We start from the raw sequence: 111,726 nt of genomic DNA on the forward strand, positions 1-111,726 counted from the left end.
ATATTATAATTAGCAATGGTTGATAACGTCGATTGTACTAACTTTGCTTGACCTGCTAGAGATAAGCGTTTAGTAGCCCATCCTGCTAATATCTTGCTAATTTTTTCCTCCAAATGCGAGAAAGTGTGCTTAGTGACTCTCCCATTGATAGTTGGTACACCCAAATAAAGGCCCAAATCATTTGTTTCTTCAAAACCCATACTCCTGCTCACTGTTTCGCGAATTTCAGGAGGAGTGTTGGATGAGAAAAAAATTCGTGACTTAGCAAGACTAACCTTCTCCCCGGATGCTCGACAAAAATTGTCAAGTACATAATTAATGACCTCGGCTTGGTCAGCAGTAGCTTCAGCGAACAGCACCATATCGTTCTCAAAAAATTTGATACCACTGGTCCATTTCGACAAATTGGTAACGCTCTCCAATTATTAGCTCTCATTTGTTTATCGATAGCCTGCTTAAGCTTTTCTAAACACATGAAAAAAAGATATGATGATGATGGGTCCCCTTGACGTACTCCTCGGGTAGGAGTAAATTGCTCGGTAGGTTCCCCATTCCAAAGTATTTGCATCCTCGTAGTGGTCACGCATTCCATAACCGTATCAATCAATAAAGTGGGAAAGCACATATCAAATAGAGTATCTCGAATAAAGTCCCATTTCAGACGGTCGTATGCTTTTTCAAGATCAATTTTGATAGCTATATAAGAGGTACGACCCTTTTTTTACGCATCGTATGAATGGCTTCTTGGAAAATGACTACATTGTCAGTTTTTTATGCGATTGGCGAGCACCTTGCTGATAATTTTGTAGGCCACGTTGCATAAACTGATGGGACGGAATTGCGAAATGAATTCTGGAGCTTCAACCTTTGGAATTACAACTATATGGGTATCATTTAATCCCTCCGGAAAACTCTTGCCTTCAAGAGCATTGATAACCATAGGAACTAAGGAGGACTCGATCACTTCCCATTGTTTCTGGTAAAATAGAGCTTGAAAATCGTCTGGGCCCGAGGCTTTAAGGGGCCTCATATTAAATATGACTTGTTCAATTTCCGCTCGGGAGAATGATCTTGGGAGCCAATTAAAATCTGCATTGAATTCCTTAAAGAGGTCATAAGGAATATCTGCTTCATGGTCATATGGAACATCATCCGTATAAAGCCTACGAAAATAATCAACGACGAGCTTCTTGACCTCGTGGTTGTCTTCTACCCAATTACCTTCACTATTTCGTAAAGAACTAATTCTATTACGCCATCGACGCACCAAAGTACTAACGTGGAAATAAGACGTGTTTCTGTCTCCATCTCTTATAAAATCAATTCTTGCTCTTTGGTACGAAAGTATTTCCTCTTGTTCTAATACCTCTTCAAGCTTCTTACGTAGCTTCAATTCAAGTTTGATAAGTCGACTTTCATGCACAATAGAGAGATGTCTTTGGCAGCCTTCAATACGGGCCAATAGTGTCTTTTTTCGACAAAAAATATCACCAAATACATTTTTATTCCACTTGTAAAAGGTTAGACATATCCTTCAAGCGCGATGGAAAAGCTCCTTCTCTCGGCCAATTTTCGTTAACGAAAGTGGAGAATTTGTCGTGCGTTATCCAAGCAGCTTGAAATTTAAACGGTCTTTGTACTGAACTGAGGGGTGCAAAGTGCAAACCCAATTGGAGCTATAAAAAGAGGACAATGGTCTGATTGGAAGGCTGGTAAGTGTTTTAGCATCTTCAAATAGTTTTTGTGCCTATTATGAACTTGTCATTGGGTTCTGTTATAACAGAGAAAGGACCTGTTAGTCTTATGTATTTTAGTGGGTCTTGGGCCCATTATAGGGTTTAATGGAGTATATACGTAGACCAAACACTCTCATTTGAGAATTTTATTGTAAGTATTTCTAAGGTTACTCTTTAAAATTCCTCACTTAGTTTCGCTATGGGTTAATTTAGGTTCAAAATTTCAACTTTTGTAATTAAATCCTCTATTTATTAAACGAATAGGAAGAACTTTAAGTTTTTTCGCCTAAACCACATTTCCTATTTTGATAAAATCTCTTATTTACTTTCTTATTTTGATATAATCACTTATTTAAAATTCGTCTCTAAGATTTTTGTGATAAAAAATTCGTTCTTTGTATGCTAAATCGTAACTAAATGATATGCTAATAAAAAAATTATAAACAATTTCATTAATTTTGTTTTAAAATATACATTTCATGACATTACTCAATTTTTTAATTAATTTTATAGTTAATTTTTTAAAAAAAAATAAAAACTCTACAACCGCGGATTCATTGCGCGGGATCTAAACTAGTTCTCATATTATATCACTAAAACTTGTGACATACGGTCTTTTAATAAGTTATTGAGAGACCAGTATTCCGTATCTTTTTATTTGTATTTCGTGATCTTTTTGTTGTTGATCGTGACATACTAATTTCGTACCTATTTACATGATAAATGTACCCATTTTATCTTTAATCATGATTTGTACCTATTTTATTATCTTTAGTACCACTTTTACTTAAAACTATAAAATAGTCTCTTAATAAACTTAGGGATGTGCTTTTTCACATACAAATTTTACGCTTTTACATACATGCAAAAGGCAAATGATAACAGTTGATGAGACAGAAGGAGTAGCTCAAATGAATATTTCTCATACATTCATTCAACTTGTGTATTGAGAAATAAAGGCATAATGCTAAGGCATTCCATAAATGAGTTTCATCTAGTGTGAAACATCTTAATTCACTTAGGGGCAGTGGCGGAGCCAGGAATTAAACTTAGGGGGGGCGAAAAATTTTAGGGGGGGCGAACGACTAATTTCATAAGACACCCTCGAAAAAGTTTCAAAAAATTTAACTAAAAACTTCGAAAATTTAATCCGTCAGGGGGGTAACCGCCTCTGCTAGGCCCCTCCCCCCTAGCTCAACCACTGCGTAGGGGGTGTTTGTTTAATTCATAAAGGTGTGATGTATGAGTTTGGAATGAATCAAACCCATACTAGGTGTTTATCTGGTAAAAATAAGGGTTTCATACTCATACCTCAAACCCATGAGGTATGAGTTTCTAATACCCAAAGAAAGAAAGAACAATCTCACAATTAATTAGTCAATAGCTTCAATTTATCGATCCAAGAAAGGGAGGATTAGTTACTCATAATTTCTAACCAAAATTAATTAGGGCTGTTGTGTTTTTCCCCAAATTACACTTATTGGGATACTAGAATGGAATAATGATATGAATGATAAAAACTAAGTAAAAAAATAGGTCTTTTATTAAAGCAAATAGCAAAACACGGTCAATTTCTGTCTCGAGCATCTGGGAGGCTAGCCCAGAGGCAGGTGGCTTGCCCAAGGGGTGAGCGACGACTCTCCTAGTCTCCTCCCGAGATTCTGATCTTGATGGCGAGTCTCCATGCACTCGCTTACGTACCTCTCGTCATTGTTCCTTTTCCTTCTTCTTTCATGCTTCACTTCAACACCAACGAGCTCCTTACCGCGGTACTGACTCGGGTCTTGACTCGAGTCCCAAGATTGGTATAACAGTATAAGTAGCCAATATGAGGATGAAATGAGAACGACACATGAACCCACATAATGCTTCATAAAACTCCGCATTTAGCTATTCAATTAACATTCAATCGAACCAAATGAGTTTGGTGTAGTGGTTACTCACTTCATCCCTTAACCATGAGGTCACGGGTTTGATCCCCTACCCATGGGAATGAATCAATCTCTTTGGTCCGTTTAACTCTTCGTGTAAGCACCCGTGGGTGGGGTAATCAATATCAATATATATAACTAAAGGAGGCTTTTTTTTCTAATTATACTATTAGCATTAGAATTAGGAGATAATTAATTATGTATAACTTTTTCTATTATAACTAGGAATATAATTTTCCTATTAGAAATGAGAATTAATTAATTATTTTACAATTTTCCTATTAGAAATAGGAAATAAATTAACAATTTATTAAGGCTTTTTTTTTCCTAATTGTACTATTAGAATTAGGAGATAATAATTATTTAAATTTTTTATATTATAATTAGGAATATGATTTTTCTATTAGAAATGAGAATTAATTAATTATGTTACAATTTTATTATTAGAAACAGGAAATAAATTAATTATCTATAATTTATTAATACTAAAAAATTATTCATTAGTATTTGTTCACTTTTTATTAAATTAGAAGGAAAATAAAACCTTTGATATATTTATAATATCCAATTTTATGACAACTTCCGATTAAAAAAATTAGGTATTATGAGGCTAAAAGGCCCTATGCCGAACTGGGTTGTGACAAATGTGCATGCATAATACGTACTACATGGAATTTACTCATGTAAAGTGTAAAATGAACGCTGAAATATGCTCCTACGTCTTTTTTTATTGCTAATGTCATATTTAATTATACATAATACGAAGTTTATTTTTCAAATGTCATATGTATTTCTCCGACTAATTTTAGAGTTATTTCCCTCACAATACACTTCAACTTCTATTGATAATTTATTATTATATTATTTATATTCATTTGTCATTATATAAAAGTATATTAATCAAAATTCAAATAAGATATTCACAAATTATTGATAAGTACAAAGTTTGATATCTATTTTTCAAGGAGTATTAAAAGATAAAGAAAGTTGTTGTTAATATGCGAATCGAAATATCATATTATGACAAATGAGTAAATGTTTTGAAAAACTTTATTGTGCGATTGTTTTACAATTTAAAGTAAAAATGGTACCACGAGTAATAAAATATATTTGAATGAGGCTTGAAGGTAAATTTGATACACTTATTATAGAAAATGTATAAGGTTAAGATTCAATTCAAGCAACGATCAACATTAACAAAATTACATCATCCAGGGGTTCGCTTACTTACAAGAAGAAACTCACAAAAAACGAATACTTACAAACTCAAAACTTTAACTTATCGAGCCATTGTTTTTCATTACTCGTAACAATGTGCTGATTCTTTGCCCAGAATCTGGTGATAACATCTCGTATTACCTGCTTAACCAGAACATCAGGATGGATAACTTGGTCATGGAGCCTGGCTCTATTCCTTGCCTACCAGATGGAGTGAACTAGCATAATATGACAATTGCAAACAATTTTCCTGACCAGCCTACTGTTCCTTCTTCCACATCTATACCGGACATTGAGCTTAAGTCCTAGGATCAAAATGCGTGCTAAGGTACTTCTGAAGAATTAAGACGCATCTGGTACTAAATGAACAATCAAAGAACAAGTGAGGGTGAGTTTCATTTGTTATAGCACAGAGATAGCAATCCAATCCTTGGTTACATCTCATTCTAGTCAATCTATCTCGGGTAAAGTGCCTTTGTTGAACCATTGCCCAGTAAATGAAAGAGGTTTTAGCAATATTCATGCTATTCCAACAAACTCTCCACCAGTGAACTTGAGGAAGGGAAGGCCTGAGTCACCTATAACCCTCTTGGACACTGTAATCTTTGGTGCTACCATTCCAATTATCATTAACATAAGCCGACCTGAAAATATCCATAATATGAGCAATATTCTTCCAAGTCCAACTACAATCAGTTGGAGGAACATAAGCAGTCCAATGAGTCCCTTTCATATACACGTGATTGGTTCTATTTTACCCAAAGCTGATCCTTCTTATTTGTAATCCATCACACATATTTCCCCAAAATGGCTTTGTTCCAGACTAATTAGTGGCCTTAATACCTAAACCTCCCTCAGTTTTAGGCATGCAACAGTGATCCCAGTTAATAGCAGGAGCTCTTAAGTATAGATCTTTGCCCCCCCCCCAATAAAAAATTCTTGCAGATTGCATCTATCTTGTTCATGATACAGTTGGGAATGAGGAAAATAGTCGACCAGTAAGAGTGTAAGGTCTGAAGGACAGAGGTAACCAGTGTTAATCTTCCAGCATAAGATAAATATTTGGCCTCCCAGGCTCTTATCCTTGCTAAAATCTTATCTATAAGTTTCCTTCCTTCATTACTTATCAATTTTTTGGAAGATATAGGGACACCTAAATATTTGAAAGGCAAAGAGCCCTTCACAAACCCAGAGATTTGTAGGATGTCTTGTTGTGTATTATGATGCACCCCATTGAAATAAATTTCAGATTTCTCCTTATTAAGATGGAGACCAGAAGATGCTGAGAAGGTGGCAAAAGCTCTCAAGATCCACTTGATAGAAGGGGCAGTCCCTTTGGCAAAAAGAAGTAGATCGTCAGCAAAGAGGAGGTGATTCAATTTCAGGTGGGTGCAAAGGGGGTGAAATCAAAAATAACTCTGTTGTCCCACAACAGTAAGGATCCTTGAAAGATACTCCATACAAAGAGTAAAAAGGAGGGGAGATAAGGGATCCCCCTACCTTAGTCCTCGTTTCCCAAGGAAAAAACCAAAACTGTTGTCATTCAAGGATATAGAATAGATAGGAGTGGTAACACATAAGAGTATCCTGTGAACAAACTTATCAGGAAATTTCAAGGATTTAAGCATTTGATGAAGAAACTCCCATTCCACACTATCATAAGCTTTTTTAAGGTTAATTTTGACAAGACATCTAGGTGAAGCAGATTTTCTATTGTAGAGCCTTACAATGTCTTGACAAATTAGGATATTCTGAACTATACTCCATTAAAAAAAATGGTACTATTCAAATATACTTACCTTTTACCCAAAAAAAATGATCAACATTAAAAAAAAGTCATGATAAACACATAAAAGGGTAAGAGTAGTCTTTCCCTAATATAGTGAAGACCGTCTCTCTCAAGCTTTTATTCTGACAAATTAATTTACATTCATAAAAAATGGCACTATTCAATTATATGGAGCAAACTAATTATTGTTGATGCTATAAATTTGTTTTTTTTTTTGTGTAAATTGAGCACATCATCACTATATAGGGAGAGATACGAATTAGGGAAGGGTGAGACATATTCGCCATGCATAATACGATGCTTTAACCACCTTTAGGCAAAAATATAAAAATAAATGAAAAAATTTAAACCTAAAAGGGGGTCACGTACTTGCCAACTCTTCTATAGTTCTATACCGCATTAATATTCTCATGAAGTTTATGACATTTATTTCATATTAATAAAAAAACTGATTATACTGCTTCGTACAATTTGTGATTTATAACTTTTAGCTAACTTATTTGAACTTACTTAAATTTATATATTTTAAGTGAAGAATATTAATTATAAATATTATAAAGATAAAGTTTGATCTTTAATTTCCTCAGAGATAAAAAAAAAACTCAATTTTTATTTTCTTATAATATACTAATTAAAGGTCATAATGTAAATCAGGAAATTATACCACAATCTAATATTTCAATATGTCGATGATCAACACTGAAAATAGCACATTTGTTATTTAAATAGTGTAAAAACTCTCAAAATGCTAAAAAAAAAATGTTGAATATGTTGTTATCAAAGAAAACCTAAGTTTCTGCATTTTTTTTTTATCATGTTCAACTTGATCTTTACGGGATGTAAAAATGATGAAGTTCAGAAAGTAGCGGTTAGTTTTCTGTTAGTTAGATGGACTTTTCAAGAGAGAGATGAAAGCTTTGCATTTTAGACCGTTTTATGTGTGAACCGAAGGGATTAAGTAGTGGGCTAAAGGTTGTTTCGAGTGGAAATAAGGTTGATTGCGACGAGTTGGTTGACTAAAGTTTTTCCTTACTAGATCTAGAAAGGGGATAATAATTATGAGATAATAAAATTTGAAGAAAAAAGGACAATAAAAATAAGATATAGGTAGTAAGATTTATTAATGCAAAATGAAATAAATAGAAAAGTTCGTGTATATATATAATATTCAAACTTATTCAGTTTACAAACATACTACCCAAACACTTTGTTTGAGTATCTGGAATGAAGGTAAGGGAAGAGACGAGAAAAAGACTAGGAAGGGAAAGGGAAAGAGATAAGAGGGAAGATTGCTTCTTAAACTTTTATTTGTTGAAGGAGAAATAAATTGTCTTCGATAAGGGAGACGAGGATCCATATCATCTAGAGTAAAGATTGGTGTTTCATGGAGCTGAATGTGATTTATGACTTCTTAGATGTAAAACGTGGCAGAAAGGTAGTGATAGTGGATTGAAGGTTGTTTCAAGTAGTAAGAACTAATCACAGTGGCTGATGTTTTATTTTGCGGGTAAATTAGTGGGCTGGAGGGAGGGTGCATTTGTGGAGGGTGATGAGTTTAACGAGGGTAGTGATAATAAATAAGGTTATTTATCAGCAAATATCGCTTGCATTAAAACATATAGGTAATATGAATAATAACAAGAAACCTCAGAAGATCATACTGATAAACTTAATCTTGACCCCATCAATCCAAATTAAAGTAAAATCTTAATTCTAACAACATTGTCGAGACCAAGGGTTAGTTTCCATTAGATTGTGGATTTTTCCAGAAGTAGGGATTTAGTTTTTCACTTGGTTGGATAAATTTGAGAGAAGTTTGACGACAAGGATCGATCTTTTAAGGGATGAGATTGTTTTAGATCATGTGTGTGAATAAGGAAGAAAAATAAGGGTCTACGTGAAGAATTTTGTTTCAACTGAGAAAATGGGGGCAAGACTATTGTTATAGTGGGGTGTCATAAGCAGCCCCAGCCATGTAGTATTGCGTTGGAATTTGGTTCACATTCAAAGGTACGTCTATAGTTTGACCGGGAGATATAACATTTAACTACCTGTAAATGTTTTTACGTAACTACCATTTGACCCAACAATGATTAAATTATGGTTGTTATTCTAAAAAAGGAGATTTATTGTGACACCCACCATACTCCAAATGCCTTACCAGGACCACTTAAGGTATGAGAACGTCACCATCTCGGTTACCCGAGGCAATGATAATCAAATGACAATAAGGAAACATACTTAAATAGTAATAAAGTTTAAGTGATACAAGCCAAGCTCCAAAACTTGTTAAAAAGAAATACAAAGGTTCTCAAAACTGTCAACTACTAAACAACTACAAATGTTCGACACAACGGAAGACTTCTAAAACTGCAATGTGGTGACTCGTCGCAGCTATCCCATGCGCATCGTCTTATATCTGCTCAATAACTGTTCACCACCCTCGAATGGATCACCATAGTTTTTAAAACATTTAAACGGGGTCAGTACTAAGTATATAAAAACAACAGCTGATATGAAACCACAATGTAAACAACTCAAACACACAATCTTAATCTCCACAACTCCACCCTATCTCCACATATCTGACTACACACTAAAGTGTGTAGCCCTGCCAGAGTACCCATCGCAACAAGTACTCCTCGCCGCCAGTGGGGGACCGCAGCCGTTCCCACCTAAGCCCCGCTCATTTCCATTGAGCGATAAACTCAAGTTCATTAATGTGCACATCCCTTCTGTGGCGGGTTCCACAGAAGGCGAATCAAGGGCGTGAAGTCACTCCCGCAAGTGACTCCACTCAGCCAGGGATGCACCCCGAAGATCACAGACAGTTATCAATCAATCATCATATACAAACAACACTTACCAACAACCGATGCCAATACGATAAAAGAATCAATCAACAACAACAACAACAACATCAACACCAACAATGCCATGTAATTAATATTGAGTAGGGAAACCCTACCTGGAAAGCAAACACCACAGACGGTGTTAGCAGCTAATCAGAATCTTTCCTCAACGAAACCTCCTCCTATAACATGCATACATACAATTACTACCACATTCATACAAATCACCCAAAACCCCCAATATCACCCAATTAAGGTTTCAACCAACTTTAACAAAACATTATAAAAATTGTATAAAAAGCTTACTCTCGATACAAGGATCACAACGGCGTAAAGAACAAGATGATCCGACACTCCTAGCCTTGGGGATTTGTTAACAATGCGATGAAAACAACTTACGTAACTCCTCTTCTTCTCAAATAGGTTTTTAGAGTGTTAAAAAAAAATTAAGAGAAGTGACAGTCATCTTTTTATATTAATCTCGCATCATTAATAAAACCCGTAAAACTCACTTACTCGATCGAGTAAGTGACTTACTCGATCGAGTCCCCAACTTACTCGATCGAGTACCCTACAGGCAGTCTACTGTTTTGGGTCAAAAAATACTTACTCGATAGAGTAAGCCCCACTCGATAGAGTACCCAAAGACACATAAAACCGTAGTATTACATTTATTGCATCATTGAGTTGATTATGCAAAGTAGATATTATTATTTTTCTTGACCAATTGAAAAACAAACAGGTATTAATGAACAAAATCTAAAAACTCTCAGTTCCAGGTATCATATATATAAACTTTATATTGGTTTTTTTCCTAAAAAAAATATATTGTCGAGAGCAAGGGCTAGTTTCCATTGGATGGTGGATTTTTCTAGAAGTAGGGGTTTAGTTTTTCACTTGGTTGGATAAATTTGAGATAAATTTCGGAGACAATGATCGATCTTTCAAGGGATGAGATTGTTTTAGATATGTGTGTGAATAGGGAATAAAAATAGAGGTCTGCGTGAAAGATTTTGTTTCAAATGCAAAGATAGAGGCCAAGTGTAACACCCCCGTACACCAAGATGCCTTACCAAGGACCATCCCAGTGTATGAAGGTATTACCATCTCGGTTGCCCGAGGTAGTAGATCAAATAAACAATAGAAGAACATTTACTAAAATACTTTAAGTCTTTACAACATAAAACAACGTAACAAGATACAAAGTGATAACTATGATGACTACTAAGCTCGTGCGTCAAGGACATCTACTCCGGTAGCGTGGTCACTCGATTCCCTTCTAAGCCCGTAAGCAACAAGACCAACTGTACCTGCTAAACCAACTGCTCACCATCCCCGAATTGATCACCACAGTTTTGAAAACACAACACGGGGTCAGTTACTGTATAATCAAAGTAAAACAAGTACAAAAGGCAACCAGCTGATCATCATCCACCTCCGGTCTCCCGATCTCACACAGTAACCGACTACTCACGGAAGTGTGTAGCCCTGCCAGATTACCCATCGCAACAGGTAATCCTCGCCGCCAGTGGGGGACCGTAGCCAATCCCCACCTAATCCCGCTCATCAACGAGAGATAACCCTGTTCATTAATGTGCACATCCCCCTGCTGTGGCGGGTTCCACAGAGGGAGAAACTAGGGCGTGAAGCCACTCCCGCAAGTGACTCCATTCAACAACCATCACCACAACCATACCAACACCAACGCTCCAACAATGACCAGCAGACAATCAATCGTACACAATACAATACAATCTCAAATCAATAAAACAGGAATTGAGTAGGGAAACCCTACCTTATCGCCAATCCATGAAAATGCATCCAACAATTAGCTAAGCAAGACTCCGAGACGCATTCCTACAAACGGTAACCACATCCTATTACAAGACTACCTCAGAAACCTACTGAAAGACGACAACAAAACAACGACTTACCTAGCGACGCGAACCGACGACGATAACGATGACATCCTTACTTGCATACCTCCTTTGTAACCCGATCCCCTTCCATGGTTAGTGTCTAGGCTAGATAGGAGTGTAAGGAAAAGTGGGTGATAGGTGAGAGAGAGATATATATTAGGGTTAGAGAGAAATGGAACCGTCGAAAAAGAAATAGGGCTTGCGAACTTGCTTTTTATAATAACGCGTCAACAGCGGCTATACTCGGTTGAGTACTCTCATACTCGGCCGAGTAAGCCCTACTCGGTCTAGTGTTCCCGCTACTCGACCGACACTACTACAAATGAGCACTTAGGCCACGGCTAAATTCGTGGCGCAAGTGTTAAATTTCCGTGGCTAAATCATTTGGCCACGGGAATACCTTCCATGACGCAAGTGGCCGTGGCGAAGAGATGGCCACGGGAAAAACAAGAACGTGGCTATTATTAAATTTTTGGTCACGGATTCTCTCGTGGCTAATAACTCCCGTGGCCAAAAAATTTCCCGTGGCGAATAAGTAATTCCCGTGGCAAAAACTATATATGAAAATTAAATAAATAAAATGTTAAATAATTTTTTTTTCACGATCGATATTTTTTATCATATATGGAATAATGACAATCTCGGTACTGGTTTCACTAGTTAACTTGATTCATTTAAACGTTCTTTGGTTTCACCGGCCATGCATTCACATGCATCAAAGAGGCTTCCCAGGAGGTCACCCATCCCAACACTACTCTCACCTGAGCACGCTTAACCGTAGAGTTCTTTTGATGTGCTACCGAAACTGAAAGTTAACTTTGTTGATATAATTAGTACTTTGAATCCTTTTACGTTTATTTTTTTTCCTTTCAAAATTTACCTTTAGTACTATTTAATTACAAAAATGTTACATGATTTATGAATTTTTGCAGGAAAAATATTATTTTGGCCAAAACAATCAAATTTTCGATGTTACCCTCCCGACTAATGATTTTGACATCATTTTTTTGCCCAAGTTAGCAAAACCATTTTCTCTAAAAAGTAAACTTAATCGTGTTTTCCTAACATTTTTTTATTTTTTTAGTTTATCGACATTCTTATTTTCATTTCTCTTGTACTCATTTTTTCGTATATTTTTTTTACGCAAATGCTATTGTATGACCGTCGTACATACGATATGAAAAATTAACCATTTTTTGGTAAAATAATGACCACTTTTTATAACTTAAGGTCTCCCCCCCCCCCCAAACGAAATTTGTCACTATTAACCGAAAGTTAGTCACTTTTTACTCAGAAAACACGAAAAACACTGTCGTACAACAGAATCGCTTATTTTCTTAAACTGATTTCTCTTTGTTATGATTTATCGTTTTTTTCTCAAATTTTTCACATTATTTGCACATGTGATTTTAAATTATTATAATTTCTATATTTTCCCTGTGATGTGCTCATTTCCAATGAAAAAAATTTCTCCATATTGAATTTTGGGTAAATTGATAAAAACTACCAACTTTAGTCATCGTTTTCATAATCAATACCAACGTAATCAATAATTAGTAATCACTAGCAAAATATTAACTTTTTTCTACGATAGGTACCAAGTCGCCTTCTTACTCTAATTTTTTTCCTACTTTAAAAGTGTTTTCATCTAAGAGAAGGATTTTGGAAGTGGGTGAGTGGAGATTTGTACTTGAATGATGGCTTTTTGGAATTTTTCAAGTAGGTTGAGATTAGATTTTCAGGCGACTTAGTACCGATCATAGAAAAAAGTTAATATTTTGGTATTGATTACTAATTATTGATTATGTTGGTACTGATTATGAAAAAGGGTCTTTATATTGGTAATGTTTATCAATTAACCCTTGAATTTTTTATATTGATAATTTTTCCGATATGTTTTTTTCTTAATTGATTTGTGGAAGATCATTTTTTTTCTTTCTATTCTCAGCGCACTTATTTTATTTAATCAATTTTGTAATCTAATTGTCGTTTTTTTTTCACCCCTAAAAAACAATTTCCCAAAACTTTTTTTCTCACCAAGTTAAATTTTTTATCAAATTCAAATTTTTTCTATAAATATCTTACAAATAAAGTTGTAAATCAAATTTTTAATGAACCAATTTGACAATATGTTAATTTTAGATTTATCAAACATAGATGATAAATAACTTATTTATGTAATTTTATATGCTATGTTTTTAAATGTGATACGATCATTTAAGATTGTTATTCAAGACTATAATGTTTTAATTAAAAAATTAAAAGAAATTCACGACTGTAATAAACAGAATTATATAATAATACAAATTTCTTAAAATAGAAATGTTTTGAAAAACCTACAAAACGTAATTATGGTTTCTAAAAGAATAAAAAAATTAGACGATAAACTTTTCTTTGCTTGCATAAAAGTTTATAAAATTTTAAAATTTCTTATTAAAGTAAATAAAATAATAAAATAATATTAATTAAATTAATCAAAGTGTTTGCAAAATTTTATATTGAAATGCATTTTCATATTATTTATATTTGATTAAATATCTTTTAGATTTTAAGTTTGCCTTAACATTAAAATATCTTAATTTAAGTCCGAAAAGATACTCGCCACGGGAGGTTGTTAGTTCGTGGCTAAATTTTTTTTGCCACGGAACAATTCGTGGCTAATTAAAATTTCGTCACGCGTGTGACCTAGTTCGTGGCTAAAATGATTATTTGCCACGGGTGTAGCCTATTTCGTGGCGCAAGTGACTTTTTGCCACGGGAAAAGTTATCCCGTGGCATAAAATTTTTTTCAAAATAATGAATAAATTTTTCCCGTGGCTAAGCAGAATTTAGCCACGAATTATAAATTCCCGTGGCATAATTCGTGGCGCAAGTGACAATTTGTTGTAGTGCGAGTAGTCTCTACTAGTTTGAGTAATCAACTGCATAAGTCACTTATCCTCACTTATCCTCTCACGTATCCCCTCTTAGGGTCTTCCGTGGTCAAAGGGTCGGTCAAAGGGTCCTTAAACATAGCGGGTATTACACCAAGACTATTGCTAGAGAGAGAGAGAGAGAGAGAGAGAGAGAGAGAGAGATAGAGAGTCAAAGGGTCCTTAAACATAGCGGGTATTACACCAAGACTATTGCTAGAGAGAGAGAGAGAGAGAGGGGGTTCATAAGCAGCCCTAGTCATGTAGTATTGTGTCGGAATTTGGTTCACATTTAAACGTACTTCTATAGTTTGACCGGGAGATATAACATTCTAACTACCTCTAAATGATTTTACATAATTACAATTTGATCTAGCAATGATTAAATTATGGTTGTTATTCGAAATAAGGAGATTTTTTACATCATTAAGTTGATTATGCAGAGTAGATATTATTGTTTTCCTTGACCAATTGAAAAACAAACAGGTATTAATGAACAAATTCTAAAAACAATTAGTCCAATATATAAACTTCATATTGGTTTTATTTTCCTAAAAAAAAGTACTCCCTCCATACCAGACCAATGGTAACATAGGGAATCTTAACCCTATTTATGGTCGTAGGGAATCTTCGATATTATTCTTAATGTATAAGACAAAATATAGTCATGTGAGATCTTGTTTGATTTATCGTCATGAATGCTATAAGAATATCAAAATTTTATAATTTTTAATAATGTGTAACTAAAGATATTAACGTTGCAAAACATGTCTCGACAAGTGTGAAAAAGTCAATGTTACCATTGGTGTGGTATGGAGGGAGTATTTTATTAATCAAACACTCTTTTATTATTATGTCAATATTATGTTAACGGGAATTATTTGTTGGTCATGCAGCATACATAAAATCTTAGACATGAACGATATATTATATATCTATATTGCATTTTATTGTGAAATTTATCACACATTATTTTAATATCTGTACAACGCACGAGCAAGAAAACTAGTTATACACTTTTGTCGACGATAAACACCCCAATTTAAACCAAAAATAATTAACATTCAATAGACCATCTTATCGCATACAAAACCCGTCTTATCACCCTTCACAAAACTTATTTTTCAAAATAAGTCAAAACCTGTATTTCAATAATGGATATAGGAAGCTTATGGCTTCACATGGTACCCATATATACCCACTACTGGTGATACACCGCAGGCACCTAATGCCAAATGGAAGAGTCGGATAAAAAATTCTGGAATTAAATAATGTGAGACATCCTTTGAGATGCTACCAATTTCGCTTTATGGTTGAGCACTTGAATTAGGTCACATGTGTGCATGTGTAATTTGCCTAATTATTTTTGGATCCCTATTCAATCATACTTTATGACGGTTTTGTGGGCCCATGCTATGATTGATACTCCTATTAACAAGTTTTTTTTAGAATTTGCAAATGGAAATATAATTAGAGAGAAAAGGGAGAAATTATCTAAAAAACTTGTTTAATTATTAACATAAACTCGTTATTTTTATATAGGTTTATAACTTACTAAAGCTAAAAACAACTACTAACAATATGTTAACTACTTATTATTAACTCTAGTCAATAAATCGTTAATTGACCTTTTGAACCGGTTCGTTTAACCGAACCAGATTTGAACTTCCCTACCTTGCCTCTCTTTATTTCCAATTAGGCCCTTTACGCCTTTACGGGTAGTCCGCTCGTTTTTAAGACGAAGTTTTTTATGTTATATTATTCTTTAATTCTTTTTTGGCTTTAAAGTGACATCCTTGTTGCCCTTTCATTTATGCTTGTTACTTGGTAACTTGAAAATCTTTGATTTTCTTTTACCGTTTTCATCCGAAAGGATGGTATATGTTGATTTTTTATCAATCTAGTTTCTTTTCCTTATCAAAAAAAAAAAAACTACTTCCAAATTATTAAGAACTAGTAACACAAATTTTGTTTCCTCAAAAAAAAAAATAACACAAATTTTGGAGCACTAACTCCAACATTTTTAACACTAAACACATTAACCTAACTGTAGGTCTTCTGAGAGATCATCTTCCACTAAATAAGTTGGAGATATACACACGGAAAATAGAAATTAAATAACTCCCTCCCTCAATCATGTGAGAAGTATCTTAATGATGTTATTAAGAGGCCGTCTCTCTAAAGTTTTGGTGATACTTTAAGAGAAATATGTAAAAACTAATGAACGGAACGGAAAAAGTATATACTCCCTTCATTTTTCTATTTTCTTCTCATTTCTCTAATATATGTGAGAAGCATTTGAATGAAATGGGAAGAAAACATAAAAATGAAAGGAGTATTTTTGTAAATAAGAAATGACTGGGAAAATTGATTATTGTGCTGATCGGGCCAAATGTTGATGACATATATCTCTTTCTGTAGGAGATTAGGATATGTGTCACACAATGGCAGAGTTAGGATTTAAAGTAAGCAGGTGGCGAAAAATTTTAGCGAAGATGAAAGGGTAATAATATAGGAGGACCTCGAAAAAAAATCGAAAATTTTAATTTAAAATCTCGAAATTTTCAAACGCCACGACGGGGGCGACCGACGACCGCCTTTGCTAATCCCCCTCCCCCGCTCTACCATCGGTGTGGGCAGTGTCATCTTTTTTTACATTGCAATTTGTAAGACCCCTTTAAATATTGGGGTAACAAATAGGATTATACATCCAGTTGTACCATAAGTATGGTACAACCAAGTATAAGAATCCGAGCTTACGTGTATTCTTTCTGAGCTAATTTAAATTTCATGTTTTTAATGTGTAAATTAATGAACTCAATACTTTCTAATAAAACTCATATTCTTTAATATAAAGTTCGGATACTTTGACACAAAGCTTTCTACACCCTACAACATATACAACTGGTTGTATAGTCCATGAATTGTAATGTTATTGCTATTAGTAGATGTAATTGAAGTCGAAAATAAAAAGGATACAAACTATTTCCTCCGTCCCGATCAAACAATTAGATAAGGAGAAATATAGCGAATGTTTTTTTTTTTTTTTCAGCAAAATATAGCGAATGTAAGACGTGAAAATTATTGCGTCATTTGTGTGCACAATCACAAAGCACGAATTGTACGTAGTATTTCAACATGGAAAGATTCCTCCTGTCCCATCCAATCATGCATTTCAGAGAGAACATTTAGCCGCTTACTAATCTAGTAATCTTTCCGTAATTACCCATTTACCCCCACCTCCACTAACTACCACATGCATTAAGTTATTTTGTTAATGATTTTACAATATTTTATTATAAAATATCGACGACGTTTTAGTAAACGTCGACGACGTTTTTCAAAAAAAAGACGACCTTGCCCCTGCTATCTCCCTTCACCATTTCTCTCTATTCTCTCTAACTCAAAACTCAACTTCCACCAACATTCAATCCATTCGTCCACCACCACTACCACACCCCGGCCGCTGCTACCACCACGCCGCTGCTGCTACCACCACGGCCCTGCCGCCGACACCACGCCCCTGCTGCCGCTGCTACATACAAAGGTAAGTGCCGTTTTTTTTTTGTTAAATTAGTTTAGAAATTAAAAGTAATTGAATTAAACTATGAAATTAAATTGTTTTCTTTCCTTTATTGTTATTGTTAATCGATGAAATTGATTGGATTTTGTTTTAGAATTGAAATTAGGTTATGTGTTAGGTTTTTATTAAAATTAATTGAATTAGTTTAGAAATTGTTAGTTTTTCTATTAAAATTCATGTTAATTAGTTGTTATTATGTAAATTTTGGTATTGTTATATGTTGTTTGCGAAATATAGTTGATTGGGATTGATTTTTGAGTCGAAATTTGTTGTTTTTAATCGGATTGGGAGTGAATTTGAAGGGTTTTAAGGCCGAAACCACGGCCAAACGTGGGGAATGGACGTTGGCCGTGGGTGAAACGTGAGAACTCCACGTTTAACTGTGGGTGGAACGTTGGAAATGGAGGTTTGGCTGCGGTCAAACGTGTGATTCTCACGTTTGACTGTGGTCAAACGTTGGGAATTATTGTTTGGCCGTGGTCAAACATCCATTTTTATTGTTTGGCCGCGGTAAAAAAAAATGTTTGGCCGCGGTAAAAAAAAAAAATGTTTAGCCACCGTCAAGTAAGGGATTTTTTTGTTCAACCGCGGTCAAAGAAGGGGTTTGTTTTGTTAGTCCGCGGTAAATTAATTTTTTTTTTAAAAACCGTGTTTTATGCTATTATTTGCCGATTTTTGTTACTTTATATGATATTTAGTCGATTAACGTGTTTTCTAACAACTTCCAATTTCCTAATGCAGATGGCAGATCGAAATGAGAGAGGAAAGGCAATCATGAATGCTCCGCCTCCGCCTAACATACACGACCATACCGCTGGGCGTAATGTTACGGCTCGAAGCGTCGTTTGCGAGTTAAGCGAGCCCACAAGCACCACCCCCACTTCGAGAGACGTCTGGAATGGTTATGATGCCTACTCCCGGTCACGTCGTTAGCGAGTCGGAGGAGGCGAGGTCTCGGGAGGTTCTTTGGTAGTTACCAAAGATGATAGAGAGGATGAGCCGTCGGATGACGGTTACGGGAGGAGGAGGAGGATCTTTGGAGAGTATGTGGTCCAACCGAACCCGGCACCGCCGAGAGTGTTGAGTCCGAAGTTGGGCCGGGATAGTAGAGGACGTTATTCGAGTGTTAGAGAGTCCTCTAGCACCGATAGGTCGAGGAGGCCGAGTAGGGATAGTTCTTGGATCCCGAGAGAGCCCGTTCCTGGTGGTCCTAGGAACATTAGCACCCTACGGAGTTTTGGTGGTCACGTTGCGTTCAACGTTTGGTCGGACCCTAACCCAGAGAATATGAGGTCGTGGATCAAGCTCTACGAGAGGCCGAAAGTCTGCGAGGAGATTAGGCACATGGTTCTCACCGAGGGTGTTGCGGCTAGGGTGGGGCGGCGGGCTTGGGGTTTTGAAGGAGTGTTTTACCACCGGTCTAGATGATAACCTCCTTAGTGCTTTTATCGAGAGGTGGCACCCGGATACTAACACTTTCCATATGCCTTTTGGAGAGATTAGTATCATGCTCCATGATGTCCAAAGATATTCTTGGGATACCTGTTAGTGGTGATCGGGTGCTTGTGGCCGGTTCGGGCGAGGATGATGACAGTGGTCTGAGGGGAAAGATTGCGAGGTTTTATGGAGTTCTTGAGTCCGATGTTGCACCACCGCTCTACAAGAATGGCGGTTTACTAACATCGGAGTTGAGGAATGTTGTTTACCTAGGGAACGAGCATGACTCGTTACAGGCTTACCTCTTGATGTTACTGGGTCATACTCTTTTCATGGATAAGAGTGGTGATAGGGTGTCCGCTCAGTTGTTGCCCTTGTTTGATAGTCTTGAGCGGGTTGGTTCATATGCTTGGGGTGCGGCTTGTTTGGCTTACTTGTACCGACAGCTAGGGGGATAGCATCGCGCCGAGATAGTCTTTGGTGTTAGTGGGTGTCTACCGTTACTCCGGGCGTGGATATACGAGTACTTTCCCGTGTTCCGACCCGGTGGTGGATTCTTTTTGAGGACCGGAGTCCTCTTGTTGAGGCTTGGGCCAACTTGCCTCGGAGTAAGGGCGAGTCTCATACTTTTCAGTTGTATCTTCATAGTTTGGACGATCTTAGGTCAGAGCATGTCCGATGGTTGCCTTACGGGAACCGTCCTTAGGGAGCTTGCAGAGTATCGCTTTACTCGGGTTTTATCAGACATCTTGATATAGTAGAGTCGTACCAGCCGGATCGGTGCATGCGTCGGTTGGGTACCGTCGGGATGTCCCGGTCTCGATGCCTATTGCAGTGAATGAGTCTCGGCCCGCGAACGGGCCTTACAGGGTGGACTTCGGGCAAGAGCCCGATAGGACATGGATGACCGAGATATCCACCATACACCTCCGAAACCTGTCAAAGAAAGCATATATGCCTTTCGAGTGTACTAATGGATACATGTCTTGGTATGCGGACCATTCACACCCTACCTTTATCCCCCTCACACCGCGTCCATTTTCGGCTGTCGAGTTTCATGAGGAGCCTAAGTCGCCCTAGCTGTTAGTCGTAAGTTGAAGAATGTCTTCCTAAGCGATGATGAGGAGGCCGAGAGAGAGACTCTAGAGGATTTGTTTGCGGGGATGCGTCCTTACTATGAAGACGTGTATGATGACTAGTTTGTTTTTATTTTCTTATGTTTTTCTATTTGTTTGGATTATGTTTGTTTGGATTATGTTTGTATGGTTTTTTTAGTATCTTTGTATGGATAATTTTTATGTTTTATTTTTATTTTCAGATGTTTGTCTTATTGTTTGGAGACGGTATTTAATTAAATGCAACGATATTTAATTAAATGACTTTAAACGTAATTTAACATAATTTAATTTAACATAATATAATTAAAACATAAACCACTTAAAACATAAATTCAAAACAAACAACAACACCCCATACCCTAAACCCTAAACCCCAAACCCTAAACCCCAAACCCTAAACCCTAAACCCTAAACCCTAAACCCCAAACCCCAAACCCCAAACCCCAAACCCTAAACCCCAAACCCTAAACCCCAAACCATAAACGATTATTACTTAAAACATAACATAATTAAATAACTATCGAACTTAATTATCTTCCGATGATGAAGACGACGATTCCTTATCTTCTTCATGATCATGAACCTCAATTTCTTCAGGTTGGGTAGACATATATTCAGTCAACAAATCATTCAAGTAGAGATAAAGAATTCCTTGCCCCGGCACTCTACCAGCACATAAGTCTGATAGTCTTGGGTAATCGATCACGGTGAGGATGCGCTCAAAATATGTAAAGAGATCACTTCTTAACCTGCGAAACTCCCACATCTTCTCGGTTAATGCTTCATCGAGACAACCTCATCTCAGAATCGCTGGAGTTAGCACATCTTCTCGGTTTCCTTGTAAAATTATACAAAGGCTACCAATTGGAGGCTCTTCAAGCATGTGCCATAGAGTGGCACTGGGAACCACTGATTCAAGACGCTCAATTAGAATTGGTAAATTTTGAACAATTAGATCGATTCTTATTTGATAAACTCTGGTTTTTTGTGCATTTGTTAGAACCATTTTAGTATTGTATGTTGTGAATAGAATTGGATGTTGTGAATAGAATTGGATGTTGTGATTAGAATTGGATGTTGTGATTAGAATTGGATGTTGTGATTGAAATTGACATAGAATGGCTTATTTATAAGCTAGTAATTGTAACGGCTATTTATTAATTGTAACGGCTATTTTTGAATAATAACGGTAACATTTGAATTATAACGGTAACATTTGAATTATAACGGTGATTTTGAATTATAACGGTTATTTTGAATTATAACGGTAACATTTGAATTATAACGGTTATTTTGAATTATAACGGTAACATTTGAATTATAACGGTTATTTTTGAATACTCAACTATATTAACATATTCATCTTCTTCCAGTTTTCAATCATCCTCATCTTCTTCTACTTTTGACTTCTATTTTCTTCCTTATCTATCCACTAATGTCGACATCATCCTCAATGGGGAGAAATCACCCAATTGAAGGCCTTAACTTTAAGAATCAACGTTGCAATCTTTGCCGCAAAAACGCTATCATCATGATTTCCGGGTCAATTAATAATCCAATGAAAGCGTACTTTAAGTGTTTAGTTTGCAATAATTTTGTGTCGTGGTTGACTGAAGATCATTTGACAATAACAAAAAGGTTGGAGATAGCATGTGAAGATGAAGGTGATGATGCATCAAGTGGAAAAGCCATGAAAGAGCAAGTGATATGTTTGAAAGAGGAAATTTCGAGTTTGTCAAAGATGATGAAGTTTTATTTCAAGTGTATCTTGTATTTGTTTGTGTTTCTTATGTTAGCCATTGTTATGAAGTAGTGAGTATTTGCAAAAATTTCCAAATTTGTATTAGTTGTCATGAATTCCAGAAATTTCAGAAATTAGTAAAATGATTGTTATGATTTTCAATAATATATTACATTACACAAGTGAACTTAATAGTTTTTTCAATCCGAACAACTACTAACCTGAGATAACTCGTCGCACTATCGGAGACCCGACTTCTACGACGTCTTCTCGGAGTTTCTAACATGAACGCTTGCCAAATCTCAATGTTATGTTGGTACAAAGTCTCTAGGTGAACAACACTGGGATCTCAGAAGGTCAACCAAGCGGGATCAAGTGGCGGCATAGGGAGACTCTCAAGGGGGCTGCTAGAATGCAACCGCATCCAATGGCTATGATGTAGGACAAACCACAAAATACCACACGGTAGTCGGCCTTCCACTCGGGTCTTCAATGGCATGATAGTTTTGCAACTTCCTTCCCAAACATTCTTCCCGTCTCGCAGTGTATGACCAATCACACATATCGTCCAGTTGAACATCGTTGCAAAAACTAGCAAATCGTCTCTACACATCCAATGGTCCTGCCCACAACTAATCTGCTGAAAAAACTCAACTCGTCGAAGTGCTATATCCAACCCTAACACACCGCTGAGTGGTGATTGAAAACCTCCATATAACTCTGCATAGATAGAGTCGGTCCTCATCTCCCTCGAACACCATTCCCGCATAACTATATAATCTGTCTCTTGGCCTCGCTGGGCGTGCGATATTACCCGGAATCCACAATGACCGTCATCTCCAACATCCACCCAACCATCGTAGTGGCCCCACAAAACCTCAGGAATACCCCACCGTTTGACCCATGTTGATATAAAGCCAATGGTAAAGTTCCTTCCCAAAGGAGCACCGGGAGTTCCTGATTCGAAATCACCAAATCTTTGTTGAACGTCTGCATTTGTTGAACAGTGAGTACTTGGTGTCCCGAACTTCCTTTCTGCATGCTCAAAACCCGACTTATTTCTAGTGGTTGAACCTCTTGGACGACCTTTCGGGTGCTCATTAATAGGGGGTGGCAAAATCTCTTGGTCCTCCGGGTGGTGGAAATCACGCAACAAGTCTATGGCCGCTCTTAGTTTAACCGGGTCACCGTGCCTCACATCATCCACTAATTTCTCCCATAAATCACCGTCATTTTTCGGCATTTGTTGAGGAATATCATACACCAATGTCTTTCAAAAGACATGAATATCCTCGAGATGGACCCTCCTACCTCTTCCGTGCAAAGATACCAAATTGCATGCACAAGGTAATCCATGAGTCGTTCGCATCATGTGTCGGCATCGATCATTCAATCCGATACCCAAACCAAGGCCTCTAGTAAGTTCTTTCTCCATTAACTTTATGGCCTTAGTAGACACGTTTCCTTGCAATAAGGAGAAAGTACGAGATGTTCTCCTTGGTTTACTCATTTCATCTTCGAGTTCTTTCTTAATCTTCGAGTGTTGACTTTCAAGCATGCCGTGGATACGGAACCACATGGAGTCAAGTAAGAGATGCTTTGACTTCAACCAAGCCTTCAATAGAGAATGTGCTGACTCAACACGGGAAGTTGCCGTGTTACCAAAATGTAAGACCTCGTTTGTATAGCATAAAACGAACTTCCCTGCGTGTTGACCCCAAGTTGCCCGTACATAATCCTCCATTTTCGGCCACTTACGTTGGAAACACTGCCACGCACGCTGAAACGATTCCTCGGTAACTGAATTGATCACCCTAAACCAACCGTCTTCTTTATTTGAGATGACAAATTTCCTCATACTTTCAGTTTGGTATGTTGTCAAGGCTTTTGCATTGACGGCTTTGTTCACATGCCATCTACACAACAAATGCTCAGCCCGGGGAAATACTTGCTCAAGAGCGCTGATCAAACCCAATTCCCGGTCGGTGACAAATACAGCAGGGGACGCTACTCCGGTGGCATCTAAAATCGCAGCTAACTTTCTCAACAGCCACTTGTAATTCACGTCAGACTCGTTAGGAATCATCGCACATGCAATTAAGAAGGACGATCCCGTGGGTGTCACACCAACCATCTCAATGAGTGGATTCTTGTAAATGTTGGTTTTATAAGTCGAATCCATGAGGACCACATAAGGATAAGCCCGGAACAACTTAATCGCTTCAGGATGAGCCATGAAAATGTGAGTCAACTCTTTTGACTCCTCGGAATCAATCTCGTAGAATTAGACGTATTTCGCTGCCACCGCTAGAGCCAACATTTGCTGAGCGGTGTTTCTTTCACCCAATTCTTCTTTCTTAATTTTCCTTGTTTTATTATACAGTTGGGTGCTTGACGGTTGAGGTTTTTCGGGCGATCTCAAATGAAGACCATTTTTAATATCACTCGGTTGAACCCCGGCCAATGTTTGTTGCCTAACATATGCCTTCTCTTCCGCGTCCAATCCCGCAAAGTGCCGATCCCCGTCCTTATAAACGGCTACGTTGTGGTTGTGTAGTCCAGCACCTTCGGAGGTTACAATGTTCCACACCACCGTCTCTTTATCATTTTTAGACACGAAATTTTAAACGACACGAATACGAAACTTGCATGAACACTTCTGCGACCTCCTTGGCTTTTCAAGATCGTCCGATTCTTTTGGTTTACCATGTCTTTTACATCGAAAATAACTTGCCAACAACCCGTTCTTTTTCCTATTTTTAGCTCAGTTATTTGCTTTAACCAAAGCAAACCCATTCTCGAATGCGATTTTCTGAGCCCAATTGAAAGCATCGTCACGCGTTTCGAAATCTATAGTAGTCTCGAACAACGGGTTGTAATCAATTGGATTATCGCCAAAATCCTCCCACGATTCCTGTTACAAGCAATAAGAACTATAGTAAGACAATAAAAAGGATTCATATACTACATAAGTTGCGTAAAACGAAAGAAAAACATGTAAAAACGAGTAGAAAACGAGTAATTCATGCCTAAAACACGAGACCCAACAAACGACCGCGGCCAAACATTACTTTCCATCGATCAACCGCAGGCGAACAACGAAAACCAACTTTAATCCACGGCCAAACAATGAAAATCAACATTTGACCACGGCCAAACAATGAAATCCAACGTTTGACCACGGCCAAACATTGAATTTCAACGTTTGACCACGGCCAAACATTCAATTCCAACGTTGGACCATGGCCAAACGTGGGAATCAAACGTTGGACCATGGCCAAACGTGGAATTCCTTTGTTTGGTCCGTGGCAAACGTTGGATTCCAACGTTTGGACCGTGGTCTGAACGTTGGTTTCCAACTTCGACCATGGTTCATCTTTCGGGGGATATTTTTCAGATTACGCAACAAATTCAAACATTCGCTACTACTAAGTTAATACGTCAAGTAATTCAACTATCGAATAGAATGAACGATGCGCAAAAAAAAATTGAAAAATTAAGCAAATGATTAAGTTGTTTACGTACCGTTGAATCGAGATTCGACATATTGTTAATTGTTGTTGTTGTTGTTTGTTTTGAATTTAGTTGAGTTTGAGAGAATTTTTTTTAGAGAGAGAAAGTCAAAAGGGCAGTCATCGTCTTTTTTATGAAAAACGTCGTCGATATTTACTAAAACGTCGTCGATATAAATCAGCCCCCTTTACAATAAACTTACTCTTTATCTTATCTAGCCATTAGCCAAGTGCTAAGCTGAAGTCGTAAGCTTCCAAAGGTAAAATTTATAAAACTTAAAATCTTAAACTAAATGATACGGAGTGGTATAGGGTAAGAAGGATATGTGACTTAATGTTTAAGTAGGAATAAACGTAGTTGTATTTTTCTTTACTTTTGGATGAGTACGTGGGAACTTTATAAATGACCATTATACCACACAACACTTTAATCTCACGTAAATAATAATAATAATAACATATGCATAAATAGTTACAAGAATCTTTGTCATACTTGAAAGTTACTCTTCATCAACTGACTGCCTAATCATTTTGTACATGCATGTATCATCAACCTTTTCGTGTCTCATTTATATGAATCCACACTTTTACCTCAAATCAAAACTAACAAGCCTTTTTATTTTTGTGTGTTTTAAAGAAAAACATAATCCTACAATCTTCGTCTATTCGATCTCCGTCCTCACGCTAGTCAAGGTATGCTATTAGATATCGGTTTCAATCTTTGTCAAAGAATTAGTTATTACTATTTGGTCTTGATCACTTGTAAATTAGCTTAACCATCATTTTAACCACTAAACAACGCCATGAGGGCTATCAAACGGGTCGTTGATCATTAGTGAACTGCAATTAGTTAATGACTAATAGGGAACTGAACAAGGATGTTCTAATACTACAGTTTTAGAAACTGCATTAGTAAAATCGGTTGTTAAACTCTGTTTCATCTGCCATTTGACAACAAAATGTTAAAATATTCCCAACCACATGTTGTTGCTTAAGACATGTATGAGCTTAACAGAGATGTGTTGCATTGTTGTTCATCTGTAAACAAATCCCTTCCTATTTTAAATACTCCGTAGTTAATTACCGTTTTCTATTAACGCTCAAGATTTCATCCAAAAGTGATCTAACAATCCGCGATTTTTACCAAAAAATAAAGTAAAACAATGAAAAAAGAAATGCATTATTATATTATCTTGTGAGAGGAAAATGGACCAACACTCGTATATAATTGTTACGCCTTTCTATAGTCGAATCGAAGTAACACTTGCTATACTTGGGAGTTTTAACTTTGTGTAAGAATTGACGAAGTTTTTTCTGCAACATTTAATTTCATACAAGTTGACTAAACATAGATTAAGAGTACTGTGAGTAAAGAAATGGCGCCAGAGAATAACACATTCTCTCCATGTTTATGGTCGGAAATAATGTCAATACTTCCAAAACTCCTTCCTCTTGCCTTCTTTCTCCCATCTTCCAAGAACGCACAATCAATAATGCTTTTACTCTATTATTATCCAATAATATATCACAAATTCTCGTTTAAGACCACATTATCCGTCTTAAGTTTAAGACGGGTAAAGTATCATACCACTTGAGTATATAAGATAGATATATTGTTTTTTTTATGCATTCTTATATACACAAGTGGTATATACTTGACCCGTTTAAGCTTAAAACGGATAATGCTGTCTTAAAGGGAGACTTACTGATGTAATATAATAAAAAAAAATTATCAACTGTCTTTTTTATACTAGTTCAAATGATGCGCAATTCATTAACCAAACCTCTGTTATATTCCACTTCTTCTTCTTCTTCTTCCTCAAGTACAGCTTTCACTATTACTCTCTTGACCCACCATAGCCCACCTACAGATCACGATACCGATATCGTAATCATGAAAAAGTAGTTACACTAATCATACTGAACTAATCAAAGAAGAACAATCATGTCTCATATTACACTAATAATGTCCCTCAGAAATCATTTTATCATATTATTTTTCTTCTTTTACTGTTACATTGGTAGTTACAGTATCAGTGGGGAAACATTCAATGATGAGGTATCTGTTCTTTTGTCAATAAAATCAACTCTCATTGATCCTCTTAACAAACTCCATGATTGGAAGTTACCAGTTAACAACAGTTCAGCAGCTCACTGCAGTTGGACTGGTGTATCCTGCAGCAATGTGGGTCGGGTCGAAAAATTGGATCTTTCTCATATGAATCTAAGTGGGAAAGTCTCAGATGAATTCCAACATCTGAATTCTCTATCTTTTCTCAACCTATGTGGAAATGGGTTTTCATCAATGTTGCCAAATTCTGTTACAAATCTCACATCATTGAAGTTCTTAGATGTAAGTCAGAACTTTTTTTCCGGGGAATTTCCATTCGGGTTTGGAAAGATTGGTTCTTTGACATATTTGAATGGTTCTGGCAATGATTTTGTGGGTGATCTTCCTGAAGATCTTAGCAATGCAACATTTCTCGAAACGCTCGATCTCAGAGGAAGTTTCTTTGGAGGGTTGATACCACTTTCATACAAAAACCTAAAAAAGCTGAAGTTTTTAGGCTTATCAGGAAACAATCTGACAGGCAAAATTCCTGCAGAACTTGGGGAATTATCTTCATTAGAGACAATGATAATTGGTTACAATATGTTTGATGGTGGTATTCCTACAACATTTGGTAACCTTACCAATCTCAAGTACTTAGATTTGGCAATTGCCAATCTTGGTGGCGAAATTCCGGCTGAATTAGGTGGGTTAGCTAAGCTTGACACACTTTACCTGTACAAGAACAGCTTAGAAGGAAATATCCCTTCAACTTTCGGTAACCTTTCATCCTTAGTTTTTTTCGACATCTCGGATAATCTACTGTCAGGGGATATCCCTGCTGAGATAGGTCAACTGAAGAAATTGCAGCTCTTAAATCTGATGTGTAACCAGTTGACTGGTTTAGTGCCAGCTGGGTTAGGACAGTTGCCTGAATTGCAGATTTTTGAGCTCTGGAATAACTCACTTTCTGGCCCTTTGCCTAGTGATCTTGGCAAAAACTCTCCCCTTCAGTGGTTAGATGTATCATCTAATTCATTTTCGGGAGAAGTTCCGAGTGGTGTTTGTCATGGAGGTAATCTCACTAAGCTCATTCTCTTCAACAATGCTTTTTCTGGCTCCATACCACTTAGTTTGTCGAAATGCCTCTCGTTGATACGTGTTCGAGTACAAAATAACCATCTTTCAGGGACTATACCCTTAGGTCTAGGTAAACTAGGCAAGCTCCAGAGATTAGAGTTGGCTAACAATAGTCTAACTGGTACAATTCCTGATGATCTAGCCTCGTCAACTTCTCTATCATTTATTGATGTGTCGCGAAACCTCCTAAAATCACATTTACCCTCAACCATATTTTCTATTCCTAATCTCCAAACTTTCATGGCCTCGAACAATGATTTACTAGGAGAAATCCCAGATCAATTTCAGGACTGCCCTTCCCTTTCAGTTCTAGATCTGTCATCAAACCATTTCACAGGTGATATCCCTGCAAGCATAGCTTCCTGTCAAAGATTAGTAACTCTAAACCTTAAAAACAACAAAATTACGGGAGAAATCCCGGACTCCATTGCAATGATGCCGACATTGTCCATTTTAGATTTGTCTAACAATAGCCTAACTGGGAAAATCCCTCAACATATCGGTAATTCACCTGCTTTAGAGGCATTCAATGTGTCACATAACCAGCTTTATGGCCCTGTACCAGAAAACGGCATATTTAGGACTATTAACCCAGATGATCTAACCGGAAATGATGGTTTATGCGGTGGGGTCCTTCCTCCTTGTCCTAGACCTTCACTATATGGATCAGGGAATGAAAAGCTCCGAGCCAAACGTGTTCTAACTAAATGGGCAATCGGTGCTTCAGTAGTTTTGGCTATTGGGATTGTAGCCCTAGGGACCAATATCATATACAGGAGATGGTACTCCAATGGCTCATGTTTTGAGAAACATGATGCTGGAAATGGGGAGTGGCCTTGGAGGCTAATGGCATTCCAAAGGCTCGGTTTCACGAGCAATGAAATTTTGTCTTGCATAAAGGAGTCCAATGTGATTGGAATGGGAGCTACAGGGATAGTCTACAAGGCTGAGGTTAGTCGGGTCAACAGAACCGTGGCAGTCAAGAAGCTTTGGAAATCAAGCACTGATATTGAGACGGGGACTAAAAGCGATGATCTTGTAGGGGAAGTGAATCTTCTAGGTAAATTAAGGCATAGGAATATAGTGAGATTATTGGGATTTCTACACAATAATAAGGAATCTATGATTTTATACGAGTATATGCAGAACGGTAATCTTGGAGAAGCTTTACATGGGAAACAAGACGGAAATTTGTTAGTAGATTGGGTATCAAGGTATAACATTGCAGTCGGGGTAGCTCAAGGGCTAGCTTATCTTCATCATGATTGTCATCCTCCAGTTGTTCACAGAGATATCAAATCAAACAATATCTTGCTCGACGCCAATCTCGAACCAAGAATTGCTGATTTTGGTTTGGCTAAAATGATGATCAAGAAGAATGAGACAGTCTCCATTGTTGCAGGTTCCTATGGTTACATAGCCCCTGGTATATCCCTTGAACACTTGGAACTCGTGTCACATTTTTCTTTGTTTCCGAATTCTATTGTCTTAGACCTTGCAAAACTTATCCGACACCAATGGCTTGACTTGAATTAGTTTGAATAAAACAATACGATGCGTCGATGATGACCCAAAACCTGATTTGACCCAATCCAACCCTTTACCTGGCACAAACGACTTGAACCTGATAATCACCTAATTAGAAACCGACTTGAAAATGAATCATCTTGAACCAACCCTCATTCGAAAGAATCAGATAGTCTGATACAAACACACCTGAAACAGATCTGAACTAACCCGACCACACCCAACTCGAATGACCCACTCAGTCTAATACTGAATCTGACATGGTGGTTCTGATTTATCCTACAGAATATGGGTACACAATGAAGATCGACGAGAAGAGCGATATATACAGCTTTGGTGTGGTTCTTTTGGAGCTTATAACTGGGAGGAGGCCGCTAGACAAAGAATATGGAAGCTCAGGAGATGTGGTAGAATGGATACGAAGTAAAGCAAGAAATAACAGATCCTTAGAAGAAGTGCTTGATCCCAACTTAGCCGGAAACAACAAGCACGTCCAAGAAGAAATGCTATTAGTATTAAGAATAGCGCTCCTTTGCACCGCCAAGCAGCCGAAGGACAGACCTTCAATGAGAGATGTCATCACAATGCTTGGAGAAGCAAAGCCGAGGAGAAAAAGCAGCAGCACTTGTAACTTAGACAAGGATAAGCCTGTATTCACCACTGTACCTTTACTGTAAATGATCTTAATATAACCTGATATTGGCAGACGTCATTTAGCCGATTCAATACACATGACTGGAGTTCAAAACCCGTCGCATCAGAAGAAATCAAGTCCTGTTTTCAGAACATAGATGAGAATTCTGGCTCTCTGTTGCTTAGAATTAACTACATCATCACAACATAGTAAATTGTAATATGTATGTAGCATTTTTTTATGTTTACTGATTACTCATTCCTGTCTAAGTTGTTCTTCTGTTAGTTTTTGTAATTTATGGTTGATATTGGTAGCTTCGGCCTTCGTGTAGATTAAGGAGTACAGAAGTTCATCCAAGAGCTCTTACTTCCTCTGCTCTATCCACTATAGAGGCATAGTTGTATAATACTTCCATTCTTAAGGGACAATTTATAGACACAATTTGAGTGTTACAGATTAGAGGCAGCTATAGCTGGCAACCCTGACCCGACCGAACAAACCCGACCCGATAATATTGCAACCCGAAACCGAAACTGACCTGACCCGATGATGGCCCGCAACCCGACATGACCCGATGACCAGTGACCCGAAACCGACCCGACCCGATGACGATCTGTAACCCGACTTGACCCGTGACCCAAACCCGACATTGACCCGACCCGATACTGACCCGATTAAATTGATGAACAGACAATTATTAAGCTTAATATTGATCATAATGAAAGTGATTTTGTAATTAGATTGTTATGTTTGACTTAATAATGAAGTAATTAAACCAAATAATGCTTAAAACCTAAATTTAATGGTCAAAATTTGAAGTAATGTGATAAAGTAATCGGACCCGATAATGAGCCTACCCAAACCCGACCCGACCCGATACATCATTTGACCCGAAATGACCGGACCCAAACCTGACCCGACACATCAGTTGACCCGAAATTACCCGACCCGAAAATGACTCGAACCCGAACCGACCCGAAAGGGGTGGCTGACCCAATATGACCCGAACTCAACATGACCCGACCCAAACCCGACACGACTGACCCAATTGCCACCTCTAGAGGCAGCCACGAGCCAGGCCAGCCCAGAGTTGCATTGGGACATGCCCCCCAACGCTAAATCTGACTGATCTGAATTCTGAAGTGCCCAGACTCAGTGTCATACCCTGAGGGACCCAAGAGACACATTTGAAGCCAATCCGACACCCAAATTATCCGAAAATGCATCAGACCAACGAGATGGCCAGATCGAGGGGTCGTTTATCAACACGGATCAGAATTTCAAAAGCACCAGATGAAAGTCTAACTATTTTGGCAAATACTCCATCTGTCGTTCAGACGAAGCACACCCCCCAATAACTTGACGAGACGTTGAATTTGTCAGCGCCAAAGACAAATATGAGAAGAAAAAAAAAAAGGTACAGTGTAAGCAAATTCCTACAGTTGGTTTTTTCCTTTTCAGGGGTCAATGGGAATGGTACTTACGTTCTACTACAATTTGAGCAATCAAACACAAAATCAAGACAACCGAGTCAAAGAGGTACAACTGAAATTTCAATCATTGCAATAATATGCGATCCCACAAGGGTGAGCTCATTTCAGTAGCTCGCCCTTGTTTCACTTAAAGAGCAAAAGTTGAAATTAACAAATTAACATCAATAATTTCAAACAGGTTAGCAGTACCGTTAAGACGATTACATTGCCTTACACAATCACCACCATTGAAAAAAAAAAGACAGAAAAGAAGCTCTTTCCATCACATAGAAGAACCATTATTCAGTATTCAGAAGCCATCAAAAACCTTAAAAACTATCACCCGTAGATATTTACAGTAACTGAAAGCTTTTTTTGGGTGAAGTATGCAACCGCGTGTACTACAACCCGAAATTAGAAACAAAGCTTGTGGTGAATACTAATACTGTAATCATTCAAGAGAGCTTAGGGATGAGAAACAAATAAAAGAAGAGGTAGAGGATCAGTTGTTACTATTATGAGTATTCAGCATCTGCGGTCTTTCTTGTATATTATCTTCATCTTGTTTCCAGTAGATAGAGATTGGGCAATCAAGGGGACTATATCGGCCTACTTTTGAGGTTAGAACTTCTGACTTCCGATCTTGGAGCTGCAAAATGACAAAGAAGGTTAAGTTGGAACTTCTGACTTCCGAACTTGGAGCTGTAAACTCAAAATATTAACGACTTACGAAGTCCATTAGCCTCGGAAGTCCGCATAATTTTAAGCCTCTTAACAGAGGTTACAAACAGCCTGCATTGGATACGACATATGAAATTCAGTCAATGCATAAAGTACAAAAGAATCTCAAGAAAATGGCGTGAAAAAGTTCTATAAAGCTACTAACTTTGACCTGGATTTTAAAGTTGTGTTTCTAACACAAATGTGTAAAGATACTCACGTAGCCAAGTTAAACAAAACAACATTCAATGTTGCCCAGAAGATTCGCATTTGTCACCAGTATGGAAAGAGGAAAGTAATCATTGCGATTTTTCATCATTTCCACCTTCCACCAAATTCTCCTCCGTTTTTTAGTTCATTAGAGCTCTATTACTCCCCTACTAATTACTCTCATCCCAAGTGATCCTAAAGAGCAATAGGCCAGCAAATGAGTGAAAGCAATGCCATAAAGTAATCCCGGGACACTAAAAACTCAGCAACCAAATTGGCCTTGGTAATCTCTACACCCAAAAAATTCAGCTTTACTGAAAACCAGACTAAGGCTTGTGCAGTTTTGCAGATACGATATTGCCTTTGACAATATGGATATAAATATCGCACACTTCCATTATTTAAGCAGAATAATGCCATGGCAGGATGGCTGCCACTTCATACGTGAAGAGTAGATGGTTTAAGTTAAAGGGCCTATTTTAGAGATTATGTAACAGCAGTTTGGTGTCACAAGACCGGCAATAACCATAAATATTGGGCCATCTCAAAACATACACTACTGTTCTTCCAGAATAAGACAACTTTGCATGCCAGTACCAATGGTAGTAAATTGATTAATGGCGTATCAACTTCAACATCGACATTAATGCATGCCTTCATTGTCTGCCAGCTAACCAAACATACATCTGCTATTTACAGAAGTACGGCGTTTTGACACAATTAATGTAGAAAATAGATCGAAAAGCACAACACATTCAGCATTAAACATAGTTGTACATAGTAGTTCGTATCCGTTTCCGCCTGAATCATAGTTTGCTAGCTTAATAGGTTATGGTAAAAGTATCATTGTAAACCTCACTGTACAAATGAACAGAAGTGAGAAATGATGACTAGAACATGTTTCAAGACCTGGCGAAATTACTAAAGGTAAAGCTTAGCAAGTTATTGTAAACTAAATTTTGGAAAAAAGGTTTACTTGCACATTATCTGGATAAAGCCAAGCTTTTCCTAATATTTGAGAGCGGCATTGACGACATCTTAAGTAGTAATGAAAAGAAACATGGTTCTTTAGAAACAACACCAAAAGTCCGTGAACTTGATTTATGTGACGAGTCAAGTACATAGTACATACCCCCACGGAACATCACCAACAAGCATCCAGTCTCCATCTTTGTCTTCATATGTGATCACAAAGTCTGATGTTCCATCCAATAGCTTTGATGGTCTTGTTACTTTTGGCATCAAAACAAGTTCTTCTGCATTTGATTCTAGCGATCAAATAAACCAACAAACAATTACTGTCCAGATACTAAACGGGGCATTTCAAGCTCAAGACAACCAGTTATACTCCATAGTCAGAATCACTTTTTGAAGTTGATTCTGTTGCTGAGGCTGCAGTCATTCTTACACATTAACGATTCTAGATAGCTTAAAGTTTCTTGCAACAATTATGTCAAACATTAATGAATAAATTCAAATTTCAGAAGTCCGAGAAAATAACTAAAATGTGACGAGAACTGACCCTCAGCTGTATTGGTGAACATATCCTCCAAAGCCCGGGCTAAGGACTCATAATCGGAGTGTGCATTGAGATCAACCTTCCTTCCAATCGCAACACCGTCCATATTAACTTTGACAAACAATGAACTCTTATGGGGCACTCTCTCCTTAGAAATGGGATTACCCTTGTCTTGAGTTCCATAACCTCCATCCTTCCCTTTGTTTTCATCAACTGACCTTGGTTGGTTAGCCATGGTAGTCATCCTGTATGACCTTATAGGTGGCCATCCCACTACTTGACTGCTTCCCATTTTAATCATACACCAATCAAACAACAACAACTTAAAATTCATCATAATAAACATACATCTCCCGGTCCTGGTCATTTGTCTACCTACCCCACATTGGGTGTGTGTTCATTTGTTTACGTTTCTATATTAAAAATACTTTTAATTAATAATTTGATCTACATATATTATTGTCCACTTGGGCACTACTCCGTCCGTCCCAATTATTTATTTACTATTTTTATTTCTTGTGACGGGTATTTTAACCAATGGTAAACAAATAATTGGGACGGAGAAAGGCAGTAAAAGGGAAAGTATTTGGAAAAACCTGAGAGCAGTAGGAGCAGTGGGTCTTTTGGTGGCAGCAGAAACATTGTTGTTAACATTAGTAAGAGCAGAATTAACAGTACAAGTTTTAGAAGACGACGATGAAGAAGAAAAAGAAGCAGACGGAGGAGAAACAAGAGAAAGAGTTAAACCGAGACCTAATTCAAGGTGAGAAGAATCGTCAGAGCCTTCATAACCGTATTGAATAACAGCCATCTGATCAGTTTGATCAAAGTGACGTGTGTGTTGTTCAACCGTTGATGACACTGATGAACCACTTTCAACCTCCATTAAACCCAAGCAGGCTGATACAAATATTGATTATTATTATTATTATTATTCTTTGAGTTTGTTTGTTGAAAGTTGAAGAAGAAAGAAAGAAAGAAATGAGTTGTGAGTGGAGATAGTGATGATGGAGGGACCTGAGTTTGTCCGCTATTTTGTCTGCCTTTTTTATATCGGTTTTGTCTTCCTTCTTTTCTGGATTTTCTGTTTTTTTTTACTCCAAACATGTCCATCAATTTTTATGCCCCCACTTTCCTCCTTTTTCTTCCTTTTTTTTGCTTTCTTCGTATTTTTGGGCAATAAACGAAGAAAAGTTTGATATATTTTTTTTTTTTTATAATGAAAGGAAACTAGAGCAATCGTAATTACAGTTGGCATTGGGCCGTGCTGGGCCGGCCCGCGTGCTTTGGCCATCGCGCTTCCCCAAAATTGGCCCGGCCAAAAGACGGATATTGGGCCGGCCGTCTTGCGTCGTCTGCCTCGCCCACTCACCCAAATCTCCACCGCGCCCGCTTCCACGCCTGGCCCGGCTTCGGTGTCTCGGCCCATGGGCTAATCGTGTCTGCAAGACGTGGGCCGCCAATAACCTTAGTATTTTTTTCTAAATACTCTTTTATTTATATAAATAATGAATATTAACGATTTAAATATATATTTTATTAAATATTAATGTACTTGATGTCTTGATTAGTTGATTGCTTGTATTTTTAATGTAGTAGATTTAATTAAATAATTAAAAAATGATATTAAAAAATGGAATTTAATTAAATAATTAAGAAACGGGCCAAATCTCGGGCCGTGCCGTGCCAGGCCCGCCGTGCCTGGTTCGTGCCGGACCCTCCGTGCTTGGGCCGTGCCGTGCCTAGGCACGGAAATTTCCAAAAAATGCAGTCGCGGCCCGCCTCAAACCCGTTCGTGCCGTGCCCGTGCCATCAGTATTATTCATCCGTGCCGTGTCGTGCCCGTGCCGGACTCGTGCCGTGCCCGTGCCGCCCGCCTTAGCCCGGCCCGGATTGCCATCTCTAATCGTAATCGGTCCATAACATTCTCGCGGATGAGAGCGCTAATCGAAAGTCAAAAAAACTTTCAGATTACCCAATTCATAAAAAATAAAGGGGAGCAAATGATACAAATTAAAACTCTCCAAGAAAGTCTTGCAACACTTTACAAACCCAAAGAAAAAAATAATAATAATTTGAGTCACACAGTAAGAAGCAAGAAAGCAACGACAGAGACAGTAGGAGGAAAACATATTTCCAATCTTGAAAATTTCGTTGAAACTAATAAAGACATCACAACCTTTCGGTAATTATCAATACCGGAGGCTTTAAGATTCATATCTGTATTCCAAACCAAAATTGAAGTTGAAGAAACCAAAAAACCAAATACTTGCAACAAAAATTTTGATTGAGTTTGCTAAAATCAAATCATGCATTCATATCTCATGAAGCTTTTCTGTATAGATTCTTGTTTATTTTTAACCTTCATACTAAAGATATATTGGTTGTAAATAACTCTCCGCGGCTAAAAATGGAGAGTAAGAACAATCAGATCTTGAAGTAGGTAAAAATGAAACAAGAACAAAGACTGAAAAGAAAGAGACTCAAAGACTCATCTTTTTTTTCTATATGATATGACACGATTGTCTAACACAAATAGGACATGCCGTCGTCTTAAGCTTAAAACAGGTCAAATAAACTACCAACTACAGATAAGTAGGACAAACAGGTCAAAGCTCGGAGGAAGATCTTCAAAGTGACATATTGAACATCATTAATCAACATGTTACTCGAAGTAGGAGCAAGCTTACCAGTGAAACAGGGCATATAACTGCTAGCCCCACACTCAGTCGGGATGTCTCTATAAGAGATCCCTTCTCAGGTCGAGCAAGTCCAATGTGAGAAGCAAACTGGTCCATGGAGAAGAGAAAACTGGTGTTCATAAGACGGAACTCTACGGTCTTAGCTACCGCATCATAAGAAAAAGAGCTCATAAACTTCAAGGTCAGGAAAGGGTAAGAGTGCCTCCTAAGACGATACAACCCCTTCAAACCCAAGGTCTCAACGATATGTCTCACATCTACCTCTATCTTCAGGTCATCAAGGATGGTCGTGTCGATGCATATAGTAGGTTTCATACGGCGCTTCACCAACTCAACAAAGGCATCTCTTTGCTGAAAGTCAGCAAAGACAACAGTAGGATACTCAGAAACAGGCGGGACAGTATAGATCCCTGACTCCCCTCTCCCACCTCAGGCTGAGGGGCCGTCGATCTCTTACTCTGAAGGGTCATAGTTGCGGCTCTTGACATATATTTCAATATGTTTTTAGATACACAAAACGGGTACTTATTCTCATATTTTAAATTATATGTTTTCAAGACAACCAACAATTTTAAATTATATGTTTTCAAGACAACCAACAATTATATGTTTTCAAGACAACCAACAATTTCCAAATCATCTTACTCTCATATTTCATAAAAGATGGTTTCATACTTTTCAAGACACGAAATTTTAACCATTAATAGGAAAGTTAGGATCTTAATCCCTCAAAAATAGCTTCACAAAAGATTATTATCACCAAGTTTGGGGCAAAAATTCAGTTTGGGGCACTTTTAAGACGAAATTTTTGAGTGAAATTAGCCAAAATCAACACCAAACATGATACCAATAACATCCTTTAGTCTATTTTCCCCTTAGGTAAGCAAAAGATGAATACAAATCAAGTTTTTAAGACAAACCCTAGAAATTTCGGCCCCCAAATATTTTCACAAATCAATTTGGTTTTGCAATTTCTAGCATCAACAACAACGAATTAAAGCAATTTTTACCAAAATACAACAATTATAATCAAAAATCCATGAGTACCAATCGAATTTTCAAAAAAAATTAACACTTTTACATGTTACTCATTGATTAGAAACAAAGAAAGAGGGTAACAATCTTACCTTGAATGAGTTGTAAAAGGATTGAACGAATTAGCAAGAAAATTTCAAGAGGATTAAGCACAAATTATCCCAAGAACTTTGAGAAAAAGAAGTTTTAAGAAGATTTTAGGGTTTGAGTAAGAATAGGAAATAGAAAAGAATGAAAGAAATAGAGATATGTATCTCGTCATAATACGGGTACTGTAGCAACTTACTCGATCGAGTTGGAGTTGCTCGATCGAGTTTCCGCTGGCAGTTCTAATGATTTCGATCCAATAACCCAACTACTAGATCGAGTAAGATCTACTACTCGGTCGTGTAGGCCCTCGTACTCGGTCGAATAAGACTAGGAACAAGGTCAAAGGTTACAAATTCGGTTAACGGTTCCTGCAAAACAACAACTCGTCTCGAGTCCAAGGCGCACTTGGTACTCGTCACTGATTATTTCCATGCAATCACTATCAATTAACACTACTCATATGTAACACGATTACCTCAACCGAACACTACATATATATCATCCCATCATATACCAACATTTTACAAATTAATCCAACTACGGCATACTTCAACTCATATGTAACAACAATATTATTTTACTTTATTTACGCATATCCAGGTTTGATCGTTCAACATGTGATTATACTATATTAAACATTACATTCGGCAAACCAACTATTACTTACTATCCATACTTGCTCTATTATTTGACAATCACAACAATCTGAAAGTCACAATTTACGATTCACATTGCTACACTTATTCACAAGAGTATACAAAATCGTTTACCTGTCAAATTCCACAATGTCACCGGACATTTAATACTAACTAAAGCACATATGAGGATTGACAACTCATTACCACCATCACATTATCATATACTCTTATACAAACTTTCAACATATCCACCATTCTCTATCATATACACACACGCACTCCCCAGCTATTCACAACACTTGCATGTTCTGACACTACCACTTGCACACATAAGACATTACCTCAGACTCAAACACAACTATATCCACTCTACATGCCACACACAACTATACACACACAATTCCCGACTCAATATCCCCATTCGAAGTGGCTGGCTTAAGCATATTGGGGCCAGAATTTTGGAATAAGTGCGCCTTCCCACCCAAAATCAAGTAATTGCCGGAGCTCCCAACACACATACACCAGGTTCATTTTATTAGACTCACTACGTTCATTATGCTCATTAGTTACAGATTCCAAAATCGTCGCTCTGATACCACTTTGTAACACCTTCATCTACCAAGGAGCCTTAACAAGACCTTCCCCAGCAGATAAAGGCATTACCATCTCTGTTGCCCGAGGAACAGTAAATATCAAATCTCGATAAAAGAACAATTAAGTTATTTTTACAAGTTAACAACAAAAGAAAAAGTACAACTGGTGACATCTATCAACTACGTGAAACTATTCTGTAATACCCATGATATTTAAGGGCCTTGTTGACTGACTCTGTTGACCAAGACCGACCTTGGGGAGGAAGGGGGGAAGGACCAGACTTACAACACATATTTGATAGGATGACTTACTCGACCTAGTAGAGCCTACTCGGCCGAGTATTGAGGATACTCGACCGAGTCTGGCTGCTGTTGACGCGTTAATATAAAACGCAAGTTCGCGAGATTTGTTTCATTTCCCATTCCCTCGACAGTTCCTCTTTCTCTAACCCTAGCCTGCCTCCCTCTCCTATCACCCATTTCTACACACTCTCATGAGTTTAGGCTAAACCTTCACCAAGGGAAGGACATGATTCACTTAGGAAGGATGGCGTGCGTGGTTGTCGTCTGTGCCGCCGTCGAGGCGTGCGATAGGTAAGTTTCTGCCTTGTGCTTCTTTTGGGTAGTTCGTTGAGGATAGTTGTGTAATAGAAATGGTTATCGTTGTAGGATGCGTACTGGAGTCCTGCTTGGCTGTTATAGATGTCTTCCATGGTTGTGTCGAGGTAGGTTTTCCTACTAAGTACCGTTAATTTATTGTGACTGTTATTGTTTCATATCTTTTGTTATCTGCTGATCATCGGAGTATGAGTGTTGTGGTGACGGTGTTGGTGTGGAGATGTTGAGACGGCTGTGATGTCGTGTGATTGTGATTGTGGTGGAGTCACTTGCGAGAGTGGCTTCACACCCTAGTTCGCCCTCCGTGGAACCCGCCACGGGAGGGGATGTGCACATTAAGGGACATGGATTGTTAGTCGCTCGTTGATGAGCTGGACTAGGTGGGATGGGCTATGGTCACCCACTGGTGGTGAGGATTACCTGTTGCGATGGGTAATCTGGCAGGGCTACACACTTCGGTGGGTAGTCGGTTACTGAGCGAGGTCGGGAGACTGGGTTAGAGGATGATCAGCTGGTTACATTGTTTATCTGTTTTACATTTGATTAGTCGGTACTGACCCCGTGTTGTTTGTGGTATCTGCGGTGATCCATTTGGGGATGGTGAGCAGTTGGCTTAGCAGGTACTGTTGACTGTGGCTGCTAGGATTGGAGGGATCGAGTCATCACGCTACCAGTCTAGAAGAGCCGTGTCATGAGTTGTTGTAGTTTTATCTTTGGTCTAAAGAGTTTGTATTGAGTCGTATTGTATAAGGTACATTAATATTTTATAATTGTTATTTTATTGTCTAATTTGATCTACTTCCTCGGGAAACCGAGATGGTGACACCGTCATACACTGGGATGGTCCTTGGTAAGGCGCCCTGGTATGCGGGGGTGTTACAAAGTGGTATCAGAACCGACGATTTTGGAACCTGAACCAATGAATCTAATGAATGTAGGGTGTCAACTAAAATGAACCTGGTGTATGTGCATTGGGAGCCCCAGCCGATGCTAGATTTTGGGTGAGAAGGCGCCCTCATTTCAAAATCATGGCCCCATCGGACTTAAGCCAGACACGGGAATAAGGGTAGCTAGTAAGAGTCGTTGGTTGCTTAGTGGTGGCCGTTGTGTGTATCTGTGTTTATGGTGATGCGTGTCAATGTGTATGGAAAAAATTTAGAGTTGGTGAATGAATCATGGTGATAAGTGATCAGAGGTAAGTCAATTAGCTGTTCCACAATGGTTGCGTATGTGATAGTTGATGTCTTGTAAATGTTGGTTAAAGGTAAGTATATTATGATTAGCGGAACGTGTAATAATGTAATACATAAGTTAAACCTTGCGAGTACCGTGCTTAAATAGTTACATATGTTTAGAGTGACTTGTGTATTGTTCTATAGTAAAAGTAAGGTAGGTAGGTAGGTAGAAGTAACGACAAATTGATAATGTATGTAAAAAAAATGTGTGTTGGTGCGTGTTAATGTGGTAGAACTAAGCTCTAATAGTGACGCGCCGGTTGCACGGAACTCCGAACGATGTTATTTATTTTGCAGGAACAATGCAAAATATGATTTCCTCTTCACTTTTGGAAACTCGACCGAGTAGATAACTGTACTCGACCGAGTAGACCATGCTCGGCCGAGTATAAAGCTACTCGACCGAGTGTTCGTTTGGTGAAAAATTAAAATCGCTACTGTCCTTGAAAACTCGACCGAGCAAGAAGAATACTCGACCGAGTAGTCGACACTCGGCCGAGTATGCCCAACACTCGACCGAGTATTGCTTTATCGGGACTTAAATGGGTTATACAAAAACCCTATTCTCGTCCCATTCTTTCTTATTTCCGCCTCCCATCTTCACATCCCTCTCTCTCTAAAACTCCATACCCTACCTTCCTCAAGCGTTTTGGGTCAATCCTTGGCGATTAATTCATTCTCCCTTGCTATAAACCAATCCAAGGTAAGGTTTTAATTCAATTTCTCTCTTTATTTTCAAAGTTATGGTATAATTTCAGCTATACTTCGAATTCTCATTGTGAGCAACTGAAATTAAGTCTTCATCTTATTAATTCTTGGATTTAATCGTATATAAGCCTCGTGTATGCCCTTGTTTAAGCAATTTCATGGTTTAAAATTTGATTTCTGTATTCTAGGGTTGCTAAAAACGAAACCCTCTTTGTTTGATGTTTATCCTTTGGTTTGAGACAACTTAAAGCTTGTAACCATATAATTTGTAAGGCATTTGGTGATTTTTCTGATAAAATTTGTCTTAAAAGATCGTTTCAAAATCTGTATACAATTGAAAACAGTCCGTCTTTTGCGATAAGAGTTGTTGTGTCAATCCCCTGTTAAAGCTTGTTCTTTTGCAGTATGGTGAAAACCAGAGGTTTACCCAACAAAAGAACTCGTGCTAATGTCCAGCTTGAGACGGGTCAGTCAAGCAGTGAACCTGTAGTTCCACCGGTGGAGGCACATCCATCGGTAATATTCTCTGATTTCAATCAACGTAAGGCTTTTGTGGCCCTTATGCGTCGTCCTTTCCGTCCCACCCGCTGTATTAATCCTGGTATCCTTGAGACTTTAGGGATCAAAGAGGACATATTTCATATCTTTCGGATTCTGGGTATGGAGGGGTTATACCACTTGAGGAAGAAATCTTACCCCCACTTGACCTTGGAGTTTTTGAGCTCCTATGTTTATGACAAAAAGGGAAAGACTGTCTCTTTTCGCCTCATGAATGAGGATCATGAGCTTACCCTAGACGAGTTTGCTGACCATTTGGGTCTAGAGGCCGAGGGGGAAGGGTACCTTAGTGATGTGGCCAAGAACAGCGGTGCACCTCTTTACCTTCCATACTTGACTGGCCGACCTACTCCTAGCGCCAGTTCCATGCTAATTAACGATGTTTAGCATGTTGTTCTCCGTATGTTCTTGAGGATGATGACCTGCCTGTTGTATGCGAGGGACGACGTGAGTAAGCTTAATTCTCATGAGGTCATGTTGCTTATGTCTTACCTTAACCTACACCGTCAGAAACCGTTCTACTACAGTGCTCCAGGGGTAGTGTGCTCTAGTCTTGAGCGCATGGCACAATCCGATACCCGACACATTTCTTGCGGGGCCATAGTGACCCGCCTAGCTCAGCGCCTAACAGATTTTGAGGCCCCACCTCCTGAGGGGAATGAGTATGTAGAGATTGTGCCTACCATGGACGCTCAGTACTGGCGTCAGAACAGATGGTTGAGGAAGATGGATGACGGGTCTTATGCCTGGAGGGTGAGGGGATCTATGTGGATGGTGATTCCAGACCCAGTCCATCTACCTGTTGTTGACCATTTGGCTGAGTGGGAGCCTTGTGCCATTCCTAGGCCTGCGCCCCAGACCTACCTGATTGACCCAAGGATTCTCTTGGACCTACCTGAGCCTGTCACCGTGCCTGAGGGACAGCAGCAGGCATCTCCCCCACCTCGAGAGCGCCGTAGAGTGAGGCAGTCTAGGACAGACCCGGTTGTACCTGAGCCCTCTTACTCCACCCCTGACTTCTACCCTTACCAGTACTCGCCCTACCCCACAGTGCACGACTCCAGGATACAGCCGAGTGACCTGGCTGAGTGGATCTCCACTACTTTAGTGCTCTACAACATGCATGAGATGGCCCTTAACCAGGGCATAGGGACACAGCTAGCACAGCCTGTCTGGTGGAGGGGACCGGGAGTGGACACGAGAGTATTCCACAGCTACGGAGTTGATCCGAGTTACTGGAGGCCTCCGGAGGAGACTGAGTTTGGCTGCCTTGCGGGACCATGGGGAGCCAACTATGGCAGTCAGCTAGGGGGAGATTCATCATCAACAGCAGCAGGTTTTCCAGGAGCGGGCAGTTCAGGTGCAGGTACTTCTGGTGCAGGTGGTGACGATGACAGGGAGGAGGGTCCTCGTTATTGATCTTGTGTGGTTATATTGCTTGGATTGACTTCTTTGGTGTTGGATTTATCTCTTTTGTGTTCGATTTATTACTTTCGCGTTGAATGTTTACTTTCGGGATTTATTATTTACTGTTGGATGACTGTACTCGGCCATAAGGCCGCTATTTACTTAACTTATCGTGTGGAGACGTGTTGGATTTCGTTATGTTAGGAATTAGCTATGTATAGTATTGTTGTGAGGAATTTGGTTGCAGGATAATTTGTGAATGCTCTATATGATGGCGTAAAAAAGGCCTCTGCCTGCCATAACTCGACCGAGTATAGTCACTACTCGACCGAGTAGAGCTTACTCGGCCGAGTATACAAATATACTCGACCGAGTAGAGCTTACTCGACTGAGTAGCCATTCATACTCGGCCGATTATTGCTGATACAGAGACCATGACGTGTAACAGCTATGTGAATTGCAAGAGTTATGTGAATAATTGTATGATGGAGTCTGTGGGTGCCTTATATTGTCATTTTGTGCAATAAACTGTTCAAAAGATGGACTATGATCATGTCACAGGTATGCGATTGCTTGGATAACCTATTAATTTGTGAATGTTTAGTTATATAGCATTGGTTAATGTTCAGGAACTTAAATTGTTCAGGGGGATACCCGAGTTTTTAAACAATATAGAGATGTAACACAACACCCAGACGGTGTTGTAGCTGTCACCAGTATTATACGTGTATATGTTTGGTTACGGTTATAATCGCCCCGACTGGATGAGTGAAACTAGTGGCCGGTACATGTCTAACTTAAAAGCTTACGAATAAAGCTGATATCTTTTGCTAACCCCATATTTGGATTTATATACACTACTTAATTGCTGAAACATTCTGTCTCTATGAGTCACAAGCGTGTAATGTCATAAAGTCATAGCGTTACTATGACGTAAGACTAAACTCGAAAGGCTAACAAAGGTCTAAACATGCGTCTAAGGTCAGTCAACGACGGTCAACGGGTCCCTAAAAGGACAAGTATTACATTCCATCCCAACACAAATTGGCAATGACTGGAGTAGCCCCTTGGATTATATAAGTTAGATCACTCTTTTGTAACACCCCCATATTCAGAGGAGCCTTAACTAGGCCTTCCTTAGCATATACGGGTGTTACCATCTCGGTTGCCCGAGGTAAGTAATTATCAAAAGTCGATAAAAGAACATTTATAGTTACATTACAAGCATTACAACGAACTTAACAAAATAAAGATACAACTCGTGAGCTACACACTGTCTATATCGAAACTCGTGAGGACTCATCCTGCCAGGACTCCAGCTATCCACGACATCAACACCTGAAAAGACTGACTGCTCACCATAAGGGATCACGGCAGACACATAAAACAACAAGACAACCACACAAGGTCAGTACTAAGATAAGACATGACAAGACCAACAACATCCATCAACACAACACAGCACAATCAGTCACACACACAATCACACCCACTCCAACCAATCTCCGACACCGACTGTCCACTAGACCAGCCCTGCCAGTGGGGGACCGCAGCCGTACCCACCAAATCCCCGCTCATCATACCGAGCGATAACCCTGTCCCATTAATGTGCACATCCTCTCCCGTGGCGGGTTCCACGGAGGGCAAAACTAGGGCGTGAAGCCACTCCCGCAAGTGACTCCACTCAGCCGAGGACGCACCTCGAGAACCAGAGACAAACAATCACAGACATTTGCAATACAACAACAACCAACAAACTGTATATACCAACCGACTACCGCATACACGCTGCCACACTAACACAACCACCATACCACAACAATGACACGACAAACGACACACTAGACTATCCAGAGAAACTGAGTAGGCGAACCTACCTTTAAGCAACTGCAACCACTCCAAGCCATCATACTAATTATCCAGGAATCAAGCAACACCTATATCCATAACACAATCATCTATCACTACCAAGCAAACCTTAACTGTAAAGACAAGGATACGGATGATGATGACGACATACCTACAAGAAGAAACCTGGCAAAATACCGCTACCCGACTCAAGCTATGCTCTCCTAAGGCACAAGAACATTCAAAGGCTTCCATGGAGGTTGTATGGTGAAGGGAAGGGAAGGAGGCAACCTAAGGATCTAAAGAAATGAGGCGGAAATGGTTTGCGGGTTTACCAAAACGCGATTATAAACTCTCGTTGAAAACCCGATACTCGATCGAGTGGCCAACATACTCGATCGAGTGTCCCCTACTCGATCGAGTATCCAAGCTACTCGATCGAGTAGCCTCTACTCTATCGAGTACCACACATAACTCACAACCCAAGGTAACTTTGGCACGCACTTCTAAGGGCTATTACCGCTCCCAAGGTCAGTCAACGCTGGTCAAAGGGTCTCTAAAAGGGCGGGTATTACAGTCTTCCCCCCTTAAAAGAACTTCGTCCCCGAAGTTCAACTCACCTATCTCACAGCACAAGACACGGGAACACAACGACATCACTACTCTTTCGACACAGGTCACTATTCCCCGGAAATACCATCCCCCATGTCATCATCATCAACTGTCTAACACTCTATATAGGTCGACTCTTACAAGTTACTACTTGAAATACCACCCTCACTACACAAACCGGCACAACTAACGATTACCCAACACACTACAAGGTTACACCTTCACTAACAACAACCAACAACACGAAACATGTCACTTTAGCACCACTATGCTACTCAATGATATTTTTCTATTTCAACACACGACCTCGTAACTATCTTTCTATGACCGCCTTATTGAGTATACTATTTAACTTTACTTCAACATGCAAGCTACTTCCACTAACAAGTGCAAGCAATTATACTTCCATACAAGAGATGTGACTAAGGTCGTAGAAAACGTTATAAACAAACAACAACATAATTTCAAAATCGGCCTTTTTATTTTGCGACATTACTCTTCCCCTCTAAAAAGGAACTTCGTCCCCGAAGTTCACCACCAAAACACTACACATGTTATGTACAACTTACGTTTTGACACATATATCCAACCCATATCATTCACTATGGACATTACTCACTAATCATATACCCATTAAATTAGAAAACATACACAACCCATTCGAATAACTAGCCGCCGTCGAGAATGCATATTAATATCATATGTACAAGTATATGACAAAACACAACTCCGGTGAAATATAACTAGTAGACAAAACGGATGTAAAATGAATGCAATAAAAACAATTATAACTTCACGATTCGATACAAATACGCCTCTAAAAACGAAGCACGACCTTCAACATATGATATTAACGGTTCAAATATGTTACTAATCATTAATAACCATGTTAAACACCAAACATGTAATTATATGACCGTCAAATAATTTTAATTTTACGAAAAGTTCATGTAACAGTGCTACTCGATCGAGTATATAGGGTACTCGATCGAGTGCCCGCTACTCGATCGAGTGTCTTGGCTACTCGATCGAGTAGCCCTGAGATCATAATGCCTCATTTCTGTCACACCTGCAGCTACTCGACCGAGTATGGGGTACTCTGTCGAGTACCTACAGGTCAAAATCTTGGAAAATCCCGTCATAACACCACATATATATATATATATAATCATCACATAACGCGAGTCGGGATGACTTCCCGACCCCCAAAATCAATCCTACAACAAGGTCAAACCAGCAAATCCGGCCTTATGGCCATCCGTACAAATCCAAAATAAAAGTTCTAACTAACAACAACTACCAACATCCAACACCAATGACCATAAACAAAGATAAAGAAAAGGAGCATCACTCCTGTTGCTGCTGCTGCTCAACCATCAACTCATCTCCACCACCATCTCCTCCCGAGGTGCCCGCTCCCGATGACCCAATACCCGCATCAACCCCTGCTCCAGCTCCAGGATTCACATACCATGGGGTCAAGCCGCCAAAGGCAAAGGACTGCGGTGTCCCCCAAGCTGACTGATCCACCCCGTAAGAGTGGAAAACCCCACTATAGTCCCTAACTCCGCTCCACCACACCGGGTGTGGTCCCTCGGTCCCAATCCCCTGAGTGTACGCCATCTCATGCATGTTCATGAGTGTCAAAGTAGATGACACTCTCTCTGCCAAATAGCTCGATCGCGTCTCCGGGGTGTCGAGGTAGGGGTAACAAGGAAAAGGGTGCTGCTGTGGTGGTGGTGCCGGCCGTGATCTAGTCTCAGCTGTCCTCTCCCTCACTCTGCGAGGTCCTCTACCCAACCTGGGCCTCTCCTCCACCACTGCCGCATTCTCCCCCTTCTTCGGCTCGGGCATCACCCGAAGGATCGTGTCATCAATGAGGTAGGTCTGCAACTGTCGGGGCACATCATCCTCCTCCTCCTCCTCATCGGAGTCCACAGCTACCACTATCGGCTTTAACGGATCTGTCGGTGGAAGGTGCACAGGTGCCGGGATCCTCATCCAACTCATACCCCACACTCTCCAGGCTAGGCTACCATCAGCTAAAGTCCTCAACCATTTCAGGTCGAGATAGTAGTCCCGGTCCATCGTAGGCACCGGTGTAGCCAGAGGAATATACTCCGAAGAAGCCTCAAAGGAGGCTAGCTTTTCAGCTAGCCGAGTGGCGATTGCACCACAACTCAGGTACCGGGTGGTGGAAGTAGCCATCAAGGCCATGCTAGCACAGACCATGGCGGGAGCATTAAAGACCACCTTCTCGGTCCGCTCCGGGTTCAGGTAAGACATCAGAAGCAGCAGTTCATGGTTGTTCAGCTTGCTCATATCCGGCCTCTCATACAGGAGGTTTGACAAAGAACGAAGGAAGATCCTCAAGGTAACATGTTGAACATCATTAATCAACATGTTGCTTGAGGTGGGAGCTGACTTTCCGGTAAGACAAGGCATTAGGCGGCAAACACCGCGCTCAGAAGGAATATCAATGATGGAATCCTTGGGAGGCTTGGACAACCCAAGGTGAGAAGCGAAAAGGTCCATGGTCAACAAGAAACTTGTGTTCATCAAACGAAACTCAACAGTTTGTGCAGCCGGCTCGTAATTAAACGAGCTTATAAATTCTAAAGTCAGAAAAGGGTAAGAATGCTTCCTCAGCCGATACAACCCCATAAACCCCAAAGTCTCAAAGATGTGACGGACGTCCGTCTCTATTCCCAAGTCCTCTAAAAGTGTGGTATCCACACACCGGGTTGGCCGCATTTTGCGCTTTTGCAAAACCACGAATCTTTCCCTTTGCTTAAAGTCTACAAATACCACCGAAGGGTACTCCGGTACCGCGGGTACCACGGGTCCACTACCTTCCCCAACTTCGGGTTGTGCAACCCTCCCCCTCTTACTCTGACGGGTCCCTATGTTCAGTCTCGGCATCTGTTTCAGCATACGATTTAAACAAACTTGCATAGGCATGTAAAGCACATAATTCATACAATTGAAACTTGAATACTCAGCTAAGTACACACTTTCACCAACAAATTCCCAATTTGATATGTATAAGTTCAGTTTATGGCATTCAGACGATCTCTATGGCTGTGAAAAGTTTAACCTAATAAACATAATTTACTCAATCAATTCAGCTATCATGGCTTGGCTCACATGCTACTTCATAAACATACTCGATAACATGTGAAATATTCATATATGTCCATAGAAGGGCAACATAAAACATGCCATCATCAACCTTCAACATTAGAAGCAATTAACTCAACTAGACTAGTCAGACGGTCTCTACAGCTGTAACAAATTGACATATTCACCAACAATTAACATCACCATTACCATATTAAAAGCTTAACTCTTACATATGCATTCATATCCAACACCAAAACTCAATTATAGAAAACGAAATTCAACTTGGGGCACTTTTAAGACGGAGTTTTAAGGCAAATTTTAAGGTAAAAATTACCAAACTCCAACTTTCACATGGTATATACAGCATATAATACTCAATTCCATCATCCAACTTATAGAAAACAACCAAAATCGATTTTGATTTTTGCAAACCCTAGAAAATTCGTCCCCAAATTTTGCAATTTCTAGCCTATTTTTACAGCAATTAATCACCAACATTCATAAAAGGAAAGCACGTGAATCATATTACAACAATTTAAAGTAATAATTCGCCCATGTGAATCGAAAATTTCAGATTACACCATCATTCCAACAAATTCAAGGTAATAAAAACATGTAAATAAGGAAGAAAATCATACCTTGATTAGATAGGGAAAGTAAAAGAACGAAATTAACAAGCAAATACCCAACTTAATCACCACCAACACTAGGAGAGATGAGAGTTTTGTGAGAGATTTAGGGCTTAGGGTTCGAAATAAGAAGAAAGAATGAGAGGCATAAGAAGAATTAGGGGTTTTAAGAAACCCGTAAGAGGCTCTGTACTGTAGCCTACTCGATCGAGTGCCTCGGGTACTCGATCGAGTGCCCTCTACTCGATCGAGTAGGTGCTATTTCGTCGAGTATCTGCAGAAAAATTTTCCACATCCCGACTTCATAGCTTCCTAACTAGATCGAGTGAGGTCTACTCGGTCTAGTAAGCACTCGCACTCGGTCAAGTAAGGTTGAATACTCGGTCAGAAATGCGAAGTAAATTGAAGATTCCTGTAAAAACAATATCGCGTGTCGATTCCAAACTATGTTCGGAATTCGTCACTAGTTATCATACATACTCATGTATTAACATTACTACTCAAGCGTGTCATACCGTCTCATCAGATAAGATTCATGTCATATTACGCTACAACAAATTTACCCAACTCGGTTTACCTGCTACCGAGTCATTCATATGCATAATCACGTCATCATACCATACTTAAACTTATCTTACCACATTACTAACAAACTCATGTTCACGTCAATATGAAACATATAATTAACGATAAATCATTCTTTCATATGTCGTTCAAATGCATATTCTACATAGCAAATTAAAGCTTAGCATGTTCCAGTTCCAATATAAACAATTTATTCCACACAATTAAACACCACGCAAGCGGAAAGTTTCAATCACCAAGCATTGTATATACGCATCACTAATTACCAATTCTCGTACTATATCTCAACACTTCCTTAACTATCATCATTATAGCTACGGTAGAAATTATAAACTCATATAGGTTCGCTATTACTAACAACTTAAAGTAAAAACCAACACGTCCATCTTTCATATTACCGCATACACTCCCGCACCTTCACGCATTTCTATTAAATAAAACCTACATCGCATAAGCTCACTAATTCTATCCAACTTCACCATATACTATCCAAGTGCGACTATCATGCTTATACCAACTTCAACAAAACTCATCCACAGGTAATTCCAACGAAATTAACATTCACATTACATGCATACACACGGACTCCACATTCCCATACCCTGTGACTGGCTTAAGTACAATGAGGCCAAGATTTTGAAATGAGGGCGCCTACTCACCCAAAATCTAGCATCAGCTGGGGCTCTCATCACACATACACCAGGTTCATTTTATTAGACTCACTACGTTCATTAGGTTCATTAGTTACAAGTTCCAAAATCGTCGCTCTGATACCACTTTGTAACACCCCCATATTCAGAGGAGCCTTAACTAGGCCTTCCTTAGCATATAAGGGTGTTACCATCTCGGTTGTCCGAGGTAAGTAATCATCAAAAGTCGATAAAAGAACATTTATAGTTACATTACAAGCATTACAACCAACTTAACAAAATAAAGATACAACTCGTGAGCTACACACTGTCTATATCGAAACTCGTGAGGACTCATCCCGCCAGGACTCCAGCTATCCACGACATCAACACCTGCCAAGACTGACTGCTCACCATATGGGATCACGGCAGACACATAAAACAACAAGACAACCACACAAGGTCAGTACTGAGATAAGACATGACAAGACCAACAACATCTATCAACACAACACAGCACAATCAGTCACACACACAATCACACCCACTCCAACCAATCCCAATCACCGACTGTCCACTGGACCAGCCCTGCCAGTGGGGTACCGCAGCCGTACCCACCGAATCCCCGCTCATCATACCGAGCGATAACCCTGTCCAATTAATGTGCACATCCCCTCCCGTGGCGGGTTCCACGGAGGACGAAACTAGGGCGTGAAGCCACTCCCGCAAGTGACTCCACTCAGCCGAGGACGCACCTCGAGAACCAGAGACAAACAATCACAGACATCTGCAATACAACAACAACCAACAAACTGTATATACCAACCGACTGCCGCATACACGCTGCCACACAAACACAACCACCATACCACAACAATGACACGACAAACAACACACTAGACTATCCACAGAAACTGAGTAGGCGAACCTACCTTTAAGCAACTGCAACTACTCCAAGCCATCATACTAATTATCCAGCAATCAAGCAACACCTATATCCACAACACAATCATCTATCACTACCAAGCAAACCCTAACTGTAATGACAAGGATACGGATGATGATGACGACATACCTACAAGAAGAAACCTGGCAAAAGACCGCTACCCGACTCAAGCTATGCTCTTCTAAGGCACAAGAACCTTCAAAGGCTTCCATGGAGGTTGTATGGTGAAGGGAAGGGAAGGAGGCGACCTAAGGATCTGAAGAAATGAGGCGGAAATAGTTTGCGGTTACCAAAACGCGATTATAAACCCTCGCTGAAAACCCGATACTCGATCGAGTGGCCAACATACTCGATCGAGTGTCCCCTACTCGATCGAGTATCCAAGCTACTCGATCGAGTAGCCTCTACTCTATCGAGTACCACACATAACTCACAACCTAAGGTAACTTTGGCACGCACTTCTAAGGGCTATTACCACTCCCAAGGTCAGTCAACGCTGGTCAAATGGTCTCTAAAAGGGCGGGTATACATCTTCTCTATGTTTACGATGTGAGAGACCTACATGTGATTCTTCCCAACCTCTTCTATGATTGTGAGTATAAGTACAACTTGTTGCAGGATACTTCAGAATAAGTTGCGAATCAGATTCAACATTTAGGAAGTTGTTCAGTGGTACTTCTAGGGCTGTAAACGAGCCGATCTGAGCTCGGGCTCAGCCCGAAATTTTTAGCTCCAGCTCAAGCTCGAGTTCGGCTCGGAAAAAAACCCGAGTTCGAATCGAGCTCGAATTGTCTTTATATTTTCATTTTCTCACTTTTTGAATCTAACTAAATATAAATATCCCTAAATAACAAATAAGATTATAAAATGCTAAAAAATATATTATAATATACTTATAAATGACTAAATAACATATAATTTAAAATAAAATTAATATTAAAGTATAAAAATTATATAAACGAGCTTCCGAGCCGAGTCTAGCCTAGTCGAGCTCAAGCTCGGCTCGTATTTAGCCAAGCTCGGCCTGAGCTTGTTTTGATCGAGCACGAACCGAGCTTTGACCGAGCCGATTCCGAGGGCTTGTCGAGCCGGCTCAGATCATTTATAGTCCTAGGTACTTCAATAGTAGGGTAGTAGGGGGATTACTAAGATGCAAATTAAAGGAGATATATTGGGGCTTGTCATGTCATCATGTGGCCCTAATGTATTCCATATGGAAAGTCAGAAACGAGGCAAGGATTAAGCATTTTGTCAGGAGACCTGAATGTCTTGTGCAGAAGATATTAGACGATATCAACACTCGGTTTTATAGGCTGAATACAAGTAAGCTCAAGCAACGTGAGAGAGATTGGATTCAATAGATGCAATGCTCTTAGAATTAGTTTGGTTTTCATTATACTTTGATGTATATATAGTTTGATAAGTATATGAAGAGTTGTAACATAACTTTTTTGAGATTTAATGTATTCTTAACTTTTCCCAAGAAAAAGAAATGCAACCCGACCCTAATATATAGCTAAAACACTTACTACCACGGAGTATATAAGAAGAAGACGCAGATGAAGCACTCTCTCTTTCTCGATGGCGCGGGAAGTCGATATCCTTGTGAGAAGGCTACAAATTGGCGATTTATTAAATTTTCCTATGATTTAGGCAACAAGGAGGAACTTTTGTTTTACAACGGGACACTCAAGCATTAAACTCAAAACAAGCGGTTGATGATCAATTATTAAGTGGTTAGTGAATGTACCTTGACTCGGGCTTGTAATCACCTGAATTCGCCATCTTTATTATTTGTTTATTTTCAGTTTATAAGACGTTATTAGTTATAATAACCAGAAGATCCACATAAACCTGATCCATTAACAATGTTTTTGAATTTGAAGATTTAGCAGATGTCGGGCTGGTTCATCTTATAGCTGTGACTCCAGAAAGCCGGAAAGAGGAGCATGTTTTTTAAGTAGAATTGCAGAATGTTTTATTCTAATCTTACAAACATAAATCATAACATGAATGCCAACTACAGAGAATAAGTTCAAATATACACACATGCTACATTCAAGGCAGAAATTTGCCCTTCACTTGTTTCCTCATTCCTCAATATGAAAGAATCATAACAATAGATTGTTCGGTTAACTCTAACAACCTTCTCTACCATCTTTCATCGCCGAACCAATTGTTCTTCTCTTTTGGTCCGGTAGGACCCTCCTGTCTCGAGAGTTCAGCCGGTAACTTGTTGAAGAAACTAAGAGGAAGCTTTGAATCATACACAATTTTTGGGCCCCATGTCCTCATAAACTGCAACCAGTATGGCTCAGTGACAACCTCTCCAAGGTACTCGGCTGCAATAATTTCATATCTGGTGCTCGAATCCAGAGAAACGTTGCTTTTAGCACAGTCGTTTCTAATCCCGACACCAATCTTTGATGACCCTTGAAGATAGGAACCAGGATGCGGGTATATAGCATGGCCATTTTTCGATAAGTATATAATTGCTTTGTTTCCCTCGTTGAACTCCAAATCGGATGCATCTAGCCAAACACCGCCACTGTGCTGTGAAAAATATATACTGTCAAGTCTACCAGTAAAATTACTTACTCTAAGAGTGAAATGCTCCCAGTCGCCTATATGTTCACCTGTCCGGCTTAAGCCTACGTCCTTAGGTCCGATCTTGATGGTGGCCGGTCCATTAAATGGGGAGAACACCCACATGGCTAGATCACAGAAAGTGCCACCAAAACTCGGTTTCACATGAACATAAATTTCGGCACTTTCAAGATTCCCTTGCTTGACAACCTCCCTAATTGTTTCATCATTTGGGAGATCCAACCAGAACTTTCCATCATTTGTTCCGCCTTGAGGCAAATTGGACCCCTCGGGGTCCACAGGTTCACCATCAGGCTGTCCTGGTTTACAAAGACGGGCTCCATTTTTGAAGAACCAAGAAACAGAAGACGGAAAGTAGACTTCTTCTGGGTGGAAGAACATAGTTGGACCATAATGTTTAACTAGGGCGCGAATTTGATCAAGTTCCGGCATTGAATGCCAATTAGGGTCACAGTTTTTCAGACAAGAAATGGGTATTTCGTCTCCTTCATCCCATTGGCTAGCGCAGAAAAATGTCCCTACCGTTACACCTCTTTTGAGCATACCGCGATTACTAGGCCTAGTCTTCCAAACATTAAAAGGTTTTTTACGAAACTTTGATTCTGTTTCAAGTAATAAGCCGTAAGGCTCACATTTTTCTATAAGATCCTCCCTAACACATCTTACATCAGCAAAATCGGGTTTTTCAGCCTTACTTGTTACAACAAAACCAAGTGCCTTATAACCAGGAGGAGATTCAGGTAGCCAAACATAACCAGGTGAGTCCTTAATTCTCGTGCCATCATCTGAACTCCAAACTAAAGAATAGTCGCGAGGTGCTTGAAGGGCCGGGGAGCGAACAGACTTAGACTCATTATTGTTGGACACCGCGAGATCTTTAGCTACAAGAAGAAAGCCATAGAGAGGCTTGTTGTTTGGTTGACAGTAATGACCAAGGTTAAAAAATCCTTCAGGTATACCTACAGGCTTGTAGAACGAGACGCTATTTTCCTTGTCATGGGAAAGATGAGATCCCCAAATGAAATCGAAACTTGTTATTTCTGCAACTTCTATTTCTCCGAGATTGATCTTTCCAGTGCCAAATCCTTTTCCTGATTGAAATTAAGAAGGAAATTAAAGCTTTTCTTTAGTCCTTTGCGACTTCATGTCACATTCACATGCAGTTATCTAAGACGAAACACATTCCAAATTCAACCACAAAAGATAGGCTTTGTTAGTTTGTTATTCGGACGCAGGTTGAAATGGGAGCATGCCAAAAGATGGATATGTGATAGACCATCATCAGTAACTGTATTGAATTTACAGCGAGTCAAATTGCATCTCAGGTCGAATTTAGATAGATGAGACAAGTTTTTTTTGCTAATAACAAAACGTTATATCTTAAAGAAAATGAAAAGGTACCTTGAGGCCAGTTGGGTAATGGAGCAGGCAATGAGAAAGTAGGGAGTGGGGATTCATCTGTAGTAGAACTATCTCCATGAAATAAATTACGCATCTTCTTCCACGAATAAACCACTTTCTTAATTCGCCTTATTTTGATCATACAAGAACCATTAATAGCGGGGATAATCTACAAATGATGGAAGACGATAAAAAAGGAAGGAATCTAATTGGAAACTTTGTAGCATGTTTGTTGGATCCCAAACCGTAGAGAAGAGTAGAAGAAAAGAATGTGGTTCTGTCTCATTGTAGCTCTATCTGTGTGTGTAAATTGTAGAGATGATGGTCTAAGACTCCAAAGAGTGATTGATTGTTCCTGGAATGTGGGACCTGCTACACCCAGTAGTTGTGTCTCTGGTTTTTTTATTATGGATTATAAATCACGTGGAGGTGTATATAGTTTATTCACAAATTTCGTTCAAGTTTCAAACAGACGTATGTGATTATTTTATGATTAAATATAATCATAATATTACGATCAGTCTTACAGTTTATGGTAATTTATTTTTCAACAATAATTACATTTGACTATAAAATGATTATAAAATTTCGTCTTATCATTTCAGATCCAAATGGTCCGTTTAAAGCAAGACCAATCGTTTATTCACAAATACAGTTGGAGAATAGACCACGTTAGTAGTTAAAAGTGGTTGGGAAATTAGACCGTGTTGTCAAGTGGTCATTAATACTTGTATTTGGTAAATCATAAATTCCTCCAACACAAATTCTTATTATAGACGGACACTATCCGTCTATACATATAGACGGATACCATTTATCCTCACAAAATACCCATTTGCCATAAAGTGGGAAGCACATGGGGGTGCCCCACCTTGTCCCCCTATCCATTTTATTAAAGGTCTTTACCCGTCAATACGCCTCACCCGTCTATACCAAGACCTATTATTCCTCCAAAATGTTGGATCAACAAAGTTTGATTTTCGGGGCCGCACCCGAACAAGGCATTTTCTTAGAATGTATGGGTACAAACAGAAGTCTTACCTAAATATGAACACAAAATCTCATTATAGACGGCACATATTCGTCTATAATTAAAGATGAATTAAATATAACACCATATTTTTAATAGGACAAGCAACAAGTGAGGTGGTGGGTATAAAAAATGTCACCACTTTCAAGTTATTTGACCCGTCTTTAGCTATAGAAGGATATATCGGATATATCCGTTTATAGCAAGACTAGCTGAATTATGAATTGAATTCACTAGATTAAATCAAATAATCAATGATATATTTCCTCCGGTTTAAGAGAATACCCGCACTTGACCTCGAGACTTCAATCCCAAGAAAATACCTCAAAGGACCAAGGTCGTTGATTGTAAAAGCCTCATCCAACTGCTTTTTTTATTTATTTTTCTAACCTGTGCCCTAAGGACTGAAGATGCTACAGTTACACTGAGTGTATGGAATCTTTGGTATATTGCCAATAAAATTTTAACATGTGGCATAATATTATTGAGAATTTTGTTAATTTTGGAATTATTAACTAATAATTATGTTTACCAAAATCATATATACTCCATATTTTATACGGAATATTTACCAGGCTCCCTTCTAAGACTCCGTTTGGCACGACACTTCAGGTAGCTTATTTGACTAAAGTAGCTTATTTGACCAAAATTTCAGCTACCTGATGTTTTTGCAAGTGTTTGGCAAGTAGCTTATTTGGTCAAATAAGGTACCTGAAATGAAATGTTACCTCGGGTAGCATTTGAGAAATCAGGTACTTGAAATAACTTATTTTTCCATTTTTTACCCATTTATTCTATAATATTAAATAATTTTCATATCCTTTTACGTCATTTTACCAAAATCAGCTACCTTTTCAGTTAGTTTGCCAAACACATTTTTATATAATCAGTTACCTTATCAACTCCTAATTTTCAGCTACCTTATCAGTTACTTTTCAGGTTTCAGTTAGCTTTTCAGTTTTCAACTACCTTTTCAGGTTTCAGCTACCTTTTCAAGTAGTTTTGCCAAACAGAGCCTAAACCTAACCCTACTTCCTATTCACTACCAAACACCCTATTCATCACCACCAGTACTCCACCACCACACCCTCCCTTTAGGAAGCCGATTGCAATGCTATTTTTCTGAAATTCTTCTCATTATTTGGTAGATTTAAATTTTTATTGAAATCATAATAGAAAAAAAGGAGGAAAGAATAATGGGTGGCCATGATTTGTTTGGTGGTGGTACAAACGGTTGTGTCGTCGCTATCAAAACAGGTAACGTGGCAAAGACGCCGACGTTATGGGAATCAACGCCTCAGGCGAAGGAACTAGTAGCCGGAGGTGGAACTGAGCGGGTGAGGAAGGGTTCGTGGTGGGAGAGAGAGGGCGGTTCCTGGCGTGATGGTCACCGCCGGGTGGTGTCTGGGGGAGAGTCGATGGCTTTCGTATGAGATAACGTACCAAAGTCTATGTGACCAAATGAAATTACTAGGAGTAAAATATTAGGAATTAAAATATTTATATTATAGTAAAAGGGAATCAATTAAAATGGGAAGATATTAGTTAAGATTTAATCTCATAAGTCATATCTTATCATTGCCATGTGTCAATACGTTATTCACAGTGTATAGAAGATTCTATACACTGAGTGTGTACCCTTTTCGCCCTAAGGACACACATTAATAACCTAAATATGGTAAGATTTATAAGAGATTCTAATCAAATATTCAAGTATAAACTCATTTTTACCATAATTAGTAAGAATCTCATGTAAATCTTACCATATTTAGGTTATTAATGTGCGCTCTTAAGATCATCCCCAAGCAAAGGTCACGCTAACTAGGTCACGACCCGATTTTACTCTTAATCCCACATTATTAACCTTGACCCATTTTCACCCTCCCAAACAGAAGGTCGCGACCTAGGTCATCAACCGAATCATTATCCACTTTACAACATTCCCAATCATTTTTCACATTCTCTACCCCACTTTCCTCTCTCTTACTTTTACAATTATTTATCCTAACATTTTATAAATATATTATTTATCTATTATTTATAAATATATTATTCATCTATTATTGTAAATATCATTTTCCACATTATTTATCCTAACACTTTACGAAAAAAAAATTAAATAACGGTATAATTTTGAAAAGTGATTAGACGATCTCATTAACAATTAAAAAAAATAAAATTGAAAAACATGATTCAACATATAAAATACCGCATACATAATTAAAAAAAAAATATTAAATTAAAAAACATTAAATACTACGAAATTATAAAATGCATTAAAAGCAAATTCTAGTTACGAAAGTTTTCCCAAATATGCTCAATAAGATCATTTTTCAAAGCGTTATGAGTGGCATGATCACGAATCTCACCATAAATTTTTACGAATCGTTCTTGCGTCGACCTTCTACGACGATGATATTCATACTGGTCATCAGTAGCTGAACTCGGATTATCTTCCTTAAATTCTTCGATGATGCTTTCATAGTTAAGATAAGTTTCTCGTTCATCTTCAACTATCATATTATGCATAATAATACAAGCCATGAGAACCTTCCCCATCATAACTGGATCCTAAAGAAGACAAGGGCGTTTGATAAACACAAATCGAGCTTGTAGGACACCGAAAGCACGCTCCACATCTTTTCGACAACTCTCTTGTCGAGCTGCAAATAACCGATGCTTTTGAATTTGAGGAGCATTAATTGATTTAACAAATGTTGCCCAACCCGGATATATACCATCAGCAAGATAATATCCCATATTATACTCCGTACCATTAACTGTGAAATTAACAGCTGGCGCAGATTCTTCTAACAATTCATTAAATAATGGAGAACGTTGAAGAACGTTAATATCATTGAGCGAACCTGGTGTACCGAAGAAAGCATGTCATATCCATAAATCATACGATGCGACAACTTCCAAAACAATTGTTGGCTTCTCGCTTCTCCCACCATATTGTCCTGCTAATGCTGTTGGACAGTTTTTCCATTCCCAATGCATGCAATCAATGCTACCCAACATACCAGGAAATCCACGTACCTGGCCCATATGGAGTAATCTAGTTAAGTCGTCAGGATTGGATCTACGTAGATACTCGTTCCCAAAGTTGAGTATCACACCTTCTACGAACGACTTGAGAGAATCTCTTATAGTTGTAATAAAAACCGAGTAACTTGTCTAATTCCGAGTAACTAATTAATAACAACCGAGTAACTTGTCTAATTCCATGTAACTAATTAATAACACCCGAGTAGCTTGTCTAATTCCGAGTAACCAATTAATAAAAATCGAGTTAATCATCTAGGGTTATACCATATCACAACAGTCGATCTTCAATCTCTATCTTATCTTCAATCTCTATCTTACCTTCAATATTCTCTTCAATATTATCTTCAATCGTCTCCTTCATCTAATAAACCATCATCTTTAATCGTCTCCTTCACTCATTTCAATCGTCTCTTTCTTCATCTTCAATATCTTCAATCGTCTCCTTCTATACACGATTAATCTCCACAGACGATCTTCACAGACGATCTATACACAATGGTATGGACACGATCTCGTTTCATTGTTTATCCGTAGATTAATTGTTTTGTGTTGTTAAGATTTAATAAACTGCTGGTTTTGTGCTGTTAAGATTAATAGGATTAATTTGTATGTTCATCCGTAATTTGCGATTAAAATCTGGTTTGTTTGTTCATCTTAAATCTTGTTTGCGATTAAAATCTGGTTTTATTTGTTCATCAGTAATTTGTTCATCTTGTTTGCGATTAAAATCTTAAATTAAAACAGAAATAATTAAAAACATAAATCCGAAGATTAATTTTAAGATTCATGATTTTGTTTTGTGTTGTTCATCTCGTTTTGTGCTGTTCATCTCGTTTTGTGATGTTCATCCGTAAATTAATTTTAAGATTCATGATTTTGTTGTTCTTGTTTGCGATTAAATCTGTAGCTCACTTAAAATCGAAGATTCATGATTAAACATAGTATTAAAAACTTAAATTAAAATATAAATAATTACAGTTGGGACATATATTTGTCCATTAGCATATCCTTCATTTCTTGATCTTTTGTGTTTAAATTTTGTTTCAAGAGCAATGTGTTTAGCCAAATCATCTCGTTTTCAGTTTTCCGGCCTTGAATTCGTAGTTCTTCGATTTTAAAATCTGCAGCCATTCTTTTTTGTCGAAACTCAACTTGCTCTTTTGTTGATAGTCTATTTCCTTCCATAACTGAGATATCACCCGGACTAAACACTGAGTCGGACTCGGTCATTGGAGCTTTACCCTGCCTTTTCTTCTTCGCTGCCTCCCTTCCTTCGGGTCGTTCGTAACCCTCGACATTTAAACTAGATGGGGTCGGGACATTAAAACTAGACGGTGTAGGGACATTGACGCTTGATGGGCTAGAATCCATTTCCGGCCTTGACCTTTTTGAACCCGACCAACTAAAGTTCTCACTTGCATGAGTTAGATTTTTTTGTAAACTCTATTTTGCATGCTTACTCATGATTTTATTGTAAACATGAAACTCAACAAATTCTTTATTATTGTTCTCATTACGAAACAATTTTTGAGCTAATTGTATGTCGTCTTCTATGTTCGTACCGCTTGCCGGTGGACGATTAACAACTTTTGAATAGCACCCAACCCATTTGTTTACTAGGAAATTGAGTCGTTTATAACGATTTCTCATTCCCTCAAGACTCCTAATGCCAATTTCAGCATCATTTTGATTTTCCTTACGAGTTTGTTCATATAATTCGTAAACTTTATTCCACATTGTGATATATTTTTGGTTTTTGCCCAATACCGAGTCGGTGCTACTTAAAGTCCAAACGGACATAAGAGCTTCATCCTTTTTATCGGTCCAATTTTTCCCGTCATTTTTTAAATTGATGTGATTTTTTTTGGATGGTGGTTTTTGGGATTTAGTAGCACAATAAAGAGGGTTTCCGCTACAAAGTCATTTGTCGGGAGTCGAGACAACAACATTGGATTTCCAAAAATATCAAGTTTTTGACTTGATTGGGTACCCGATAATAATTCGGTAAAAGTTGGAGTACTTTGATTTAAATCGAAAGTTGAATTATTTGGCGATAAATGAGCATAGGTGCCATAATTTGAAATATCATATTCGTTTAAATCCATTACTTTTTGGAAAATTAGAGATATGGAAAAGTAGAGATATGTAAATGTGTTTGGTTTTTTTTTTTACTGTAAAAGTTACTCGTATTTTTTTGTGGGTAGAAGATAATAAAATTTAACTGAATGTTGTGCTCTTTTTATAAGATTTTTTTTATTTTAAAAAATAATAAGTTATAATGTGTGTTTAATTTTATTGTTGGTAGGTGGTTGTTGAAATTGGAGTGAATGAAGGGAGGTGAATTTTACTGCAAGAGTGAAAGCAGAGTACACAACTGAAGAAGTTGCTGCTATACTTTTTTTGTTTTTGCAAGCTGTTCTATGTACTTTGACCCAGGAGCATTGAAAATGTAATGTTTTTATTATTTATTAATTGTTCCACCAATCAGATTTGGACAAATAGGAGGTCACAAATGTGGTCAATTTTATTCAAGTAAGGTCACAAATTGACCTTTGGTCACAAATTATCTCATTTGGTCACCAATTAACCACCTTAATTAACTCACTAACCATGACCAAGCAAGGTCATGACCAAGCAATTGACCTTGCTTGGGGATGGTCTAAGGCACACGTTAGAAAAATCCTTTTATTAAAAGTCATCATTATCACTTACTACCAGGTCATCAACCTAAACTATAATGGCAGTGAAGGATACTTGAGCACCAACCTTTGTAAAAAGAGAATAGTCCGCGGCATAGATTTAACAAAACCATGCTTTTGTAAAAATCTTGAAAGTTTTACATTTCATTGCCATGATGTTTGTTTAAGGCCATACAAGGATCTCTTTACTGATTACGGCTGGTCTTTTATTGGGCTTCAACTTTCAAACACAAATTGCAGAGCATATAAAGAGATGAGTAAGGATGTAAGCCGACGATTTAAGCCACGACAAAAACGCGCCATCTTTGCTCTTCCATCTCCTAAACTTCCCACATCATAGCAGGTTTCTCAAACTCCGAGATATATTCGGCAGTACTCATACTTTCCTTGAATTAATTCCGCAACCTACAAATCGATTATACTCCCTCCATTTAACTCCACACTACACTTATGCTTTTTGCACGAGTATTAAAGAGCGGATTAAAAAAACGTTTAAAAGTACATAGGGAAAAGAATGGTGGGGTTAAAAATTTTAAAAAAATATAAATGTGGGGTTTTGTGGTGGAATAGAGTGGGCCAATAATGGCATTTGATGTAAATAAGTTGTTGGAATTAGGATAAAATTGTCTTTTGTATTTTCTTTTTAGGAAAGGTGTAGCGTGGAGTTGAATGGATGGAAAGGGTATATGTGTAGTGTGGAGTTGAATGGAGGGAGTATGGTTTTTGGGATATACCACTTGCGTAATTTGTGTTTGATTGACTCAATAATTCATTTTTTTCCTCCCTTCACGAGCACGATCCGTGATGTAAGTTTAATTACCTCGTAAGTGAACGAGATTCGTTGCACTTTTAAGGGTCAAACCACAAAGAGCACGGTGATTACTAATTGTTGTAGGTCACGTGTTTAGCTAAGTCAAATGTACCTTGAAAGGTGTAGATACCTCATTTCTACACCTCCCGCAAACCACCCGGTGATGATTGGGCCGCATGTTTGGTACGCGGAACGATTTGTGACAGTTCGTAAGATTATCGTCAAGTGATTGCTCAAATATTAATGTCTACCTCTTAGTTATCATCTACGTCCCGGTACGGTCGTTTTGACAGTAATTAGAGTACATTCGGAGTCCGGGCCTAAAACCGTCTCCATTTTCTGATAACCGTTAAAACCCGAGTCAGAATGTTCTGGAATGTTCCGGATATTTCTATTCCATATTTCACAAATTTTATCTTTTAGTAAGTAAATTCCCGTAATATTCATATAAGATATTAAGGAAATCGAATTATTTCCGTCCTACCATAACTCAAACGCGGAAATCTTTCTTCAGCAGGAGGAAACCTCCTGGGAATAGACGCAGCAGGTGCTGCGCCTCTTCCAGGAGACGCAGTGGGCTGCTGCGCCTCTTCCCAGTGCCCTTTTCGTGTTTTTTCGTATCTTTTTCATATCTTTCCGAGATTTACTTCCAAAGAGTCTCCGAAACCCTAATTCCTTCACGTGATTAGTATAAATAGGAGCCTTCGCTCCTCATATTTCTCACGCGAGTGTCCGCCCTTCTCTTCTCCCTTTGCATTCTAGACTTTGTTCTTACTTATTGGCGCCTACGTGCTTGAACTTTCGACCACGTAAGCTCGGATCTTTCCGGGTACCAGCCTCTCCGTTGCATGACCGACCAATTTGACCAACTACACAATAATCAACTTAATTAATTAATCGTTTTCCTCTTACGAGGGCACTTTCTTTGCATTCGCGTCGAGCATCACTAATCGATACCTTAGTCCTTCTCGTTTCGTCAACATGTAAGTCTGAGGGTGTAATCTCCCTTTTATTTATTGTATTTTAATTATTGTACCACAATTGTAAGATTTATGTCGAAAATACCATTAAAACCGATTTCTAAAACCGTGCTTTAAAACTCTTTTTTACGGATTTCCAGTAGACAGACGTCGAGAAAAGACGCAAAGAATCGCTGCGCTTTGTTCAAGGAGCGCAGTACCTGCTGCGCCTCTTCGTGAGGCTGCCGCAGTTTCTGCTTCTTTTCTTCTTCCTCCGTCTTCTGCAAATTCGTTTGTTATTTGATTTTTGTTTTCTTTTGTTTATTTCGTTGATTCTTCATTACAATAGTATATAATTCACATGTATATCATTAATCATCATTATCATGCTTTAATCATCGCAAATCTGACTTAAATCCCGAGTAATCCAATATTTGCGGGTTTTCGTCATTAAATTCAATTCCGGGTTGTAGATATTCAATTTGTTCATATTGAGTTTCTGGGATTCGTCTTTGATATAGTTTTTATCTGTTTATTCACATATTCGTCGCATATTCGTCATCAATCCGCCATATCTAACGCAGTTAATTGATTTAATTCGTAGGACTCATTAATATTTTTCACTTCTATCATTATTCCATCATGTAATTAATCCGTTTGCATCCGTCTCATTCATATTTTACTGTTTTTATGACCTATTCATGTGTTAAATAACATATTAATCACTTTCATCCGAGTAAATAATTTAATTGATCATTAAAATCGCCAATTGACATTAACGGCTTGCAATTACGGCTTCACAGCCAGAACTGAGCCAAGGAACAGACGCAGCGTCTGCTGCGCCTATTCCAAAGGACGCAGCTCTGCTGCGCCTGTTCCTGGCTGAGTTCTGTTCCTGAACTCCGTTTCTGCCTTGACCTAATTAATTAGTTTACATATTAACTAACTATTAACCGTAATATCACGCTAATTCCTGTTCGTTAATTTATTTGATTCTTTCTTTCTTTTTTATTCTTTTTCTCAAATTATCCGTTATAAAGGTATTTTCGACATAAATCGCCTATTCCAATGTAATTATTGTAATTTTCATTGTTGTAATTCATAATTATTGTATTTCTTTCTTTGTTTGTATGTTTCCACATGTAATTGAACATTAAATCCTACTTCGACCCAATTGTATGCTAATTATGTGTCAACCGACTTAGTATTAATTCTCACATGTTAGGATTAAAACTTGGATGTTGCATTGCATGCCTTATAGCCGACGATATATCAAGTACGAATAACTTCCCTAATCATTAGTAGAGGCCGCTATCGAGGCGGGCGGGATTAGGTGTTCGATCAAAAGAGCTTCCTAATACGTACCCTCACCCCTTACTCCAGATATCTGTGAACACCCGTGTTCATTGGCATCCACGAGAGTCATTCTAGACATAGAAGGCTAAGGGTAACGATTGCTTAGTGTTCATGTCACTACTTTGTGTCTTGACATGACACGAGGTATTCGAACGATTCCAATTTCTCATAAAAATTGGTGGCGACTCCATAAAAAAATGCAAACGCTTGTTTCATTTTCACCAAGCGCCCCCGTGGGCGGCCCGCTGTCCACAGTTTGGCGACTCCGCTGGGGATAATACACTTACGTGTAGCCAAGGGTGAAACTTGAACAAGGTTAGGGAATAGTTTGTACAAGACAATTGTCGGTTTTCATAACTCGGTCTTCCTAGACCGTTTAATTCGGCCTTCCTAGGCCCAACCCAACTCATTCGACCAATCGTCCCGTCTAAACGGTCCTAATTCTTATTTGGGCCTAAGGATGGATAGCGATTGACGTCATCCATACCATGATGCTTACTCTTGTTTGTATCAAGGGCCTTCACTACTTGAGGAAATGGACTAGGAATCGGCCTTACTCTTGTTTGGCACGAGTCTCTCCACAGACTTCGGGTTTGATGGTTCGGTATGGCAACCCACCCTTTAAACCAAAACCCTTCTAAATGCACTCAGCATCCCGTTATAATGCTTGTATAAATGTGTAAACCTTACGTGATCACCATTTCTAAACAAAACCATGACGAATTTTCAAAAATCAAAACCCCTTTTCAAACAAAATTTCGAAAAAGGCTCTTAATTAGCGCAAAATCCGGTCAAAACTCTGTCCGTTTGTCACGTCAAAATTCGGGCCACAAGCCCATTTCAAAACCTCACTTCGAGTCCACTCCTACAACTACACTACAGTTGACTAGGACACACATTTTCAAAGACCTTGTCTTTCTTCAAAACTCACTAAACACAAGTGGCACACACCCACTTCACGAGTCAAAACTTTTCCTCTTTTAGCAAGTGTGATAGAATGGTCGATCGTGTTTTGATTCGTCGCCGATCTCTTATCCAGTTTCCAAGATGCCCGGATCAAGTGATGAAGCAAACTTCAACCAACTCCAGAATAGTAATGATCGAATCCTAGCCGCGCTAGCCCAAATGCAATCTACTCAAGAACAAACCTATGACCGCCTTGAGCTCACCGAAGGCCGTATCTATGCCGTAGAGGGAAGGTTGCCTCTTCTTGAGAGTGAAGTACTACGTAACTCCGATGATGAATCTAGGGATTAGAATCCTCTCATGGGGACGACTGCAGCTGAGAAAAGACTCCAATACCTAGAGGAGCAATTGATGTACCTTAAAGGGGATGACATTTATAGGGAGAACAATCGCAAGTATGAAGCCGTCAATTCCAAATTGCCAACTAACTTTAACATGACGAATATCCCTAAGTTCAAAGGACACGAGAACCCGTTAAACCACATCCGTGCCTTCAAGGATTACATGTCTATCAAAGGCATCAAACCCGAGATGTTCTTAAGGATCTTTCCTTCATCTCTTGACACCATCCCGAAGCAATGGTTCTACACTTTAGATCACAAGAAGGTCGCCACTTGGGAAGATGCCGCAATCGAGTTCTCTAAACAATATGCGGATAATGCCGAGATCCAAGTCAACATGTGTACTCTAGAGGTTCTTACCCAAAATGACAAAGAAGGATTCACCGACTTCCTAAGTAGGTGGAGGAAGACTAGCACTCAACTAGTTGAACGCCCGGATGAGGCTACTCTTGTGGAAAAGTTTGTGGATAATCTCAAACCCATCTATGCCAACCATTTGAGATATCAAAACCTCAAGACTTTGAAGGACTTAACTGTATTAGGGACACGAATTGAAGATGACATCCGTAAAGGACTCTTGTCCAAAACGGTAGGTCGAGGATATCAAGGGTCCACAAGTCGTTCATACGGCTCTACTAGTAAGACCGATGAGGTTAACCTTCTCGAGCCATCCAAGAAAACCACCCCATCAAGGAAATTCACAAACCTTGGGGACACTTACTCCAACGCTCTAAAAAGGTTAATGAAGCAAGGTAAACTCCAACCCATTGGACCTACTCCCGAACCCGAGAGGAAGTCCAAGTTTTGGGATGAAAATTGCATCTTGTGAATACCATAGGGGCAAAGGGCACGACACGTAAAAAATGCTACAAGTTGAAAAACGTGCTTCAAGACATGATTGAAGATGGTCGACTCCCAATACCACCGGGAGGTAAGCCCAACAACACTCAGAATCCTCTTGGAGTTCTAGTGATCACAAGTGATGAATCTACCTTAGATTGCTCACACCTCATTTCTCCCACCGAAAATGAAATTCATGCAATCGAGAATGAAGGGCTCTACTCTACTATCTCCCCTACCATTTCCGACTTCATCACATGGGCAAGGAGTGTAGATAGACAAGTTTGGGAACTAGAAAGCATGGTAACAACCTTACGCAATCCCAACGCAATACCCGAAGAACGTGTACCATTGATCTTCTCTCAAAATGCCACTATGCAAGAAATAATCACCATGGTTGATAAACTAGTCGATCAAATCATACGACTAGAAGGTGATATCATGAGAATGAGGGAACTAGCTGAAGTCAATGGGGTTTGGGCCGATGATGATGAGGACGAATATCTCATTGAAAACTCTTTAGTCAAGGAAATAGTTTAAAATGGTGAAGACCAAGATATGGATCACCTAACTCGTTCGGGTCGCCCATATCAAAGCACTACTCAAAACGGTCCAACCAACGTCATCACACCAAATGACAACGAAGATGACCCCACTGATCATTTGCTCAAGCAATTACAGAAAACAAAGGCTGATCTTTCAGTCTGGCAACTAGTAGCAAGCTCATTCCCACATCGCCAAGCTTTACTGCAAGCTTTGGCCAAGCTAAACGTAGCACATAACTCCACTCCTGAAGATGTAGTCAACTTGGTCTTCCAAGAATCACCTAAGCTAAGTAATCCTATTACTTTCTCGGACGAAGATTTGCCACCTTTTGGCGCTAGTCACAACCTTGCTCTATACATCACTGTCATTTGTCTAAAGAAGAATGTGCCAATGACCTTGGTGGATGATGGCTCCGCGGTCAACGTCATACCCCTCAAAACGGCATACAAGCTAGGCATGAAAGAGTCGGATTGGACTCCTACCAATCAAGGTGTACGTGCATATGACGGTACACGACGAAAAGTGGTAGGACTTGCTAACCTAACCATAGCCACGGGACCAATCGAACGAAAGGTTAACTTCCAAATAGTGGACATTGAAGCTTCATTCAACATACTTCTGGGAAGGCCTTGGATTCACGCTTCCAAAGTGGTAACATCCACCCTTCATCAAAAGATCAAGATCCCACTAAACGGCAAAGTAGTGACGATCACTTCGTCACCCATCAAGGCAATAATCGAAAAACAGTCGAACAATCAAGTCCTTGCGGATCCCGTATACGAACTTGGAGGCTTCCAAAGTGTAAGAGTTATATAAAGTGAGTTGGCACCCTTATACTATAATCCCTACTCCAACTTGGTGGTCAACCACATACTCAAATCCCAGGGATACTTCCCTGGAATGCCTTTGAACCCTATTCGGAAGAATACCTTCTCGCCCTACAAGGAAGGCAACTCAACGAGGATACCACTGGGACTAGGGTATAAACCCACAAAAGAAGAGGTTCTCGAGATGCTCGCCCAAGTCCAAAACCGCAAGCACGTAGGAATCCAAATGAGGTCATACCTCCCTACTTTAAATGGGTACTTTGTTCAAGAAGGAAGTTCAGAGCTCTTTCATGGATTTCCCGAACCTTGGCATTATCTTGAGAGGAAGTTAGCCGGAATCGAGATCTTTCACGATTGCTACTTCATCCCTCCAGAAACGGTTCCTACCGCCAAAACCCGTCAAGAACCTTGCTTAGACGAACAAGCTGTTAGCCTATTGTTTGGGAAGATCGATTCGTAAGGGCCGCGCAGGATGAGATCATTACTATGATACTTCAAGACGATCGCTTCAACCCCACCGTGTTAATCACAGAAACCAACGCGAAGCAGCAGAAAGGATGGAGAAAATCGATCAAATGGACCAACAACCAAGGAAGACTCTTTAAGCTCACCACTGGAGAAGGAGAGATGTTCAAAGGAGAACCAGAAGACGATGAGTCCGAGTCGGAGTCGGAGTCAGAGTCGGAGTCTAGAGAAGTCATTAGAGAGTCCACTCCTGTCGTCATCCCCACGCCCTTCGTTACTCCTAGCTTAGTCTCGAGTAGTCACAGTAGTTCGGGAAATGCCCCAACCACTGTCCCTTTACCGCCACTGACCATGGATCAGTTGGCTTCTTTGTTTCAACTTTACTCAAATCTTAATATGAATAAATCAGGTTCTGCTTACTCTTTGTGTTATCTTGAGTGCAATTCTGTTTACGATGATACTGAGGATGACCAAGACCCAGACTCAATCGAAATACCTCCCTACGTAGCCAAAGAAATACTACAGGAAGGGGAAGGGGGACCAGTAATAGAGGACACCGAACCCATTAATGTAGGAACAGAACTAGAACCCAAAGAACTTAGGATAGGGACTACCTTGAGCTCTACCGAAAGGGCCGATTTCATAGACCTCCTAAATGAATTCAAAGACTTTTTCACTTGGTCCTACAAAGACATGCCAGGGATCGACAGGAATATTGCCGAACATAGGATTCCGATTAAGCCAGGTTTCAAACCTGTGAAATAGAAGCTTCGACGAATGAGAACAGAATGGGCTCTAAAGATTAAGGAAGAAGTGGACAAGCAATTTAAAGCCGGGTTCATCAAAGTTTCCGAGTATTCTGACTAGGTAGCTAACATAGTACCCGTACCCAAAAAGGATGGGAGAATTCGTGTTTGCGTCGACTTTAGGGACTTGAACAAAGCAAGTCCAAAAGATGACTTTCCTCTACCTCACATTGACATATTGGTGGACAATACTGCAGATCACGCGTTACTATCCTTCATGGATGGATATGCGGGTTATAACCAGATCAAGATGGCCATGGAAGATATGCATAAGACCGCATTTGTCACCCAATGGGGAACCTATTGCTATACAGTAATGCCGTTCGGATTAATCAACGCCGGAGCTACGTACCAACACACCGCAACTACACTCCTACATGACATGATGCACAAAGAAGTTGAGGTATACGTAGATGACATGATCGTCAAATCCAAGGAAAGAGAGGGACATATTGCGAACCTTCGCAAGTTCTTCGCAAGGCTACGAAAGTACAACATGAGACTCAATCCTCAGAAATGCACATTTGGGGTAACATATGGCAAACTCCTAGGGTACGTTGTTAGCCAACGAGGTATAGAAATAGATCCTTCCAAAATCAAAGCTCTGATCGAAATGCCACAACCTCAAACAGAAAAAGAAGTCAGAGGATTCCTGGGAAAAGTACAGTACATAAGTCGATTCATATCGAAACTTACGATGATTTGTGAGCCTATCTTCAAGAAACTCAAGAAAACAGACCACACCATGTGGGATGATGATTGTCAAAAGGCGTTTGACCGAATCAAAGAAATATTGGCTAAACCACCAGTGCTCATGCCGCCACAACGAGATCAACCTCTTGGTTTATATCTCACAGTAACTGAAACCGCCATGGGTGCCATGCTAGCTCAAACCGTAGGAAGTGAAGAAAGAGCTATCTACTATCTTAGCAAGAAGTTCCTGGAGTACGAGTGCAAATACTCACAACTCGAAAAGACATGCCTCGCTCTTGTGTGGGCAACGAAGAAGCTACGCCATTACATGCTTAGCTACTCCGTCAAGATATACTCCAAAATGGATCCAGTCAAATACCTCTTCGAGAAACCCGTCCTCAACGGACGTCTGGCAAGATGGACTCTGATGCTCTCAGAATTTGACCTTAAATACGTACCACTGAAAGTTATAAAAGGTCGCGCCGTCGCCGAATTCTTCGCAAAAAATCCTATCAATGACGCACAAACCATAGATACTTGGTCATTTCCCGACGAGGATATACTTCAAACTGATGTAGACTCCTGGGACCTATACTTTGATGGAGAATCAAACTTAAGAGGATTTAGAATAGGAGTGTTGCTCATTTCTCCTGAAGGTGAGCATACACCGATTGCTGTCAAACTCGACTTCGAGGTGACAAACAACGCTGCAGAATACGAAGCTTGTCTCATTGGACTACAAGCGGCAGTAAGCTTAGGCATTAAAAACCTCCGAGTACATGGGGATTCATCACTGATCATCAACCAAGTTACATGATCTTGGAAAATCCGAAGCGAAAGCCTCGCACCATATCAGGCTAGGATAGACCAAGTCGCTCAATTCTTTGATCACGTAACCTACCTACACCTACCTCGGGAGGAAAATCAATTTGCAGACGCTCTTGCGAAACTTGCATCTTTGATAAATATGCCAGATCACATGATGGAAATGCCTTTGTGCATCGAACGACGGTCAGAGCCGGCTTATGTCCACCAAATCACCAATGAAGAGGAAATCGCACAGGAGCCCTGGTTCCAAGCAATCCTGAATTTTAAGCTTAATGGTACCTATCCACCGGATATGGACAAGAGGGGACAACGTGCTTTACGCCTATTAGCTTCCCAATACGTTCTCATGCAAGGAGAATTATACAAAAGAACACCTCTTGGTGTAGTCCTACGTTGCCTTGATCATTCATAGGCACGAAAGGTGATGGAAGAAGTCCACGACGAAGAATGCGGTCCTCACATGAGTGGGCCTATGATGACAAAGAAAATCACACGTCTGGGATATTATTGGACCACAATGGAATCCGATTGCATCAAATACGTAAGACATTGCCACAATTGCCAAATTTTCGGGAACGTGCAACATGTCCCTCCTTCATTGCTCTATACAATGACATCCCCTTGGCCATTTTCTGCATGGGGAATTGACATAATCGGAAAGATAACCCCAGCCGGAACAGGAGGTCACTGTTTCATTCTAGTAGCAATTGACTATTTCACCAAATGGGTAGAAGCGGCTTCCTACACTGGTCTTACGGCTAAAAATGTGGCAAAGTTCATACAAAACAACATCATCTGTCGATATGGTTGCCCACATGAGATCATTAGCGATAACGGATCACATTTCCATGCTGAGACCGAGCAATTGCTTGCCAAGTACAAGATTAAGCATCATCACTCTTCGCCCTATAGGCCGCAGACTAACGGCGCGGTAGAGGCGGCAAACAAAAATGTTGTCACAATTCTCAAGAAAATGATTGACAACTATAGAGATTGGCCAAGCAAGATACCCTTTGCTTTATGGGGGTATCGTACATCTGTCAGGACGCCCACTGGGGCTACTCCTTTCTATTTGACCTACGGCATGGAAGCCGTACAACCAGTCGAGCTAGAAATACCATCCCTGCATACTCTACTCGAAAGTCAAATCCCGGAGGCCGATTGGAAAAAGGATAGATATGACGAACTCATCCTCCTGGATGAACGTAGGCTACGCGCCTTGCATAATGTCCAAACATATCAAGCACGTATCAAACGGGCTTTCAACAAAAGGGTTAGGCCAAGAAACATCAAAGAAGGAGACTTAGTACTCAAATCGGTAAGAGCTCTTTTACCTGTCGACCCAAGGGGAAAATTCAAATCTAATTGGGCCGGACCATTTCTAGTCAAATCCATACTCCCAGGGGGTGCGGTTAGAATCACAGACCTAGATGGGATGAGTTTTCAAACCCCACAAACCTTGACCAACTGAAACGGTACTATGCCTAGAATAGGAACAAAAGACGCGCCTCGCGTAAACCCACGTGTCGCTCTTGTGGCACTAAATAAACGGCCCCTGGCCCAGCTGAAATAAGCTAATGTCACTGTGCTCTTGCATTTTGACAAGTTTGTCATCCTCATATCATCAAATAAACTAAATTCGCACCTCCAGAGTAAGCAAAAGCTCATGCTTATTTTCTATGTTCATTACAAGCTCTTGCTTCGAACAATTATTCTTTTACATTTACTCGAACTACGCGCAAGGGTTTGATTTCGCTTTTCAAGTGAATACGTAGGCAATCCTTCACAGGATTCAACCCATTATATCTAAAATGTAAATAGAAGGACATTTGTATTGCATTTGAAATTCGACAAGAATAATAAGTAGAAAATCTCAACGGTTTCATAACCAGTTAACCTTTTTATTTCATTCATTTCCTAAATAATAATAATACGTTACATAATAAAAATAGAATAGGCTAGGATTCTAAAAATCCCTCCTTTTTATTACAACAACAATAATAATAATAATCAAATAATAAATAAAGACTCGGGCTATTCCTCCATCTTCCCCTTGCCCTTGTCATTCTTGTCATATTCCCTGTCACGACCTCGAGCCGGACGCTCTTGCACCACTTCAGACCTAATCACCAACGGTCTTTCTCGAGGTCTAGCTTTTCCATTCTTGCCAATCACCATCTCTGCGACAGGAGTAGTCTTTAATTTCTTTGAAGGATGAACAACTTGAAACCCGGCTTCTTCTTCTCCCTCTGTCAAATGCTTCTCCTTCTGTCAGATGCTTCTCCTTCTCTTTCTCTCCCTCGCGCACCTTGTAATCAACAGGCTCGCGTTTCCTCAGTCTCTCGTGCTCTTCCGGAGTAGTAGCCTTTCTCCACCTCAGATAAGATTCCGACACCCACAAAGCATTGGCGGAGAAGCTCAAGAACCACATGTTTCTTTGGGCCCATTTAATAGCCCACTCCCTTCGGCTCTCGGTAGTAAGCGCCATAGCAGTCTGCGGGACGGTGTTAAGCCTCGGGATCGTCTGCTTTAGCCCAACTTGCCTCATCAATCTTTCCGGGAAGATGCATACCATAAAATCCAATCCAGGAATGTGCACGAACCTAGTGGGATCCAAAGAAGACACTCCAGTGACAGACTTGAGGTGCCACCACGGTACAACCCACCTAATCAACGGACCATCATCAATTCTTCAGCTTGTTCTTCCAATAATCGCAGACCCGGGTAAAGTCCACCATGTACAACCGCGTCCTCATCGCAATCGAACGAGCATGATAGGAAAGTGCATGAACTGGGGGCTCGATCAATCGGAGCCGTTCCATAAGCCAAACCTACCGAAAAGCAGGTATTAGACAAAAAAAAAAACGAAAAAAAAAAAAACGAGATGACTTTTACCTGCAAAATGACGGGACTCCCCAAGAACGGCAGATCGCGGTTGGATTTCCTATTATCCAAACCCAAAATAATCTCTCCTAAGCATAAGCAAGCTGGGCTCCTGCGCAGCTCCATTTGCTCAATAAGGCCCAAAAGACGGGGATCACCTCTCAAGTCTTCATCAACGTGTCCTTGGAAGACATACACATGCAATAAACAAAAGCCAAATGTTCTTAAAATCAACAGTAGGGTCGGCCCTGTTGATGAATCGGTCTATAAAATCCAACATTCTCACGCCTTTCGGGGTAACTAGATGATCCACCTCAAGTCTGGTCAGTCCAAGCAAGTCTCTAAATTTGCTCTTATACCCTTGTGAAGTGGAAGGAATGGCAGGTAAATGTTCAGGGTCCCACCCACCAATAGCAGCAATTTCTTCAGGAAATGGGCAAATGTCACCTCCTGGGAACGCGAAAACATGATAATTCGGGTCCCAATAGTCAAGGCAAGCATCCAAGAACGGTTTTACAACCTTGATGAGTTTCAAACTCAACAAAGACCCAAGGTTATAAGCACCCATGTCATGCTTCTCCATATTCGAAAATTCGTTGGTCCATTCCTTCATGCGGATCTCCAAAGTATTCATAATGACAATTTTCTTTTGAAGATTTATTTTGAGAGTTTTATGTGAATAGACGAAGAAGAGACGGAAGATTTATGTGAATTAAAACTCCATCGACGCTTCTATTTATACTATTCTCTGTTTCCAAAAATCCGTCAGAACGGACCAGCTTGGGAACAGGCGCAGCACCTGCTGTGCCTCTTCAAAGGGACGCAGCTCATGCTGCGCCTCTTCCCCAGTCTCACTTCTGTGATTTCCGCGTTGGATCTTTCCTAATTCTATAACGAATGATTTCCTATTCCTACGGGGTTTTATTTTGGTAAATACGGGAAGATTACCATGTTTCAGGTTTCCTAAATTCGCGGGCACGCATTTCAAGGCGACGTCGACACCTTCGCCATTTCATCACACTTAATTCATTTTCTTTTTTAGGAAATAACTTTCATCTTAATTCATTTTCTCTTTTAGGAAGTAATTTTCATTTTAATTCATTTTCTTTTTTTGGGAAATAATTTTCATTTGTTTTCATTATTAACAAATTTCAGCATTTTTATTCACTTCAGTTTCTTAATTTCATTTCTACATTTTCTAACTTATATATTTATTTTTTTATTTTTTTAGGGGGTAACCCTCCCTACCGTCCGGTCATTTCCGGCAAAATTTTTGCTTTTTTTGTTCTTTTGAGTCTCATTTTGCGCTAATTAAGGCCATATGTATATAAAAATGTATGTTTTGCGTGATTTCTATGTAAATTTCGGCAGCATGACGGCGCAAACCGTTATCTACCAAACCTGTTCAGAACTAACCTGCAGTACAAGCAACACAACCAGCAGCAAAGGCACTCAGGCCGTCGTATATACGCCAAACAAAGCAAATGTACAAGCAACCGGGGCTTGCGCCCCAAACAAAGTCCAAAAATGTTCAAAATCAAATGTCCAAATGTACAAGTCTACAAAACTACACAAAACTACTGGGCGCCCTCCAACTCTCGCAACTCTCGCCGCCAGAACGGCGATCTCGGTGTCCTGAACCTCGAGCTCCCTCAACAAGCGAGCTGTCTCCTCCCGAGACTGGGTCAACTCTCGCTCCAGCTCGCGGTCACCCTGTAAACAGCAATAAATTGGCTCATGTCAATCGATTCAAGCAAAATTAAAAATCAAAAAGAGAAATAGGTGTAAGGTTCATACCTGACGACCTCGACCACCGACGAGTGCCTCGACGGCAGTAGCTCGCAGCCGGTTGGCCACCCTCCATAATGCCACGAACCGGGATGGCGCGACCTGTATTTTCAAAGGAAATTCTCAGCAAATTGAACAAACTCAATCAAATGTGTTCCTACACGAAAGTTATACAAGTTAGAGGCTCACCCTCCGAATCAGATGCTGCTAGTCGTCTAGGCCAGCATCCGTCACAGCCACGTCAAAGTCACGCAGCTCGAAGATCGTCGTCCTCCCGGTCGCGTCAGTGTACTCGAGGGTCTCGGGGTACACTGGGGGCTCGATGCCCGCCGCCTCGACCTCCTGCAAAGACAAATAGCTCTCATTAATCGATGATCTTTCGTCGTAAATTCTCAAAATCAAATCAAGAAAAAGTAAAAGATACTCACCACTACCGGCCAGTACGCCAACCTCCCGTAGAGGAACGCTGAGTAGTCCTCGCCAAGCAGAAGAAGGGCGTCGCCACTGACACCAGCCAAGTCCGCCTCCCTCTCAGCCTTAGAAGGCTCCCTAAACATCGTCCTGGGAGGATCGACGGGAACCGTCAACGCGTCCCGAGAGCACTGACGAGCCAAACGCTCGCCCAAGTACCACACAGGACCTATCGACGTCCTCAACAACAGTCGGCTCGGGCTCCTAGGTCGAAGGACCTCAGCCACGAAAGGAGGCGCTCCAGCGTACTCCGCCCAAGGTCTGGGCACCCACTATGACAAGATAAGGCAAAGATCATTCCTATGATCAATTAAAGGCAAACTATAAGAAGTATAAATGAATACAAATGGGATACTCACGCTCGGTGAAGAGCGTTCACGTCCCGCCGGTAGACGTTGTGAGAAGAACGCTTGCTCTTCGTCCGGTACATCACCCAATCCCTCACCACAGGATAGGCCCTCTCCAGGCTCTCCGTCCTCTTGGGCGCGAGACTCGGGAAGTAGGAGTACACCACGCCCGTAAAGCGTAATAATCAATGATGATCTTTCGTGATTTGATAAAGAAAGGAATTTACTTTGGTCTAAAGGAAGGTTCATACCTCCAACAAGAGTCCGGTCCGACAAAGACTGGAGAAGTCCCCTTCTCCATCAACTCCGGACGAACCATGGCCCTCGTGAAGCGGATGAGGACCGCAAAACCAAAGAAGATGACCCGTCCCGGCGCCCTAGGGAACTCGGTCGAAAGAAAGGGAAGAAGCTTCGTCGACAACCTCTCGCCCTTGTCTCCGAGGTAAATCGAAGACAGAAACCACCAAAGCCACGGACGAGCCCTCTGCTCGGTGTCCAGACAGGGAGGAGGAGCCGTCTCCCTCCCGTCAATCGTCACCACGGGGGTCTTCCCCGCAAAGTAGTCTCGAACGTAACAACGGGTACCAAACCCGATCGCAACAGACCTTCGGCGACAAGTTCCAGCCGATCAATCTCCTCGCCTCGGCCGAGTCCACCCTCATGGCGCTCTCCGCCACACCACCTCCTCCTCGGTCCCACACGGCAGAAAGCGAAAATCATGCCGTAATCCTCCAAAGTGACTCCCACCTCACCAAAAGGCATGTGAAACGTGGAAGTCGTGTCCCAGAATCGGTCCAAGAAAGCACGGACCAGGCTAAGGTTAGCCCGCAACTTCCTCTTCGCGATATCCCTCCAAACCTGAACCAAAGGACCAAAGCTCCGCGCTCGATCATGGCCCTCTCCTCCGCCGACAGCCGCTCATAGTGCTCCATCGCTGTCGTGTAACCCGAGAACGACCTGATGTTCTCGGCCTCCTATTATGATTTGAAACAAAGCTATCTTTAGTTTTGAATGAAATTTGAAAGAAATTTGGACAAAAGGATGAATAGGGGATGAGTAGTGAGTAGCGAATTCCTATTTACCAAACTCTTCACTGTCCTGTAGGACAGGTGACCATCTGCAGCCCACACGAGGTGCCTACTCTCCCAAGTCTCAGCCCACACAGGAGCCCCTCTCAGCTGGCGACCTCCTCGTCCGACGTTGGCCCGTCTCGGGGCCTCCTCCTCCTCAACGGCCTCCTCCTCGTGAGCCTCGTCCCCAGTAGCCATCACCGCAGCGGTGAAGGCCTGCTCTAAAGCCTCCTCAACAGTAGCGGCGTCTATCTCCATGGGAGCTCTCCCAGAAGTAGAAGCCTCATCACCTGCAACGTTAAAGCAAATTCAGGCCGCGTCATATGACGACGAGCCTTTGTTACGGAGTTTTCGAGCCTTCAAAGTCCTGAAATCGCCCTTTCCTTGCCAACCTTGGCCATATTCCCATCAACCCGATCGCTCATGTGATAAATTGGGTCAAGTCAAGCCTAATCCGAAGCCTAATCCCGAGTTCGAGTCGAAATTTCGACAGCATTTCGCTATAATGGCGATTATGCCCCAAAAAGTGTCCTGGAAAAGCTGTCACAAACCGAAATTCCGAGATGGTAGAAAGTTTACCCATCATTCGAGGGTCCCAAATATCAAGTTTCATTATAAATGGGCAATCCTAAGGCTATTTCGAAGCAATTTAGGGTTTAGTTGTAAAACCGTCTTAAAATTCACTCAAAGGCTCAAAACTTGATGAAAATTCGAAACAAATACATGGTTATGTTCCTAATGCTACCTACAATCCATTTCTAATGTCAATTTGACAAGGCAAATGTGTTTGGGGGAAAAGCCCCAAATTTTCGATCAAAAGGGTCATAAACCCTAATTTTTTCGGCTCAAAATTCAACAAATGTAGAGGATTAATGCAAGATTGAGATACATATCTCGATTAGTCATGTTTAAAGCAAGCTTTTGAATCAAACCTTGGCGGAAATGGTGAAGATTTGAGAGAGAAATGAGTGATTTGTGTTTCGAATGCAAATGAATACTATCCCTCTGATTTTCGCGTTTTTACGCAGGAAAGCCAAATTGGGGAATAGACGCAGCAGGCGCTGCGCCTCTTCCAAGAGACGCAGCTCTTGCTGCGCCTCTTACTTTAGTTCCCTCTATACGGATTTTCAAAAATTCGTTATAAGTTCGTTATTTGTGGGCCCATCTTTGGTGCGCCTCTTCCCCGATGCTATTTTACTCTTTTCGTCCGTTCAACGATTTTCTTTCGTTCCGGCTCTCATTTCCAAGCCAGCAGCAGACTGTTTATTCCTTCCAAGACCCGTTTTTTTGCTTGTCGCAACGAGCATTTACTTATTCACAAGAATTCGACACACATTCATGTCTCAAGCGAGAGTAAGCGGATATACTTTCCCTCTCATGACAAGAAGAATAATTCCCCATGATGTCTCCAGCGAGAGTAAGCGGACGTACTGTCTCTCTCAAGACGTGAGGATTAACATCTACCCAAGCAGATCTTTCCCTCCAGCAGTTCCCAGCCGTGTCCTGCTACTTGCAATATTTTCCCGAAGATTATCCAAACAGTTTTCCCTCCAGCAGTTCCCAGCCGTGTCCTGCTACTCGCAATGTTTCGTGTTTCCCGCGGAGTTCGACGAAGGTGTCGTTCTCCAGAAGTATCCAAACCTTAGCTATCCTTAACCGAACTTACTATTTGACCTCCTTCCCGTCAATGCTTTCCTTTAGGGCCCCATACCCTAGCACAATCCTTATATATCTTTTAGGTCTTACCCTTAGCTCCTACGCTTAACCTTAGCTCCTATGCACCTCCGGAAGCATCTCGAGGAAGAAGTCTCAGGTATGGTCTCTTCTTATGGCTGGCGACCTTCCTTACGTAGTCTAACGGACTTTAAACGACCCTCCCCGATAGTCGACAGACTCTAAAATGTTCCCGACGACAGGTCCTTGGTTCAGACCCCTTGAACCGCCTCGCGTCGCCATAGTCGTCAGGTTGTAATCTTCGATTGACCTGATGGCTATACTTTGACTTTCGCCTTGTCCAAGCCTCAGTCAAAGTGGGGGCTCTGTAGATACCTCATTTCTACACCTCCCGCAAACCACCCGGTGATGATTGAGCCGCATGTTTGGTACGCGGAACGATTTGTGACAGTTCGTAAGATTATCGTCAAGTGATTGCTCAAATATTAATGTCTACCTCTTAGTTGTCATCTACGTCCCGATACGGTCATTTTGACAGTAATTAGAGTACATTCGGAGTCCGGGCCTAAAACCGTCTCCATTTTCTCGATAACCGTTAAAACCCGAGTCGAATGTTCGAATGTTCCTGGATATTTCTATTCCATATTTCACAAATTTTATCTTTTAGTAAGTAAATTCCCGTAATATTCATATAAGATATTAAGGAAATCGAATTATTTCCGTCCTACCATAACTCAAACGCGGAAATCTTTCTTCAGCAGAAAGAAACCTCCTGGGAATAGACGCAGCAGGTGCTGCACCTCTTCCAAGAGACGCAGTGGCTGCTGCGCCTCTTCCCGAGCCCTTTTCTCGCGTGTTTTTCGTATCTTTTTCATATCTTTCCGAGATTCACTTCCAAAGAGTCTCCGAAACCCTAATTTCTTCACGTGATTAGTATAAATAGGAGCCTTCGCTCCTCATATTTCTCACGCGAGTGTCCGCCCTTCTCTTCTCCCTTTGCATTCTAGACTTTGTTCTTACTTATTGGCGCCTACGTGCTTGAACTTTCGACCACGTAAGCTCGGATCTTTCCGGGTACCAGCCTCTCCGTTGCATGACCGACCAATTTGACCAACTACACAATAATCAACTTAATTAATTAATCGTTTTCCTCTTACGAGGGCACTTTCTTTGCATTCGCGTCGAGCATCACTAATCGATATCTTAGTCCTTCTCGTTTCGTCAACATGTAAGTCTGAGGGTGTAATCTCCCTTTTATTTATTGTATTTTAATTATTGTACCACAATTGTAAGATTTATGTCAAAAATACCATTAAAACCGATTTCTAAAACCGTGCTTTAAAACTCTTTTTTACGGATTTCCGGAGATGACGCGTCGAGAAAAGACGCAGCAACTGCTGCGCCTGTTCGAAGGAGCGCAGTACCTGCTGCGCCTCTTCGTGAGGCTGCCGCAGTTTCTGCTTCTTTTCTTCTTCCTCCGTCTTCTGCAAATTCGTTTGTTATTTGATTTTTGTTTTCTTTTGTTTATTTCGTTGATTCTTCATTACAATAGTATATAATTCACATGTATATCATTAATCATCATCATTATCATGCTTTAATCATCGCAAATCCGACTTAAATCCCGAGTAATCCAATATTTGCGGGTTTTCGTCATTAAATTCAATTCCGGGTTGTAGAGATTCAATTTGTTCATATTGAGTTTCTGGGATTCGTCTTTGATATAGTTTTTATCTGTTTATTCACATATTCGTCGCATATTCGTCATCAATCCGCCATATCTAACGTAGTTAATTGATTTAATTCGTAGGACTCATTAATATTTTTCACTTCTATCATTATTCCATCATGTAATTAATCCGTTTGCATCCGTCTCATTCATATTTTACTGTTTTTATGACCTATTCATGTGTTAAATAACATATTAATCACTTTCATCCGAGTAAATAATTTAATTGATCATTAAAATCGCCAATTGACATTAACGGCTTGCAATTACGGCTTCACAGCCAGAACTGAGCCAAGGAACAGACGCAGCGTCTGCGGCGCCTATTCCAAAGGATGCAGCTCTGCTGCGCCTGTTCCTGGCTGAGTTCTGTCCCTGAACTCCGTTTCTGCCTTGACCTAATTAATTAGTTTACATATTAACTAACTATTAACCGTAATATCACGCTAATTCCTGTTCGTTAATTTATTTGATTCTTTCTTTCTTTTTTATTCTTTTTCTCAAATTATCCGTTTTAAAGGTATTTTCGACATAAATCGCCTATTCCAATGTAATTATTGTAATTTTCATTGTTGTAATTCATAATTATTGTATTTCTTTCTTTGTTTGTATGTTTCCACATGTAATTGAACATTAAATCCTACTTCGACCCAATTGTATGCTAATTATGTGTCAACCGACTTAGTATTAATTCTCACATGTTAGGATTAAAACTTGGATGTTGCATTGTATGCATTATAGCCGACGAAATATCAAGTACGAATAACTTCCCTAATCATTAGTAGAGGCCGCTATCGAGGCGGGCGGGATTAGGTGTTCGATCAAAAGAGCTTCCTAATACGTACCCTCACCCCTTACTCCAGATATCTGTGAACACCCGTGTTCATTGGCATCCACGAGAGTCATTCTAGATATAGAATGCTAAGGGTAACGATTGCTTAGTGTTCATGTCACTACTTTGTGTCTTGACATGACACGAGATATTCGAACGGTTCCAATTTCCCATAAAAATTGGTGACGACTCCATACAAAAATGCAAACGCTTGTTTCGTTTTCACCAAGCGCCCCCGTGGGCGGCCGACTGTCCACAAAAGGTTATGTATCTAGATGAACTATGCTATCTACTATGTAAATTAAATAAACTAATGTAATACTAAGATGACGAAACAAGCTAATGAGATGCGGTTTTAATCAAGTACTCCCTCCTATTCATAATAACTCTCCCCTTTCAAAAGGGCACGCAAATTAAGGGAAGGGTTATTTTATTGTAAAGTATTGTGGTGGTGTAAGGTAATTGGAGAGAGAGAAGATATTATTGTGAGTAAAATGATAAAAATAAGTATTGTTGTGGGGTAAGGTGATTAAAATAAGATAAAGTATGAGTATTGTGGGGTATTGTTGTGGGGTGAGGTTAATAAAATAAGAATAAAACTTTACTAAATAAGGAAATTGGGAGAGTTATATGAATAGATGAAAAAGGAAAGGGGGAGAGTTAGGCCCTGTTCTTTTGGACTTAAAGTCACTTAATTTAAGTTCAGTTCAGATCCTATAAGTTCGATTCGATTCGATTCGAGATCCTATAAGGTCGATTCGATCCTATAAGGTCGATTCGAGATCCAATAAGTTCGATTCGATTCGAGATCCTATAAGTTCGATTCGATTCGATCCTATAAGTTCGATTCGAGATGCTATAAGTTCGATTCGATTCGAGATCCTATAAGTTCAGTTCAGTTCAGATCCTATAAGTTCAGTTCAGATCATATAAGTTCAGATCCTATAAATTTAGTTCATAAAAGTTATATTCGGTATTATTTTTAAAAACCGATGCAAAAAATATTTGATATTAATTATTCGATACATATATACATTATTATTTTTAAAACAAAATTATCACTCCTCTCATTATTTTTTATCGTAATGAATCATAGTGTAATATATGAACAAACCAATATATATAAAGTGGAAAAATATTATTATCTTACCTTGTGCTTTAGACTATATTTTCTTATCAATGTTCTCTCTTGGCAGTCGACTAATTTCTTGTAAAAAATTATTTGATTTCAATAAAAAATTGCGTTTTTATAATAACAACAACAACAACAACAACAACAACAACAACAACAACAACAACAACAACAACAACAATAACTAAGTTAAATTAAATTAAGTTAAATTAAATTAAGTTAATTTAAATTCGGATCCTATAAATTCAGTTCAGTTCAGATTCTATAAGTTCAGTTCAGATCCTATAAGTTTAGTTCAGTTCAGATCCTATAAGTTCAGTTCAGATCCTATAAGTTCAGTTCAGTTCAGATCCAATAAGTTCATTCAGTTCAGATCCTATAAGTTCGATTCGATTCGATTCGATTCGATCCTATAAGTTCGATTCGATTCGATCGATTCGTTTCAGTCCAAAAGAACATGGCCTTATATGAATAGGAGGGAGTATATTAAAGCCTAGGGTACGACTCAACTACCAACAATCATAATTATATTTACCATTTATTTTATCAATTAGTTTTCAAAGGGTAGGATTCGGGTGGAAACGCCTCTAGGTCGCCTAATATCTCCCTCTCGGTTTCATAAAAGGACATACACTAGCACTATCGACTCAACTCCCTCCCAGATTCATGAATCGATTTCCCCAACTCAATATTTAAGGCTCACTAAAACGGACCCATTTACGCTCACCTCTAACAAAGGCCAAGGCTTACGCTCGCGATAATCCCTGGTCATCTCGACCCTTCTCCCGAAGGTGAATTTCAAACCGTCAAGTAAGAGCACCCTACTTGGGTTCCTCCTCCCGGGTTCAACCCAAATCGACAAACAAACTAAAAAGGTAGTAAAATCCCAACCTAATCAGTTCCCATTGATGGTCAAGGGTTAAGAATCAACTATTATCTCAATTAGAGCATAAACAATTCAAACCGCTTACTTAAACCCAACAAATCCCGATCAACAACTAATTTAAATGAAACTAATTAGATAAGTTACTCATGTTGGGGCGGTGGGGCCTAATCGCACCCTAGTGAGGAAACTACTTACTATTCATGTTGATTAAGACTAAACAGTTGATAAAGGGGGAAACTTTGCAATTAACATGGTATTAAATTTATTCTTACAACTAAGCATGCAATTAATTATGTGAAAGAATAGTATTGACTAATTCAACTAAAATTAAGATGGATTGATGGAAAATGGAAGAGACTTTAACACAATTAAGACAAAATTTAATTTCAAACTTTACTAGAAAAGCAATTGATCATGCAATTAGCAAAATAAAGACGATGGAACACTAATTAAACCAATTTATAACATCAACTAAGCATAAAGGAGGAACCTTTATGAAGAAGTTAAGTAAAATATTCAAACTTTAGACTAACTAATACTCCCTCAGTACCAGACTAATGGTAAGACTTACCTAAAACAACCGTACCACACCAATGGTAACATTTCTTATTTGGCTCACAACATTACCAAGTTATCCTTATACCTTTTTTATATTTACACAAAATGCCATTACATACCCCATCTATCAACTCACACTTAACCCACAATTACATACCCCACCTATTTTTTTCCCTCTTTACCCCTACTTTTACCCTCTTTTCTTAAAAACCTCATTTTTTACCATGTTACCATTGATCTGGTATGGAGGAAGTATATAAACAAATGACAAAAAGGAAAGAAAGAGAAAGGGAAATATACCAACTATGAAGAACAATGAACAAGGAAGAACAAAGATGAAATAAAAATGCTTGAACTTGATAATAGATGAAGAATTAGATCACCAATTATAAAGAAAAGTTAGGTTTCTCTTTCTAATTTTTAGAAAATGCATGTAATGTGTTTACAAAACAATACAACATCTTATTTATACTAAAGGCCTAAAGGAGAAGCCCATTTGAATTACACTATCTCATAATGGACCGACCCGGGCGGGTTAATGATTGACCCTCGCGGGTTAAGGATTGACCCGGGCGTTTTGGGCTGAAAGCCGTACAGAGTAGCAAAAACCCGACTGGTTTGGGTGAAAACCTGGCTGGTTTTGTGAATGACCCGGACGAGTTTGGGTGAAAACCGGGTAGAAGGGGCTTGAACCGGACGGTTTTTTGGACAACCCGAGCGTTTTTGTGGAGACCCGACCGGTTTTTTGGGTGATGAGCTCGTGATTGAAATAAATCCGTAATTCAAATTTTTATTTAAATTTATATATACCCGTGCAACTTTGCACGGGTTTAATAGTCATACGACATCTACAACATGTGTCAAATTTGACTGGATACAACTCGACTAGAACCAAATAAAATAAAATCTCGTTCAAAGAAAGATCTGTAAACTTGAATTGCTCCAAAGCACACCATCTATCATATCGCCGCAAAAAACTTTTCACAAGCGGATCATAGAATCTTGAGCTTTGGCGAGAGACGATTTCATCTGACCAAATTGAGTGCAACCAACAAATCGACAACATATGTAACACCATATAACGATCCATTACGAAACTAATCTTCCGCATTTTCGCCATATGAGGAACGACCAAGACGCTCTTATCTATATTTTCAATAGAACTAAAACCTAGAAAGACAAGGACTGAAAAAACTCTGAAAATAGAGACGGACAAACAGATCTCGCCAAAAGGGAGACTTTTATTGATTAATTCATAAAGTTTCATACTAAGAATTGATAAATAAATCTATTTGGAGGGCTTATCATCGGTCAATAGTCGAGAGACGTTCTCTCAATAAATTTATTAAGAGACCAATTATAAATTAATAATAATGGAAGAATGATACAAAATTTAACAAAAAAGCTACGTGTACAATAAATTGAGGTACTAGTAAAAATGGTTACACTTTATAATAAAATAAGTATAATTATTATGAAAACATGTACCAAATAAAAGAAACATTTTAAGTCACAATCATCAATAATAAAAATAATATGGTAAAATAAATTTTTTCAATATCTTAAGAAGAGATCGTTTCTCCAAAAAATTTGTTGAGAAAATCGAAGTTCAATATCAATCATTCACCAACTAGCAAACACTCTCTATTTTACATATACGGACTTGAATGGTCTTGTCCATAAAGGCTCTGTTTGGTAAAACTAACTGAAAAGCTAGCTGAAACCTGAAAAGGTAGCTGAAAACTAAAAAGTTAACTGAAACCTGAAAAGGTAACTGATAGGGTAGCTGAAAATTAATAACTGATAAGGTAGCATATCATATACAAAAACTAGCTTAAAACCCGTCCAAAGTTGCACGGGTATACTTGTAAACATCATTTAAAATTATTTTAAAATAATTCGTGTATATACGTGAAATATTTAAAAATGAGTAAAATATCCAAAAACATCCGTTAAAAGTTTAACTTCAAATTATTGATTATAACTTCAAAACGTGAATATATGTTAATAACATAATCACGTACTATTACTAAAAGCCGAACTATATGATAGGAAATCGACATAGCTTAATAATAAAAAAAATGAAATATCTCGACCCGATTTAGCCCAATACCTAAATCCATAGTCACCCTGAATGCGTCGTTTACCATCGGTTAGAAAAAGTTCCAAAATTCTATGAATTGAAGACATGAGATAACCAACAACTTAATCTTTGCATAATTCACAATTCATACATTTTCAAAGAGTAACCTAACATCCACATATATTGAAAATACACTAATTAACCTGTTGGGCCCAAAATTACCCTGTCTGACCTGACAGAGGTCAGGCAATGACCAAAACCAAGCTTCAAGCAAAGGACACCTGAAACCAGGCACTAATTGAATATAGACAGGCATCAAGCAGAAGTTGACACAATACAGGAAATAACTAACCATTGGCCTGAAAGGAGAACACGTCAGGCATAAGAAAAGCGTTGCACAAGCAGAGCAGGCAACAACCAAGTTGTTTAAATATACTCCCTACAAACAAGGAAGACCAATTCAGAAGGAAAAGATATAGGGAATAGTCAAAGGCAACGGCTAAAAGGCTATCAACCACCTCCGGGTAAATAGGGCACAAGCCCTATTTACCAGGAAACCCTAAACGGCAGAAAGAGGAGACTTGGGAAGCTAGTATAAATTGAAGAGAAGGTAAAAACAGAAGGGACATTGAACACACTCTCATTCTCACTTCCACTCTTGTATTCATAAGCAATATTCTTGCCTGTCACGCCTGATATACGAATACTCTGTCAGGCTATCAAAAATCATAATAATAATCACTCCTGACTTGGTGCTCGTAGTTTTTCCCTTATTCCCAGGGTTTTTCCACGTATAAAATATTTGTGTCTTTATTTATCATTTGTTTATTCACTTAGCAATACTAGCCAGGCAAGTTATTTGAGTTAGATCACCCTACTTTAAATCCTCTGGCAGGGCGTTTTCATTTAGTAAAATCCTTGCCAAAACAATTGGCGCCCACCGTGGGGCATCTAGCTTAAAAATAATCAAAACACATAACCAAATAACACAAAAACTTGAGAAATGACAGGAGATAGCATTGAGCAACAACTGGCTGCCGCCCAACAACAATTGTTGGAAATAGAACAGCTAAAACAGAAAATAGCCCAGGCTGAAGCAGAAGTTGCAAAATTAAAAGAATCAGAATCCAGCCTGAAACTAAAGCTGGGAGAAAAAGCTTCAGGATCAAAGTTGAAAGTTCAGCCTGATACTCCATTCTCTTCGATCATCAGGAACATTGATTTCTCCAATATTGGCACTCCCACTCCACCAAAATCCAAAGCAGGAGAAGAAACAGATTCAGAAGAATTCCAAAATGAAGAAACCTCACCAGATCAAACCAACACAGCAATCATGATGGCTATGCTCCAGGAAATCCAAAAACTTCATGAAAGATTTGAAAAGATTCCTGGAGTCCCTACCCCAATTGAAGAAGGAAATCCAGAAAGTTATGCTGATTCACCCTTTGTAATACCCGCCCTTTTAGAGACCCTTTGACCAGCGTTGACTGACCTTGGGAGCGGGAGTAGTCTTAGAATTACGTTCCAAAACCATCTTGGGTTGCGTGTTATGAGTGGTACTCGATAGAGTAGAGGCTACTCGATCGAGTAGCTAGGTTACTCAATCGAGTAGGGGGGCACTCGATCGAGTATGTTGGGTACTCGATCGAGTACCGAGTTTTCAACGAGGGTTTTATATCGCATTTTGTTAAATCCGCATATCACTTCCGCCACTTTCCTCCTATCCTTCAGTCGCCTCTTTCCCTTCCCTTCACCTCAAAACCTCCATGGAAGCCTTCTTGAAGATCCTTGTGCCTTAGGAGAGCGTCACTTGAGTCGGGTAGCGGTCTTTTGCTGAGTCTCTCTCTATAGGTATGTCATAATCATCACCCGTGTCCTTGTTCTTTACAGTTAGGTTTTTATTGATAGTAATAGATATTTGTATTGTGGTTATAGGCTTTTCTTGATTGCTGGATATGTTGTATGTCGGCATGGATTGGTTACGGTTGCTTAAAGGTAGGATTTCCTACTCAGTATTAGTCCCATAATGGGATGATTGTTTATGTGTTGAGATTGATTGTTTGATATAGTAATTGTATTGTGACGGCTGTGATTGTGATTGTGATTGATTGTTCTCTGGTTCTCGAGATGCGTTCTCGGCTGAGTGGAGTCACTTGCGGGAGTGGCTTCACGCCCTAGTTTCGCCCTTCATGGAACCCGCCATGGAAGGGGATGTGCACATTAATGGATAGAGTTATCGCTCGATATGATGACCGGGGCTTAGGTGGGAACGGCTGCGGTCCCCTACTGGCAGGGCTGGTCTGGTGGACAGTCAGTGACGGAGGTTGGTTGGATTGTTGTGATTGTGTATGAGAATGACAGCGTATATTGTGTTGTTAATTGAAGTTGCTGTTGTCGTATCTTATCTCAGTACTGACCTTGTGTGGTTGTTTGTTTGTTACGTGTCTACCGTGATCCATTATGGTGAGCAGTCGGTCTTAGCAGGTGTTGATGTTGTGGATAGCTGGAGTCCGGGCAGGGATGAGTCTTCACGAGAATTTATAGCTATAGCGAGTAGTTTTTGAGTTGTAACTTTCATATCGTTTTTTGGTTTAAATCACTTGTAATATAACATAATAGTTCTTTTATCGACATTTGATTATTACTATCCTCGGGCAACCGAGATGGTAACGCCCTTATATGCTAAGGAAGGCCTAGTTAAGGCTCCTCTGAATATGGGGGTGTTACAAAGTGGTAACAGATCGACGATTTTGGAACCTGTAACAAATAAAAATAATGAACGTAGTGAGTCTAATAAAATGAACCTGGTGTATGTGGAATGGGAGCCCCAGCTGATGCTAGGTTTTGGGTGAGTAGGCGCCCTCACTTCAGAATCTTGGCCCCATGATACTTAAGCCAGTCACATGGTACGGGAATGTGGAGTCCGTGTGTATATGTGTGACGTGTATGCTAATTGTGTCGGAGTTACTTGTAGTTGAGCCTTGGTTAGAGTTAATAAGGATATGATAGTTGTATTTGGGCCGTGTTTAGTGAAGTTTTGGCATGATTAGTGAGCTTGTATGATGATTTTGAGATACGTGACAAAAGTCTATTTGATAGAAATGCGTAGAAGGTGAATGGGTGTGCTATAATAGAAGGATGAACATGTTGGTGTTTGCTGTAAGTTGATGGTGACGGTAGTCATGTACGAGTTTATAAACCCTACCGTGAGTACGATGATGATAGTTATAGAATTGTTGAGTTATAATTTGAATCATAGCATATGGTAATGTATATATGGTTTGTTAGTTAGTTGAAACTTTTCCGCTGCGTGACAATCGATTTGTGTAAGATGAATTGCTTATAATTGTATTGGAGAACATGGATAGATTGATTTGTTATGAAGAGTATACAATTATATGTTATATGAAAGAATGAATTAATGTTAATTATATGTTTCATGTTTTTGTGAATGCGAGTTTGGTAGCGATATGTTAAGGCGAGTTTTAAGTGTAATATGATGACGTAATTATGTTTATGAATGACTCGGTAGCAGGTAAACCGAGTTGGGTAATTGTGTAGCGTAGTGTGACATACACCTTATTTGTCAAGACGATGCTTAATGCTTGAGTATTAATAGTAATGCGAGAATGAGCATGACAATTTGTGCCGAATTCCGAACTTAGTTTGGAATCGACACGCGGTGTTGTTTTGTAGGTATCTTTCGATTTACTTTGTACTTCCGACCAAGTACTTAGCTATACTTGACCGAGTGCGAGTGATTACTAGACCGAGTAGACCTCACACGATCTAGTTGGGAAGCTATGACGTCGGGATCTGGAAAGATTTCCTGCAGATACTCGACGAAATAGCTCCTACTCGATCGAGTAGGGTGGTACTCGATACTCGATCGAGTACCCTAGACACTCGATCGAGTAGGTTACTGTACTGAGAATCCTACGGGTTTCTTAAAACCCCTATTCTTTCAATTTATTCTCATTCTTCCTCTATATTTCGAGCCCTAAAGCTTGTTTCCTCTGAAAATCCTCAAAATCTCTCATCCTCCTGGGTTAGTGGTGATTCTTGGGGTTGATTTCTTTGTTTAATTTCGTTTCCTTACTTTGCTACTCAATCAAGGTATGCTTTTCTCCCTAATTTACATGGTTTATTGATTTGAATGTGTTAGAATGGTGAAACAATCTGAAATTTTCGATTCACATGGGTAGATTATTGCTTTTAATAGTTGAAATATGATTCACATGCTTTCTTTCCATGTTTGTTTGTGATTAATTGCTGTAAATTAGACTAGAAATTGCAAAGTTGAAACCGAAATTTCTAGGGTTTACAAAATTGAAATTGATTTTTGATTGTTTTACTTTGATTAGATGATGGAGTTGAGTATCCTACATTGTTTATATCATGTTGAAGGATGGATTTTGATGATTTTCACATTAGAAAGTTGCCTTAAAACTCCGTCTTAAAAGTGCCTCAAATGGAAATTCGTGATTTATAATTGGAATTTAGTGTTGTGTATGACTGTTTAAGTGTAAGTTGAACTTCAATATGATTGTAGTGATGATAATTGATGAAAATATGCCAAAATTGTTACAGCTGTAAAGACCGTCTGAAAAATTTAATTAAGTTGTTGTTTCTAATATGGAAGATGATGATGATATGTTCTAAGTTAGTTTTTCATGAGTTAGTAAGAATGACTCACATGTGATTAGGATGTGTATGGAACAACCTTAGAATCATGTTAGGATATCCGAATTTGTTGAGCATGTGCAATCACCATGATAAATTTTTCACAACTATGGCTTATGAGTAGTAGTAAACTGAGTATATATATATATCAAATTTGGGAGACTGCTGGTGAATGTGTGTACCTAGCTGAGTAATCAAAGTTAATGGCATGAATTATGTGCTTCACATGTCGAATTTGTTGGTGAATTTGAGTGTCTAACTGAGTATGTAAAGTCCAAATTACATGAAGTATATGCTTTACGTGTTTATGCAAGTTGCTTAAGTCATATGCTGAAACAGATGCCGAGACTGAACATAGGAACTCGTCAAAGTAAACGGGGGAGGGGTAATTCGACTGAGGTTGGGGAAGGGAGTGGACCTGTGGTACCCGCAGTTCCGGAGTACCCTTCTGTTGTTTTTGTTGATTTCAAACAGCGAGAGCGCTTTGTAGTTTTACAAAAACGCAAGATGAGACCAACGAGGTGTATAGATACTACACTGTTGGAGGAATTGGAGATAGAGACGGATGTCCGTCACATATTTGAGACTTTGGGCCTTATGGGTTTGTATAGGCTGAGGAAACACTCTTATCCTTTTCTTACCTTGGAGTTTATGAGCTCCTTTATCTATGACCCCGCTGCCCAGACCGTTGAGTTTCGGTTGATGAACACTAGTTTCTTACTTTCCTTGGACCAATTTGCTTATCACCTTGGGTTGGCCAAGCCTCCCGAGAAATCCATCACTGATATCCCTGCTGAGTGCGGTGTCTGCCGCCTAATGCCTTGTCTGACCGGGAAACCAGCTCCCACCTCAAGTAACATGCTGATTAATGATGTCCAGCATGTCACATTGAGGATCTTTCTTCGTTCCCTCTCGAACCTCCTTTATGATCGACCGGATATCAGTAAGCTGAATAATCATGAGGTGTTACTTCTGATGTCTTACTTGAACCCGGAGCGGACCAGGAAAGTGGTCTTTAATGCTCCTTCCATGGTTTGTGCGGCCCTTGCCTTTATGGCTACTGTCTCTTCCCGGTACCTGAGTTGTGGCGCTATCGCCACTCGGTTAGCTGAAAAGCTAACCTCCTTTGAGGCTTCTTCGGAGTACGTGCCTCTAACTACCCCAGTGCCCACTATGGACCGTGACTACTATCTCGACCTGAAATGGTTGAGGACCTTGGCTGACGGTAGCCTAGCTTGGAGGGTGTGGGGCATGAGTTGGATGAAAATTCCAGCTCCTGAGCACCTCCCACCGACGGATCCCTTAGAGCCGGCGGTAGTGACTGTGGACTCTGATGATGAGGAGGAGGAGGAAGAGGATGATGATAGACCCCGCCATCTGCAGACCTACCTCATCGACGACACGATTCTCGAGGTGATGCCAGAGCCGAAGAAGGGTGAGAATGCGTCGGTTGTGGTAGCGGAGAGACCTAGGTTGGGGAGAGGACCCCGTCGGGTGAGGGAGAGGACCTCGGAGACTAGGCCACGGCCGGTGGCACCACAGCAGCAGCAGCATCCTTTTCCGTGCTACCCTTACCTCGACACCCCGGAGACGCGATCCAGCTACTTGGCGGAGAGAGTGTCATCTACCTTGACATTCCGGAACATGCACGAGATGGCGTACGCTCAGGGGATAGGGACCGAGGGACCACATCCGGTTTGGTGGAGTGGAGTTGGGGACTACACAGGGGTTTTCCATTCCTACGGGGTGGATCAGTCGACGTGGGGGACACCTCAGTCCTTTGCCTACGGTGGCTTGACCCCATGGTACGTGAGCCCAGGAGCAGGAGCAGGAGTGGATGCAGGGATTGGGTCATCAGAAGTGGGTACTTCCGGAGGTGGTGGTGATGATGAGGTGATGGTTGACCAGCAGCAGCAGCAACAGAAGGAGTGATACTCCTTGTTTTTATCTTTGTTGATGGTAGTTGGTTTTAGTGGTTGGTAGTGTTGTTAGACGTTGGTAGTTGTTCCCATCGAAACTTTGATTTTGGACTTGTATTATTGGCCAAAAGGCCGGATTTGATACTTTGACCTTGTTGCAGGACGTTGGGAGTCGAGGAGTCATCCCGACTCGATTTATATGACGACTACGTACATGTATGTTGGTTTATGACGAGTTTTATAGGCACTTTGGCCTGTAGGTACTCGACAGAGTACCCCGTACTCTATCGAGTAGGCTGCAGCATGTATGAAGTAAATCATTCTCGATCTGGGGCTACTCGATCGAGTAGCCAAGACACTCGATCGAGTAGCATGGCACTCGATCGAGTACCGCTACATACTCGATCGAGTAGCACTGTTACAGGAGGTTTTCGAAAATTAAAAATGTTCAATTGTTTTATAATTGCAAGTTTGATGTTTAATGTAGTTGTTAGTGCATAGTAACACCTTTGAACCGTTAATTTCATATGTTGGAAGTCAAGTTTCGGTTTTATATGCATATTTGTAACAATTAGTGAAGTGGTGACGGTTTCTTGATTGTTTTAATATTACATATGCCATATTACCATTCATTCATTGAAGTTACATTTCTTCATACGTTTATGCATACGATATTAACGTACTTTATCGACAGTGGCGAGTTATTCCGATGTATGTATATGATTTATAATTTAACGAGTTTATGCTTAGCGAGTAATGTCCATAATAAATAATATGCTTCTATTACATGTTATGAATCAAGTAATAGATAATATGTGTTGTAATTTTAGTGGTGAACTTCGGGGACGAAGTTCCTTTTAGAGGGGAAGAGTAATGTCGCAAAATAAAAAGGCTGAATTTGAAGTTATATGGTTATACGTTTACAATGTTTTATTGTGTTATGTTGTTACTCGTTACAATGTTTTGTTGTCGTTGTAGTACTTTGGTCACATTGCTTATATGAAGTGTAAGTGGTTACTTTAGTTCATTGAAATGAATATGATAGTATGTTGTAAAGGACCGTCATAAAGAGCTAGTTATGGCGCGATGCGCCGTAATAGAATGAATTAGTGAGTAACACAGTGGTGTTAGTTGTGCAGTATGAGGTTGATATGAGATACGTTTCGGGTTGATAGTTGTTATCATATGATGAGTGATGGTCGTTTGTGTTGGCTCGTATGGCAAGGTCGATGTTTGATATATAATAGTTTGTAAGAATTGATGCATGCATATAGAGTGACAATTGACGATGATAACGTTTGCATGATAGTTGTAAGAGTCGATAGGTATAGAGCGTAGACGGTGATGATGATGACATGGGGGGGACGGTATTTCCAGGGAGTAATGGTTTGAGTAGGAAGTTTGGTGATGTCGTGTTTTTCCGTGTCTTGTGCGTGAGATAGGTGAGTTGAACTTCGGGGACAAAGTTATTTTAAGGGGAGAAGACTATAATACCCGCCCTTTTAGAGACCCTTTGACCAGCGTTGACTGACCTTGGGAGCGGGAGTAGTCTTAGAATTGCGTGCCAAAACCATCTTGGGTTACGTGTTATGAGTGGTAGTCGATAGAGTAGAGGCTACTCGATCGAGTAGCTAGGTTACTCGATCGAGTAGAGGGCCACTCGATCGAGTATGTTGGGTACTCGATCGAGTACCGAGTTTTCAGCGAGGGTTTTATATCGCGTTTTGTTAAATCCGCATATCACTTCCGCCACTTTCCTCCTATCCTTCAGTCGCCTCTTTCCCTTCCCTTCACCTCAAAACCTCCATGGAAGCCTTCTTGAAGATCCTTGTGCCTTAGGAGAGCGTCACTTGAGTCGGGTAGCGGTCTTTTGCTGAGTCTCTCCCTATAGGTATGTCATAATCATCACCCGCGTCCTTGTTCTTTACAGTTAGGGTTTGCTTGATAGTAATAGATATTTGTATTGTGGTTATAGGCTTTGCTTGATTGCTGGATATGTTGTATGTCGGCATGGACTGGTTGCGGTTGCTTAAAGGTAGAATTTCCTACTCAGTATTAGTCCCATAATGGAATGATTGTTGATGTGTTGAGATTGATTATTTGATATAGTAATTGTATTGTGACGGCTGTGATTGTGATTGTGATTGATTGTTCTCTGGTTCTCGAGATGCGTTCTCGGCTGAGTGGAGTCACTTGCGGGAGTGGCTTCACGCCCTAGTTTCGCCCTTCGTGGAACCCGCCACAGAAGGGGATGTGCACATTAATGGACAGGGTTATCACTCGATATGATGACCGGGGCTTAGGTGGGAACGGCTGCGGTCCCCCACTGGCAGGGCTGGTCCGGTGGACAGTCAGTGACGGAGGTTGGTTGGATTGTTGTGATTGTGTATGAGAATGACAGCGTATATTGTGTTGTTAATTGAAGTTGTTGTTGTCGTATCTTATCTCAGTACTGACCTTGTGTGGTTGTTTGTTTGTTATGTGTCTGCCGTGATCCCTTATGGTGAGTAGTCGGTCTTAGCAGGTGTTGATGTTGTGGATAGCTGGAGTCTGGGCAGGGATGAGTCTTCACGAGAATTGATAGCTATAACGAGTAGTCTTTGAGTTGTATCTTTCATATCGTTTGTTGGTTTAAATCGCTTGTAATATAACATAATAGTTCTTTTATCGACATTTGATTATTACTATCCTCGGGCAACCGAGATGGTAACGCCCTTATATGCTAAGGAAGGCCTAGTTAAGGCTCCTCTGAATATGGGGGTGTTACACCCTTTGTGGATGAAATAGCAAAGATAGACCTGCCAAAGAAATTTGTGGTTCCCTCAATGAGAATCTATGATGGGACCATAGATCCACAAAATCATGTAGCCTACTACAAGCAGAGGATGTTGGCAGCATTTATTCCTAGTTAACTACGCCAAGTCTGCATGTGTAAGGGATTTGGAACAACCCTGAACGGACCTGCCCTAAAATGGTACATAAATCTGCCAAACGGAAGCATCAAGTCCTTTGCTGACCTGGTCAACTCTTTCAACCATCAGTTTGCCAACAGCAGGGAACTAGAGAAGAGTGACTTATACAGGATCAAGCAAAAGCCTGGAGAATCAATTAGATCTTACATGATAAGATTCAATAAGGAAAAGGTGTCAATCTCCAGATGTGATGTTGGAACAGCCGTGGAAGCTTTCAGGCAAGGGTTACCCCTGAATAGTGACTTCTACGATGCAATGACCATGAAGCCCTGTCAAACCTTTGAAGATGTCCAGGCATTAGCCATAGGCTATATTAGGCTGGAAGAAGACAAAGGCTACAAGGCAGATAACGCTGACAATAATTTAGGATATGACAAAGTCAACAGAAAAAGTTCCAACCATAGAGGGAGCAGTTCCAGGCCATGTCCTTACACAAGACCTGAAAGATCAGAAGTCAACTACGCACATGAACAACAAAGTAACTCCTATACTTATCCCCCTATCCAAGAATATAACTTCTCTGTTGACATTGTGTTGGGAAATGTGTTCTCAACAATAGTGCGATCACATGATTTAAATATCATTATTAAATCTCATACCAAGAATACGGAAGGGATGATACATTATATATATAGTCAACTAGTCCACACATATCGGTAATGATTGGCTGGCTAGAGTTTGACATTACTGTCGTGCGACGGTGGTGATCAGTTGATCCCTTGAGGTCACACCTAAAGGACGATTCCCTTAATTGAAAAGGTTAATTAGTTGTATACCGATACAGATTAATTAATTCCTTAAAATTGAACAAATTATTATAAGTGAGAAAATGACATCTTATTATAATGTGATTAAATGAGATTTTATTTAGTAATTTAAGAAGTTATATTACTAAAATTAATCGGTGTTTGCGAAACACGCGAGATGAGAATGATAAGTTAGTTATAATTACAAGATGTTGTGAATTATACTAACTAGTAATTAAATGACCATTTTATGAGAAAGTAATTTTAAATTACTAGTCAATTTGTTAAATATGATTTATTTAATTTATAAATGATATTTAATTTGTTAAATATGCATTTTAAATTAAAACATGACATAAGACATATCACATGTCACATGACATACAATTGTACAATTGACAAAAATAAAATGGACTCCATATTACTACAAGTAAACCGAAATATTGGTGAGCTTGTGAGAAGTTTTGTCTTTTTCCATTTGTCTTATTCATTTGTCCATGACACTTGATAGTAACATGACTATGCAAAAGGACTTACACATTTGTCTTGTGAAGACAAAAAGAAAATGAAAAATGGTCTATAATCATACATGCCAACCGGTTTTGGTAGACAATGATAGAGAGTTTTTCTTCAATAATATTGATCATTCTCTTATGTTCATAAAAACTACCTTCTATCTCTCTTGTTCTTCATAAAAATTCCTTTTATGAATCTAATTTGTATAAATCCATTACTAATAATACTAGTAGTAGTATATGAGTGTTAGTAATCAATTTTAAGGTAAACCACATTACAAATATCTAGTACATATTAGTTTGTGGGATTAAGGGATAGTTTTGGGTGCTACTAATTGGAGGGCTTCTATTTTGAAGTCAAGTATGTTCATCCATTATTGGAAAGCTCAAGAACTAACAAGAAGGAGATCTTGTTGGTGCCCATTTGACCGAAATTTATTTGGTGAGAAATTGATTTTCTTATCTCTTTTTGTTTTAGTTTGCATGCATAAGATTTGTAATTAATTTTATGACTAAATTAATTAAAACATATATGAATATGTTAAGTAATGAGATATAGATTTCCAACACATTGCAGGACTAATCAAGAGACTTGACCATATGGGAGACATTGTCAAGTGGCCAAAGAAGTCAGACAACCCCAACTCAAGGAAGGATACTACAAAGTAGTGTGAATTTCACATAGATATAGGGCATACAACAGAAGAATGCATGGGATTGCGCAGACAAGTGGCCTACCTGCTAAAGAAGGGATATCTAAAAGACCTGATGCCAACAAAGAACAGGGAAGATGATGGAACAAGAAAGAACCCAGAAAGGCAACAACGTGACCTACCCCCAGCACCACCCATCTATGAGGTCAAATTCATCAATGGAGGATCTGAGATTTGTGGCCTGACCAGTTCAGCTGCAAAGAAAATTGTCAGGGAGTCAAAAATGAAATATCCTTTTAAACCTAGAAATTTACCTCAAATTACTTTTGACGACACTGATATGCATGGCATTCCATATCTACACCATGATAGTCTGGTCATCACCATGAAAATAGGAACTGCACGTGTCCTAAGAATCCTGGTAGATGGAGGCAGCTTAGTGAACCTGATCATGCTTGATGTCCTTAAAGCAATGAAGATTGATGAAAGTCAAATCATAAAGAAGTCTAATGTCCTGGTAGGATTCAGTGGAGAAACAAGGAATACACTGGAAGAAATACACCTGCTCACATATGTGGAAGGGGTCTCCTCATACGAAAGATTTGGAGTCCTGGACTGCTTGTCATCCTACAATGCCATCCTAGGAAGACCATGGATCCACAATGTGAGGGCCATACCCTCCACCTACCACCAATGCATCAAGATCCCAACAGAATGGGGAGTAGTAACCATAAAAGGTGAACAAAAATTTGCTCAGGAATGCTATACTGAGTCACTGAAACCCTCTAAGGCAGATAAATCTCTCGCCTAGCAATTACAGTACCCTGTCAGGAAAACTTATGTGGCAGAAACCAAAATGGAAACAGATCAAGTAATTTTAGACCCTGAGTATCCTGACAGGCATGTACTGATAGGATCTAATGTCCCTGACAACATCAGGCCAGAATTAGTAAGCTTTCTTAAAAGTAAATCTTCATGTTTTGCCTGGTCACATTTTGATATGACTGGTATAGATGCAAATATTATTACACATAAACTAAATATAGACAAATCTTATAAGCATGTCCAACAGAAAAGAAGAAAATTTGCCTCTGAACGAAATGCTATTATTAATGAAAAAGTGGACAAACTATTGGATATGAGGATGATAAGAGAAGTCATGTACCCTGACTGGCTAGCCAATGTGGTAGTAGTACAAAAAAAGAATGGTAAATAGAGAGTTTGTGTAGACTACACAGACCTCAATAAAGCCTACCCAAAAGATCCATTTTCACTCCCTCATATAGACGCAAGTGTAGATGCTACAACAGGGCATGAACTCCTAACATTTATGGACGCCTCAAGTGGATTCAACCAGATTAAGATGCACTTATCTGACCAGGAACACACTGCATTTATCACGGAAAGAGGCATATATTGTTACACAGCAATGCCCTTTGGTCTGAAAAATACAGGGACAACATACCAACGCCTGGTCAATACAATGTTCAAAGACCAAATAGGGGATACAATGGAAGTTTATATTGATGATATGGTGGTCAAATCAAAAAAGGCTGAAGACCATGTTAAGGATTTGGAAACAGCTTTCAAGATCTTGGAAGAATTCAACATGAAGCTTAATCCTTCCAAATGCCACTTTGGAGTTTCTTCAGGCAAATTCCTAGGTTACATGGTGACCAAAAGAGGAATAGAAGCCAGCCCAGAACAAATAATTAAAGCTATACTGGAATTCGAATCTCCCAAGTCCGTCAAAGACATTCAAAAGCTGACAGGACGAGTTGCAGCCCTGAACAGATTCATATCCAGATCATCAGAAAGATGCAAGGCATTCTATGACCTACTCAGGAAAAACAAGTCATTCAAATGGTTGCCTGAACATGAGACAACCTTCCAAGATCTTAAAGCATACCTGACTACACCTCCACTACTTGCCAAACCAGACAAAGGAGAACCACTGACGGTCTACCTATCTGTCACAGAGACAGCAATAAGTGGAGTCCTGACTAAAGAAATTGACGGCCAACAGCATCCAGTCTACTATGTAAGTAAGAGTTTCCTAGAGGCAGAAACTAGGTATGGCTTACTTGAAAAATATGTACTTTCTTTAGTTATGTCATGCACCAAACTTCGACCTTATTTTGAAAGCCACCCAATTATTGTAAGAACCAACCTGCCTATCAAATCTGTCCTGAGAAAGCCTGAGTTATTAGGCAGAATGACAAAGTGGTCAGTACAAATTAGCACCTATGACATAACCTTTGAACCCAGAATAGCAATTAAGTCTCAGGCATTAGCAGACTTCGTGGCTGAATTCAGTCCTACCCTAGAACCAGACCTCATAAAAGAGTTCAATCACCTTGACACCCATAAGATAGACCAGGAATGGACCCTATATGTAAATGGAGCAACAAATATGAAAGGAACTGGTCTACGACTAGTCCTGAAATCACCACAGGGAGACCTAATTGCACAGGCTATTAGTTGTGATTTCAAAGCCACAAACAATGAAGCTGAGTATGAAACCCTGATAGCTGGACTTAAGGTACGCATAGAACTTGGTGTAGCAAACCTCAAGGTAAAAACTGACTCTCTCTTAATTTCCAATCAAGTTAAAGGAATATATGCAGCAAAAGATTCAAAAATGATGCTTTATTTAGAATCTGTCAAAAACCTTTGCAAAAAATTCAAAACCTTTGACATTGACCAAATACCAAGGGACCGCTGATGCCCTGACCAGCCTGGGATCAAACTTCAGCCCTGCTGTGTTGGATAAAATACCTATTATCCACCTGTTGGAACCAACCATAGAAAGGCCTGACCAAGCTTGTCCCATTCACGAGGACACAACCTCTTGGACCAAACCATACTATGATTGGTTCTTACAGGCGATACTCCCTAATGATAAAAACGAAGCAAGGGCCCTAAAAATCACAGCCTCTACCTATACCAATATCAATGACACGTTGTTTAAAAAGTCACAGGCTGGACCTTACCTACGCTGCCTGGAACCACACGAAGCTAAACAAGTTATAGAACATATACATGATGGATACTATGGAAATCACAAAGGTGGCAGAAGCCTGGCAAGTAAAGTTCTCAGGACAGGCTATTTTTGGCCAACCCTGAGAGCTGACTGCATAACATATAGCTCTAAATGTGAAGCCTGTCAAATTCACTCTCCTTATATCCACCAACCGTCAGAGCTACTACATTCCATCTCATCCCCCTGGCCATTCATGAAATGCGGCATGGATATAGTAGGCAAATTACCTCAAGCACCAGGACAAAAAGTTTTCATGCTGGCAATGACTGACTACTTTTCTAAGTGGATAGAGGCAGATTCTTACAGGCAAGTCAAAGAGAAGGATGTAATATCATTTATCAAACGAAATATCATATGCAAATATGGAATACCTTCAGAAATAGTTTGTGACAACGGTACACAATTTGTGGGGAATAGAACGATAAACTTCTGTGCACAATGAAATATCAACCTAGTCCCATCCACACCAGGCTACCCAAAAGCCAACGGTCAGGCAGAATCAAGCAACAAAGTAGTAAATAGCTGCCTGAAGAAAAAGCTAAAAAGGAGAAAAGGAAGATGGACTGAAGAACTTCCCTTAGTCCTGTGGGCTGACAGGACTACACCCAAAACAACCACAGGCCAGGCACCCTATTCCCTGGTCTATGGTCATGAAGCGATAATCCCAGCAGAAATTCATGTACCAACCACCAGAAGTAGCCTGAATACCATAGAGGAGAACATACCACTATTGCAAGATAACCTGATCCTAATCGAAGAACTAAGGGATGCAGCCAAAGTCAGGATAGCCTCCTACCAACAGGCAGTAGCCAGAAGTTACAAGAAGAATGTCAACATCAGAGTATTCAAGGAAGGAGACCTATTCCTAAGAAAAGTCTTCCCTAACACCAGAGAGGAAAATGCAGGCAAGTTAGCTCCCACATGGGAAGGACCATACCTAATTGATTCAATAGTAGGACAAGGAGCATACAGGCTGCAAACTTTGGAAGGAGAAATGATCCCCAGATCCTGGAATATTTCCCACTTAAATTATTTCATGTTTAAACCAGAAACAGGTAAAACTATCAACTCCTTTTATGTTTCAATAGAACCTTATAGAAAATTCCCTACGAAATCTGCCTTCCTGCTATGTGCCAAATTTCCTGAAACATGCTAGCTCTGCCTAGAATGCTTATTCAAATCATTTTTTACCAAATCCTGAAAACTTGTTTTACACCTTCTTTTTATTTGCTATATGCTGCACTTAAGGCTTAAACAAATATTCAGGATTGAGGGCCACTCCACCCAACCTGAAAAGCATTCCTGAAATGCTCTACAATAAAATTTGGCACATGCCTGTCTGACCTAAAAACTAAACTGAGCTCAGTATATAAAAAAAAAAAAAAAAAGCACAATGGTGGAATAGACCAGACTATTTTTCCAAATAAGCCCTCCTGGTAGGCTGAGGGCCATAAGCCCCCCTGACTGGCAACCACCCTCCTCTTAGAAAAAAGCCCTCCTGAATGCGTCGTTTAACATCGGTTAGAAAAAGTTCCAAAATTCTATGAATTGAAGACATGAGATTACCAACAACTTAATCTTTGCATAATTCACAATTCATACATTTTCAAAGAGTAACCTAATATCCACATATATTGAAAATACACTAATTAACCAATATTATAATAATAGAAATAAATAATGTGCAATTCGATTCAAAATAATTTTTCACACGTTTGTGTACGAAACCGTGAGTTATTATTTATTATAAGAATGATTAACTATTTATTAAATTAAATCATAAAAAAGTACATAAAATGTTATTTTTAACCGTGTTTTCACATATTTTGTTGCCCGTTGTATTGTTTTGTGTTATAAATTATAAATTTATTTCATAATAAATTTATCGTATACTAAGATATGAAAATTATTTTTAAAAAATCGTAAAATTATAAAGCCAACTATTATATGAGGGAGAACTTAGAATATAGAGAAGTTAGTAAGAATATAAAAGAAATTTTAAGTATTTGGCTATTTAGTTAGTGGCCTATTTCCAAGGGATTTTTAAGTTGGAGGAAAAAAACATATTGTGGTTTTTGTTTTATTATATTATATAGATGTATGGTAAACAAACTGAAAAGGTAACTAATTTTGATGCAATGATTTAAAAAGATATGATAATTATTTAATATTATAGATTTAAAGGGTAAAAACGGAAAATCAAACCAAATCAGGTACCTGAAATCTCAAATGTTACTCTAGGTAGCATTTCGTTTCAGGTAACTTATTTGGACAAATAAGCTACTTTGCCAAACGCTTACAAAAAAATAAGTTACCAGAAATTTTGGTCAAATAAGTTACTTTGACCAAATCAGGTACCTGAAATGTCTTGCCAAACGGAGCCAAAATAAGCATTATTGCAACTAGACCTGTTAAACGGGTCGGGCGAGGCGGATCATACGGGTCGGGTCAGAATACATGTTGGGTCGAATACGGGTCGGGTTAGGGTCAGAATACGGGTCAAGAAATAATTCATAACGTCTTTTTTAAACGATTTTTTTAATTAAAAAAATATTTTTTAAAAATGTAAAACATATTTAAAATTAATATTTTAATGATATTCAATGTTTACATTAATTATATTGACATAATTATTAAAATAAAGTTTTTTTACTAGTTATTTTATTATTAAATATTATAAAAGTTACATAAAATTGATTTTTTTGTTGTTTTTGTAATTTTAAATAATAAAAATAATAATTTTTTTAACTATTTTTTCAAATATAATATAAAAAATATTAATATTTTAATAAAAATCTTGATTTACCTTTGACCTAACGGGTCAACCCGTTCGGGTCGGGTCTCGACCATAAAATAACGAGTGATTTCGGGTTTGGGTTGAAAAAATCTGATTTGTAACCCTAAAAAACGGGTCGGGTCTGATTTTGACAGGTCTAATTGCAACCACAAATTCTCATTGAAGACGGTTATATCCGTCACAAGCTGAAGACGGGTCAAGTAATATCCAAGTGGGTAGTTAAGACAAAAGCAAAATTGAAGAGTCACGGGCAAGAGCACCTAAGAGGGGAGGGGAGGGGGGGGAGGAAGGGGTGAATTAGGTGTCTATTTAAAAATTTAAGCTTAATGAAAGCTTCTTTAAAAACTCTTAAACACTTTAAACAATGCTTAGATGAAAGGAGAAGTCGATACTTAAAACTAGAGAGTTAGAAGTATTCAACAACGATTCAGCAAGCAGAAGTTACAATGTACTCAACAGTTGATTCTGTAGATAAAAACGTGAGTAGAGTGTGCAGCGGAAATAAAATGAAATAGACACGATAAACGAGGTTTTTAAAAACTGGTTCGGTCACTACTCCGCGACCTACGTCCAACGCTATTTTATTAAACGTCTCAGAAAACTCATACAAACTAAGACCACCCCGAATAATAAAACAACTCCCCAACCTACTCCGGTTGCTAATGCTTAAAAGCTACTCCGCTTCCAAGACTTTTGCTTTGGGCTACTCCGCCGAAAGACTCCGTGCTTAAAGCTACTCCGCAATAAGACTTTTGCTTTAGGCTACTCCACCGAAAGACTTCATGCTCAAAAGCTACTCCGCTTCGAAAACTTCATTCTTAAGGATAACTCTATCCTAAGACTTGTTTGGTTCTACCCGGTTGTTACAAGACTCCACTTATCTCAATGTTGTTCACTCAATTGAACGGAGGAGATAAAGTTTAAGTACAAAATACGGGATCCTTGAACACGACTAAACGACTAGGTGCAATACAATAACTCAATAAAAGAGTCAAAAGATAAATAAACAAACTTGCAAAATGATTCAAAGATTTTGAAATGATAAACAGTTTTGCAAAGTTAATTTACTCGATTGAAAGCTTAAGTCTTTTTCAGTTTAAAACTCGTTATTGCACACTTGTAAAAATGAATTAAGCAAGCTATTTATAATGTCCAAGTAGTACACTTTACACATTAAAATATTTTACACTCATAAGCACAAGTGAATAAAATAATGTAAGTAGTTTGCTTGGGCAACATGCACAAGCCATCCGAATTCTTCACCAAGCAACCGAGTATTTTTCCTCAAGAAATCGGTGCCTAAGATTGCAAGAAATCAGATTGTGCACACACACAAATATGGGTTGGGTTTTTCAACAAGAAACAAGCATAAATGATTGTGTTCATGGGAACCATAAACATTTCCATAAATGTAAAAGGCAAACAACCCTTTTATGGTAAGTGTCTTATTTTGCAAGCAAACTCTTTAGCAAGACATTGAAAGCTTAGTTTTCTTTAAAAGATTTCAAAATATTTCCAGAAATCATTTGTGAACATTGAAAGCACTTTAACAAAGATTCAAATATTTTCGAAATATTTCTTTCAAAGACGAGCTTTAATTAACAGTTGACTGAACTGTTGTTTTTGCACCTAAACGTAAATTCGTGTTTAACGATCACCTTACAACACATGACTTTAGAACTAATGACGATCTTCATCTTTTATCTTCATGATGACATTCTTGATAACCTTGAATTGACAATTGGAGCTTCATGCTACATGGTTAAACTTAAGAGGCACACAATTAAATAACAATGAGATTAATTTGTCTTAAGGCATCATCAACACTAGCTTAATCAAATTGGGTCTCTTCAAAAATGCTACTCCTTAGGCATTATGCTTTTGTCTTATCTACTGATAAGGTTATTTTCAGTCGTTGGCCTATCAAAATAAATCTTATTCTCAACTAACTAGTAGCTAGCAGTAAGAAAGGGTCGAATCCACAGGGAGGCGAGTTAATTATTCTAGTTTGCTATTATTTTGATTCGTCTTAAAGTAACCGTTTTCTTGAAGATTTGGTTGGTTTCTAAAACTAATTGCGAGGTAAATAAAGACAAGTTCAATAATATTAAAGAGTCTAGGGATTGAGTTCACTACGTAGTCATCCAAGGGTGAGATTTAATTCATTGATTGAGCAATTTATATTGTTGAAAGTCATACGATCGGTCGATTCTAATATGTCTTTTTAGATCTAAACTTAACATGCGATCGCTATTATTAAGTCAGTCTAATTCAATTATCGTAACCTATATTAGTCTTAACCCGGTCGGTGAAAATCCTAGTTTGCAAGACTAATTAACCAATTCTGATAAGTAATTAATTAATTGGAAGTAAAACAACAATTGAACAACAATCAAGAGCAATTTAACAATCAATTCATTAATAACCTTTTTTCTAACAACCTAAATCCCCTTTCACCCTAGATTATGAAACTAACTACGCATACTAACGGTAATAACAACAATAATAATTGTAGAAGACAGAATTAAAAGCATAAAAGATGAACAATAAATGAATGATTAATAATAGAAGAAAGATTAACAATAATACCGTAATAGAGGAATGCTTAGTTCCGAAAGTAAGAACAATAAACTAAACTAAGAGTTTTTCGAGTGAATTTATTGTAAAGTAGCGTAACTAGGTAAAATAAGACGTAAAAATAACTTAGGGTACTAATTGAGTATTTATAGTGAAACATAACCGACTTAAGGAAATTGCGGAAAAACCCTGAAAATAACGTGTACTCGATCGAGCCTGAGTGTACTCGATCGAGTACATACTCAGTTGATCGAGCCTGCTTGGGCTTGATTGAGGAATCATCCTTTTTCAGCTCTTTTCTTCGTGTTGTCTTCTTAACTTCTCTTCCTTTATTCTTCTAGATTCTCGTGCTATGCTCCGTGTATTCCTTCATGCCCACTGCGTGATGCTCATTTCATTCCTTTGTTCAACAAATGCATCATTCCTGCATTAAACACCAAATAACGGAAGTATCGACACTCTAGCATAAAAGGCATGTAATTAACATAAACTAGCACGAAAGCTGTATCAAAAGTAACTAAGGGGAGACATAAATATGCATATAATTATGACTCATCAAACTCGCCCAAACCATCTCTTTGCTTGTCCTGAAGCAAAGCATCACACAATACAAAAGGCAATCATATAAATCGCGAATAAACAACTCAGAGCTAATGTTGTTGCACATACAAATCCCAAGCTATCCATATCTGTATCAAAGTAATGACCAAGGTGTGCCAATAAAACAAATTCAAAGGCACGGGTAATAGAAAACACAGCTCAAGTCTCATGTCATCATACTATAGACAAATGCTAAATACCGTTCAATCTTGCAAGACAAATTAGTCGGATTTTCGCGGATTCACTCATGCACTCATAAGTATGGGTGATTTATATGTGAAAATAGAAAGAAGTAGAAGCACTCACTCAACTTATGAAACATGCATGCAATCTAATGTGATAGAAATTTCTCCAACTAATACGCATTCACAAAATAGACAAAAGTACATGTATCAAGGGCAATAAGGTGACAAATGGGCAAATGGTATAGAAATGTTTTGTGCCAATGGCACGTTGTGGAGCTAAGACGGTAGTCGCATGGCTAAACCAAAAACCAAATCTATGATGACAGGTACAAATAAACCCAACTTAGAGAAATAATCTTAACTTTACAACAGATGAGAGCTTATGCACTACTCTCCAAATATGAATTAGACTCTAGTAACCAACCTTTTATTCCCTTAGCAAATGACAATGAAGCATATATTTTTCTTTTCTTCTTTTTACTTTTTTCGAATTTCTCTTTTCTTTTTTTTTTCTCTTTCTTTTTATTTTGCTTCATATTTTTTCCTCTTTTTCCAACATAAGGGATACAACACAATTGCTAAATAAATCTACTACACACACAATTGACAATAATAGTCCCAACCCAACCATAGTAGCAAAATAGACATGATAAACAAGCAACTACGACTGTCCCGATAAGGTAGGCAAATTCTGGATTATAGCTATTATATGGGATATAAAACGGCTACAAGGGTTCAAACGGGCTAACAAAACATGGTAATGTAAGGCTTATTTGAACGGTAAGAATCGCCTTTCCTCATGTACTTAATCATATGAACGCGCACAAAGTTAAGAAACAAATGTCACACTTATGCAGTTTGATATTACACATTTCACAAGGAGAAACCACACTCAAGCCTAATTGACAAATGAGACCAGTTTATGATGTTCATGGCCTAGGAAGCTCTATAGACCTCGAAATTTAAGTAGTTTACCAACATAAATTTGTCAAATCTAATTAGCATAAGGCATGTCAATACGGTCAAGACTTGAATTATGAGCTTTGTTTTTATAAATAACGGATCAAAACAATGAACATGGATAATTAAAGTGGGATTCAAATGCAAAAATAATGCAATTTAACATCATTTTTATATAATTCACCAAGACTCGACCTAAAACAAAGGAAAAACATGTTTATGGATTTTGAAATTTTTTAATTTTTATGGCTTTTTGGATTTAAATGCACACAACAGAAATAAATCACACAACATAATTAAAGACTCCTACCCCAAACCTAAATGTCACAGTGTCTTCATTGTGACGCCTACAACATAGCAATCACACAAAAATTTCCAGCAACCTAAAGGACACATCTAACAAAAGGAATGAAAAAGAAATAGAGATAATACAATAAAAGTAGATACAAGGGAAGAGAATACCGGGTAAGAGCGTAGGAGTTCCCTCAAACTAGCTGCAAAAGTAGGGGAGAAAAATCAACCGCGCAATTTCACATCATTTGGCTACGTTTCTGACCCAAAAAGCAAGGGTACTCAATCGAGCCCATCACCACTCGATCGAGTACTCATCCTAGCGAGACAATTTCTGCATTAAAAGTAAATGTCATGCAAGGCATAATCAATACAACTTAAAGCGCGCAATAGTAAATTAAAAAGTAGCGCATGTATTACACACAAACATAAGTAGCACTAATAAATAGTCCTAGCAAAGAAAATAAGCAATGAATAAAGTTCTGGGCTTCTGGCTCATCAAACTCAAAGTCTGATAGGAGATATGAGTAAGTATGTTCAACGCTCTTCAAGTCATCATCGTTAGGAAGGAGATAGGGCTCTTCATCCGTCATAGGAGCTTCATCAAAAACTTTGACGGGCTCCTCTATGAAAATCTCGGCTTCCAAGGCATCCAATTCAGCTTCTATATCAACATTGTCATCAAAGCTATAAACTGGCTCAGGATGAGGCTCATCTTCATAAATCAATTTCTCTATCTCATCCACTTCCTTGCTCCATGGTCCTGACGCAGCAGCAGGGGCGTCAGACCGATTCCTATCAAAACACAAAGCAAAGGAATCATCAATAGGTGGATCAATAACATTAAGCATATAACACGAAGCTACTGAATGGGGAGAGAATTTATTGTAAAGTAGCGTAACTAGGTAAAATAAGACGTAAAAATAAGTTAGGGTACGAATTGGGTATCTATAGTGAAATATAACCGACTTAAGGAAATTGCGGGAAAACCCTGAAAATAAAGTGTACTCGATCGAGCCTGAGTGTACTCGATCGAGTACATACTCAGTTGATCGAGCCTGCTTGGGCTTGATCGAGGAATCATCCTTTTTCAGCTCTTTTATTTGTGTTGTCTTCTTAACTTCTCTTCCTTT

At 39.2% G+C, this 111,726-nt stretch overlaps 6 protein-coding genes across 7 annotated transcripts in view; 1 reads left to right on the plus strand and 5 right to left on the minus strand.

The window, feature by feature from the left end:
* The window catches only part of LOC141644237 (uncharacterized), a 498-nt gene extending 136 nt beyond the window's left edge, over nucleotides 1-362 (minus strand). Inside the window, exon 1 of the mRNA XM_074453708.1 lies at nucleotides 1-362. This exon is cut by the window's left edge and continues 136 nt beyond it. Coding sequence (XP_074309809.1) covers nucleotides 1-362 — 362 coding nt within the window.
* Nucleotides 363-23,509: 23,147 nt separating this feature from the next.
* Nucleotides 23,510-24,472, minus strand: LOC141644243 (protein FAR1-RELATED SEQUENCE 5-like). Its single transcript, XM_074453716.1, has one exon. The coding sequence runs from the start codon at nucleotides 24,470-24,472 to the stop codon at nucleotides 23,510-23,512; it is 963 nt and encodes a 320-aa protein (XP_074309817.1).
* Nucleotides 24,473-27,495: 3,023 nt separating this feature from the next.
* LOC141603880 (uncharacterized) lies at nucleotides 27,496-31,540 on the plus strand. The gene is made up of 2 exons (XM_074422931.1): nucleotides 27,496-30,364; nucleotides 30,751-31,540. Exons 1-2 carry the CDS (start codon nucleotides 27,694-27,696, stop codon nucleotides 31,140-31,142), a joined length of 3,063 nt encoding a protein of 1,020 aa, XP_074279032.1. The 5' UTR covers nucleotides 27,496-27,693; the 3' UTR covers nucleotides 31,143-31,540.
* A 1,193-nt stretch (nucleotides 31,541-32,733) lies between these two features.
* Nucleotides 32,734-36,052, minus strand: LOC141603896 (auxin-responsive protein IAA13-like). Of its 2 annotated transcripts, none has more exons than XM_074422933.1 (5): nucleotides 35,617-36,052; nucleotides 35,024-35,301; nucleotides 34,634-34,757; nucleotides 33,302-33,363; nucleotides 32,734-33,220 (listed from the first exon to the last, which is right to left on the minus strand). In XM_074422933.1, exons 1-5 carry the CDS (start codon nucleotides 35,904-35,906, stop codon nucleotides 33,171-33,173), a joined length of 804 nt encoding a protein of 267 aa, XP_074279034.1. In that variant the 5' UTR covers nucleotides 35,907-36,052; the 3' UTR covers nucleotides 32,734-33,170. The 2 variants fall into 2 exon arrangements, with proteins under 2 accessions (XP_074279034.1, XP_074279033.1); XM_074422932.1 differs by having other exon boundaries at nucleotides 34,634-34,769; nucleotides 35,617-36,039.
* An 18,820-nt stretch (nucleotides 36,053-54,872) lies between these two features.
* LOC141603922 (hypothetical protein At1g04090-like) lies at nucleotides 54,873-57,391 on the minus strand. The gene is made up of 2 exons (XM_074422934.1): nucleotides 56,985-57,391; nucleotides 54,873-56,674 (listed from the first exon to the last, which is right to left on the minus strand). Exons 1-2 carry the CDS (start codon nucleotides 57,124-57,126, stop codon nucleotides 55,128-55,130), a joined length of 1,689 nt encoding a protein of 562 aa, XP_074279035.1. The 5' UTR covers nucleotides 57,127-57,391; the 3' UTR covers nucleotides 54,873-55,127.
* Nucleotides 57,392-60,585: 3,194 nt separating this feature from the next.
* Nucleotides 60,586-61,426, minus strand: LOC141644252 (uncharacterized). The gene is made up of 2 exons (XM_074453729.1): nucleotides 61,384-61,426; nucleotides 60,586-60,881 (listed from the first exon to the last, which is right to left on the minus strand). The coding sequence occupies exons 1-2, from the start codon at nucleotides 61,424-61,426 to the stop codon at nucleotides 60,586-60,588; spliced, it is 339 nt and encodes a 112-aa protein (XP_074309830.1).
* Between the last annotated feature and the right edge of the window lie 50,300 nt (nucleotides 61,427-111,726).

Source organism: Silene latifolia, chromosome 1, assembly GCF_048544455.1.
Source record: "Silene latifolia isolate original U9 population chromosome 1, ASM4854445v1, whole genome shotgun sequence".
Taxonomy (NCBI): domain Eukaryota; kingdom Viridiplantae; phylum Streptophyta; class Magnoliopsida; order Caryophyllales; family Caryophyllaceae; genus Silene; species Silene latifolia.

Excerpts from the sequence above, each read along its gene's own strand:
- LOC141644243 (XM_074453716.1), bottom strand. The coding sequence starts at position 24,472 with ATGGCTCATCCTGAAGCGATTAAGTTGTTCCGGGCTTATCCTTATGTG.
- LOC141603880 (XM_074422931.1), top strand. The coding sequence starts at position 27,694 with ATGTCTCATATTACACTAATAATGTCCCTCAGAAATCATTTTATCATA. Across the intron at positions 30,365-30,750 it reads CTATGGTTACATAGCCCCTG|AATATGGGTACACAATGAAG; the intron begins GTATATCCCTTG and ends TTTATCCTACAG.
- LOC141603896 (XM_074422932.1), bottom strand. The coding sequence starts at position 35,906 with ATGGAGGTTGAAAGTGGTTCATCAGTGTCATCAACGGTTGAACAACAC. Across the intron at positions 35,302-35,616 it reads ACTGCTCCTACTGCTCTCAG|TCAAGTAGTGGGATGGCCAC; the intron begins GTTTTTCCAAAT and ends AATGGGAAGCAG. Across the intron at positions 33,364-34,633 it reads GTTGGTGATGTTCCGTGGGG|GCTGTTTGTAACCTCTGTTA; the intron begins GTATGTACTATG and ends TATCCAATGCAG.
- LOC141603922 (XM_074422934.1), bottom strand. The coding sequence starts at position 57,126 with ATGATCAAAATAAGGCGAATTAAGAAAGTGGTTTATTCGTGGAAGAAG. Across the intron at positions 56,675-56,984 it reads ATTACCCAACTGGCCTCAAG|GAAAAGGATTTGGCACTGGA; the intron begins GTACCTTTTCAT and ends AATTTCAATCAG.
- LOC141644252 (XM_074453729.1), bottom strand. The coding sequence starts at position 61,426 with ATGAAGGAGACGATTGAAGATAATATTGAAGAGAATATTGAAG. Across the intron at positions 60,882-61,383 it reads TATTGAAGAGAATATTGAAG|GTTCGCTCAATGATATTAAC; the intron begins GTAAGATAGAGA and ends TCGGTACACCAG.